The sequence below is a fragment of the Mugil cephalus genome, chromosome 2, assembly GCF_022458985.1.
Source record: "Mugil cephalus isolate CIBA_MC_2020 chromosome 2, CIBA_Mcephalus_1.1, whole genome shotgun sequence".
In the NCBI taxonomy this organism is placed as follows: Eukaryota; Metazoa; Chordata; class Actinopteri; order Mugiliformes; family Mugilidae; genus Mugil; species Mugil cephalus.
The window spans coordinates 20,811,084-20,955,262 of NC_061771.1; the positions used below are offsets into that span (position 1 = coordinate 20,811,084).

The 144,179-nt window shown below is 41.8% G+C and overlaps 6 protein-coding genes across 9 annotated transcripts; 4 read left to right on the forward strand and 2 right to left on the reverse strand.

The window, feature by feature from the left end:
- Positions 1 to 14,519: 14,519 nt before the first annotated feature.
- LOC125000952 (beta-1,3-galactosyltransferase 2-like) lies at positions 14,520 to 23,443 on the reverse strand. Of its 2 annotated transcripts, XR_007111421.1 has the most exons (3): positions 23,192 to 23,443; positions 18,722 to 19,930; positions 14,520 to 14,858 (listed from the first exon to the last, which is right to left on the reverse strand). XR_007111421.1 is itself a non-coding variant. In XM_047576738.1 (2 exons), the coding sequence occupies exons 1-2, from the start codon at positions 23,224 to 23,226 to the stop codon at positions 18,823 to 18,825; spliced, it is 1,143 nt and encodes a 380-aa protein (XP_047432694.1). In that variant the 5' UTR covers positions 23,227 to 23,442; the 3' UTR covers positions 18,390 to 18,822. The 2 variants fall into 2 exon arrangements, 1 of the variants encoding a protein (XP_047432694.1); XM_047576738.1 differs by lacking the exon at positions 14,520 to 14,858 and having other exon boundaries at positions 18,390 to 19,930; positions 23,192 to 23,442.
- Positions 23,444 to 30,731: 7,288 nt separating this feature from the next.
- LOC125004459 (zinc finger protein GLIS2-like) lies at positions 30,732 to 62,139 on the reverse strand. The gene is made up of 7 exons (XM_047579070.1): positions 61,605 to 62,139; positions 42,569 to 42,779; positions 41,057 to 41,250; positions 37,030 to 37,209; positions 35,443 to 35,576; positions 35,017 to 35,135; positions 30,732 to 33,326 (listed from the first exon to the last, which is right to left on the reverse strand). The coding sequence occupies exons 2-7, from the start codon at positions 42,732 to 42,734 to the stop codon at positions 32,656 to 32,658; spliced, it is 1,464 nt and encodes a 487-aa protein (XP_047435026.1). The 5' UTR covers positions 42,735 to 42,779; positions 61,605 to 62,139; the 3' UTR covers positions 30,732 to 32,655.
- Positions 62,140 to 64,626: 2,487 nt separating this feature from the next.
- LOC125004456 lies at positions 64,627 to 72,691 on the forward strand. The gene is made up of 10 exons (XM_047579067.1): positions 64,627 to 64,731; positions 64,896 to 65,186; positions 65,264 to 65,497; positions 65,610 to 65,714; positions 66,751 to 66,966; positions 67,142 to 67,474; positions 68,563 to 68,820; positions 69,725 to 69,803; positions 69,902 to 69,956; positions 71,309 to 72,691. Exons 1-10 carry the CDS (start codon positions 64,689 to 64,691, stop codon positions 71,366 to 71,368), a joined length of 1,674 nt encoding a protein of 557 aa, XP_047435023.1. The 5' UTR covers positions 64,627 to 64,688; the 3' UTR covers positions 71,369 to 72,691.
- A 2,517-nt stretch (positions 72,692 to 75,208) lies between these two features.
- akap8l (A kinase (PRKA) anchor protein 8-like) lies at positions 75,209 to 84,442 on the forward strand. 3 transcript variants are annotated; one of them, XM_047579063.1, is made up of 13 exons: positions 75,209 to 75,363; positions 76,518 to 76,559; positions 77,494 to 77,749; positions 79,325 to 79,928; positions 80,476 to 80,590; positions 80,678 to 80,727; positions 81,091 to 81,121; positions 81,218 to 81,323; positions 81,431 to 81,572; positions 82,009 to 82,114; positions 82,229 to 82,359; positions 82,466 to 82,561; positions 83,213 to 84,442. In XM_047579063.1, the coding sequence occupies exons 1-13, from the start codon at positions 75,339 to 75,341 to the stop codon at positions 83,654 to 83,656; spliced, it is 2,148 nt and encodes a 715-aa protein (XP_047435019.1). In that variant the 5' UTR covers positions 75,209 to 75,338; the 3' UTR covers positions 83,657 to 84,442. The 3 variants fall into 3 exon arrangements, with proteins under 3 accessions (XP_047435019.1, XP_047435020.1, XP_047435022.1); XM_047579064.1 differs by having other exon boundaries at positions 81,221 to 81,323; XM_047579066.1 differs by having other exon boundaries at positions 80,479 to 80,590.
- Positions 84,443 to 85,381: 939 nt separating this feature from the next.
- LOC125004451 (bromodomain-containing protein 4-like) lies at positions 85,382 to 106,582 on the forward strand. Its single transcript, XM_047579057.1, has 22 exons — positions 85,382 to 85,457; positions 87,671 to 87,809; positions 90,026 to 90,266; positions 90,366 to 90,458; positions 91,460 to 91,597; positions 91,715 to 91,847; positions 94,029 to 94,552; positions 94,633 to 95,004; positions 95,192 to 95,320; positions 96,312 to 96,533; positions 96,718 to 96,947; positions 97,281 to 97,381; positions 97,471 to 97,728; positions 98,222 to 98,311; positions 98,402 to 98,983; positions 99,280 to 99,888; positions 101,729 to 101,829; positions 101,916 to 102,036; positions 102,153 to 102,286; positions 102,412 to 102,602; positions 104,133 to 104,379; positions 104,479 to 106,582. The coding sequence occupies exons 3-22, from the start codon at positions 90,138 to 90,140 to the stop codon at positions 104,545 to 104,547; spliced, it is 4,473 nt and encodes a 1,490-aa protein (XP_047435013.1). The 5' UTR covers positions 85,382 to 85,457; positions 87,671 to 87,809; positions 90,026 to 90,137; the 3' UTR covers positions 104,548 to 106,582.
- A 12,768-nt stretch (positions 106,583 to 119,350) lies between these two features.
- On the forward strand, positions 119,351 to 142,246 carry LOC125004462 (lysophosphatidic acid receptor 2-like). Its single transcript, XM_047579077.1, has 5 exons — positions 119,351 to 119,814; positions 130,096 to 130,576; positions 132,667 to 133,161; positions 137,200 to 137,459; positions 140,169 to 142,246. Exons 2-5 carry the CDS (start codon positions 130,321 to 130,323, stop codon positions 140,271 to 140,273), a joined length of 1,116 nt encoding a protein of 371 aa, XP_047435033.1. The 5' UTR covers positions 119,351 to 119,814; positions 130,096 to 130,320; the 3' UTR covers positions 140,274 to 142,246.
- Positions 142,247 to 144,179: the final 1,933 nt, after the last annotated feature.

A 144,179-nucleotide genomic window follows, 5' to 3' on the forward strand; every position in this document is an offset into this window, starting at 1 on the left:
GGTCAGATTTTTATTTGTAAGTGTATGATTAATGTGTAGAATATAGATGTTTCCACATGAGCAAATGTGAGTCACATTTTGACATATCTTTGTTTCAAAATTCTGTGTGTTGTTGGCACACCTGTTCTCCAATGACATGTGAAATATACACTGATCAGGTAGGGCAGGTAGGGCAGGTAGGGCGGTATGACCAAAAATGTATGTCACAGTATGTTTCAAAATTCTGATGGTATCACAGTATGTTTATTTTATGCACAATTACATGTTCACAATGCATTCTGATATTAAATCTGAGGACAGCTTGGAGATATATATTTATTCACATTTAAAGCAGGACTCTCAAGTTCTGAATTTAGCTTGGAGTGAGATTTGTTTGTCCGGTACCCCGACTCTGGCAGCTGGGACAGGCTCCAGCAACCCCCCGCTACCCTGGTGAGGATAAGTGGTAGTAGAAGATGAGATGAGATAAAACACTAAAATCATGGACAGCCTTAGACGGGGGACAGGTCGGTCTGAAGTAGGTGAATCGGGTCCGAAAATGTGACATAGAACACTGCTTCCTACTGATTGGTCAGAAAAAAATCAGCGCCAGGTACAAAGCCAGATGTTTTGACTAGACAGACGGTATTGACTAGTAGTAAGCTGCTCACTTTCAACTTTCTGCTCTCGTGTCTGCATATTTTCTTAAATGATAACTGGAAAAGTAATGTCTTTATGGGCCAACCCGGAGGTGAGGGCTTTTCTGTCCTTGTTGGGAGAAGAGATATACGGCGGGAGTTGGACGGGACCGCTCGGAACGACAAGATTTTCCAGCGGAGCGCGGCTGAGATGGCCAAACTTGGCTTTATCAGGACGTTAAAACAAATGAAGGAGAAACTTAAAAAAAAAAAAGTGAAGGCCGATTATCGGACAGCCAAGGGGCACAACAATACAAGTGGTGCTGATCGAAAGGTATGAGGAGATGGACGCCAGTAGGGAAGCTTGCCTTGAATCCATTACACTGTTGGCGCATTACGTTCATTGTGTTCTGCTTGAAAGCTCATAACTTTCACACCGCGGTGTGGTCACGTCTTATTTTGGTATGTTTGTCTTGTCATTTCCTGCCTTATTTTGGAAAGTAACTCTCCTCTTGTTTCAGGTCACTTGCCCTTCCTCATGTGTCACCAGTCTGATTGTCTTCCCTGATTCCTGATTGTGTCCACCTGGTGCTCCCTTCCCTCCATGTGTTTAAATAGTCTGCGTCTCCCTTGTCTTGTGCCAGTGTGTTTGTCATTTTTGTCTGTTCTACCCGTGCCTGCAATCCATGCCACAGTCTGCCTTGCCTTGCTGCCTTGTTTGCCTCGCTGCCTTGTTTTCTTCGAAAGAGTGATTTTTCTTTGTAACTTCCTCACTTAGTTCTAGTGATTAGGTTTTCTGTTTAGCGATAGCTGTTTTTGTTTCCTCCTTCTGGAGTGATTTTGTGTTTAGTCCTTCTTTGCTTTTCCTCCCGTTTTTGGAGTGATTCTTTGTTTTCCTAGTTTTCCTTACCAGGTTTTGCTTCCTCCCTTTTGGAGCGCCTTTTGTTTGTCAGGGTTTTATGTTTCCCCTCCCGTTAGGTCAGGTTAGTTTGTTCATTAGTGTAGTTAGTTTGTGAGTTCATATCCACACACATCCGGTGCATCTCCACAGACATCAGTTTGGGATCTAGAGCAGGGGTCTTTGACGTTTTCCAGGCCAAGGACCCCCAAACTGATGGAGAGATTAAGTAGGGACCCCCTACCTACTAAATGTGTTCTATATTAAATTCGGCCTAGTGCTATTTATAAACATTATTATTTGCATTTTACATTCTACATCAAGCTATTCCTTATTCCTTTACTAAAATACAGTGGGTAAAATAAGTATTGAATATATTACAATTTTTGATAGTGAACATATTTCTAAAGGTTCTATTGACAATATTTCACCAGGTGTTGGTAATAACCCGAGTAATCCATATGTAGAAAGAAACCAAAACAAATACGTTCAGAAATTAAGTTATGTGTAATAATGTAAAATAACAGAGGGCAAAAGTATTGAACACACAGAAAGGGAGGTGCAAAAAGCCATGGAAAGCCAAGACACCAGATGAAATCTATCAGTGATCAGAAAGCCATCCTGCCCCTTGTCAGTGCAAATGAATATCAGCTGGTTCAGTCCAAATTGACGGCCAATAAAAAGGTGTGTGATTACGAAGGTGTCACAGAAGGAGCATCTCATGATGGGTAAAAGCAAAGAACTCTCTCAAAACCTTCACAGACTTATTGTTGCAAAACATTCTGATGGCATTGGTTACAGAAGGATTTCTAAACTTCTGAACGTTCCAGTGAGCACTGTTGGGTCATAATCCAGAAGTGGAAAGAACATCATTTAACCATAAACCTGCCACGACCAGGTGTTCCTTACAGGATTTCTGACAACGGAGTGAAAAAGAAGTTGAGAGCTTCAGAGATCGTGGAATTATCAGGTACAATTGATTCAAAGAAAACAATAAGCAATGCACTCAACAGCCATGGCCTGTATGCACGCTCACAACGCAAGACTCTATTTCTGAAGAAAAAGCATGTTGAAGCTTGTTTAAAGTTTGCTGGACAACATTTGGACAAGCCTGTAAAATACTGGGAGAGCATAGTCTGGTCAGATGAGAGCAAAACCCTTGAACCCTTTGGATGCCGTAACACACACCATGTTTGCAGGACAAAATGCACTGGACATCACCCCAAAAACACCATACTGACAGTGAAGATTGGAGGGAGGAACATCATGGTGTTTTCTGCATATGGTAGATGGCAAACTTCATATAATTGAAGGGAGGATGAATTGAAAAATTAGACATTCTTGAGAAGAATCTGCTGCCATCTACCAGAATGATGAAGATGAAACGAGGGTGGACATTTCAGCAAGACGATGATCCCAAACAACCAGCTTCAGAGAAAGAAAATAAAGCTGATAGAATAGAGTTCATAGAAGAGGCCCACCGAACCTTCAAGATTTAAAGACTGTGGAAGAATGGGCCAAAATCACACCTGAGCAATGCATGTGACTAATTTAGTACAGGAGGCATCTTGAAGCTGTGATTACCAACAAAGGCTTTTGTACAAAGTATTAAATATCAGTAATTGTGTTCAATAATTTTTCCCTCAGTTATTTTACATTATTACACATAACCTAATTTCTGAACTTATGTGTTTTGGTTTCTTTCTATGTATGGATTACTTGGGTTGTTACCAACACCAGGTGAAAGTTTCATGTCAATACTACCTTTAGAAATATGTTTACTATGAGAGATTGTGATGTGTTCAATACTTATTTTACCCGCTGTATGCTGGATTCATGTTAATGTGTATTTAAAGTAGGAGTGGGCGATATGGCAAAAATATCATATTACGATTTTTGGCTCTCAGCTTATTGTTTGGGATGCTTCCTCTTCAAATGATTGAACACCTGTTCTGTGCAAACTTTGCACAAAACATTTGCCTGCGCTTCACCAGTTGAGGAAAATCCGAAACAATTCCATATAGTGGAAGTGGATTTATTTTTATTTTTTTTAAGTGACCAACTCCGTTTGGATTTCAACATTGGGTCTCCATGCGGCTACCCCTACACACAAAAACAAGGGGGCGGGTAAGAAAGCGCGGCATTGCCCATAATTCGCTATGATTGGTCGGTCAGGTTGACGACGTAATACGTCTGGTGCGACGGTGCATCAGCATAGAACTACAATTTATAGAATGTGTCCTAGACGATCCCACGATCTCTGCAGGTTGACAGACCGTCTTCACGTTGTAATCGTTCACGATTTAATATCGTCATATTGCCCACCCCTAATTTAAAGAAATTCAAATTTGTGGGTGATATTAACATATGGATTTATATATATAAAATGGAGAATTTGGAAGCCAGGTCAACACCTTGTGCTGTTTTTTTTGTGTTTTTCTTTTTTTTTTCTTTTTTTTGAGTTGTTCCTAACAGCTTTTGTGTGTGTGTCAGGCTGCATCCTGCTGGGGATGGCTGCTACCATCAAAGAGTGTCATTGCTATGGGGTGGGGGTGTCTGGTCTGGTCTAAGTGGGTGCTACATGTCTAAGTAACATTCACACGAATACTAGGTCATAATGTTGTGGCTGATTGGTGTATACAATCAAGCATTGTAGCTCATTTAAAAAACGAAACATTGTGAGAAGAAAAGGGAATCAGCTTTGACTGTGAACTTGTAAAGACAGTCGATTATACAAGATGAAGAACATGGATTACTTCCAGCAGAAACCAAGTGGGGGAAGAACCAGTTCTCCAAGGCAACAGTAACTCAAATAATCACTGGTTACAACCAAACAATCGCTGAATGCACAACACGTCAAATCTTGAAGAAGATGGACTACAGCAGCAGAAGAACCAGTTCTTCCTCCTGGCAGTTCTCCAAAACAAATATAAACACCTGGCTTGAGGACAAGGCAATAGTCCAAATATTACTGATATATGAAAGAATATCAGTGACTGACGCTTCAGGTGGCCAGAACAGCCCATCTCACCTGAGACTATAACACAAAGGTGTGTCGTGTGTCAACACTTCACAATTAGTAACGAAGCTCAGAGAGGCACGGTACACAGTGTCAGCCATTCAAAGTCAACCCCATGTAGTGGCTAGGACATTCATGCACAACCATCTCTAGGGTTTAGAGAGAATGGTTGATGTGAGAGATCAGAGGAGAATGGGCAGACTGGTTAGAGATGACAGAAAGGCAACAGCAACTCAGATAACCACTGGTTACAACCAAGGAATGTAGAATACCATCTCTGAATGCACAACACGTCAAACCTTGTAGAAGATGGGCTACAGCAGCAGGAGACCACACCGTGTGCCAGAACAGGAAACTGAGACCACAGTTCACACAGGCTCAACAAAATTGGACAATAGAAGATTGGAAAAACGTTGCCTGGTCTGACAAGTCTCGATTTTAGCTGCGACATTCAGATGGCAGGGTCAGAATCTGGCTTAAATAACATTTAAGCACACTTTGGGCCCCTTATTACAAACTGAGCATGGTTTAAATGCCACAGCCTACCTGTCCATCCCTTTATGACCACAGTGTATCCATCTTCTGATGGCTACTTCCAGCAGGATAATGCACCATGTCACAAAGCTCATATCGTCTCAAACTGGTTTCTGGAACATGACAATAAGTTCACTGCACTCCAATGGCTCCACAGTCACCAGATCTCAATCCAATAGACCATCACCTTTGGGATGTGGTGGAGCAGCTGACAAATCTGCAGCAGCTGTGTGATGCTATCATGTCAATATGGACCAAAATCTCTGAGGAATGTTTCCTACACCATGTTGAAAGTATGACATGCAAAATTAAGGCAGTTCTGAAGGCAAAAAGGGGTCCAACCTTTTACTAGCAAGGTGTACCTAATAAAGTGGCCGGTGAGTGTAGAAATAAATAGTGCTTTACCTAATGGACATCTTTGTGTGAACCTTTGGATATAGAGAATCACTATTGTGGTTATCAGGTGAAGAAATGTCAACTACATGGATAATAATTATTAAATGTATAAAAAATAGATTGTACAGGCCTACATGAAATACCAAAGCACAGTTTAATGAACATGGTTACAAATGAAAAAGTCAAAATAATTAATATTAATATAATGTGTCTGCTGATGTGCATGTGCATGCATGTCCTTTATAATTACAGTATTCAGTGATGCACAGGTCTGTCTTTTCATAATTATTTCCGTGACAGTTTCCAGAGGTGAACGTGATGCTCGTTGTGAGGAAATAGGGTACTGCAAGTTACTGTTACTTACTCATACATTATTCAGAAGATGAACACAAGCAGTTTGATTGTGTTCATCAACACATCTGGCCCTTCAGTTGATTGCAGTTCTAATTCTGAACATGCATGTGTTATTCAATTCAATTCAGTTTTATTTACATAGTGTCAATAACAATACTAAGGCATTGTTGTTTACCTCTTGCCACATAGATGAAACCATTCTCTTAATTTGCTTATGCATTGTGTATTTGCATGTGTTCACTCAGGCTGCTTTGCGTAGACCTTTCCTTAACTCTCTTGTGAGAATGACACTCTGTTCTTCTTTTCATATTCCGTATTTATTACATATTTTCCCATACACGCACACGGTGGTCTTTCCATCTCAGGATTCCAAAGACTATTCAGCATTGAAAGCCACATGTATGTATGTACGCTGACAACCCACAGTAGCCGAGTTTACATGGAGCCAAATATTCCAATTACAATCGGTTTAGAAGCCCAAACCAAATAAAAATGCCCCATATAAACACCTCAGTCAGAATAAACAGGCCCAAACTCAATAAAATTTCATTTGGTTTCACAGGGGCAGAATATTCCTTTTCCCAAACCGATCTAAAGTCATGTGAATGGTGAATCAGAATGAAGTCAGGCTCCGTTTTGTATGAGCATGCTCTGTCTTGACGTAAATGTGCAGTGACGTTCGAGTGACGTTTCCTCAACTGGTCTGTGGCTGTGCAGAGTTTGTTTTTAACAACAAATCTGAAAGAACTAGACATTATCGCACGCTTAGATGGCAGAAAAAATAGAAATATTTGAACTGTTTAAAAAGGTCCATCGAAAATTCACTGAAGTCAGGGTAGACGCGAGTGTGGAACAAATTCAGAACCGCTATTATAAGGTTAAACAACACAATAGCAAAGGTGGATATGAGCCCACAAACTTGCCGAATCAAGCAGTTGCTTTTATAATAAAACCATATAAATAACAGCAACTTGTGAAGTTCTTCCTTGGTATTTCTTGCCCTGTGTTTTTCCCCTTTCATTGTTGGAATCAGTTTTTTCTTGTGAGCTCCGCCCTGATTAGTTTCACCTGTGACTCTTTAACCCCTCTGCTCCTGTGTCTATATAGCCCTGCCTTTTCTCTTTGTCCTCTGTCTTCTGGTATGTTTACTGTTTTGTCCCACTGTTCATCTCCTTCTGTCTCTTGTCATGGTTCTCGTGTTTTTTTTTGGCTTCCATTTTTCATTAAGTTTCCTTAACTCAGAGTTAAAGGTAACTCTGTGTTATCAGTTTCAGAAAGCCTGTCTAGCTTGACACCATGACAATGCACTCTTTGAATCTAACCTGCTCGCTGGCAAAGTTTTCTTCAGCTAACCCTGAGTTTCCCCTGCTCTTAAGTTGAAACGTGCAGACTGAATGCCGTGTCCTTTTCTTGCAGGGCCAGTTGCAGATACTGTGCAGAATTCATCATCAGGAGAGAATTTTTTGTTCCTGATTGGATGTTTTGGCATATCCCATTATTTCTCTCAAAGAGGAGTTCCACTGAATAGCATGGATGTAAATAACCTCCTCAACCTGTATAAATATATATATATACTGTATATCAAGCGGAAATAACAATAGATAAGGAAGCATGCATGATGTGAAGAATAATGGTCCTAGCACAGAACCTTGAGGAAAGTAGAAGACTAATGGTACAGTGACAGACTGGTACAGTGCTGATAATAAATCTGGGGTTGGTCTTGTTTTCTTCTATTGTTGATGATAAGCTGTTAAAGTATCTATCTGAGCTATCTGAGCTTCTTCATATTTAGTGGGGATTCTTTCCAACTTTCGAAGTGCTTTGGACTGTGCAATTGTGAATCATACCTGGAAGCAGAGTAGCAACCAAGTTAAGAATTGTTTATTGTTTTATTGACAATACTCAGTACTGCTCACGCCCAAGGTGCAAGATGGTTTTTGGCAGAACACGCAAGAACCTCTGTGACCTCTCCAGAATTGTAGAGAAGCAAAAGAAAGGCCAAGCCCATGTTTTCCAGACTGAATCATCTAGTGCACTCGTGCCAACATAATGATACTATATATCTTAATAATACTCTTGTAGAGTCACGCATACACCTAACAGAAATATTTCAGACCCAGGATCTCAAGATTAATTAGTTGTGCTAATGCTTGTTGAGTGCTTGTTGTGCCAACAGAATATTTGAGAATTCAAGTCACGGGGTTATAGGAGAACTTCCACGCACCACATTTTCCTCTCAAAAATAAAACATACTAGGTGTACTAGGGGTGTGTATGAAATTGTTCAGAGAGATTAGGTTTTTAAAAGACTCCTTCAGAAGGGTCACACAGTCATTTACAAATTTGTACACAAATGCAAATTGACATTATTTTATTTGACGAATTCTAAAGCAGAATGAGAGGCCGTCCATGCCCAATTTGAACTTTTAGCACGGGCTGCATGGCTGATCAGAGAACAGTAGCCCTGTAGCAAAAATGAAAATGAGAACAGTCGCTCTCACTTCAGTATAATTCTTTTTGGACCAGACAGAGTGGTCTTCAGGTTAGAACTTGACAGGGCATTTCCCTGTGCTCCTTCTTTCTTACGCTTTTTACTTTTTTAGACGTGGTTTCAGTACTTTGACGTAAAGATTGGAAGTATCGATATTTCTGGATCATTTTCTTTCCACCATCAGCCACAGATAGTCAGTAGGCTAATGCATACAATCAATAGACATAAAGCCATTCAAACATTTATGGTTCTTCAAAGCACTGAGGCTTAAGATGAGGTGTTACAGAACCAATGACAAGACATGTGGGATAGATTTCAGGACTGTAGTGATTTGACTGTATACTTCCTCAAAATGACTGAATCCATGGTCGTTTTGTAAAGTGCTGAAGTGGTTTAAGACATTTATGCAGGAAAAAATCAGGGAAAAAAAAATCAGTTTTTGGAAATTGACATTCAAAGTGGCAAAATCATGATTACACATTTAAGTGTGCCAGAACACTGCGAAGTAGACAATGGAAAGCTTTAAAATTTCTTATCTTCATTCGCATCGTATCATCATTTCAAATAAAGAGTAAAAACCAGTGGTTCCTGGCCAACATCTGGAAAAGACATTCACAAGAAACTGGTTTCTTTTTTGTAGGAGTCAATGTGATCAAAAATGTTCTTAAATCTAACCTTTAAATAACCAAGAAGATTCCATTGAGATTGAGAATCTCTTTTTCAAGTGAGTCCTGGCCAAGGTAGGTAGTATCAAATACAAAACACAGTTACAATATTAAATGGTTTATAACACAAACTTTAGAAAGGAAAATAATAATAATACATTTAAAAAGATAATTAAATAAAGCAAGGGCATATTGCGGAGTCACCCTCATATACTCTTAGAGTTTAGATTTAAAAGCAGTCAAAAAATGAAATGAACTTCCAGTCATTCTGCAACATATTATATGCAAAAGGTGCATAGCGGACAAAAGCCCTTTTACCCTTTTTTTCAATACAGGCAAATGGAACAGAAAGCAACAAATGACAATGTAAACAGAGAGAGTGAGGACCAGGCAATAGTCCAAATATTACTTGATATATGAAAGTATAGCAGTGACTGATGCTTCAGGTGGCCAGAACAGACCATCCCACCTGAGAGTATAACACAATGGTGTGTCATGTGTCAACACTTCACAATTAGTACGAAGGCAAGACACGACCAGGAAGAATGAGAACTGTGACTCAGTGAACATACAAACTTTCAGTTTATATATATATAGATAGATAGATATATAGATATATATCCTGTGATCCCCATTGTAAATGAAATTTTAAAATGTATTCTTGTCATTTCATAGAAGAGTTTGATGGTTATACCTACCTGACCAAGGATACCTCTGCCAGCCCTATCCACTGACCCCTTGTCCTAACCTGAGCCTGGCCCCAGGGTCGCCCCAGCAATATAATTGTAGCATGTGTAGCTCTGCACATCATTACCTCACAAGGCCCGACAGGCAAGGTAGAAGAGCTGAGGGACATCATATGCAATCATCATTACTGATTGACCCATCACCTCCCCCCAAAAGGTGAAAGAAAGACAGCATGCCTTTCATTTTACAGGGTTTTATTTATTTCCTGAAAGAAAAATGTACACTACTTAATTTTTGTTCATACTATTAAAAGTTGTCCGCTTGTGGGCACCTCACACAAGTTCAAGCTTATTGCCTTTATCTGTAGGCACTGTAACAAAGACAATCACATGCTTTTCCAAACATGACAGAAATTTAAATGCACTGTACTGTAATAGCTTTATTCCACCAATAGATGTCAGACTGTGTTCCCTCAGGATATTACTGTCCCACATTCAGAGCCTGCAACTCTACTACACGCCTGTGTTATGTTTGTGTGTGTTGTATTTAACGTCCAGTGCACACCTAATACACAAACATGTAAAGAAAATGTGTGTAAATGTAACTATGACTAGTCAGACCCACATTAATTTTAAATTGTATTGAATTCTAATTTTAAAACATAAATATTTGTCTCCAAATCAGTTTTATTCATATAGGGATCAATAGCAATGTAGAAATAGTCTCAAGATGCTTTACAAATCCCAGCCTGAAACCCCCAGATCAAGCACCAAGCAAAAACAAAGAAGAGAGAGAAGAGAGCAGCAGGTGAAATTAAATACATTTAACTAGAGCGTACATGTAGAATCTAATTGTGATAAAAATACAATATACAGCTGATTAATTAATTACATCATCATTATTGTTATTAAATTAATGACAGCAGTAGTTCTATTACAGGTGAGTTAGCTGCTCTAATTATTTAATACAAGAGGCATCATATGCAGGTTGGAGAATGATGCATTCAGGTTGGCGTGGATAACTGCAGGCTGTGAACACTGGGCAGGTTGAACCATGGTTAAAGTGGTATGGACCTCCATAGGTCAGAACCACACAACTCTAGACCAGAGACACTTGCAAGAAGATGAAAGAGAGATGGAGACAGAGACGCACAACTAATGTGCTATACAGTAGTAGCACACAAATGCAAAATTACTAGAGTAGGGGACAGATGCATCATCCCCCAGCAACCTAGGCCTATAGCAGTGTAAGTAAAGGATGGTTCGGTGTCACCTGCGACAGTCCCCACTGTAAGTTTTATCAAAAAGTCTTGAGCCTAACCTTAAAAGTAAAGAGGTTGTCGAGAAAGCTGCTTCTGCTGCTAGGAGAGAGGTCTGGTAAATTAAGGCTTTAGCCCCCGTTCTACTTTTCGAAACTCTCTGAAGCACAAGAAAGCCTCCACTTTGAGATGGAAGTGCAGGTACGGTTTGGTATGGTACTATGAGGTCTGTGAGATATAATGGAACTAGAAGGGACTTGTATGTTTTGGAGGAGGACTTTAAATTCTATTCTGGATTTGACAGGGAGCCAAAGGAAAGAAGCTAAAACTGGAGTTATATGATCTCGTTTGTTAATTCCTGTCAGTTGTCTTGCTGCAACATTTTTAAAGACTTTTTAAAGAGCTGTTTGGAAAGTCAGACATAAACGAATTACACTAATCCAGCCTGGAAGACACAAATGCATGAACTAGTTATTCAGCATCACTCTGAGTCAGGATGTCTCTAATTTTAACAATATTACAGAGGAGAAAGAAGGCAGTCCTGGTCAAATACTGATATCCATGTCAAATAGAACTCCAAGGTTTGACACGGTAATACTGGAGGCCAAGGTGATGTCATCCAGATAAACTATATGAAAATAAATCTGACATGTTTAGGGCCAAATACAATAACTTTTGTTTTGTCTGAGTTTAAAAGTGGGAAGAAAGAAAGATAGATGCTGTTAAACTATCTATCTGAGCTTCTTCATACTTAGCAGCAGTGGCAACTTAATCAAGAATTGTTAATTGTTCTGTTGACAGATCAGTACTACTCACGCCCAAGGTGCAAGATGGTTTTTGGCACATCATGCAAGAACCTCTGTCACTTCTCAAGAATTTTCTTTGTGTAAAGAAGCGAAAGAAAGGCCAAGCCCATGTTTTCCATACTGAATCATCTGGTGCACTCGTGCCGACATAATGATACTATATATGTTTATTTTACTCTTGTAGAGTCACGCATACACCTAACAGAAATATTTCAGACCCAGGATCTCAAGATTAATTAGTTGTGCTAGTGCCAACAGAATATTTGAGAATTCAAGTCATGGGGTTATAGGAGAACTTCCACGCACCACATTTTCCTCTCAAAAATAAAACATACTAGGTGTACTAGGGGTGTGTATGAAATTGTTCAGAGAGATTAGGTTTTTAAAAGACTCCTTCAGAAGGGTCACACAGTCATTTACAAATTTGCACACAAATGCAAATTGACGTTATTTTATTTGACGAATTCTAAAGCAGAATGAGAGGCCGTCCATGCCCAATTTGAACTTTTAGCACGGGCTGCATGGCTGATCAGAGAACAGTAGCCCTGTAGCAAAAATGAAAATGAGAACAGTCGCTCTTACTTCAGTATAATTCTTTTTGGACCAGACTGAGTGGTCTTCAGGTTAGCACTTGACAGGGCATTTCCCTGTGCTCCTTCTTTCTTACGCTTTTTACTTTTTTAGACGTGGTTTCAGTACTTTGACGTAAAGATTGATTCTAAAACACACGTCTAGATCGGAAGTATCGATATTTCTGGATCAATACACTATAATATCCCTAGCTCATGCAAAGATGGTGGAGAATCATCAACCACCATGTTTTGTGCGCAATGTAGTCTAAGACTGTTGAATGTCATTTTCTTTCCACACACAGCAACAGATAGTCAGTAGGCTAATGCATACAATCAATAGACATAAAGCCATTCAAACATGTATGGTTCTTCAAAGCACTGATGCTTAAGATGAGGTGTTACAGAACCAATGGCAAGACAGGGATAGATGTCAGGACTGTAGTGATTTGACTGCATACTTCCTGCTGAGCTTTAAAATTTCTTATCTTCATTCGCATTGTATCATCATTTCAAATAAAGAGTAAAAACCAGTGGTTCCAGGCCAACATCTGGAAAAGACATTCACAAGAAACTGGTTTCTTGTGAATATCGAATATATATTCGATATATATCGAATATATATTCTTGTTGTAGGAGTCAATGTGATCAAAAATGTTCTTAAATCTAACCTTTAAATAACCAAGAAGATTCCATTGAGATTGAGAATCTCTTTTTCAAGTGAGTCCTGGCCAAGGTAGGTAGTATCAAATACAAAACACAGTTACAATATTAAATGGTTTATAACACAAACTTTAGAAAGGAAAATAATAATAATACATTTAAAAAGATAATTAAATAAAGCAAGGGCATATTGCGGAGTCACCCTCATATACTCTTAGAGTTTAGATTTAAAAGCAGTCAAAAAATGAAATGAACTTCCAGTCATTCTGCAACATATTATATGCAAAAGGTGCATAGCGGACAAAAGCCCTTTTACCCTTTTTTTCAATACAGGCAAATGGAACAGAAAGCAACAAATGACAATGTAAACAGAGAGAGTGAGGACCAGGCAATAGTCCAAATATTACTTGATATATGAAAGTATAGCAGTGACTGATGCTTCAGGTGGCCAGAACAGACCATCCCACCTGAGAGTATAACACAATGGTGTGTCATGTGTCAACACTTCACAATTAGTAACGAAGCTCAGAGAAGTGTGGTACATGTGTCAGCCATTCAAAGTCAGCCTCATGTGGTGGCTGTACTGCCTGTTTGAGTGTGTGTGTGTGTGTGTGTGTGTGTGAACGTTGAAGGATGTGAAAATAAAATAACTAGGCTGAAACCAACAAGACAGTTGGAGGAGTTACGAGGCAAGACACGACCAGGAAGAATGAGAACTGTGACTCAGTGCTTTTTTATTTTATTTTTTTTATATATATACCGGTGTGTGTGTGTGTGTGTGTGTGTATATATATATATATATATATATATATTATTATTATTATTATTATTATTATTATTATTATTATTATTATTATTATTAAGTTCTTCCTTGGTGTTTCTTGTTTTCCCCGTTTGTTTGTTGGATTGTTTTCTCCTTTTGAGCTCCTCCCTGATAAGTTTCATCTGTTAAATGTTAAGTCTAAAGATTAAATGTAAATGTTAAATCTAAATGTTAAATCAAAATGTTAAGACTAAATGTTTAATCTAAATGTTAATTCTAAATGTTAAATCTATAAGTATGACCTTCTGCCAAATTCATTTCACAACCAAGGAAATGTACCAAGAATAGAATATATCTGATTACACCACACCCACAGTGTCTATTACATGGCAAGGGACCCACATTACAAGAGATGGAAACAGGACAAAAGACCTTTAGACATTTTTTTCTTCTTGATTTTTGGCAGAACATGCAAGAACCTCCATCACCTTTCAACAGTTTTCTTCTTGTAACTAAAGAGAAGCGAATGAAAGACCAAGCCCATTTTTCCTCATGTTTTTACAAAACATGGTTGTAGAGTTATGCACACAGGATTCAGGAGCACCTTACAGAAATATTTCAGATCCAGGATCTCATGTGTATCTAGAATTCTTTCAAGAACAATTCCTTGTGCTGGTGTAGTGGAAACAATATCAATTAAAGAGGTGGCGAATTAAACCAGTTTAACAGTTCATTAAAAGTCTTATTGGTGACCTTGATTTACTGATGCAATTTCCCATTGAAGGTTTCTTTAAAAAAAGAAAAAGAAAAGAGAAAAGTTAGCAACATGTTTGAAAATGTTTTATTGTTTAACTGTTTAGCAAAACATGCTAAAGCTACAGTCCCCCATTTTCAGTAGCTCAAAAGTCATTGGACAGTTAAACTAATCATGAATAAATAATAATTGCTCCTTTGTGGTGCTTTTACTGCAGCTGTCCTTACTCTGTCTTTAGTTTCGTCTTCTGATTGAGATCAGGTGACTGGCTCTGTCACTTTATCTAACCTCGTGGGTTAGTCTGTGTCCTTGTCCATCTGTAGCGTGAAGGACTGTCCAGCCAGTTTAGCTTGGTTTAGCTTGGCTGAACCTAAGTGGACTGTATCTGTTGAGTCAAAAGTCAAAAATTAGTCAGAGTCAAAGTTGAAGAAATCATGACACCTGTAAGAAGAGAAAAGCAGTGTATTTCCTCCCTGAGGACAGGAAACTCTCAAACAGGTGATTATCTGACTGAAGACACCTGCATGCAGTGTGTCAGCAGAATCGTTCTGCATTTCAATGTGGCTTCAGAAAACAAAAGAGGATTAGCAGCTGCTCAGCTTGAACCAAACCATGAAGAAGCTACCGGTCAGGTTTAACTGAGATTATATTAATGAAATGATATTGATGATAAATGTTTGCTTCGTTGCTTAAAGTAGATAAGGTCAGGTGTTTTTTTTTTTGTTTGTTTGTTTGTTTTTTATACAAATTACTGTTACAAATTTATTTCATGTTTAATGTCAATGATGATTGATAAAAAGGAGGCACATAGTGATCAATCAATTAAAAAAGTTAAAATATTTGAATAACAAATTACTTGTTACAAGTTTTGTAGTAATTATTAAAGTATGCAAGACATTTGTTTGTTTGAAATTAATGATGGCTGTACATTTCTGCTTCTTAAGGTTTTCAACCTAATATTTCCTTGAGAGGGCTGTGCATCACATTAAGTGCGTTTACATGCAGAGCTTAATCGAGCTATACTCAAAATTCGTCTTTCTGACTACAGTCCTTGTCCCAGTTTACATGGAGCGCAAATAAAATCGAATAACTGTTCTCCTCCTCCACACTAGGTGGCGATACGTGTCTTTGCGGTATAATACCACGTTAATACGGCCCATTTTCCGGTTGACGTATTACCCGATATAATAAACAAGAGTCCTTCATGCGGCGGACCAGCATTTCAAACAACAACCATAGTGTATGTATGTAATGTTCTCACTATTTCTGGTGCAGGTAAGATCCGCGCTATCCCTCAGACGGTTCTTCTAGCGGCTCCGTTTATCTTGTTCTTCTACGACTGGCTTTCTTGGATGTTTTTGTTCCGGGGTCACGCGCCAGCACAGCGGTTATGGAGCATGCGCACACGCATTATCCAATTGAAAAATGCGATTCACTGTATACACGCTGGAGAAAATCAAATTCCAATCGCATCATCTGGTTGTCTCAATCGGATCATGAGAATACATACACTTAAGTTTTCCTGCTATAGTCCGATTAAGGCAATAATTCGTTTTTTTCACGTGAATGTAAACGCACTGACAGATGTTCAGGTTCAACTGAACATTATTGCCCAGACCGATTAACAACGATTAATGTGCACACAAACAACAAAAATGTGTTCCTCCAACAAGGCTGCTGAGCAAACCCAAACATAAAAACAACAGAAAGGCAGACTACACAATTAGACATATAGACAAGCTAAGATACTGGAAAATCTCATGATTTCGCAGAGTGATGGAAAAAGACTGATGATTTGTGGGAGTTGAATATCTTGTGTTCATACAGTCAGTTTGTGTTCTTGTGTTCAGCAGTTCAACATTCATTTGAGTCATTGCTCTATTCAACAATTACAGATGGCTAAGGGTAGAAGTTAGGTAGTGTTTGTAGTCCACAGTCTATTATGAAGGCCCTCCGCTCTTTACCTGTATAATCTGTGAACTTGGTAGAGTTGTGACGTTCACAAACGTACCAAATCTTTTGACTGGCTCATTAACATGAACGATGGGAACCGAGTCGCGTTTGGTTGGGAGCCGTTCTTCTTTTTTTTTTTCTCTCTCTCCCTGAGTGGGCTGTATGCACATTTTATTTAATTTATATAATTTTAAAATACTGTTTTCAGCTTTTCTGCGTTGTTAAACGTGTTCTTTTTTGTACTAACAGCTTTTGCATGGAACTTCATTGTAGCCTGCTTTGTTTTTTTATTGTGTATTTATAAGTATTTAGGTGTTGCATGAATAACATAAGTCAAAGTAGTTTTACACACATACACACACTTAATACAAAGGGTAAATAGTGATCTCACTGGAAAAACAGAGGGATATGGCAGTGGAATATTTACAGTGAATCCATATCAGACTTTAAGGTCTTGTCCACACATGTCAAATGAAGCTATAATCAATATTTCACAATAATTCAAACTCTTATATTGGTTAGAAATCTGAGTTCGAAATTATTCTGATCCAAATCTCCGTCCATCATTCCTCCCTGTGATTATTTCCAGGATAAAATATATTAACCACAGGCTGGCTTCTTAAAAGTGATTAAATATAAAAATGAGCCAAATGAGCCAGTCTTTTGAATGAGTCTCTTTGAAATGAATGGATCCCAAAGATCCGGCTCCCTCCAAAGAGCCATAAATCCCATACCTCCGAACTTAATGATGTGGTTTGATGACATTGTGAGGGGCCTTTCCTACGAATGGAAAGGTCCATGACATCATCCACTGCAGTTGTCTTCTGTCAACAGACGAGCCCTTTCTGCGAAACAGCTCCCCATTGTGTTCCTGTGGTTGGACTGTTTAACTTATTAACTCCTTTGTTTACAGGTTGTGGTCTCACGGAAACAGTTTGGCACACCTGTAAGCACCTCGAGACCTTTTACCTGCTTAATGACGGAAGAAGTGAAATGAGATGCAGCAACTGTGTCAACTTCCCTCTAGTTAACTCAACTCAAGCTTTATCCATAAAGCACCTTTAAAGTGATAGCTGCCGATTGTTAATTAAATGACAATAAAATCAATAAATAAAAACCATCCAACCATACAGTGAACAACAAAAATTTCACATAGGGGCAAGACCAATCAAGGCTTTAAAAACAATTAAGAGAAGTGTAAAACAGGGCGACCAGATTGAGTGGGTTGTGGCTGATCGGTGTATGTAACAGCAGGTGCGGTACGAACAATTCCTGAATGCGGGGAGGTAAAGGGCAAAAAGGTATTAAATGGACATTTGATACAAACAATGAGTTTGATTTGAATTTGATTTGGCTAATTTCAAATGTAAAACCTAAATGTAGCGTGAACAGCTCTCTGAGCCCATTTCACAGTGTCCCTACTGGAAGAAAGTATCAGGACTGCAGCGCGCCACCTGTCAGTGGTCATAATGTTATGCCTGATTGGTGTACACTGAGGCACTCACTTCAGAGCCAAAACATCTGAGACAGTACACAAACCCAAAAACTAAACAGCAGACAGAATGTTTCAGGTCAGCCTTCTTTGCACTAAAACAAAGAGGAAAACTAGTAGTTATTTGTACGATGTCATGCTTTTACTTAGTGGTTAAGCCCACTTGGCCCCTGTACTAAAAATGAGTTTGCCACCCCTGCTCTAAGGAGATCTTAAGACCACACCAAGGCTCCGTATAGTACCCCGTTTAATCCCACTGGCAACAATAGTTGCCGCACTTTTTTGGAAGTTCTTGAAGTGTTAGTTTGACTTTGACTAGCTAATTAAAGTTTTAAAATGAAAGAATACGGCGCCTCCTATAACTTTTATCAATATCATGTAACTAGTGTTAATGGTCACATCAATAGGCCACTTTACTTACGGCATGCACTTATTTTGCAGGGAAAAATTGGAGATTAAATGGGTCACAGGCTCATTAAATAGTCTCTTTAATTGATTAATTTAAATAGAACAATTACATCATATGAAAGATAATCTTTCTGACAGTAGTGATTCTTAGTTCATTGTAACAAAGAAAGTTCAACATTCACCCTCAAAATGTCCTGTGTTACCTGAAGACAGAGCCAAGGTGATGCACCATTCCTGCACCCTTCAGTTTGCAGAAAGATACAGTGTTTCTAAGCAACCCAGTGCAAATTAACTTTTTCATTCACATTTCCAGTTTCCATGAAAAATCAGGATGAATAAATATTTCTGACACATAATGACATTAAATACAAGTAAAAAATAAAATTTCCTTTTACCATTTGTACAGTGCAGCACTTTAGTTTCTTTACCAACAGGCATCCCCAAGACCGTCAACCCCACACTGAATCCCTGCCACCATACATCTTAAATGCTTGTCTTAACAAGGAGGTCCAGGCTTCTTGAGGTCTGTCCAATAGTCCACCAACTCTTTTGAAGAACCAAGAATGTAGGTGATGATCTTTGAGTATTCACAGCGATTATATTTTGTGTTATAGGCTCTGAACTGGGAGGGGTTTGGAGGTGATGTAGGTTTGAGTCCTAGCTTCTTCATGCACATTCCGATGTAAGCGTCCTCTATGTTAAAGGGTTTGACTGATTTGGAGACCTCCACAAATTTCTCTGGAAGATCATTGGAAAAGATGTAACCCATTCCCAGAGTGTAGGTCGGGTACACAGGCTCCGGGTACGACTCCTCAGAGACATACCACTTTGAGTTCTTTGAACGGACAACTGGCCTGTTCCACATTAGCATCCCTGTCAGGTAGTTCTGCTTCGGTATGTCAGGCTTCTGTAGCATGAGCACGAGATTGTCAATGTTCAGGAACAAGTCTGAGTCAACCTTCATGGCATAGGCAGCTGTAGAGCAGCGTGTGGTCAACCAGTCCATGATCACCATGGTTTTGATGGTCAGATTGAGGTACGTGTCACGGAAGTCACTCAGGATCAGGTCACGGTGCTCCAGATTCTCCTGTCGGATCTTTTCAAGATCAGTTCCTTCAGATAAACCCAACATGAACAGAGTGACTACCACCTCACCCTGCACCAGACTTTCGTTGCCCCACGTCTGCCGGATTGCATTCCGAGCTGCTACATTTTTTGGCTCCACTGGAACCATTAGGACCAGGAAAGGGGTCTTGTCTTTGCATGCCTCTGGATTATCCATAATAAAATGGTAGTTGCGTGGATAGGTGTTGTGGTATTGCACACCCACAGGTCGTTCAGTGGGCGACTTTGTGGTTTCTGTTATTTCATTTACAGAATTCCTGTGTCTTGGATAGGCACGATAAGCCGGTTTAATAACTTGATGGGTTTGGTTGAAAAACCTCTGGAAGTGCTGAGAGAGTGAAACGTTCTCCCACAACGACAGAGAGCTGTCGGTAATGGTGTAAACCAAAATAAAGAGCGCCATAGAAAGCATGAGCAAGAACTGGAACCAGGATTGAAACAAAGTGCTCTTTTGGTGACTCGAGCTCCAGACAAGTGGCCTACAAAAGAGAAAGAAGACAAACTTAAATGTGGTTAGTATGCCACCCAAAAAGGAAACCTTTCTATATCCCTGTAAAGCATAGACCGCCATGCAGTAGATATGTTACAGTTAAAGAAAAATCCCTCAAATCAATATCACAATTGTTTTTCAGAGCAGGCTTATTTCATCTAGGGCTGCATGATTATGACCAAAATGAGAATCACGATTATTCAGCATGTTAGCTTTGGCCTACATGTATTCCTTGCACTTTGGGTACACTGGGTAACCATGAGACTGCCGCTTCAAGGTGCACTCGCTTATAAGTTAGGCAGCTTAATGAAGCCTGAACCATGCGTTTGCCCTCTGGTGGTTGGATGACTACTGGTTGAGAAACTTGAAAATAAAATTTGATTAATTGTGCAGCTGTAATTTCATCATTGCATGGCAAAATTGATACATAGTGACATAAAATAAAACTGCATCCAATATCAACAGTGGTCTAACAAAAGTATGAAGGTATGACATTAATGTTTTCACTAAAGACAATTGCTCTTTAGTCTCTACAATTCCAGATGTTCAACCTGGAGCAGATTGTTATCAGAAATACTGGTTAGAGATTCACATAGAATTTACACCTATCAGACATAACATTATTAGGGGGGTCTTTGGTCCTATGGGCTGAGGGGAGGTGCCACTGTTTGTTCCATCCCACAGATAGTTGATCAGTTTGGAATCTGGGGAATTTGGAGGCCAGGTCGACACCTTGTGATGTTTTTTCACAGACTGCATCCTGCTGGGGATGGCTCTGCCATCAAAGCGTGTCATTACTATCGGGTGAGCGTGTCTGGCCCGGTCTAAGTAACATCCCCATGAATGCCAGGTCCAAAAGTTTCCTGGCATAATATTGTATTGTCACTAGATGGTCAATTTTATTTACTTCTACTGTTAGTGGTCATAATGTTGTGGATAATTGGCGTAAATAGCCAAAAAAAAAAAAATGTAATTATGTGGATATTAACTTTGGTGATATTGCGACTCTACCTGCTTGTTTAGCTCAAGCACTGATGCGGCTTTAGTCCTGTGAACAAACACAGTGGAAACCTGAAATACTCGCTTTACCCCGTAACTGACACCAAAATGCAAACATCTGTTACAGGATTTGGCTTCTTTGGAACTGAGACTGTAAAGCACCTTTTACACAGCAAATTACTGAAAAAACAAAGAAAAAGAAAAGTAAATTATTCCTCAGCCAGACAAATGTTAAGTGTGGTCATTTTCTGTTGCCTCTCAGCTGGTTGTCACCTATGAACAGAAAGAAGCTCAAACTAATCCAGTAACACATTTCACTGTTTTTAGTTTTTGCTTTGTTTTGTTTTTAACAGAATACTGAATTGCTGCCAGCTTCAAAATCTTAAGTATTTATTTTTTTGGTTGTGTATTTATATCATTGTCAAGAGATCATCTGCTGCTCCAGACTCCTGAAATTGCCATTAACTTCCCCATTTTCAAGACATTTAAAGGTAAATCTTTGGAGACCAGTCAGCAAAGAAAAGCTTTACTCTGCTTCCTTTGAAATAGATGTGCCAAAAAGATTATACAAAAATGCTCTGCCCAATTGTTATATGTCACATCAAGTACAATATAAACACAAAAGGGTGTAGGCAGGTGTCGAGTAAAGACTTTTAATCCAAATTTGCTTTGGCTCTTTTCAAATATGATAAATATCACCACTTAAACCTGACAGACAAACAACTTGTACTTGTTCGAATTGTGAGTTCAGAGTCATCGTCTGGCTGTTCAGTGTGTTTATACTAAGCTCCAGCTCAGATATTACACTGTAAGCTAGGATAATTAGCTCACCGCAAGACACATACAGCCCCGAACCAACCCCAAAGTGGCCCAGTCCACCTGAACTGAACTGAATTTAGGTGCAAAGGAAAAAAATATTTTTTTTCATCCTATTAAATTTATTTTTATTACAGTGAAATACTACTTCCTCAGGTTCTCTTCAATTACAGCTATGTTATAGTGTTTGTATGCACTTTTAGATGTTCCTTTGTCACGTTACCAAATGTTAAAGATAAGTTAATATTTTAATTCGTCCCACAGTAGATAAAAGGAGCATATGGATCTGTTTTGATTTGTTACTTGTAACTACCAGCTGCCAAACATTTATGGCCCGGCTACATACCTCGATGTCAAAAGTTTGCCTGAGTGAATTTATAATTACCCTGCGGCAAGCTATCTTAACAGCAGCTAAGTAGTCAAATTAAAAATGCTACCTCCATTGTACTCTTTTATCCTTTAATTATAGAGTGCCGTTCTGAAACCAAACGTACTGTTTGCTCTAATCAACCACCTATCCTAGTACCATTACAGGAAGATACTGTTTGGCAAACTTCAGATACCATCGTGTGTCATGATTTAGATTTCTTAGACTAGTATATAGTAAAAATAAAACATCTCAATTTAAAAATAGAACATATACCTCCTGTTCTTTGTATCTTCTCTAATTGATTGGACATAGAAACTCAGTTGTACTCAGTTGGATTTTGTTCCCATAGGTAAGTTAAATGCAAAAATTATGCCCTGATTTGTGTGTTATTAGTTCATATACACATCAGCCAGAACATTATGACCACTGACAGGACAAGAAAATACAATCTTGTGCATCTTGTGACAATTCAATATTCCGCTGGCAAACTTTTGGACCTGGCACTGATTTACATTTGCACTTTATTTACTTCACTCTTACCATCATGTTTACATCCTCCATGGATAGTTTGGATAGTTAATACATTTATGACACAGTTTCTCTTTCTTTTTTGTATATACTTCGAATTGTTCTTTCTTTGTTTGTGTCCCTTAAAAGTGTCTCGTATTTACACGTCATGCTGCTCACTCGTACGTTAAATCGCCTCCACGGGAACTAATAAAATGTTCTGAATCTGAATCGGAATTTGTGCGTAAAATGCGCAGTTGCGGTCTTTAATTTAATCCCCATCCACTGACCATGGATGGTGGGTTTGGGGAAGATGAATAAATTGAGAAAAGAATCTTCTGTCGGCACTGTATGCGGAAAAAATAAAAATAAAAATAATAATAAGTCAAAAATTCTATATAAAAAAAATCGATGTTTAAATCAAAACAAAACCATAGCCATACACATTACGCACAGTAATATGTGCGTAATGTGTATTTTATGGCTTAAAGCATAAATGTAACATTCCACAGGCTGCCGGTTAAATTTGAAGTGAGTTCAGTGACTCCGGGTCCTTACCTTTTCGGTTCTTTCACACCTGTGCGACTCTCCATCTTGACTGGCGCGAGCCTTCCTTCTTTCTTTCCTTTATACTTCCTAAACAAGCCAACCCAACAGTTGATAATTCAAGTGACGGTTATAGGAGAACTTCCACGCACCACGTTTTCCTCTCGGAAAAAAAAAGAAAAAAAAACGGAGGGGGAGGGAGGAGGAGGAGCAGACTGTAAAGACTAGGGATGTGTATGGTCGCGCGCAGCTTCATGAAATTGCTTAGAGAGATTAGATTTTTTTAAAGAGACTCCACCGGTTACACACACACACACATTAAGTTTGCTTTTGGGTTTACAATTAAAACCAACTGTAATTTGAAATTTTATTGCATGGGGTCATGGGTTCTTATTTTCTGTGATGCTGTATGGGTGGGGAGAGGAATTGGGCTTCACCACAGTGATTCAGCAGCAGGGAGGAGACACTAATGATGCAATTGGAAATCAGCCCTGGCTGCCTTTCCTTTTCCCTTCTTTAAGCCTTTCCTAGCAGCTTTGCATGAGCTGTGAAACACATAATTCATCCATTCAAGTGACAGACATATAGAGTGTCCTCATAGTATTTTCCATGAAAACTAAAAACTAAAAGAATAAGAATGGTTTGTGAGAGAATGATGGTGGCAAAACAAAAGCAAATTCTCCCACTCCGTCGCCTCGGCTGTAATCTGAAAATTTATTGCATGGGTCCTGCGGTAATTTTGGTATTTTCTATGATTGTGTACGGGTGGGAGAAAGAAGAGGCTTCGCCAGAGTAATTAAGCAGAGACAGACACTTGAGAATCCTAGGACAGATTTGCATGTGCATATACACGCATGTTACACTGTTAACCTGAAAGTTTATTCTATGCAAACAGTTAATACCACTTTTTTTTTCATTACTTAAACAGTATGAGTATATGAAGAGTATGAGACAGTCATTGGGTGTACTCATGTTTGTAAGTTCAATATACTTAAACTATCTTTAAGTCAGCTGTACTTGTTTTTGAAGTTGTAATAACGTAATGTATCTCAGTACTGTTCAACTCAAGTTGTTGCAACTCAGATATTTTGTGTCACATTAACTTAATATATTATGTCAAAACAAGCATCATTTGAAATTTGTTATACTTTACTTGAGGTATCTTAGTGTAATCCACTTAAATAAAGTTGACAAAAACTCAACAAAGATAAGTCACATTAACTTAATATACTGTGCCAAAGTAAGTGAGCAGTACTTAATTTTAAATAAATGCATTTTATTTCAGTATTTGTAAACAACAACAATAATAACCAACAAGCTAAAAGAAGGCCCTTGATTCACCATGGACACTTTCCTGAATGTCTCACAGCAACAAATAGACTTGGCAACATTTAGTCCGTAAAAGTTTAAAACTTTTTTTCTTAAGAATACAATATGGAGACCAATGAAGCTCCACCCAATTTTTTTTTTTGAAAAGGTATTCTGTCACAGTTTTATTATCGAAGCATAAAAAATATGAAAGTAAAACATAACATTTAATACAGTAAAAATTAATGCATAAAATATTAAATAATGTTGTGTTTAATTGTCCAGCCCCGTCATTCACACACCACACTTATGTGGAAAACAAGTATCCCTACACAACGTCCAGCCTAAAAGAGCATTTTTTTTTAATGTTTACAGTTTTGGGCTAAGCTTTTACTGTTCGAACTTCAACAATATCTTCTGGATGAACTCAAATGTGTTCTTCATACCTTAATCGAAATCCAGATGGAGTGCATACATTGGGCCGAACAGAAGACAAAGTGCTTGAGAGGTTGTGGCAATCTCATCCATGACAGTGTTTCCTTCAGGGATGATTGTAATGCTGTTAATCAATGGTGGCGTGAAGAACCCCAGCAGGCGCCTGGGTGAACTCACATGCAGTGTTCGAATCCTGCATTAAAAATGAAAGAACTAATTTAGGTACTTACAGTGTGTTCACTCTTATGATGCTCAACGTCACATAGAAAAAACAAGCACTCTGGAATGCTGTCTTGGAGAGCTCTTTAGATTATGAGCAGGTAATAATGGCTGCATTTCAGCACTAAACCTTAATGAAAAGAATAATAATAAATAAAAGGCTATAGAATTTAATCTGAGAAGCTCAGATTTGACTCAAACTTTGAATATATTGAAAATCACATTATAACAAACACTTAAACAACACTTAAACATGTTCAATTTGCAAAGTGTGAAAACAGGCTATAATAACCAACTTGACTGGAGGTGCATTAGATCTAAGCCTTGACGAAGCTCTTTTTTTTTTCTTTTTTTTTTTTTTTAATACCAGACCTGAACAATGGCATTTTGTCCAAAATCTGAGAACTGAACCTGAGGTCTGATGATATACTAAAATGTGCGCTGTACGATGGTCATACATTATCATTATAAATGTACTGACTGAGCAGCTGAGGAATAATCTCCTAGATACAGGAGCAGACATTGCAGGACAACAGTGCATGTTGTGGTGATGTCATTGCTCTCATGGAAAAGATGACAAAAAAGAAGAAGCAGAAGACTGTGAAAGCAAACTTATTTGGAAAAAATAACCACATATCAGGGCGGGTTTTTACCCTAATTCTGTGGATATGTGCGCTCGACTTACAAAGTTGAATTCCAAAGAATTACTTGTACTGTAGTTGCAGCCATAGGCCTAACTGAAGCTTGCAACCACACTCCCATAAGAATCTGAAACAATGCTTACTTGAAGAGTTCAATAAGACGAGTGGTATGGTGGTCCAGAGCTTCATAAGTCATTCTTGAGGTTCTTACTGGCAACTCTATAGAACTCGGCAAATACCTTAAGAAACAGAAAAACACAGCCAAAGGATTGTTTACTCCACCATGGTAGTTATTTGATGCCAATAGTCTATTAAACAAAATCCATTACTTAAGGATAAGCATCACTAATTAATCTGACCTGCGTTTTGAAATGAAATGAAAGCGGTACCGACCTTGTTGTCTTTCTTCCGCATTGGTTTGTTGGTTTTAGTATTTAGGGTCTCGTCTCATCTTGTCTCGTCAGCAGCAGCTTCAGGAGGGAGGTCCAGACGGCCCTCTCCCTGGCTCCTCTGGAGGAATCCCCAGGTGCTCCCAGGCCAGAAGGGAGATGTAGTCTAATCCCTCCATTGTGTCCTGGGTCGACCCCGAGGCCTCCTACTGGTGGGACATCCCAGGAACACCTCTAAAGGGAGACATCCGGGGGCATCCTCACCAGATGCCTGAACCACCTCAACTGACTCTTCTCGATGTGGAGGAGCAGCGGTTCTAGTCTGAGCTCCTCGCGAGTGTCCAAGCTCCTTACCTTATCTCTAAGGCTGAGCCCGGCCACCCTACGGAGGAAACTCATTTCGGCCGCTTGTATCCGTGATCTAGGAAGGCTTAGTTATAATGTTCTGTGGAATCAAGAAATTCCATAAATACTTGTACTTTTAAATATTTTACATTGCCTTAATTTTACTCAACATGTCACGCAGCCGAAACGCTACCTTACTCCTGAAGTGGCTGCAAATTTCATCCAGGTTCTACAGAGCATTCCTGCAGAGATTTTACCAGCGTCCTGTGATTTTATTATTAATGATTTTAACAGCAAACTGAAGTCAGCGCTGGTCTCAGTGGCTCCACTTGTTACTAAAATAATTCAGTCGAAACCTACACCACCGTGGAGAAAGGAAGAAGTTAAACATCTGAAAAGAAACTGCAGGAGGGCTGAGAGGAGATGGAGAAAATCAAAGCTAAAAGTTCACTACGAAATATTACAGGAACTCCTCAAAACTTACAATAACACAGTCAAACAGGCAAGAATTTCTCACTTCCACAAACTAATTACAGACCATAAAAACGACCCCAAATTCCTCTTCTCCACAACAGACTATATAACAAACACAAATTTTAACAGATCATCAAGAATACCTAATGGCGCCCTTTGTGAGGACTTTGGAGACCACTTCAGAAGTAAAATCAGTGACATTAGGTCGAGTCTTTTACCTCAACAGATTTTAACCACTGACGCACATGGATCATTGATTTTACGTAGGGAAACACAGGAGAGTTTTGCCCTGGTTGATGCGAGGACACTTGGTTGAGTTTTCTCCCAACTAAAGCCCACAATCTGCCTTTTAGACCCAATTCCCACACAGTTTTTTAAAACATTTTATGGATTCTTTGAGGAACAGCTTCTATATATGATGAATCGCTCCCTTCAGACAGGTGTCTTCACCGCCTCCTTTAAGGCTGCGGTGGTGAGGCCCCTTCTGAAGAAGAGCAATTTGGACCCAATGGCCAGTTTCCAACTTATCATTTTTAAGTTCTAGAAACAACAGCTTTTATTCAAGTAAACAATTTCTTAAGTAAAAACAATGTCTTAGAGAAGCATCAATCTGGTTTTAGGATGAACAACAGTACAGAGACAGCCCTTTTAAAGATTTTAAATGACATCAGGTGTAATTTAGATAACCATAAACTCACAGTCTTGGTTCTGCTGGATCTAACTGCTGCCTTCGATACAGTAGACCATCGTATTCTAATTAACAGACTGAATCACCTGGTCAGCCTCTCTGGTACTGTTCTTAACTGGTTCATCTCATACCTCTCTAAATAGAAGCTTCTCTGTAAGTCTGGATACCTGTCCCTCAGGAACCCATGGGATTGAGTGTGGGGTTCCCCAGGGGTCAGTTCTAGGCCCAACCCTCTTTAACTTATATATGCTTCCCCTGGGGGACGTCATCAGGAGACACGGCATAAACTTTCAAAGTTATGCTGACGATACACAGCTGTATATCGTCGTGTCTCCTGATGACACGGGCCTATTGATGCGCTTTTAAACTGCATTTTAGATATTAAGTCATGGATGGCAGAGAACTTACAGCAGCTCAACCAAGACAAAACAGAGATTTTAATCATTGGTCCTGAACACCAGCGAGAGAAACCTTTACCAAAACTACAGGATTTTAAGATATCACAATCTGTAAAAATAAATAAATTAAAAAAAAATAAAAAATGTGGGTGTGATTTGTAACTCTAGGCTTAGTTTTATTTCACATATCAAAAATATTACAAAGACAGGTTTTTATCATCTCAAGAATATAGCCAGAGTCCACCTGTATCTCTTTCAGGCTAGCACGGATGTGCTGATGCACGTTTTCATCTCCTGTTGCCTGGATTATTGTAATGCTCTGCTCTCTGGTCTTCATTAAAAGAGCACTTACAATTTACATCTTTTACAAAATTCATCTGTTCGTATGCTGACGAGGACCAAAGGGCAAGAGCACATTACACCAGTTTAACAATCGCTGCATTGGCAGAGACCTTCAAGAAGGAAAATGGCATTGATCATGTAAGGTCGGCACCTTTTCACCCTTCCTCCGATGGTCTGGCAGAGAGCAGTCCAGAGCGTCAAGGAGGAGGTGAAGGAGGTTAAAGGTGACACACAGAGGCACAAATTGCCTTTGGACCTGCTCATGCCTGATGTAAAACCAAAAGTGCAGCAAAGGCAACTGAAACGGAAAGAGAATCACAACGGAGGACATCGTGTTCATCACATAGTACTTGTACGGTCCATAGCAGATTCCAGCTGACATGACAAGCTTATCTGGTCCAGTGTCGTACACCATGACCATCAGAAATGGTCAAACCCTGAAGTGGCATGTGGATCAAGTTAGCGCTAGATTAACAGACACTGTTCCCAGCAAACTTGACAAAGAGCTGGAGCCACTGCTTGACATGGAAGAGGGCTCCCAGGGCTGCTTGCCTTCAGTGGTGGACATACCACGACAACCTCAGTCATGTGAGTCACCGGAGTTATAGCCTGCTCCAAACAACCAGACTCACCCGTTGAACCAGTGTTCCCAGAGACAGAGACATTCACCTGTGTGTCTCAAGGACTTTGTTAGGAAGAGTAAGATCTTACCTGGAATAGAGCTACAAGGTGCTCTGATCTCAGTGGAGGACATACCTCCTTAGTTTGGTTAAAGGAAATAATTGAATTTACTGTTCTATGTTAATGCTTGCGTATATGTATTTTACATTTCAGACAAGTATGTGTTGTTAACTTAAAGGGGGAGGAGATGTGGTATCGGGGGCTGCACAGCGGCTCGGTGGTCAGCACCGATGCCTGCCAGCGAGAAGGTCCAGGTACACTCCGGTGTCCTCCCACCTCCAAAGACATGCTCGTTAGGCAGTCCTGGGGTTGAGCTGATAGACTGGCCACCTATCCAGGTGTGTCCCGCCTTTCGCGCAATGACAGCTGGGCTAGGATCCAGCAACCTCATGACCCTAGTGAGGATAAGCAGTTGTACAAGATGATATATATACGTATTCGCATCAGCGTGGAGAATGGAATGTTTTTTCTGTACTCGGAGAATGGCATTCCTCTGTATGCATTGGAAAGTGTTTCTTTCATTATCAAAATAGAATATTTTTCACAAACACAAGGCACTGAAGTAAAAGGAAGGAACATCCTGGTCACAGGTTGTGAGTCACTCTTGCTGGTCTTTCAGTTTACCAGCCCGAACCTGTGTGAGCCGCAGCATGTAGACAGGCAAACAGACACATTGGGAGTCTCCCTGATGCGGCCCCTTACTAACTGGCTTGCTGCTGCACATGGGCAAAATGAAGCGAACCTACCTCCAAGGTACCTCTTGCCTGAGCCTCCCCAGAGTGTCATGAAACAGTCCTGGGGTTGAGCCAAAACCCTTGGTAAAAATATAACTAAGGCAATGACACGCTGCGTTATTCACAGTGTACCCTTAAGAGAGAACATTGTTTTCATTAGGAGGAAACTGAAACAGAAACCCTGAATAATAATAATAATCAAGTCTAATACTTCACATTAGAAAACAAGCTACAGTGATTGTTGACTGCACATGCTCACTACGATTTCTTTATGCCTGTGGAACACGATGTTTTCAACATGAAAACTGATTTACAAGATTTTATCATGGCTGTCAGCCATAATAGCTCCTCCCTTGTGTCATTGGTGTTTTTAACTATCAGTTGATCTTTCACATGGGTCAGTAGCAATTGGTTGCAACTTCCAAACACGCAAGACTTGACTTTGAGGAATGATTGTTACCTTTTGGTGTCCAGGATGTTTGTTCATGTGCTGCATTTGATGCACACTTACACATCTCAGAAGTATAGATTGACGCTGTTACATCTAAATGCCTTCATCTTTATGATTCCTTCTCTGATCATTATGAGTTTTATAATACATGTTTTATTTTACTTTTACTTTTACTTCCAAGCAACCAATCCTATTTAACTGAACAGTTGTAATATATGTGAGAGATAGAAATTCACAAATGCAACAGATAGGAATTTCACAATCTGAATTAAATAAGAGAAACAGACTGATTGGCTGCTGAATCAGCAAATTAGCACCACAAACGCTTCAGTCCCACATGTCCAGGACTCCTGTAACCCCTCGACATCCCCAAATATTCCTGTAGATGACATTAAGCCTTAAGGACGCAGCACAAACATTCCAGCACAAAGACATGGGCAGAAGAGGTAGATTTTTCTTTCTTGTGTTTATTGACATAGAGTCATTGTCATAGTCATCAACACTGGTGAAGTCCTTGGAAAGTGTTGTAGTAGCCCTGATGTACAAATCACATCTGCTGTCAGGTAGTTTCCAAAGTTTCCCCAAAATGTAATGAAAGGTTCATTTAATACACTTTGCTTCTGTGTAAATATTTTTCATACGATGTGCGATATCTCAGCTGAAACACAAGGCACTTGGACACCTCTGAAATACTGATTACAATACATGAATGTGCAAACAAGAATACATGATACATCAGTACAGATTCTGGCCATAGGGGACCATTGTCAAAAAAAAAAAAAAAAACTTCTCATCAGAAATACTTGAGAGACTGCTTTTTAGCTATTATTTGGCTTCACATACATTTTCATGTCTTACCATTCATCTGAAGCAAATGTGTACTTATTACCTATACACACCTTTGTCTACTTAGTTCTACTTGAATCATGTCATGTATTTAAAAGGCAGGGCTGATCCGGTTAGACCATTGTCCACAATTGATTAATAGAGAAAGGAATGAGCAAAGATAAATGTCAAGCAAAAGAGTCCACTTCAAACCTACATTCAGTTGCGTCAACACAGCTTTTTTTTTCTTTGTTCTTGTGACGTGAAAACTCCGGTTGAACATGGGGATGGATTCTTATCATTCATCACACATTATAGTGTTGTGTTCGTGCCGAAGGACTCATGCATAGCTAAAGCAAACAACAGAGCAGCCCAGAGACTCACTGAGATCAAATCGTGAATCAGTGCATTAACTATGATCTAATTTATGTAATTGGTTTGAGCAGAACAATGAAAGCTTAGAAATCCAATTAATCTCATGAAACCGTTGACTATTAATAAGAATGAGGGCTGTGCAAAATGATAGACGTTAATGGAATGTTAATGTGTGTGTCCTTTAATGTTAATGCTGTGTATGGACTCTGTTCCTTACCGCTCCCCATTACACCGCTTCCCCTTCATCTTTGTGAATGAGTCATTGGGTGAGTGGAAACAGTCACTGGGGATTGTCAAAAATCAACTCTACAAAGATGTGCCTGCTGCGTGATTGTCGGCTGATGTTGAGCAGAACATGGGCGGACTGATGCATTTTATCTTTCGCGTAAGTCTCCTACTTCATGTGGTATCTAACCATGCAGCCCAGTGATTCTGTCCATGCTTTAGAACCTACCACAAGTACTTTGAGCTAAATTTGAACATGCCAGTGATTAGCAAACATAATATTCAAGCGTTGTTAGCATATAGAAATCTGTAACTTGGCACTGAAGACTAGCTGAGCTGAGAGTGTTCAGCAAAAATAAAACAAAGTACTGAATATCAGATTGAAGATAACCAATGTCAGATAACCGAGCCTCTGGTCAGGAATGTGTAACCCAGATGCAAAATGCAGTTTGTTGCGCAGTGATACATCATATATGCTACAAATGTCTGTATGAAATATGGCAGTCCAAGTTGTTTATATGTTTCAATCTGAAACAACCAAGCAACACTGTTGTTGCACTTAGCGTTGCTAGAGATGTCCCAAACCAAGTTGCCCCTCTCATTGTAGCATGGTACAGACAAAGCCGACTTTTGTAAAGTCATTAAATGAAAATGGTATGTATATGGTTGGTTTGGTTTTTTCCTTTCTCACGTGGTGGAGTGACATTATAAATGTTAAAAAAGCTCAAACATGGATGGTGGGAAAACCCAGAGCTCAAAGGCCTGGTTTCGTACAGTCATAACAAAGACCTATGGCTCTCATGGTGGCTGTGATCACTCACACATAGGCTACACAAACAAACACATATTTTCCACTATTGTCCATGTGTTCCCACCATACAGGAATGCATACCCATTTACAGGAAAACGCCCAACTCTTGGCTCTATGCACCTCTGAGTACCGTTTCTAGCTGACAACAGCTGGTTTGAGGAGGAGTGCCCTTGAGGGAACAACCACCCAGGACAAGGGGTCACTTCGTCTGGCAGCCACCCCGGCAGACAGGTTCAACACTTCCTCCACCTCTCCTTCCTCGTCTTCCTCCTCGTCCACTGGCTCCTTCCCTGCCAGCCGCCCCAGCCCTCCCAGAGCTCCCAGCCCCAGCATCGATGCAGCTGAAAGTCCGAAGTGTAACAGTGGGGAGTCGGAGAGGCCAAGTGGCTCCACGCCACTGCCTATTCCTCCGCCTATGGAGAAGACAGGTGCTCCGTGGTGACTTAAGGCTCTGGCATGGTAGAAAGCAGACAGCGGCAAAGAGGTTCCGAGGCCCCCAAGGAGAGCTGCAGCAGTCCCAGGGATGATGACATGAGCCCTGCCTACGGGCGGCAGTTCAGAGGCACCCTGGTGTCCGAGCCCTGTACCCAGCCTGCTTGAACTATTTTGATCCTGGGCAACAAAGTGCCCGTGGGCCTTGATGTGTTTGCGTAGAGAGCTGGGATCTGTGTAGCGCTTCAGGCAGCCTGCCATCTTGCAGTAGTAGGGCTTGTCCACATAGTGGGTGCGAGTGTGCTTGAAGCGGTCGCTAGAGTTGGAGTAGCGCTTGCTGCATCCTTCATATGGGCAGATGTAGGGTTTTTCTCCTGGAAGAAGAGAAAAAGGGTGTTGGGGAGAGACACTTAGATAAAGGATACAGAAAAATGTGATGATCTTATTAAATTCTTTCTCGGGTTAAATCTTAAAAAATGGGGTACTTTATGAGTTTTATGGTGTATCCGTTTTAAACTGCAATCTTAGCATTGTCACTATTTTGTTTATCCATTCATGCACAATCCGTCCTTCACTGTGAGCTTCTGAGAGTTAGGATGTCAGTTCTTTACAAGGTAAAGAAGAAAACATTTGTAGACTGTGCTATGTCTGTACTCATAGAATCCAGTGTTACTGGAAATAACTTTGTCTCTGTGGGTCAAGCACCGAAACAGCTAGATTCAGCTCCATAACCAACATTTGACCTGGCTGTAAGAGAGTCCTTGCCGAAAATTTGTATTGTACTCCTAGCCTCTTCCATATTGGATGTTTGCCATTTTGAACACGCAGAAGAGCAAACAGATGACAGATTGTTAAACAAACTACTGCAAATAACTATCTACACACGTTCACAAAGCCTCGATTGTGTTCAATAAGTAGTCCAGTGTCAGAAAAATATATTTGCCTTGGCTTTATGTAAATTTTGATGGTATTTTGGAAAAGCACCACTGCAACTGCACAAAAAGCAGGTAGTTGTACTTTGACAGACTTTAACGATCTTGGTAGCTTAGTTGTTACAAAAAGATGAGCTGGATAGTTTCACGAGATAAGTACAAAAAAATGCATTGTAATGTTACAATGCTATTCTAAAAAGAATAATAAATAAAGGTCAGAATCATCAGGCACCATGACATAACAGACATAACAGATTCAAACTAAGGGCTGTTGGCTTTGAATGGTAACTCGGTTCACAAATACAGAATACATAGAACATTATGCCCACCTTCCTAATATTATGTAGGTCTCCCATGGTCTAGAGGGAGAAGAGCATGAAGGTGCAAAATGAGTTAAAAACAAAGCTGACAGATTTGATCCAATCTTAGTATTTGTAGTGTTGTGTTTGTCTAAGGCCTTGTTAGGTATGATCCATGATTTATGATGTGATTTTGTCTCTGCAGTTTATCAGGTCAAACGTACATAGGCATGCCAGCTCAGACTTGCAAATTTGTTTTATAACTGAAACAAAGCAACATAAGGCACAACATGTCTGTTAGCTTGTTGCATGCTAGGCACATTGACAAATACATTTCGTAAAATTAGAGTGAGCTGACTCATTCTCATCAGTTGCACCCTTTTCAGTAACAATCTGCAGTCCCACATTTCAGTGAACCTGAGGCCACTTCCTGCAGAACCAGTACAACTGTCAGTTACAGATGTCCACCAAGGACTTCTGAGAAAAGATCATTGAAATACTTCCCATGATGACACTAGTCACATAACTATGATGACTATCATCATTTGCTTGACTGAGCAGCTTTACATAACTTAAAATAATGTTTTCTAATGCAAATGCAAAAAAAAAATAAAAAATAAAAATAATAATAATAATCAACTTTCAGGAGTTTCAGGAGAACTTTTGTGTGCCCACCAATGTCAAAATCAGACCTATTACTTTTCTGGTGTCTTTTGACAAAGACTGTGCGAAGAAAGGGAAATATTGCAAGAAACTACCGTTGACTTCAATATACGGGAGGCAAACAAACCTTTCCCGTTAATCTATTCATAGATATGAATAGATTACCTCACCTGTGTGTGAGCGGGTGTGTATCTTCAGGTTTTCCAGGCGAGAGAAACTCTTGTTACAGGTCGGACAGTGGTGGGGCTTCTCATTGGTGTGCGTGCGGATGTGAATCAGCATTTTATACCTATAGATATAAACACACACACACACACACATAAACATAAGATATTTCGCTGTGCAGGTTTACTAAAGACAAGGCTGCTAATATTTGTATTTGTGTTACCAGAAATATTACTAGTCAAATATTACGCACATTCACGGAAACATAGAGCCACAGTTTCATTTTATTTTGGCAGTGTGACTCTGTTTATTTAGAACTTACGTAAACAGTCGGAGCCTCACACCTGTCCCAACCAGGACATTGTTATTTGAGAACCTCATTAACGATGTGTCATGACCTTTCATTGATAACAGCGTGTATGCACAAGCACCTTGCATTGAATCCCCTCCCGTTCCGAGCACAGCCCTCCCACTGGCAGCAGTAGCCTGAATCTTTTTCAGGTTTGACGTGGAAGTCGTTGATATGATCCACGAGGTCCTGCAGCGAGTCAAACAACAGGTTGCACTGGAAGACGGAAAGGGAGAGGGAACATGAAAGAATGAGCTAATGAACGACGATCGCAAATAATTCACACTTGGCATCACGCAAAGACTTGTGTTTAAAAAAATATATATATTTTTACAAACTGGAATCTGACAGAGACAAGCTCAGTGTTGATTTTAAGTAATGAGACGTGACTTGGCCATGATCTCTGTGCCAAACTACTTTAATTCTATTTGTACTTGACACCTCCTGCCTCCAAACGCAAACAGGCCCTTTCCTCTTAAAACATGTGGTGCTTTGATGCCAACTTTATTGCAACCTTTGTTTCATACAGTTTGTTGATTAACTAATGTAGTTTTTATATTGTTGAACACCTTATATTGATTAACAAGTTGGACCACAAGTTACATCTAGATTTTTTTGTAACTAGTATATTTATGTATTGCTTTCAGTTATTATTTATTAGTACAGTTTTTCAATTATTGCAATACTAAAACATTTTTTTAGTATGATATCTTTTGGTCATCTCTTTTACTGTGACTCAGTTGTGTTTATATAGTTTAATCTCAGCACCTCCTAGTGGTCAGAGTGTTAGTTGCCGCCTGTTACATTAGGCCGGTGATTCCAAACCTGTGGGCCGAAGCACACCAGGTTATTGCAAGTTTGCTGCCAGATCATTTAATTCGATATCTGGGTTTTGGTTGTTTCTGACATGTCAAACACCAACACCATGTCATCTTAATATGACCCACTGCAGTCTTTATTTTTAAAGGAAAAAGCCACAAATAAGAGTGCAATGTTTTAATTTTGTTTTGTTGATGTTATTGCTTTTGGTTAAATTGAAGTTTCATCTGGTTAAACCGAGCTGAATTTACATCATCGTTATTTTGTCTGGATCTTATATTGGATGTCAAATTATTATATATGAGAATGCATTTCTCCATTGTTGAATGAAACCAGTATTAATGAATCATTTGTTAATTAGCCTGTTACAGACAGCCCCTTACAGGTAAATTCTGATACCTGTGTGGTGCTGATGGACAGTTCCATGGAAACTGTAAATCTGAAGGTGTCGCCACATGTTACAGCTGCTGTGATAGCGACTGTGGAGCTTCCAAAACGTTTCTCCTGCATTCAGTTCAGTCCTTTATATTTAATCTTCAATAAAAACAAAGAACGCAATGTATGACCCCTGTATTTATGGGGTTGGAGGTGGGCCGCAAAAGTTTTTGAGACATAAAAGTGGGTCCTGAGTTGGAAAAGGTTGGGAACCACTGCACTAGGCTCTCTATGATTTTCTTTATTAGGATGCTCAGCTGAGGTTTTAATATTGATCTCACGTATAGCTAAATAATTGTGAAGCTCATGGTAAAAATGGATTGCTCATACAAATGTGATTATTAAATGGGATATCGAAGCATGAACCTGTGAAGCTTAATGAAGAAAATGTAGAATATTCCCAAATTATACATACTTTCATCCAACGGCAGGCCAGCTGACCATCCAGTGATGGCTCTGGGGACACTGGTTTCTCTCTGTTATGACCAATGAACATGGAGGAGGGAAAGCTGTAGCCCCTCGGTGGACTTCTAATCGGGAGATAAAATGGATAACCCTGCGGTGAAGCTCTGCCTTCCACAACCCGATGATGATCCTGGAAGACAAGAGAGGGGGGAGAGAAAGACCAAACAGGTCACAATCTAATATTTTAACGACGTCATAATATTCATGTAATGATGGGAATGCGAGTGTGGCAGACAGTTCACAGTTGGCTCAACTTACAGTCTAAAAAATAACAATATTTTATATTGTTAATGTTATTCTTAAAGTTGTACTAATCCGCGTTTTTGAGAGATGTTTCGCTTTAGCGGCGGCCTATCTGAAAGAGTCCTAATCTGAAAATGTGAAAAAAAAAAGACAGAATAAATAAATCTCTATCTGCTCATCTAAGCATAAACATGATCTAATCATCTAACCTAGCTGGAAAGGTTCCAAACATAACATGTTAAACACCAATGTTCCCTCTAAACTATGTGCTTGTGCAATTGCGCACTGCTCACACATTCTCAGCGCACAAGAAAATCTATACAGCGCATGAAATAAAATTCAACATAAACTGTAAATTAATTAGACCAATAACATTTTTTTTCTGTAACTTTTTGCTTTTTTTGCAGTGACAATGATACAATACGGTTCACTTACGCTACGCAGCCAATCATAGCATTGACATTGCTTACGTAGGTGCCCTTCCCATATGTGCTGCGCAAGTTAGCTAGCTAATAACAGTGCGGCGGAGATAAGAGATGCAAATGCTGACCCCTTATTATGGCGAAACGAACGGGCAGTGACCCATCTACTCACCAAGCCAAAGTAAAAAAGAAATGCACTTCTTTTAAGACAGAATGTATGTGCAAACAGAAGAACAATGGGTGAAAGCGGGTGAGATTTTTCTTTTACGACTGAGAAAGGTCTGGTCGGCAAAACATGCAGCGAAGCCAAAGTAGCAAGCGAATTTTAATGTGTACAAAATGTTATGTCTGAAAGTAATGTCTCATTTCTTCCAGAGCAGGACTGGACCCTCACATATAACATACTACACATCTCATGAACAACAAGATTTTTGTCTTTTTCATTTTAAGTGGGCCAAATCACTTATATTAAAAGTAAACAAATGAAAATTGCTACTGTAATTTGATTCTTTTAATAAGCCATGTAACTTGCTATGATCCCAGGTGTTGAACAGGTGTGATACTGGTGTGTGGCCACAGTGTGCACATCTGATGTTGCTCACAAGGGTCCTCAGACAAGCTCAGGGAGCTTGTGTGTGTTTGCCCAGACACATGAAAAATTAGAGGGAACATTGGCTGGCACTGAAGAAGATATGTGAGGGGTAAGAGGCTGTTAGTTTCTTTTGTTGATTCAAGAAAATAAACATTTTAAATACATTTTCATTTGCATGCTAATGTCTGTCCTGTTGCACCGTAAAAAAAAAAAGAAAAAACAAGCAGGCCCAGTTTTGAACCCTGTGGAACCTCAAATTTAACTTGAAACATAACCAAATTTAAGTGAAACATGGACTGACTTATCACAGGGGAAGGTAACACCATTAGAAGGAATAATTATCACAGTGGAATCTATTGACTCTATTGAAAATAAAAATCTATTGAAAATAGAAATCTATCTTTATTTTAAGTCAACAAATTATTGTAATAATGCCTTTCTCTGTATTTATTGAAGAAATTAAATCCATATGCGTCTCAAAGACAAGAGTTAAGCTGAATTTCCAGATGTTTAAAGTTTAATATTTAAAATATTATGCAGAAAATCAGTTTCAAAGACATCTATTTATTCTATATTTAAGTGCATTTAAAAAGGTACTTTCTGAGCTAAATGATTAGCCTGAGCTGAGTGAGAACATTTGGCGCTCTCACACAAGAATCTGTGTGTTTGATGTTTGAATTTGATTTGTTCCGTCACTGGATGTCTGTGTGCAGACACTGCACGCGCAAATTAGATTCACTCCACGGGTCCCAATTCAATTCAGTCCTGCTGAAGAAGAGTGCAGCACATTCAGCCACAATAAGTCACTGGCTGGATTATTCTGAGAACACTGAGGTCACGCTGTTACACAAGATTAACTGCGAGGACACACACCTACACAATTTCGCCCAAAGTGCATTTTTTTTCTGAAACACGAAGGTCTTTTCTCACAATCTCCTGAGGGTGGGAGACACTGACCAAGTTATTGTTTTGAAAAAACAAAGGAGTGGATCAGATTGCAGCACTGAAGCAACAGGAGAGGGGGAGAAATGTGAGATGATGTGTCCTGGCGACATGACACACATTTGGTAATAGTTAATAGTTTTCGGAAACACGCTTTTTTGTTTTCTTACTGAAAGCCTGAATATGCCAGGGCCATCAAAGTGATTTTAGTTCAGGGGCCACATACAGCACATTTGGATCTCAAGGGGCTGGACCCCCCCTAAAAATACACCCTTTAATTTAGTGCAAAGAAGAACAAGTGCATTATAAAAATGTTCACATTTAATGAACTTTCCTTTAACAAAACATTTTATGAACAACCTGGATTTCATGGATTTTAATTTTAATCAAACCTGTCAGCACTGATTAAGCCCGCTGCTGCTGTCATGTCTTTTTTTTTTATACATGATCAATGGAGTGACCCCAAATCTATTAACTCTCTTAATAAACAACAGCTTTGTTCATATAAATCACCGTTGCTAATATTTAAAATATACCCTGTAATCTGATTCACCACTGTTGATATAGAATCCAAATCTGAAATTACTAGGCACTTTTCTTTTACTTCACACATTACATTAGGAGCACATTTTAGACCTTATTTTGTGTGTAGTGTTTGCTTTTTGTTAAATCTGATGGACACGTCTGTTCACGTCGTTGACACTATTTAATGTATGTGCATATTGTCCATAAACCTAAAAAAATAACATAAATAAAAAAACAACCTGAAATCTCTTCAGGAAAAAGAAAAGTAAAGAAAAAAGAGCAATTTCAGCACATTGCTGCCATCTACAGTTGAGTTCTGGGTCCACAGCTCTGACTAAACACTTGTGCAAGTAGAACATTTTGTAATAGCAGTTGTTGAAAAATTGCAGCTAATTCCTTCAGTGTAAGTTTTGCACTTTACAAAATAGTCCCGTGGGCCAGACTGGACCCTCTGCTGGGCCGATTTTGGACCCCAGGCCTCATTTTTGATACCCCTGCTATGTACGAAGCTCTGTGCTGCACACATATAGCTAGCAGCTGCCCATCTTGTGCTGGTGGGAGGATTTGATTATTACAGGACGTACCCAGACTGCTGTTTCCAGTCTTTTCACAAATGTGACCAAACCAACTGTTTGCCACAGTTTAGTTGTATAAACAATCTAAAACCAAAAGAATGTTGAACATTTAACTTGGAACGGGACATGTCGTACCAGTGTGGCCCCCACGTGTAATAGTGTAATAGGAGCTTTTATTTAGAAACCAAAATACAAAGCAGCTCATGGACATGTTTTTAATTAGAAGTTGAGCAAGTTTTACTTGCATGAAGGAATAAATAAATGAATGAATTGCCTAGAGGATGATATTATATGATTTTATAAAATTACAATTTCCGATTGGTTCACATGCACAATATGTGGGGAGAAACAACTTATTTTTACACTGAATACACTTAGAGAAAAGTTGTTTGCAGCATGTTTACTGGTGACTCAGATGAAAACCACCAGATAAAAACTTGTAAGTCACTTTCATATTTCTCCGTGACGTTGTGCCAAACTCCACAGTGTTAGCTTAAATCCTTATCTCTGGTGGTCATGTTGTCTGCAGGGTATCTGTGGAGCTGCAGTGTACAGCAGGAACCCATCTCACTACCTGAACCAGGTTGCAAATTCAACTCTTGTGTTTCGACAGCTGGAAAAGCTGGAAAACGCTGCGCTGGTGCAGCCGAGCGCACTGTAAGAAAAGCTCGGACTCACCCGAGAGAAGAGATGGGGCTGAGGGCTGCTGCTGCTGTGGGGGGACTCCAAGGGTGAGGATGGAGGCGGGGAGGACGGGGAGGAGGGAGACGGGGAGAGGGAGGAGGCGTGGCGCGAGGAGGGCGACAGGCTGAGGTCCATGGCTGGAGGAGTGAAGCAGGACCCGGGTCGTTCTTGAGAGGAAAACTGGGAATCTGGAGAGTCAGATGAGACGTTTGTCATAATCTATGTTGCTGTAAAAAGATTCTACTGGATATGAGCTTAAGTCTGTGTGGTTTCCCCTTTTGATAGTCGTTGTGTTGGGAATTAAGTGCCTGAAGCTGCTCATTTAGATGTGGTTGTGTGCCCTATGTATGTTGCCATGGAGGCTCTTCAACTAATTCCTTATTTTGATATAGCTAATCTAATTTTAGCTAAATGACAGCCTGAAAACTGAAAATAAACCTTGATTACAAGTCCGGATCGTGTTGAGAGGGCTGTATCTCGTAAGGGCCTAGCATTAGCCTCGCAAGATACATGATAGTTCAGGATGGCGTGCGGGGCTATTATTTGCCAAAAAAAAAAGTCAAAGTGAGCACCAGCACTGATTGCATTGAAACTACATCCTTGAGTTTAAGGCTCAAAATTGTGTTCTTGTGCATTTGCTGTCATTCTAGCTGTTTTAGCCTCCACAAACTCTTAGCCAGGGAAATACCTGTAGCAGCTAAATGCCATACTTCATTCACCAGCTAGTTGCACTCATCCCTCATGTTCTGTCTGCAAATAAATTGCCTTGCATCAGTTAAGGCATGGTCTTTGCTAGTTAATGAGCACTGTATGCAATGTGTGTTGACACAGGGAGCACACAGGAAAGAGGGCGAAGACGCATTTTTAAACAAAATGGAAATGCACACAGATTAGACACGAACAGCCTCACTGACCAAACCACTGGATTAGAAATATTTTAATTAATGGGACATTGACAGTCTCCTTAATCTGGAGTTTCTGCAACTAAGTGTCTGAAGAACTGGTAAATGCTGCCACCTAGTGGTCACTGGGGGTATAGCTGCCCGAGTTACACAGCAAAAAAAAAACTATTGTTCAATCTGAAGTGACACATACCCACATTGCCCAATGTTGCCAGCGCCGCCCTCAGTGACATATATCACAGGAGCCACCGCTGCATGCACTTACTGAATATCTCAACTGAGCACAGAGTCAGGCGGCTCATTCTGTCCGTGAATGTCACAGAGGACGCGTTGTGGTCGTCAGTGTCACGCTCCTGTTGTTATAAGTGACACTGACATTTCTGGGCACAGTCCACGTCTGTTTCAGAACAGCAAAAGGCCACCGTTCATTGGATTTACTATATTAAGTTACCGGGAAAGTGGGAACAGAGAATCAAGCATTTGCATTATCACAGTTACAGACGTACACACGTGACACGCTTTTGAGTGATGCCATGGTGCATTTGCACAGCACTTTTTTTTCTTTTTCAAAGAATACCGCATGCGTGTTGAGTCGCAGCCTTACCTGGAGAGGAAGGAGGCGATGGGAAGGTTGAACACTGCATCCGTGGTCGGGTGATGCTGAGGGGGGCGCAGATGGAGGAAGGGCAGGCTCTCTTTCCTAATATCACGGGGCCATGTGTTCGCCCCGAGGGAAGCTTCAGGTCCAGCGGTTCGTCCATCGACAGCATGGTGGCTGCTTGCTGCTGTCTCTGTCTGTCTGTCTGTCTGTCCGTCTGGTGAGAGAAAAAAAAGACAGTTCAATATTCATTTTGTTCAAAGTATCCGAGCTTTGCGTTAAAACATGTAAATTTGTAATAATCTTAATTAAACTCTGCTGGGTTTAAAGCACACATGTGACTGGCATGTGTAAAAAGTCTGAGCTAATGCTAAGCTAACCCATGGGGAAAACAACTGAATTGTGATAAATAATAAAAAAAGTAAGACGTGTATTCACTTGTGGAGCTGAGACTTCATCCCCGCCTTCACAGCGGGGTGAGACGAGTCTGAGTCATCAGTCTAAATACGCGTGGTGCCCAGTAATCACAACAACAACGTGAACAGTCACTCTCGGCGGGAAACTGAACCAACGGGACGCATTGTTTTGGCACCCCCCCGCAAACCGGCCGCGCTAAGAAGAGCCGCTTAGATCCAAAGATACTTTAAGGGACGGCCAAACGTATCATTTGTGTTGGCACAGCTCACGGCTACAGTCACATCCGGTGAGTGTTTCATTAATACAGTCGTGGCTTATAGAAGACGTGTATGAAACCAGTGAGCTGGAGTAAAAACACCATGAATCACTTTAAACATCAGATGAAAGCCCGCAGCCAAAACGCTTTTAAAATGACACAGACTTTGGATACAAATATGTTTCCAGTCATACATGTTGCTTTTATAAATCTGAATTCTAAACTAAAATAACTATAATATAAACTAAAATATAGAGTGGAGAGTAACAGAAGTTGTGCTTTAATGCTGCACGGGTACTTACTACTACACGCATTACTGAGGGTGAAAATTTCAACAAGCTGCAGTTAGCCCACTTTGTACAAATCATAACTTGTATTCACCGATCAGCCACAACATTATGACCGGAGAAGTAATTAACATTTACTTGAGAAAATTCAGTGTTGTTCCGGGAAACTTTTAGACCTGGCATTCATTCATGTGGGTGTTACTTGTACATGTACCACCCACCTAGACCTGACCAGGTACCCCCCACCCCACCCCTAGCAATGACAGGATGCAGCCTGACACAGACACACGCACACAAAAATGTAACTCAAAAAAACATGGTGAAGAGCACAAGGTGTTGACCTGGCCTCCAAATTCACTAGATCCCAAACTGATCAAGTATCTGTAAGGTGATCCACAGAGGCCCCTCCCCTCAGAAGACCCATGTCCATTCTCTGATGAGTCTGAAACTGTTGTGGAGGCACAAGAGACCTGCACAATATTAGAAAGATGGTCATAATGTTATTCCTGATCGGTGTGATGGACAAACTTCGAAGATGTTGTTCTCTTCAGTCCTCAAACCCTAAAAATAATAATGTGTCATCACACGCCACAGGATATTATTTAGATTTAGAGTCGTGGGATCTCATTATCTCACAGTGAAGCAGGTGTAAACCCAACGGAGACTGCGATGCCACAACTTTGTGGTAACTTTCTGCAGTGAGAACAAAACAAACACACAGAAAAACAATAGCCGAAGGCTAACTGACTGTGAAAAGTTGCTGTAAACTCTTCAGTGAGAGTTAAAGGTGAGACTGTAGCTTTCAGATATAAAGTCTGGTCAGCTGGTCCGTCTCGTTACAGTCTCTTATATAACCTAGAAGCTCAACTCGGTGGAGTTGACTGATTTCGGGTCTGGACACAGACGGCTGTAGCTGAGTTCCTGAGAGCAAACCTCTGAGAGGCGTTATGCTGTGGGTTTGTTTCAGATCCTCTACATTTCTGTGGTGCGTCCCTGAAGGGCCAAACAGCATTTTACAGTAGTTTTCCACTTCTGATGGTATGATACTACGGACGAAGCATGAGACAAAAGCCTGCCCAGCTCCGTGACTCAACTTACGGGTTGTTGTTAGACAGAGTGACTCAAGGCCCAGATATCTGCTTCAAAGAAAAAGTCTCACAGCAGGAAAACCAAAAAGGGGGAAACGGTGAAGTGGACCAAACCTGCGGGGAAATGCTTGACAGCTGCTGGAAACGTTGGCACAGCACGCACGCAGACATTTTTCACACTTTCTCTGCAGGACCTGCCGTTAGTTCGCTCTCTCTTGGGCTAATTAACCAACGCGCGCCGCCTTTTTCTAACAGCACCAGCCATTATTGAAACTAGAACAGCAGCCGTGGTGCGGAAATGTCAAAAACAGACATATTGTTGGCCCTAAACATCTGCCAGAAAGCTCGGATGTGTTTGCTGTTTGTCAAAAAATGTTGATCTCGTCACGTCTTAGTGACAATAACTTAATTTAAGTTTAGCTTTAAAGCAATTTTCCTGTCATGTCCCATAGATTTGAAGACAAAGAGAGCACACAAATTGCGGGTTAACGCGATTTGAGACTGAAGCGGCACGAGTCTGAAAATAGTCTGACATTTTCGGAAAGTAGATTTATCATTTTTCTTGGAGCGAAGTTGTCAGGAGTTCACCAGAACCTTGTTACACCGCATACAACAGTGCAACAGTTTACACTCACAGTAGTAGCTGGACACATACTCCATCTTAAAGTTTTGCATTTTTACAAGTTTAGACTGAGACTTTCCAGCCCTTGCTAGTCTTTACACAAAAATATGCAACGCTAACATCCTCCTCCCTCCATTTCCAGTCTTAAACTAACCAGTGACGCTGCCTCACGCCCAGCGTGTCTGGACCAAAACGTTGCACTTTAATGACGCCGCAAAGGCCACAGCCAACCGTCTCACAGACGCTGACATCTCCTGAATCATGCCGATCGGAGACTCACCGGCACCCGGACACCGGAAAACGTCCGACCGTCAGCTCCGTGTGTCACAACCTTTAAGGACAACTAGTGTTGACTCTGGACACGAACTGAATACCTCTCTGCTCACTCATGATGGTTACTGTCATTGCAGTGAAGAAAAGTGAAAGGCCCCTCCCCATAGCAAATGTCTGGTTTGGTTTATCTCAGGGGTGCGCAAAGCATCCAGTACTTGTATTTGTTGAGGGGGAAAAAAAATGTATTTGTATTTGTATACAGTTCAAAATAGATGTATACATTTTTTTGAGTTACACTTCTAATTTAGGATATGTGTAAAAATAGATATCCTTTAATTATCCATTATAATAATTATGGATGTATTTGCAGTATTTGGTTGATGTTTTGCATTAAATGCAGCTAATAGAGGTGATGTAGGCTGACCTGAAGGGGCAGAACATGCCTCATGATGATGATTTGGTTCTTGTGGGAGACAACGGGGGTGATAGTGGTTCAGTAAGTAAAGTGGTTAGCGGTTCAATCCCCGGAATGTGACACATGCTTAAGTGTCCTTGAGCGAGACACTGAGCCTCTGTGACTGAGTACCAACAGGCAGAAAGGCGCTATATCAAAGCAAGATAATTTCCCATTACCAGTAGACGACAGTCTGAACTAGAGAGCTAACGAATGCTACCTAGGACGGATGCTAACGTGAGAGAACCATGTTGTGTGTATTGTATTCCACTTTATCACCCTTCCTAACTCCTGCACACTAGACTTTTGCACATGCACAGGAGTGCAATCGATCTCGTACCTCTCAGCGACAAAGCAAATAAAAACAGCTTCTCCAAATCTTTTTCATTCAACCGAAGTCTGGAAACCGATCCATCTCGCAGACTCTTCGCTTCCACTTGAAAGCTCACACCCACGGCACAAAGTGTTTTGCAGGTATGTGTTTTTCTAGACGGCGGTTACGTGTTTAGTCGGTGTTTGCCTCCAGTGGAACACCTAAATGGCGCCAGACGTGGGCTGTAAGTGGGTTTGTGTCACAACTGCACAGCCTCCACTGGGTGTCTCGCTATATGGCTCTATAATGATAGCTGGCAAGCGAGAGCGGCCTTAATTTACTCTCCCCGGCTGGATTAAAACCGGCAGCGCTCCAGCTACATGTACACCTCTTTAACTTCTAAACTTGCTGTCGCCACAAATTCTTCCACAATCACTGACACAATCCCCCGACATAATATAAGGCAGAGGCTAAACCACAATGAAGTCAGTGTTTAGGTCCTTCTGCCGGCTTGCCAGCTACCTCACCACACTGGTTTCACATTCCACAGCAACCTCGTTGACTTCTCAAACACACACACACACACACACACACACAGTCGCTGCTATTTGGAGGTATTGTGAAGGCACACATATGTATCCAGGCACGCATGAAGGCTAGGGTCGCACCAGCAGGCATGCGCACGGGCTCATAAACACACGTGAGCCCCCAGCCTCAGGCAGCTACTCCCCTTCCCTTTCCCTCAGTGACCTGCGATTGGGCGGCGTGCCCAGACCCTCTTATGGATTTCCTAATGCCTAGCAAAACACATGCTTTGACTGCTCACAGGCCTCTCTCAAACATATGTACTTGTGGGCACATGCGTGCACACACACACTTGCACGCGGTTCAAGTTGTAAACACAAGTAAATAACGGGGGGAGGGGGTCCAATCTGCAACACAGGTTTGTCTTTTGCCATGAGGGAACGTTCATCTGCAGGGTGCATCTTCTGGGTCCCTACCCCAGCTATTGCATCCACACACCCCAACCCTTATGCTCACCCCACCCAACCTGAACTTTAAAATCAGACTCATATTTCTTTGAAGACGTGGACACGTCTGCTAAAAGAAGTGTCCTTAACCTCCTGAGACCTGAGCAGTTTCTCCATTTCATTAAGAACTATAGAAACTTCCAGACCAGAGGAAGTTTTTGGGAAAAATAACGATGTCCTCATGTGTGGACACAGGGATTATTTATAATAAATATTATAATAAATGTCAACAATATGTAGCAAAATATAAAAATGTTAATTTTCTTGTCTGAACATTGCTGTGCAAAAGCAGAATCGCAAATAATGAAGTCCCAACGTCCTCAGTCGAGCAAGTTAAAGCTTCTTACCATTGATAGAAATTGCGTGTCATATTAAACTAGAAATGTTTCAACTGTAAAACTTGATGAGGTTTTGTACGTTGTCCACTTTTGTTACGTGATCGGCTGCAGAATAAATGTGCTGAAAATGGCCGCTACCGTGTTTTTACACCAACTGGTATCTAGTTATGAGGATAAAAGTTTAAAACGAAGCAGAATAAGCTGCCACAGATCTAAAACTTGATGTCCCCATATGAGGACGCAGGGTCTCAGGAGGTTATTATAGTGGTTTAAAACTAACGCAACAAAAGCCCAGACCCAACGCAGACCCTAACGCCACAAAATTGCGTTCACCTCCCAGGAAATGAAACTATGCGTGACAGTGATGCAGACGATAAGAGCTGTGATTGGTTCATGTGGTTGTAGCGTATTTCCACTTTAGTGCTTCCGGCTGCTTCTCCGTCTCATTGTTTTATGATCAATTAAAAAGGAACACACTGCAGAAAAGTTAACTGAGGGCGTTTTTGAAGGTGCAAGCATTTATTTCGGCTGTTTCGACATTGTTGAATGTGGAGCAGGACAACAAAAAGTCCCTGGAATGTGCCACATGCTAAAATGTCCATGAGCAAGACGCTGAACCTCCAGTTGCTCCCATAGCACGGTACTGCGTGGTGTATGAATGTGTGGGTGCTGTGAGCGACTGGGTAGTGTGTCTGTGACTGTTAAGCTCTTTAAGTACCAATAGGTAGAAAAATGCTACACAAAACAAAACATTTATCATTTAGCATTACCAGTAGACAATAGTCTGAATCACTGAGCTAACAGACGAATGCTAACATGAGAGAACCTGACTGCAGACGTCTCAATACTAATGTGACGTAACGGAATAATCTCCCGGCCAAACTCATGTTGCCTCCACAACCCAGTTAAGGATGAAAAAAAAACTCTATTTGACAAAACTAGCGATGCAGTTAAGTCGTGTTTCGTTCAGTCAGAGCCTCCTCTGCTACGGAGTCGAGACTTTTCACCCTGACTCCTGAACGTCACTCAATCCGGGCCGACGCACGAATATTCGCTACTTTTTGATAGGATGTTTCTCTTGTTCTCAACACATTTTAAATCTATTTGTTCCAAATAAAAAAAAAAAAAACAAACAAACAAAACAAAAAACGCTTAATTTGCGCCTTTCCGAATACCGTATCTGGGGTCGGCTCCACCCTGGACTTCTAGTCCCACCACATTAGAAACAGAAACATTTTATACACGATTAGACGTGAAACAGTACAGACACAAATGCACAGAGTTGATATCCCCCTCAGGTGTAAAACACACACACACACACACACACATATATATGAAGAGAGTCTTTCCTCCTCTCACAGGAAACGTTAGCTTCCACGGTGCCCTGATCTGGCCTCTCCCTCCCCGTTACTTTTTACTCCCCTCTCTCTGTCTTGACTTCTCTCCCTCTCGCTCCTTCCTGTGGTTTTCCTCTCCCAGTCCTCCAGCAGAGCATACCTCTCCCGTTCCCTGCGCCTCCCACTCCTTTTTCTTCTCTCCAGTTTTCTTATTCTCAAGTGCAATTTTTTTTTCTTTTATTTTTCTTCAATTTCTCGTCTTGCTGTTCCGTCCAAGTCACACGGTATTGCTCAACTCAGACTTTTGCAGACTGCATTGTGCTAATTGTCAAATGTGAGTTAAATGTCATGATTTAAGAAAAGGCAAACGGTAAGAACCCCAAATTTCTCTCGTTCTGGCCAGAACTGAAGGATAAACTTAGGTAGGGGGTGGGCTCAGTAAAAGGCTCCAGCTTCGATGTTTGATGTGCGAGCAGAGAAACGGAGAGACACAAGAGAGCCCATCACTCCAAGAACCATGTCAGCTCTTATTTTCAGGGGGTTATATCCTTTGAACCTCCCGTCCCACGTCCTTATAAGGTATTAGGCAACGCTGTTGCAACAGCAGGGATGACAGGAGGCTTTGTTTTTGTGACTTAGAGGCATACGGAGACGAGTAAAAAGGCCCGTAAAAGAGAAATGAGCGGAATCGGCTGAAAACGGACACCTGTTTGGGCAAAACCGTAAAAGAGAAGGAGAGGAATGATTTTTAAGGACGCGGAGAACGGGGTTGACGAGGACGAGGAGGGAAACGGCCACGGGTTCGTCCAACCACACGCACTGTGGCGAGATGGAGACGAGAGGAATGCAGTTTCTGTAGGCATTTCTTAAACAAAAAAAGACGGGCCAACATTCTCACTGATGTCAGTGGGTTTCTTTTATACATTGCACAATATGTGTTTGACTGTTTTCAACCCACCCCCCCAACAAAAAAAAAAAAAAAGAAAACACTAATGACCGTATCGCATTTCAGACTCTCAAGCCTCAAAAACAAAACCACCGGCATAGCAATTAAGAGGTTTCAGCCGCCGCAGCAGCAGCAGGAAAAAAAAGGAAATTTACTGTCAGTGTTCGCAACTCGTGAATGTGTTGAACCACTGTTTTATATGATGTCAGCTCCGAAATCACAACGCTCTTTCTCTCTCTGTATGCCTGCATTGAGGACAGTGAACTTCCCTCAGGACGAGAAAGAAAAAAAAAACAAAAAAAAAACGGCATGGTATGAGGAGACTGAGAGCGAGTAGGCGGCGAAAGAGCCAAGAAGAAAACAGAAACTGTGGGAGTCAGACGCAGGCTCCCACCCTTTCCTCTCCTCACACTTTTCCCATTATTTGTCTCGGCATTACCCTCCCTCTCTCCCTCTCTCTCTCTCTCTCTCTCCCTGTTGCGTCTCAACACCGCTAAGTGATGCAACTCTGCTCAGCAAGCCTGCAATAGCCACCAGTAGAGCCTGCAGCGTCTCCTCGACTGACACTGGCGTCTTCACCACTTAGAAAGGGAGTGGTGGCGGCTGTCAGGGGAGGAGGAGGAGTAGGGGGAGTAACCTCTCAAGACAGGAATTAAGTCGTTTTTCAGCTCAAGAAATTCTCCATCTCGGCTCCCCGAAGGGATTTTTGAATCGATGGATTTTAAAAAAATAAATAAATAAAAATGAATAAATATTGGCGCAAAGTGGCTTGGGCGGATCGATGATGAAATTGCTATGAAATCGATTCTTAAATCAAAATATCGATACTTTCGATACTTCAGTTATTCCAGGCAACGTAGTAACACAGTGGAAAGTGACTCAACTGTTGAGTTGTGGCAACACAGTAAACTTTGTGAAACACCTCAGGTTAAACCACAACACAGAACACGAGGCATTTACGATGAGGTGAACAGTCTCCTCATTTCATAGTGGGTCTACATAGTTAAACAATAACTCATGATTGTGCCCTCTGTTTGGTTTTTCTGTTGTTGTTCAACTCCAATACATAGTAAATGAGGCCGCAACCTCAAACTTCAGGTTTACCAGACGTCTGTGAAGGTTCTCAGTCATCCAGGTCATGGTTTATACCCAAAACAAGTTGAATATAGGGAACTGGACTGGTAGAGGTTTACCAGACACATCAGGGTGTATTTACACAAAGTATCGGCATCGGATTGGTATCACCGATATCAGCCTGAAGTTTTACTCAGCATCGGATCGGAAAGGAAATCAGTGGTATCGAACATCAGTAGCTCGGGGATGGGGTATGTGAGTGTGTGCAAGGTCTTGAGATATGTATTGTGGAGGTGCTGAACGGTGCAGGAACATGTGAGGTCTGAACCCAAACCTAATACTTGGATTAAACCTTCCCATACAAGTGAAAAAGAACCTCGCTTTGGTTCCACCAAGCTCCAGTCAGATCCTTCACCCCTTACCCACAAAACAATATCCTGCTCTAACTCTCTTCAAATTGTCTTCAAAGCTGAACCGGTCTATTTGACTTTTTATATAATTAGCCTAAATTTAGCCAACTTTCTTTCACCTAATCACTGTATATTGGACATTAATTTGCAGAATACACAAGCGTTAGACCTCATTTATTTCAAATTATGTGATATAGAAACATGTGAGGCAGGTACAATTTGGCCCAGAGGCCAATACGAAGTCTAAATGAGTCACATTTATTATCATTATTAGGTATGTTTGACTGTTTGCCATTTGGGAACTGACTGCTGTGCTGCCAGGAAAAGAGTGACTCTGTTCAACTCTTGAAAGTCCACTTTGTTTTCCTAGTGCCTCACACCTGATAGAGAGTACCAGATAAGATACGCTAATCTTTTATTTTCCCCACTGCGGGGAACCCTTTTTCTCAGTAAAAATGCAGAATATATATATATCTAAAGAAAACTGCAAAACTTGGTTCAAGTTGGTAGATGTAATTAGTCTTAGTCAAATCCAAAATGCTAGAGAAAAAGAGAGAAAACTACAGTATGTGGAGATATACAGTATCTCACAGCTCTGCAAACAGTTTTCGTTTGATGGCATATCCTTCATCGTCCAGTGACGGTACATTTTCTTCTCTGAATATGCCAATATGCATCAAGCACTCACTACACTAAGAGCAGAAGCTTAGACACAGTCTGTGTGTTGTGGTGTTGGAGAACGCTGAAACTCTTTTTTTTTTTTTATTGGAGGCAGGTAGCACAGGGAGAAAATGCTAGAGAGTTCATTCCTAGAAAAGCAAGGCGCAGGCTAAAGACAAATATTTGGAGTCGGACAGCTGTACAAATGGAAAAGAGATCAGCTGGGGGGGAGAGAGAAAGATTCAGCAGGTCTGTAATAAAGGCTAAACCCTCATTACAGTTTATCCCTTCTTTGGCTCAAAGGTGAACTTAACCATGTATAGTAAACTTCAAGCTGGTAGCATTTGCAAGAATGTGAGTGTGGACCATCTTCCTCCCTGGATAAAGCAGGAGCTAAGTCCATCATGGAGGACGACAGAGTTTATTAATATAGCCCTGAACAGCTAACTTTAGACTTTCCCACAGAAACCCACAGTTTCAGAAACTCATCTCTGCTCATCTATTGTCTCTATCATTGAGGATTTCGTTTTACGAAAATAAGCTATTCATGCAATAAAATGATATGGATGCAAACTCTCCACCTTCAGATTAGTATGTTTCATGAGGATACGCTTCAATTAGAATAAAACTTGTTCCTGATTGTCAGCTCTGACCAGTAGCTACTAGCTACTAGCTACCAGAAGTGCAGAAAGTTCATAATAACTAATCCCCCAATTTCTTATCAAAAATAATCCTGAGAACTGCTTTGCTAAACAAATGAACTTTGTGATTCCTTGTTTATCCAGATTTCCTCAATAGGAGCGGCAGGTGCAAAGCTAGCATGAGCCAAAGACCCAAATTAGCTATATTAGCCATACTAGCCAAAGGTGGTGAGAAATGGTGCCTGTGGCAACGATCCTGGAAAGATTATATGATATTGATCGTACAGAGGGTGATATTATCGTACAAATACGATAATTTTCGTAGTCTGGCAACACTGCCTGTAATCAATGTTTCCATTTGCTTTAGTGCAAAGACCACCCCTAGTGGACAAATTGGGAATAGGTGCAGACTTAATGTCTTCTATGCAATGGTTGCGCTATGCTAATTCCTTCAGAGGGCCTAGAGAGGACCCTTCATCTGGGTCGATATTGAACAATTATATTTTGCGCATGGCAGAAAACGCAGAGTAAAGATCAGAGCCAGACTTATAATTCATAATTCAAAGTAACGCAGGAGAAATAAAGACCTTTAGAAAAAACAAATCCACAACTTTGATAATTTGGTGAGCCTTATATCAAACAGACCAACACTGCTGTTGGCTCAAACAAAAAGAAGAGGTTTTCAGGCGTAGGCTTTGTTCAGTTTGGATGATGAGCTGTTTATTAGCAATAAAAATGGTTAGACATGTGGAGGACACTCTAGGAGAAGTGGAGCTTCCCTATCAGAGCTGGAGGCAAACAGGGCCGGCCCAGTAATGGGGTGGTCCCTTCTGTCACCCAGCGATGAGGAGAATGTGGGAGCAGACCTAAACTCCAAGTTGAAGTTACTGCTAATGTAATCTCTGTACACAAAATACATAATCTGTATGTAAAACTGTGAATGCATGTGAATATGAATAAAAGCTAAAACCCATCAGGAACTTGCTGGACTTGTTTCTGTAAGAACCAGAAAACTGGTGCCACTAATTGGCAATAATAGCTGGATACTTACTTGCCTAATGCAGTTAATGGCAATTAGTGGCACCACTTTTCTGGTTCTTATAGAAACGAGTTAAGCAACTTTCTGATGGGTTTTACCCACAAAGTTTCCTATTCAAACCTCAACTTCCCATCAGTCTCGTAGAACTGAAGAAGCTACCTAGATGACGTCTTCAAGAAAGTCCAGTTGCCCTTTTTTAACAGCAACTCTTGGATCACCATAACCTGGTTGACTGAGGACCTTCTCAGACACACTGGTCATATGATGCCATAAAGGAGAAGTAGGTGACCAGTCATCAAAGACATCATGGGGAGTACATGAGAAGGGATTGTCGCAGTGCACAAACAAGTCTGAATAAATTGGAAATTGGTTTTAGGCAATTCATTTGTATTAGATGCATGAATATCTTCTATAGTTGTCAGTCCCACATTGTCCTCTGTGTGTTTCTTTATCAATTTCTCTCTTTGTCCCCTCTCCACACTCACAGCCTCTACCCATAAACCCTTGCAACGCGGCCATCACCAGCATCCCACCGCTTGGCAGCGGTACAAGGTCAACAGAAACCTTTTCACTTCTTCCCTCCGTGCTTTGACTCCCTGCAATTCATCTCCATCAGCGGAGGCTGCCCCCGTTTCCCCACAGTCCTTTCATCCACCACTGCCCTGCGATGAGCGAGGGGAAAGAGAAAAGGGCTAAAGATGGGGAAGAGGATGAGAAGAAGTCCAGGGATGCTGGAAAAAAAAAAAAAAAAAAAGTACAGACTCTCTGGGTTGAGTTGAAAATAAAGAGGCAGGGAGAAGTAAAAGAAGGGAGGGAACGTCAGGAAATGAAAGACAGAGAAAGGAAGGAGGGGAGTTAGTGGAGAGAGACAGAAAGACTGAGGGAGAAAAGCGTTTTTAACTTTCACTGTCAGCGGGGACAGACGAGGCCAAGAGCCCCGATCCAACCTTTCTTCCCTTCTCTTTTCCTTCTTTCTTTCTTTCTTTCTTTCTTTCTTTCTTTCTTTCTGTCTTTCTGTCTTTCTTTCTTTCTCCAAGCATCCCTCTCTCATTCCCTCAGCTCTGTCATCCAGACCTAAAACACACAAACACATGTGCCTCACATTCCTACGTGCAGAGCAGATTCACCCAATTTGTTTCCACTCTGTGTGTGCGTGTGCGTTTGTGTGTGTGTGTGCGTCTGTGTGTGCCAAGCCAGTAAATAATAACCAATCCCAGCTGTACTGTGGGCCGTTCCTCTCATTCTCGATGGGGATACAAAGAGGGAGGCGAGGGGGCGAAAGAAAAAAAAAAACAAAAAGAAAAAAAAAACAGGCTCCGTCAAATAACAGAGTAATGAGCTGGAAAAGAAGTCGGCGAGTTAAGCGGGGAAAGAATTGATAACGTTTTCACGCTAACAGATGTTATGAGTCTTGTCGAGGTGGCAATCAGTGCGAAGTGACGTGCCATTTTGACTAATGAAAAATGATTTGTAAGCCAAGTTTCAGAGTCAGACCACCTTAAAATGCTTCCATCCTGCAGCAAAAGATGTTTTGGTGAAGGGAAAGTTTCTACAAAGTTTAGTAAAAGTTCCCTTCTAAGATCAATAATGGAACTGAGTTGGTAATCCAAAACCTAATTTCCAGGTTTAAAAACATAAATATCCTTAAAGAATTGTGTGTAGAAATCCCCTTTATTTGAATAATTATTACAAATTGCCAAATACCTTTCTTCACTGAACCATTTCTAGCGGCAGCAAAGTTAGCTGCTCCCTACGATTGTGGCTAGCATTGTTAGCTTAGCAGCCACAGCAGATCTCTGACTTGCAGCCCTGTATATTTTGAAACTGCATTGGTATCAAATTCATTTTAGTCCGGGGGCTACATGCAGCCCCAAGTCGATTTCATACGGGTTGGGCCAGTAACATAACAGAATAATAACCTATAAACAGTGTTGCCAGATGGGAAATGACAAATTATTGTACCAGAAGCTAACAATTATCGTATTTTGAGGAAAATGATCGTATCTGTTTGAGTTTGCTAACAGACATGTCTTGAAGAAGTCAAATTATCGTACATTAAAGGGATTTCTGGAATTATTGATCGTACAGAGGGTGATATTATCGTGCAAATACGATGTCTGGCAACGCTGCCTATAAACAATGTTTCCCTTTGTTTTAGTGCAAAGACCACCCCTAGTGGACGAATTGGGAATAGGTGCAGACTTAATGTCTTCTATGCAATGGTTGCGCTATGCTAATTCATCCAGAGGGCCAGAGTGGACCCTTTATCTGGGTCGATATTGAACAATTATATTTTGCACAACACAGTGTAAAGATCAGAGCTAGAAACTAATAATAATTCATAATTCAAAGTAATGCAGTGGAAATAAATCAATTTAGAAAAAACAAATCCACAACATTTGGTGAGCCTTATATCAAACAGACCAACACTGCTGTTGGCTCAAACAAAAAGAAGAGGTTTTCAGGCGTAGGCTTTGTTCAGTTTAGATGATGAGCTGTTTATTAGCAATAAAAATGGTTAGACATGTGGAGGACACTCTAGGAGAAGTGGAGCTTCCCTATCAGAGCTGGAGGCAAACAGGGCCGGCCCAGTAATGGGGTGGTCCCCTCTGTCACCCAGCGATGAGGGGAACATGGGAGCAGACCTAAACCGCAAGTCGAAGTTCCCACAGGAGATCACCACAGCCTTCCAGCGGTCAGATTTTGCGCTTGGGTCTGGTCTTGCTAGGGCAGTCATTATGACTGAACCAGCCATCCCACGGGAACAGAGAACAGAGGCTGCGCTCAAGAAAGGAAAAATGCTGCACGGAACTATCAGATGTGTGCACATATGCAGAGATAAAACTGTACATCAACATATTTGACAAATAAAACCCTAAAAGTCATAGGCAGAGGCCACACTAGAGCATTTACCAGGATGAGGAGGGAGACACGGTGAACCTTCAGCTGCATGATTGCATATGCTGCTTTCTGGAATGCAAATCTGGGCTTTGAGCAGCTCATCTGGTAACTCTCCCTTTCTTCTTTTTGAGCCATTTCTTGGTAAGTTTAACAGTTTGCAACAAACCCATCTACACTGACCACTGCTAAACTCTATCTTTAGTGCATTTGTCCCGACCACATTATTCTCATCACTGCCTCTATGTTAATTGGTATATTTGCTCAACGATTTTTTGAAAGGTTCTTTCATGCCACATCCATGCACGTCAAACTTCTGCAACTGCTTTCTCATTGTGGAGGCAGTCTGACACCACAATAACTTAGATTGGACTGGATTTGCTGCAGCAGCCAGTCCCGGACCATTTGACTGTTTGAAATCTTTTTTTAGATTCCTTTACCAGATTTTTTGGCAACCACTGTCCATTTTCTGAATTCCTTCGAGGCCTTCATATGCTCTAATCCTTGGAGCCGTCTGATTCTAATATTATGGATATGGATAGATGTTTGATAAATGTAGGGGTGAGCTCGGATCAGACCTTTTCTTTATTCACTGAAATCATTTTGTTTCATTCGTTTCACCTTCTCCCCGTGGCCTGAGTTTGAAATGAACATTTTATATACTGTAGACCACATCTACTGTACGAGCCTGACTGGAAAATTTCTGATCCTATACCTATGCCTGCCATTGCAGTTGATCCCCCCCCCCCTCACACACACACACACACACACACAATCATAACTCCCAACCATGAGAAGAAATCATATTTTCCTCCCTTTCTCCCCTCACAGCTCACTCCCTCTATCTGCCAGGTCTTTTTTTTTTTTTTTTTTTTTTAATAGAGGCCAGCATTGCCTCCTTCCTCCCTCAAACACCAGACCTAAAAGAAGGAGAGGGAGGCAGAAAACGCAAGGGAGGGGAGAGGAGAATATGAAGGGGAGGGAGGTAGGGAGGGAGGGAGTGACAGAGGGGGGTGACGAGTTGGGTTTTTCGGAATTTGGTCTATGTTTGGTTTGGAAGCAAAGGCCCCGGCGCTGGGCTCTCAGGAGGATAATGGAAAAGAGAGAGGGAAGAAAGGGAGGTTTATGGATGTGTGTGTACCCTCACAGGTGGTCGGCACATACTGATGGGGGGGGGCTTTTGTGTGTCAAAATGTGTGTGCGTGTGTGCGTGCGTGTGTGCGTGTGTTCGCTGAATTATGCCGGCATGCTGGCGAAGGTAATGCCATGTGTGCTCGGAGCATGTGCGTGCGCGCTATGTTGTTTATTTGCAGATGTTGGCACAAGTGCATGTGGGCTTCTAGTAAGTACGAATCAAAGAGGGACGACTATGGAGAGAGGGGGCGAATAAGACATTCCTACAATGGAGGAGGAAGGGGAGGGGATACAGGGAGCCAGTGGTTAGTTAGTGGTTTGAAACTAAGAGGAGAAAAATGAATGTCTGGTCCAGGGCCGGGCCCCGAAAAAGTTACCACAACCAGCCAAGACAGAGGAGAGGAGAGGAGAGGAGAACCTAGTTGCAAAGAGGAGAAGACGAGAACTATGGAGGCCTCCTCCTCCTTCTCCTCCTCCTCCTCCTCCTCCTCCTCCTCCTCAACTCTTGCATATGAGGCCTGCTAACTCCTGCCTGTGCCGCAGGGGAGGAAAAAGTGGGAGTGGTGCTTTTATAGCTGGGCTGAACCCACTGAACCCATCATGTACAAACAGCAGGGAAAGTATGGAGACAGAGGTCCGAGGCCAGAAGCCACACGGGGGGGCTTCAGCGAGGGGGGTGGGTGAGGATTTCAGGTTGGGGACAGCAGGAGGGCTGGCGGGAGGAGGAGGAGGAGGAGGAGGAGGAGGAGGAGGTTGATGAAGGAGCAAGAGGGAGTCAACGCAGGTCTCCCTCAGCTCCCTTTAGAACTATGCATCACCAGCTTTGGTTGGTTTTATTGGCCTTCCTTGTTTTCTATTTTAATCTTTCCTTCTTTTTTATTTATTTCTGTTCTTCTATTTTCTTTCTTATGCTTTCTTTCCTTTTTTTCTTTTTTAACCTCCCTTCCTTTAGTCTTTTTCTTTCTTCCTCTGTCTTGTTCTACTGTATTTATGACTTACTTTGTTTCATTTGCCTTTTTTCCCCCCTCCCCTCACCTTAATGCACTGTTTTTACATTTTTTCTCTTTTCCCTTTCCATCATCTTTTTCCATTCCTTCTTCCCCGCCTGTGTTTGCCTCCTTCTGCTGTTCTTCTTTCTTTCATTCTGTCATTTGTCCAGCCTGTGTTTCCTTCACTTCTTCGGGTGTTTCTTTGGCTGCTCCTCCTTAGTTTAATTCATCCGTCCATTTTTTTCCCCCCATTCCTGTTTGCATTCCATTTCTATCATTAGGTGCGACACGAATTCCCTCCCTCCATCTTTTCTCCACATGCACACAGGTTCCCGTATGCATGAGTGGCATTTCCACTCTGTATCAGACAGTAGCTGGGTTTACATCGAGACATATGTTGCGATTACAATCGGTTTAGAAGCACAAACCGAATAAAAAATTGCTCCATATAAACACCTCAATCGTAAAAAACGGGTAGAATATTCCTTTTCCCAAACTGATCATGTTAACGGTGAATCAGAATGAAGGCAGACTCCGTTCTGTCTGAGCATGCTCCGTATTGACGCAAATGTGCAGTGACGTTCAACTGATGTTTCCTCAACTGGTCTGCGGCTCCGTGGAGAGCTTGTTTTTAATAACAACTCTGAAAGAACTATGCATTATCGCACGCTTAGACGGCAGAAAAAAATAGAAATATTGAACTGTTCACTGTTCACTGTCCATCAAAAATTAATTGAAGTCGGGGTAGACTGAAGCGTGGAACACATTCAGAGCCACTGGAAAACCTTGAAGACCAGCTACTATGAGGCTAACACGATACCAAAAGCAACTACTATGCCGATTAGACGAGAGATCAGTCACGTGATGTTTTCATCGATCTGCGCGTGTCGCACATCTGTAAAAATGGCCGTTCCAATTGAAAGTAGTGGTAGCTGTGAACATCAGATCAGAATATATCACCTCACATGTAAACAGTTGACCTGAAACCTTCAATCAGAATGATTTCAATCAGAATGAGAGAAAAAGTTTCCATGTAAACCTGACTATTATGGATGGAAGGGGGACTGTAAGACAGATGCACCCTAAGAACAACAACAACAGCATCAGGAAAGGAGTTGGCTCGACTCTGAGTCTTTTTGAAAATCCATCCATAGGCGTCTGTCCAGACCTTTAGAGAACAGCATGATGCAACGAACTTGCAACCTGCGTGTCGATGTCATCAGAAGAAAAACCCCGCATTTTCAACAGCAGCTCTTTGCCCCTGACCACCATGTTGGATCTCCTTCTCTGAAAACAGAGTGAGGGGGTTTTAGCTGGGCTGACACACACCCATGGGTCACGCAGACAACCCGCCCAGCCTTTCGGGACTCTTGAGAATTGAAGTGAAAGATAAAATAGGAAAAACAGTGCAGCTGCAGTAATAGGTTGCTCCGAGGCGTATCACGCGTTGGGGAGGAAGATGAGTCATGATGTGTGTCGGGGGTGGACAACTTGTGAGATTTTAATGACATGTACTACAAGGGAAGTGAAGGTCTTTGTGAAGGAGGAGGAGTGTGTGTTTGTGTGTGTGTGTGTGTGTGTCAGCTGTAGGGTTTTAAGCCTACACGTTGGGTCATGCAGTTACCAATGAGGCCAGAAAGACCATATATGAGTCAAAGATCCCATTTTGGAAAACAACTAAACGGACCTTAGTGTCACTGATACATTTTACAAGAATTACCTGTTTGCCAATGCTTAATGTCCCATTATGGAGTTTTTACTAACTTGGTGTTAAGACTGTCAGAACAAAAGCACTATTTTGAGGTAACTGAAGGCACTTGTTCAAAGGGAAAGGAACTCTTTTGAAGAAATGATTTGTAAACCTATCCAACTACCTTACATCCTCCCTCCCCAAGACCTTTCCTGTCAAGCATCAGTATTCATCACACACAGCTCCCTTATTGAAAACTTTTTACTCCAACTTTTATCTTTGATCATTCATCGTAGCTTTTTTGAAGCTTACTGGATCTATACAAATGTCATCCTTCATGCGGATTTGCTGGTGGTTCTTTAAACCCATCCACAAAATAACAATAATAATAATAATAATTCTGCTTCCACCTAGGGCATATCTGTGTGCTTATACTCAACACTCGATATTATTTAATTGAGTCCACTTTGTGCAGGATCAACACTTTAGGGGTTTTTCACAAATCAGAACAACATTTAAGGCCAATGACAGTGGGCCCAGGGTGGAACCTTGAGGAACTCCATGTCTGTGATGAGCCATTGTAAAAGAAGAAAGTAACTATGGGTGGGATTATTATTCATAATGTCAGTGCCTACATAAAACAAATCCAATAAATAAAATGAATCACCCAAAATCCAATACAACAAAAAGTCAAAAAGTCAAAAAAATAAAATAAATAAATAAATAAATAAAGAATCTTATCACATAAAAAAACACAACAAAATGTGAAATCTGATCAGATATATTACACATACAATTAAAATAATAAATACTACAGCTAAAACAAATGTTTATTTCTAGTGGTGTGTTTACATTTTGCGTGTAGCTTTTTTGTGAATTATTATGAATTATGAAGTTATAAAACAAGTGCATTTATTAAACAGGGTAGCATTTAATATATAGGTTAACATTAGCATGAATAAAAAATATTTAATCCCTAGTAATAATAGTTATGTCACAGCCGATTAAAGATTGTAAAGAGCAGTAAGAAAACCAAAACTGAGCAACACACGCATATTTTAAGCCAGTTATGTAGGAATATCAAAGAACTGTTAGATTCTTATATTTACTGGGTAAATACCAAGGTAAAAAGCTGTGTAATTTACCTTATACCAGCCTGTAGACGGTGTGACTGCTTCTTCTGCTCCCAGTAGTCTCGCCTGAAGATGCTTTCGAACCTTTATGTCACAAACTCAGCACAAAATTCACCAAGATCAAGCGAGTTTGTCGGAAGTTTCTTGTTCCATCTTCGATTGAATAATCAGCTGTCACTGTGTGGTTATAAGAAAAAATTAAAAAGAAAATCAGTGTTGTGAAAAAAGACAAATCTCCCAGCAGGGGTCGTTCGTTCAGGAGGTGGCGGTGGTGGGGAGGAGGAAAGAATGCCTGTTGCGAGTGGTCAGTTTTCAGATGTCACAGAAAACCTTGTCCTGGGGTAAGTTTATCGAAATCAAAATTATTCTAAAGCGAATAAATGTGTGGAAAGGTGGGGTTAAAAAAAATAAACTAAACAAAACTCAAAAATGTCACTCAGATGCGAGGATGTAGAGCGATGGGAATGTCAAATCTGCCGCAAAAAGCTAGAGAGGCTCTCCGGGAGGCGCATCGCTCAGTTGCGACGCTGGTCAACTGAGCTTCCAGCGGCGGAGAGGAGGGAAGAGGCTGTCTGGGTGGGAGGGAGCGGAGGGGGGTGGAGAGATATATATTGGCAGAGAAACAGAGAGAAGCCTGAATTCCTCCACCAGCTCTTTCGTTATTTTGTCTATTTCCTTTTATTGCATCAGTCCACCATTTGTGCTCTTCCATTATTAATATACAGTGTACACACACATACACACACGGGACACATTAAACGCAATAAGTTTTGCTTTCCCAGTGTTCAATTCTCATTGCATTGAGAAATAATAGAAGGCAAAGTCACATAAAGTGACACGAGTGGATCCATGTTCCAGGTCTATCTGAATGATCCGACTGTGCTTTAATTAGAGACGTCGTCCACTACTTAGCAGAGACAACAGCATCTTTTTAGTCCACGCTTAACTTGGAGCCTCACACTCACGTCCCTGCGCTGTAGTGTGATAGCGCTGGTTGCCTCCCTCTTGCGGTCAACGTGGGAACTGCACACGCCTTCTTTAAACGATAAAATATAAAAAACCTTTCATCTTCACTTCAAATAATAATTAATTTAATAGGAAACAGTTTTCAAATCGGCTTGTTCCAACTGAGACTGAATTAACTGTAAGTTATTTTGTACATGGGCCTACTTGTATTTTTTTTTATTTTTTATTTTTGCACTGAAAAGGAAAACTATAATGACAATAAAGGGACAATTTGTTTTATTCTATAAGAGCGTAGACCTTTTAAAAGCTTAAAAAATGTAATTTAGCAGCTCTCTGGTTAACAAAATAAAAGCAGAAAGTAACGTACACATGATTTTAATTCGTAACAGTAGTGACTTTTGAAGTGATTTTGAAGAGCAAACTTGGAGCGCTGTAAAATAGTAATGTAAAATCAACTGCATCACAAAATGGGAAAAAAAGATAAGAAGAATTTAACAGTCTAATTTATTCTATAAAGAGCGTGCATTTAAAGTTGGTGTCTTTCTGAATAGTTTTTTTTTTTTTTTTGACAAGTTAACTGAATGAACAGATGGATAATGAAGAATACGTTTGGACGAGACATCATGTAAGCTCACTTAAGAACATGCGCTGTCTTCTCCCAAGTGTACATGGTGCAAAAGAATAGACTGCATCCTGGAAACGGTGCCATCGTGGAACAGGTCGAAGAATCACAGCAGCTCTGTTTGTTACAGAAGCTGGATGTTTGTTTGTGGGTCTCATTCAGTATCTTGTGTCTTTTGTTTCTTCTCTAAGATGATAAAGTTGTGAAAAACAGAAAGGGCCTTTACTGTAATTATGTTGTATGTACTATTTCATTTGGTTGCTTACTGTATGTGCAAAACTATAGGTCAGTTTACCCTACAGACCCAGGCCAGTTTTAAAAAGAGTGTTCATCTTTCATACCCAGTGACCAAATCTAACCACCGCTCAGGCCTGAAACTAACACCTTCTGCAGCACTGCAGCACAGCTTGTCTTTTTGCAAACTATATTTAAACAGACACCTTTTGACCAACCTAAATGCCAAGCTCAAGGTACACATGCCTTTGGTGCTTTTACCTGTCTTCCATCTGTTAATCAGGTAAAATTAGGTAAAAGACTTAACATGTTTGTGTCTGTTTGTGTCTTTGTGGTTCTGACATCGCCTCCATTTTTAACTGCACTATGAGACTATCATAGTAGAGAGTGAACACTGGCCAAAACAAAACACACATGGTCATACACAGATCAGCCACATCGTTAAAACCACCTTCCTCATATTGTGTAGGTCTCCCTTGTGCCTACAAAACAGTTGTGACTTATCAGAGGATGGACATGGGTCTTCTAATTGTGTCCTGTGGTGTCTGGTAACACGATACTAATAGTGGGGGCCTTTGGGTCCTATGGGTTGAGGGGAGAGGGCTCTGTGGATCATCCCACAGATACTTTATCAGTTTTTGAGTTGTTCCTAAACTGTTTTTGTGTGTGTGTGTCTGGCTGCATCCTGCTGGAGATGGATCCTGTCCATCAAGGAGTGTCATTGCTGTGGCGTGAGGGTATAGGGTGTCAGTGGTTTTAATGTTGTGGCTGATCATATTTGAAGTATAGACAATAGATCACCATCTATTAGACTATGTTGAGGAAATTCCTCTTTTGATTCATGCTTTGGGGACCAGGACAGTCAGAAACATTTTAATCTACTGTATCACGTTGAGATTAACGGGTGACCAGAGTCGTTTCCCAGAGACAAACGTTGGCTCCACTTCTACCATCATATCTGAATATGAAATATATTATGACCACAGTCTAAAAAAGGGCAGTGGACCTGAAGGCGGAAGCTTCCTCTTTGAACCACAAATAAGATTTTCGTCATTCACACCTTCGATGAACACGCCAACGCCTCTTTGTTAAACAAATGTTGGTGTTCAAGATGTCTGCGTGTTGAACAGAGGAAGGAAGTGCTGTTCAGAGCCCTGTGCTACATCTCCCTCTCCGCAGAACGTTCAGCTCCAGTCTTGAACTGCTCTTGATTTTGAATGTGCATCATATTTTGGTCTGAACCTTTAACTGGCGTTTTTAACTGAGTGACTACAATGTCTGGATGTGCATTCATGTGTTTCCTCCTGTGCATTTCAGGTATGAAAATAAAACTTTCTATCCGTTTTATGCTTGTATCAATGACCAACTGTTGACAAAATATGTGTGTGAATCATATTATTAAACTTATTATTGTAAACAATTTATTATTCATTTTTGTTATTAATATTTATTATTAATTGCTTGCTGATATGTTGGTGCAGACGTCTGGGGGGAAGCAGCCACCATCTGTGCCTTAATGGGTTCCTCAGTGGATCTGCGCTGCTCAGCTCAGCATCCACGTGTAATGAAATGGTACACCGTGCAATGGGAGTCCTATAATGTCATTCAGAATGATCTCAGTCTGCGTGGAAATCATGAGATACACAACACGAATCACTCCACTTTGACAATTAAGGATCTGAGAGAGAGTGATGAAAATGTTTACTGCTGCAGAGAGAATGACAGAAACCCACAACAATGCTGGTACAGTGGAACTAAGCTTCGTGTTACAGGTACAGAGTTTGTTCCATTTCTTTCTTTTGCAACAAATTTATGTAAATGAACACTGACTGTACATCCGTTATCTCAGACCTGCAGGTAAAGGTGATTCCTGCCACAGAGGGACAGACAGTGATGCTGATGTGTAGCACCAGTTGTCCTCTGACTGAAAACCCTGCAGCCTACATCTGGTACAAGAACAGAGAGTTTCTCTATGAGGACTGGTCTCCCTGGTACCAAGAGCTGGTCAGCAGTGAGGAAGCAGCCACATACTCCTGTGCTGTCAAAGGCTACGAGGATCACAGAGCCCCTGAAGTCTCAGTGGGTGAGTCACAGCAGCTACAAACCTCTGTTAAACACTTATTTTTACTGTTCATACTCTTCCTGAAAACAAGTGTTCACCAGTTCATCGACGATACGTGTTTGGTTTTGTTCAGATTCAGTCACTCCGACCTGCTTTACTGTGACCTACGCTAAAGGGAGAATGTGTTCTCATCGGCAGACGTCAGCAGATGAGTCCTGCTCCATCACATATCCCAGAGGTGAAGTTTTTTCCCCCTCCCTCACAGTTTGTGAACAATGTGAGGTTTTTTAGGGGCGGGGCTTAACTGGTGGCAAAACGTGTCAAAAACCATAGCCTGTAAACAGTGGTTTGCAATTAACTGTTTTGGCACGAAAGCACGTATTTTAGAGCAGTGGTCCCAAACCCCTGGGCCCTGTGGGCTATAATAACTAATAATAGTCATTAAAGTAGCCGGCTGGACTTAACTGTGTAGTGGGCTGTATGGCCGGCAGCCGCCGCTTGTAGAAAGCCCTGTGTTAAGTTCGAAATTATTCTGATCCAAATCTCAGCCCATCCATTCCTCCCTTTGATTATTTCTAGGATAAAATGAATTAACCCCAGGTTGGCTTCTTAAAAGTGAATCAATATAAAAGTGAGCCAAATGAGCCAGTCTTTTGAACAGCTCTTTGAAATGAGCGGATCCCAAAGATCCGGCTCACTCTCCAACAAACATATCACAGGAAGTAAGCGGAACCACTGTGGAGGGTAACGTAGTAAATGCAACTTCAGCTTGGACACCCCTGAAACACACAAGTATCGTTGCATTAGCTCGCGGTTAGCATTAGCATTAACATGTAACAAGAATCCCCTAAATAAGCATTAACTGAACATAATTTCAGTCACAATTTAGTCTAACCCCTAACGTTATCCAGGCTGAAACTGATGATGCATTACATATTAATCTTAACTGATATAAAGGGTGCTCATTGTTGATTGGCTCACTGTAATCCTTTCTTTTAATCAGTCAAACCAAAGTCGTCGATGACTGGCAGTGGCTGGTATGTGATAAAACTTCATGTTAGTGTTTTTGATTTTTCGGTTTTGGCGCCAAAAAATGCAGCAAGACGACATTTTGATAGTTGACACTTGTGTTCCAAGCTTCCCCCTCTGTTTTGCCTCCGGTTAACACTGTGACGTCACAGCGACGTAGGCCATGAAGGGGTCTATAGTTTTTCTTCTTTTCTTCTAGAAACATCATAATGGTAATGGTTTTTCACGTCATCTCCTCCCAACAGAATTACATGTTCAGAGGACGCTCATGGAGGGCTATATGACCCTGACTTGCACCACCAGCTGTCCCCTGACTGAGGCTCAGACGGCCTATAGGTGGTACCACAATGGCCAGATTGACTTTATCACTGAGAGTCAAATGTTTGAAGTTTCCCGCTTCTCCAACAAAAGGTTCTCTTGTGCTGTCAAAGATCATGAAGATCTTCGCTCTGCTGAAGTCAGTGAGTATCAATTGGTTGACATTACAGCATGTATGTGGTTGGTTTTCATGTGTAGTCGAGGGACAAACGGTGCACATTCAAAAGTGTTGGATAATGGAAAACTTTTCTATTTATAGATAATAGTCTGTCTTAACACGAATGAGCTATTTCTGAAGAACTCTTCTGTATGTTTCAGACACTGCAGGCGAGAAGGACTTGACATTGAATTACATCACGAGGAGAATCTGTATGCTGGAAAAATCTTCTGTGAACATTTCCAGTGAATACTCTCATCCCGATGTCCAACAGCCACAGTCTAAACTTTGGTATAAAATCAGTGGGAATATTCATGAAGAGCTGTCTGAGGATTCTGGTCGTGTGGTGTTTCATGACAACATGAAAAACCGACATGTCCTGACAATTAACAACCTGAAGAAGAACGACTCAGCAGAATACAAGTTCACAATCCAGAAATCTGACGGAGGATGGAACAAGAACAATGCTCCTGGAGTCACTTTGATTGTTACAGGTAAACGTGTAGTCACGACTGCATCGTGGAAATTAACATGACACATCTAATTTGTGTTAGTTTTACCTAAATGTGCAAGATTGGAGTTCCTGAAAACTTGAAGCGTAGAGAGAACTTCACACCCACACTCCAGCTATTTTAGCCAAGTGATCTTTTACCATGGTGCCTTGGTGATAATGACACTTGGAAACTAAAATGTAACAGGCACGGTGGGAAATGCGCAATAATCAACTCCTCATTGATTTTTCAGGTACTCTCTGTTTAGTTATAAATAGATGTCTAATAGCTCATAGCTTGAATAGACTTTAGACTTTTTTGTTTGTTTTGTTTTTCTAATTTTCCCTCACAAATTTATATTTCTTTAAATACACATTAACATGAATCCAACGTATTTTATTGAAGGGTTAAGGGATAGTTTAATATTGAAGGCAAAATGATAATAATAATGATATATATTTATACGTAGCATTAGGTAGAGTTTAATATAGATACATATAAAAACATAAAGTAGGTAGGGGGGGTCCCTACTTAATCCATCAGTTTGGGGTCCTTGGCCTGAAAAGACCGCAGGCATATACTTTCTCCTCAAAAGTGAAAGTGTGGAGTGCTCCCTGGTGGCAGGCTGCAGGATAGGTCATAAGTCATGTTAGTGGATGGGACTTGGGCAGAACTAAAACACTAGTGTACACATACATTTTATTTATTTTCAAAGATGGTTTCTGTTGTTTTGGGTAATATTTATATAGATGCTTTATTCATTTCACTTTAAATATAATGCTGTTACAATATGAGTAGTTGTGCAAAGACATGCTCGTTAGGTTAATTACTGAATGTTAATGGTTGTCTGCGTCTGGGTGTTAGCCCTGTGATAGACTGGCAACCTGTACAAAACCGTCATATTCTACAGGAATCCTATGTGTGACGGCACATATGTTTGTCTTTAGGCCAGGATTACAGTTAACCTTAGACAAGGATGAAATATGCCCAGGATTAGTGCTGAAACTAATCCTCGTCTGTTTGCCACATTAGCTACATTTTAACGTTTCTCAGATAACACGTTTCCTTTACATCCTAAATCTTAAACACAGGGCTGAAAGTGACCGTCAGTCCTTCTGCTGCGGTGACAGAGGGCCAGAGAGTCACACTGACCTGCAGTACCAGCTGTCCTCTGACCGACAACACGGGCTACGTTTGGTACTTGAACGGTCGACCTCTGACTCTGACACGCGACCGAAACAAACACCTGCTTCTAGACCCAGTCAGCCGCCGGCACACGGGAAACTACTCGTGTGTGGTCAGAACCAACGGACACATGAGGTCACCTGAAGAGGCGGTCTTTGTCAAAGGTGAGCGTGGATGCACTCTCCACTATATTCAGACAGTCTAGGATTCAACGCTGAAGAACAGAATAAAGAAAAACATGCACAAAGAACATTTACTCTAGCAGTTTACTGAAATAATGATAATTTTAATGTACTTCAATTTAATTAATTATTTCTACAACACTGTCGTATGACCTGAACTTATTCGGGTTTGTTTCTGTTTTTTATTTTGAAAGTTTCTTCCCTAGCGTTGACTTATGATTGTGCGATTATGTGATTATGTGACTGGTTTGTCCTTGTGCGTGCATCTCCCCCTCTGGTCTCGTTAGCCTTTGTGTATATATGCTACTTCCATATGTTACTGTGCTTCCCTCCGTCCTTTTCCAGTTTGACTGTTGTTTATCCCCAGATGTCTTTACCAGTGTTTCTTATGGACCTCCTCGTGTATCTCTGTTGTTGTTTTCTCATTAGATTACATTTACTTCATTATTTCACCCTAGTTGTCTGTGCATCTGCATCCTAACCTTTTTGTAAATGTTTTAATGTTTTTTTTATTTTATTATTGTTTTGATGACTGTGTTATGTGAAAAAAAACATACAGTAAATTAAGCAAACTTCAAATTGCCACAGCATTAACATTAAACTAAACGTACACCCATCCAACTCTCTGACACAGCGTGATTTTCTTTGCATAATGAACACTTTTATTTCGTCTGGCTTGTTTAACAATAGGTTTGTGTTCACTATGTGTTCATTTAGCAGCATATTCAGTCTTGATGTCTGCATAAATAATCATTGCACTGCAGAGACACAATGACTTACTGTAGGAGCCCCACAACTTCTGGTATATCTTTATTATTATTATTATTATTATTCTTGTTTGAAAATTTGCATTTTTAACGCAAATCTCGCAACCCTTTCTCTCCAGGGAAATCATCGATAATAAGTAATGCAGCAAGGCTGACTGTTGTGCTACTGATCCTGGTTTCCTTCTGCCTGTGCATGAGGTAAAACACCGGTGGTTGGTTTGGATTTAATACTTTTACTTTATCTTCAGTAATGGCCTTTTGTCTAACAATGATAATATGACCCCAAAAAAATTCAGGAAGAAGAAACCTCTGAGCTTTCTTTGCAAAAATACACAGGAAGAGACAGAAGAGGTGAGTACTGAATGCAGTTCTTGAAACTGCTGCGTGTAACGTTACCTCACTCATATTGTGAAGGAAAATTCCAAATCCCCATGTAAGTGGAAATTATTATTTATAGATTATATTATCTAAAATACGCTAGGAGCAGAATATCAGTGTTAATTGCCTTGTGTTTTACTGGACTATTAATGCGTGGTGTCCTACCAGACTCTGTGTTGGCTGTAGTTTTAGTACCTGTCATCAAAGACAAAACTGGAAAGATATCTAGCATAGAAAATTATAGACCTGTTTGGATGACTAGTGTACTTTCCAAAGTACTGGAACAAATTCTTCTGGATAGACTCCAACAGTATGTAATCAAACCAGTTTGGTTATAAAAGTAAACACGGCACTGATTTGTGCATTTATGCTTTGAACGAGATGGTTAATATGTATAGAAGAAAAAATAGTACAGTGTTTTTATGTTTTCTGGATGCATCCAGAGCCTTTGACAGAGTCAATCATGGCAGAGGGTCCCTCCTTACATAATAAGAATATTGCAATACTGGTATACACATCAAACTACGCTAGATAGAGTACAAGTTTATCTGCACCCTTCTTTGTTACAAATGGGGCGCGACAAGGAGGAATCTTATCACCTGTACTCTTCAGTTTGTATCTTGATGATCTGTCTAGGCAGCTAAATCGGTGCAAGACTGAATGTGTAGTGGGAGACACACTCATCAACCACTTGGATAATATGCTGATGACCTGGTTTTTATATCACCCTCTAGTGTTGGGTTACAGCAATTGCTGAGAATCTGCTCTTGCTATGGTATGCAGTATGATATTGTGTTTAATTCTTGTTGTGAACAAATTGAGATATCTGGGCCACGTAATCAGAGAAGATTTATGTGACGATAATGGCTGTGGTAATGACGATGATGACTAGTTATTTGTTTGTATCTTGTAATATACCTCCATGCTAATTTAAGAAGCTCTATATAGAGGTTCGTGTGCTGACTCATTCAGGCGAGTAACAAGATCATTGCGGCCCTAGTTATGAACAGTGGTAGAGAACATATGTCATGTTTTTGGAGGCACTGGAATAGATGCTTGTATGTGTCCTAAAACCAAGAGGGTGTATTGTATTATATTGTGTATTGTATGTTTTTTTTTTTTTTTTTTTTTTACTTTTGTATAATGGACTCAGGTAATAAAGAATCAATCAATCAATCAATATCACATTTTAGCCCAAACTCTAGGCCAAAGCAGGACTTCCAGTTAAATAAAGGGATCTGAGGTTCAGTCTCAGGTGGGCTACATGTACACTGTAAAGCAGTGATGGAAGCGTGACTTCTTCTTCTGCCTTTTCATTCCTGCAGATGGAATCAGACTACGTCGTCATGCATCCTGTGATCACAGCACACAGAGAACAATCATAGCACCTGGAGACACTGTATAACATCTGACTGGTATCACACATTAATGCAGTGGATAGCAACACCGTGTTCACTCGGGAGGACATTAGCGGAGATGGTTTGGCCTTCTTGGACGGCCTGGTGAGCGTGAAAGAAGACCGAAGCCTCAACACTGGAATATATAGTTTTCACACTTTGAGATTTGATTCCCACCAACATCTGGAACGCAAGTCATCAGGACGCTTCAGCACCAAGCGCAGACCCACGCATCAAACACTCGAGATGTGGATATCCCAACTTCCCAATTTCCCTCCTGGATCATTAAAGTCTGTCCAGGTCTAAGTCGGAGACTCAAAAATATATCTCAGAAAGGACAGGGAGGAGGAGAACAACAAGAGGAAGAACATCATCACCCCATATGTACCTGATATATCGTAAAATATCAGGAAACGCTGCATTCCAATTCATTTCAAACTCGGTACTTAGGCAAAAACTGGTCCACCCCAAAGACAAAACACCCAGGCAGAAACAGAGTAATCTGGTGTGTGCTGGTCAGTGCAGTGAAGAAGGTACAGACTTGTACATTGGGGGAAACCAAACAACTCATCCACCAACGGATGGCCGAACACAGAGGAGTATCTGCACCAGCTCATCGGGGAACGACTCAAACATCCCAATCTTAGCCAGAAAAAGCAGATGGATTGAAAGAGGGTTGAAGGAAACCATCTACTGAAGCCATCAGAAAGTGGCTCTGAACAGAGGAGGTAGACTGAGATATAATCTGCCATCAATTTACGACTCTGCTGTCAACTTCTTTCCCTAAGAAGTTTCACCCCCATTTACACTTTGAGACCGGAGCCTCTGTCTGATAACGGGTTGTTAGAGCACCATTCATAAGGAAAGAGGACAAACAGTCTTCTCTCAATGGCAGGTAAGTATCTGGCCTTTAATGGACACTAAACGAGTCAAGCAAGTTTTTCTGATGGGTAATACCCACAGACATTCCAACTTAAACCTCAACGTCCCACCAGTCCCTAAGATCTGAAGAAGACCCTCGGATGAGTGACGAAACATCTTCAAGAAACTCTACGAGTTCAGTTTCTTCATGTATTCATGTCTACTCATGTATTTTTTTCTAATCTCTCTTATATATCTGGTGCATGATGTGGTCCAGCAAAACCTCAAATAATTATGTCACAGCAGGAACTCTGGTGTGGTTTATATGTATTAGGTATCTGAGTATAATGTTATTCCTGGTGCATGTAGACTTAGTAACGTGACCAAGAATATGTTATCTCTGGTCTGCTGCTGGTTTGAGACTATGAAAGAATTAAATGTTACAGCATGTGTCTCATGTTGTTCCTGATTTGTTTATGTTTCATTTTAAATTAATAGTTTAGAATAAGAATCTTTATTTTCTCTGCAAAAAAGTGCAACGTAATTGTGTGCGACCCCAACGAAAGTGATGCAACTATCTAAACGTAAGCATTTTCCTGTGTACAAAAAGTTTGAGACTTCCTTCCTCGTCGTAAACCAACCGCAGATAACAGTTTTCTCACTTGCATCATCGCGAGCTGTGCTGAGGTTCTGATATTTCTTGAATCACTATGCTGCAGCTGAATCATTTTGCAATATATAATAATAATATGCGTCTGCATGAAATGCAAAGGAAACAAATGTGGAAGTTATTAAAAGAAAGATGCAAATAATGACAGCTTTTTACAAAGAAGAGGCGTTTGTTCACCATCCTCATATTACAATACACCTTGCTAAGGTACCTCATTGAGTCACTTTTACTCTTTGCTATTATACATTGGGCTAATTTATTTTTTCATTAGAAACGGGAAGCGATGCAGCTGTCAGAAGCTGAGACGGAGTTTATGGGTTTCATCACGTACACCTCAGATATTAAATGCATGTTACACGCAATTAAAAACTGAGAATTCATGCGTTCGTCAAGTCATGTCGTACTATTGTGATTAAAAATGTGCAAAAACTGACCTAGAAACAAACACATACACCTAATTTACATTTTAAATCTCAAGGGGGCCTCTGTGGATCATCCCACAGATACTTGATCAGTTTGGGATCTAGTGAATTTGGAGGCCAGGTCAACACCTTGTGCTTCATGTTTTTTGTGTCTGTGTCAGGCTGCATCCTGCTGGGGATGGATGCCGTCCATCAAGGAGTGTCATTGCTCTGGGGCGGGGTTATCTGGTCTGGTCTAGGTGGGTGATACATGTTACAAGTAACATCCATACAATTGCCAGGTCCACATGTTTCCCAGCAGAACACTGAATAGTCACAGGATGGTCAATATTATATACTTCTCCTGTCAGTGATCATAATGTTATGACCACTGGTTATACTTTGATCACTACCTATCAGTTTAATCAGTAGGCAGTTTATAACATTATGTCTTTTTCAGGTCTGAAAAGGTCGACACTGATCCTCTTGAGTGTGTGACTTCATGTCTGTTTACTACATTAACTACATTTTTATTTCTTTTTTTGTTTGTTTGTTTTTTTACTTCAGCTAATATTTTCCCTTCTGACATGTTTTTACATTGCAGTCTAATTATCTTCCAGGACTGAAAGTGACTGTCAATCCCTCTCCAGTGGTGACAGAGGGTCAGAGAGTCGCGCTGACCTGCAGCACCAGCTGTCCTCTGACCGACAACACAACTCACATTTGGTCGACCTCTGACCCTGACACACAAGCACAACAAACACCTTGTTCTAGATCCAGTCAGCACTCTGCATCCAGGTAACGACTCATGCGCCATCGAAAGTCCCCAGAACATAGGTTCACATGAAAAGGCTCTCACTGTTGAAGGTGAGGATGGCTTTAAACTTTACTGAAGGTAGAATTTGAAGTGCTCTATAAAAGGAAGACGTCTGATTCATCTTCTCTCTGTGAAGGTCATGCTGTAGATTGTTGTGTGGGAGGATACTTCCTCTAAAAGGCTCAGTATTTAGAAGGAAAGTATACACATGTGTAAATAGCAAAATTGTAAAGTGCATCAAGAACCAGCAAAGGTTTAAAACTTGCCCTTTAAACTCACAGAAATCTGTCTGCAGCTTGTGGGGATTAGTAGCACAGTAGCACAGTAGCACAGTGTAAAAACTGTCCATTTTAATACTGAACTACCTGCCATGTCCCTCCTCCAGGAGTCAAGGTATAAGATATGCCATTTCCGTTTCTGTGCTTTCATTTCCTGCATTCAGGGTCCTGTTGTTGAACCTGTTTTTAACAAGAGTCATTTTCATAACCTCCTCATTAAACAGTGCAACCGATCGTAAACACAACACCGCAAACTGTGGAGTTATTGTTAGCGAACGTTCATCTGGTTGTCTGTATTCTCTGCCCTGTAGAGCGTCACAGCGTTAGAGCAGTTAGAGCATCACTCAAGGCCGTGAATCCTGCCCCGCGTAAAGGACCCAGCAGTGCAGGAGGATGATACATGGTCGGATATCTACTTATGTCTCAAATGAATCTGCAACATTATTGGAAACATGCAAGCGAATGATGTCACAAAATCACACAAATATGTGCTTATCCTTCATCATCTGAGGTATCATCTTCCTGCCAATTTACTGATGCTTGGATGTAGTGATCTTGAATCCAATTTGTCTAGTGCTCTTTAAAACTTCCTGTAAGAAATGCACAGGTGTGATAAAGATTTCAAATCATGCAATAATATGTTTTATACTGTAATGTCTTGTATGTTTTAATGGTATGTTTTCTTATATTGTTCTTGCATGTGTTTTCTTGATCCTATATTCCAAATAAATATCGAGAAAAGAATAAATATCAATGAAACTTGGGTGTGACGCAGAGGCCTCGTTGGTCACGTGGTTCTCGGTGGGCGATACCGGGCTGGTCTGATCATCTGTCCCCGGCTTTGAGGAGCAATTCTCAGCTTGCGTCAAGACAAGACGGACTATTCACCGTTTGTGTCCATTGTATTGTTTGAATATCGCACTATTATAGCATGGACGGCAGAAGCTACAGCTCCGGTAACTATGCACTGGTTCTTTTTGCTCGTGCCTATAAATATTTTTTCGGTTAGCCGCGTGCTTTGTTGCTGAGAGACGGAGTCACGGTGTATTAGCTGCGAAGCTAACTTAAGCTAATGCTGAATTTTAGCTCGCCGCCAGCAGCTGCTGCTAGCCTGTACCCTACTGTGACTTAAAACGAATAAGTGCATAACCTACCAAAATAAATTTTTGGCCGGGCTGATATTATTAATGAAATTGATTTGTTTCAGAGAAAATGAACACTAGGCCCATTAGCTCACACTAACGACGCACAGCTAGCTAGGCTAGCTTCATCGCCATTAGGCTGTTTGCTCGGTAATAAGCGAACACAAAGAGCCTAGTAGCCCTTTCGTTGCTTTGTGTGTGAGACCTGTTAAATGTGGATTTTTTTTGGACGCTACTTGTCTTAAATCTTTTAAAATGGAGTCAATGTGGTGACAGCCGACGTTTAAAGGCTCGTTAATAAAATGGCCGATCGTTTTAAAGCATTGCTGTATTCAACTTTCAATTTGCAATTTGCACTAAGCTGATAAAAAGATGAAGGAACCACAGCTATTGTACAATAAGAAACTAGAGAAAACCAGCTCTCAGTTTTGATACTCTGCACGTTCAGATAGATAGATAGATAGATAGATAGATAGATAGATAATACTTTATTCATCTCCAAGGGGGAAATTGGAGTCTCCGCCAGCTTGTACACAAAATAGACACCAACATCATTAATAGCAGCAGTAGGAGCAATGCAGATGGAAGACTGGTTATATATATATATATATATATATATATATATATATATAGATATATATATATAGATATATATATAGGAATGTATTAATGTGCATGCCTGTGCAAAAAGAGCGTCAAAAAAACGAAATATAGGCGCTGTGCAAAAGCCAGAGTAGGAAATAAACGAGAACATTTAAACAATGGTGGTGTTGTGTCTGATGGCTGTGGGGACGAAGGACCTCCGGGAGCCTCTCTGTCCAGCTCAGTTCATGAAACTGCAAGCGCTCTGATTTTAAAGGATGAACTGCTTTAATTGCTTTAATTAGTTACACTTCCATGTTGTTTTACAGGTGATGAAATGTGTGCGTGTACTTTTGCTCATGCAAATGCAATCTCTCCTTCTGTAGGTTACTCCAGCTGGGGAGGGAGTGGAGGCTCAGGCAGCAGAGGTGAGAAAACGTGTCAATGTTTCTCATGTCCTGCATGATTGAACAAGAATAATCATCCATGACCACTGTCAGGAGAAGTGAATAACACTGACCATCTCGTGACGACACAATGTTCAGCTCGGAAACTTTTGGACCCGGGACGGGTTTTCTGCAGAGTCTTAAAAAGTCTAAACGTTGATAATCCCAATTTAAGGCCTTGCAAAGTCTTAAATACGAGCGCATTTTGCATTGTAGGTCTTTAAATTACATTTAGTCAAGTCTTAAATCCATACATCGATTTAGTACTGCTTCATTAACTGTATGACCCCATCTGGCCCTGACTTTAGTTTGAAAGTAATTCTGGGTCTCTGGTTAAGTGTGTCTTATATTTAACCCACAATGGTCTTAAAAAGTCTTAAATAAATCTGCAGAAACTCTGTGGGATTCGTGTGGATGTTATTTATACCGCTTTCACATCTAAAATCCCAGGTCGACCTGGCATTTTCAGATCCAGGTCGACTCGCCTTTGATGCTTTCACATCAGCAAAAGTTCCGGGTCGGGCCTCCCTCATACGTCATCGTGTACATTACAGTCTGTCAGGCCGTCAGGTGACAAAATCGGAGCGTAATGGGCAGATACATCAACATCAGGGCGAAAAACCTGGGTCGACGCGACATTTCTGTTGATATCAAAGCCGCACCAAGCCGATAAAATCCCGGGTCGATTGCCGGGCTGTTGACCCGGGTTGTGTACAGACACACACATTAAAAATGGTTTAGGAACGACTTGACCCACACAATCTTAGCTAATCTTAATCTGGTTTCTTTGACCAACGAAAACATCCACTATAAACAATGAAGAGTGGATAAGAAGCCACTTTGTGCAATGACTGGTGGTGATATTTTAGCCAGCAACGTGAAACTGTTCATATTAATTGAATTCTGTTGTTACTAGGTTCTAGTGGCTTTGACATGTACGGAGGAGGCTACAAGGACTCAATGTCTGGGCTTGGCGGCTATGGAGGAGGAGGAGGAGGAGGAGGCGGTGGCGGCGGCGGCGGCGGCCACCACCACATGAAGAGAGGGCTCTCGGGATCCTCTCTGCTCTCATCTTCAGGCACGCATGCAGATGCAGTAATTGCCAAGATTAACCAGCGCCTGGATATGCTCACTCAGTTGGAGGGGGGACTGAAAGGTTCGCGGGGTGACAGGTAATAATTGTTTTCTTTTTCTGCTCTGCAATGTCTTCATCAGTCAGAAACGAGTCACATATACTAACCACAGTGTGGCTTTCGTGTTCTAAAATTAATTTGCATGTCTGTTATGTGCCATGAGATAGGTTTAGAGCAATGTCTCTGAATATTGGCTTTTAGGTTCACATTACACAAACACATGCACACAACGTTAGACACACTAGTCACAGCAAAGTCATTTTAACATAACGGTCCTGCATCAAATCGCTTTTCTTGACTGTTTATATTGCAATGTTTTTTTTTGTTATTTAGCCAAGGCCACTGACTAGAATAAGATTGTCAGAATAATACAAACATCGTTCTCCAGAATGAAAACACCCTTGAATCAACAGCTCTGTAATGTTAAACAAATCCTGAACACCACTGTGAAGCTCAGATTTAGTGCAGGACTGTTAGATTAGAATGCATTAGTTTATCACCCGTGTAACTAATGAACTAACACGCGAGTGTGTAAAGATGCTTAGGCCTTCTAATGCCACTGGTGCTTTTAAAGTCAAGCAGGTACTTTTCTAGATTGGAATTCTGAATTAAAATAAAAAGGCAACGACCATGCACCACGTGGAGTAAGACTCAGAGAGCTCGTATTGTTTGAGAATGGTGAGTTTGGTCCTGCAAATTGGGCAGTTTGTTGTCACACCTTGTCATGGGGAAAATATGTTGGCCACAGTTTACGTGATATAAGGGTGTAGGTTGCTCCCAGGTTGCATTTGAATGCCTCAGCATCTGAGGAAGCTTTGTTTGCTCCCAGTTTGCTATTTGGAGGTTTGTCCCAGTGTTTGCAGAGAGTATTGTGGTCCCTTGATAACTTAGATATTGATAAAAATGCATGGTCCCCCAATGAGGGCGCATTTATAGACCAACTTTTTTTTTTTATTATTTGTAACAGACTGACATCTTTGCATATGAAACCAGGTCAACATTGCCTTTCTCCCGACTTTGTGTTTATGTGTTCACACACGTTTCTCTCATCCTCCATGTGTCCTAACCCTGTGTTCTGGCTTTAGGTAACACAGGAGAGATGAGTTTTCCGGCCTGATATTATTTTGTCAAGCTGAAATGTGTATTAAATAATGCTTATTGTATTTGTAAAAAAAAAAAAAAAAAAAAACACCCCTACCCTTTGAAACATGCCCAGTTTACGCCCCACTCTGCAGTAGTCACTCTATTTGAGTCACTTCCCAGGATATTTTACTTCTTGTACCTGTCGAGACATCACAGGTCGTGATGAGACACGGGCATGTCTCTTCAGTGTTTTTCATCATGAAAGAAACTGCCTCTGCAGGAAATGCCAGAAAAAAAAAATATTACTATTACTAAAAGGCCACAAGCAGAGCCTAAAGTTGTTTTGGATCATCAATTTTTGATCAAATGTGGTTTCTGAAATAAAGCTGGGGTAACAAGAAACACAGAGAAAGCAAGACCACGGAGGAGAAGGATTAGCAGGTGGAGAAATCCAAACCTGGCTGCCCTCCCTGCCTCCTTTGCACTCTGCTTTTCTCTATCAACCCTCTCCCTCCCTCCTCCCTCCTGCAGGTATGACCAGTACGAGTCATTCGACTCACGCACCTCCTCTCTCACCTCCTCCCGAGATCTCTACAGATCTGGCGGCAGTAGCTATGGTTTTGGTGATGGCCGTGGGGACAGCATGCTGTTGGGTCAGCGAGGAGGCTCAGGCTTCGGAGGGGGATTTGGGCTAGGGGGGGGAGGCAGCTTTGACAGCCCCTCCTCTTCCTATGGAGTCGCTAAAATGCGACAGAATATGAGAGACTCCTTCGGCAGTGCCCAGGGAGGAGGTTCTGGAGGTGGAGGATGGGCCGGAGCAGGCCGACGTTCCCCCAGAAGGGGTGGAAGTGCCGGGGGTCGAGGAGCTGGAGGAGGGTTTGGAAGCCGCAGATCTGACCCCACTCCATTAGGCGGAGGAGGTTTGCGGGGAAGTGGCAGTGGTGGCCAGTCCCACCGCGGCCACTCTCCAGGAGGTGGTAGAGGAAAGCTCCCATCCCTCCTGTCCAACCGCATGTACCCTGAGAGTGGGGGCTTCCAGGGTTCTACTCAAGGGCCTCACGACTTTCCTGGGAGGCATTTTGGAGGGGGCCCACGGGCTGGCCGCCAGCGAGGCCGCAAGAGACCCCTCAACAAAGTAAGTACCTCCAGCCAAATAAGGCCTCCTCAGACACCGGGCACAAGTTAAGCCCTTTCTGATTCCCTCCTTATAGTGTCCTCAACAAACTGACAAGTTTGTGCTAATAATGTGCCAATGCCAGCTACTTGCTATGTAAAACAGTTAGTCCCATGTAATCCCCACTACACACCTGACCTATCAGCTGCCCCTCTAACTCCACCAGGCCTCTCTATTGATGTGATCAGTCACATGGAACGGCCTGTTTTTTTCTAACGACTCTTCTCCCTGCCCACCTCAGTCTTGGTTAGCTGTGGAGATGCTGATTTTTGCTTTGTGGACCATTTTACATTGTTTTTTTTTTTTTGTTTTTCCTTTGCCCCGCTCCTGGGTAGTCCTAAAATAAAGTTAACACTATTGGTGTCCCAGTTCCCAGATAGAAGAAAGACACGTCTGAATTGCTAATGGGTCTAGAATTCATGGATGTATTGGTTATGACAGCCTGTTTGTTTGTTTATTCATTCAGACGATGCATTTCAGAGTGCAAATGAATTTGTGTGATCTGTAGCAGATGAAGCCACAACGCGATGGTCAGAAGAAGAGAAAGCAGTCCCTCACTGCAGCCGATGAGCCCGAGTCAAAAATTAACAAGACAGAGAGCGCAGAGTCAGACGCTGCGCAAGGTATTTCTAAAATAGATTAGTGGTATTATCGTAATAAACGAGCTGACATAACTGACGTGGTTTAACTGTTGTGTCTCGTTATCGTAGAACAACCACAGAAGAACGGAGACGACGGTGAACCAAAGACTGTTACTGCGGTGAGTAGACGAAACTTTGACAGGATCTCACTGTGAACTGAAAGTAATGGCTTATGAAGTCTTAAACGCTGTCAATGTTATGATGGTCTCACTTTATTTGAAAAAGATGAAACAATGCAAATGACAGCGAGACAGTGTTGATCCATAGCACTGACATGTTATCATGAAATAGACCCACAGGAACTGAGACAATATTAAGCACAAATGCGTAATTACAATTGGATTTAATGTAATTATGCCAACTCAGTGTTCTTTAAAAACAAATGTTTTTACTCCCTAGTTCATTGTATTAGTCTGGATGTATACTGCAACTTACTGATGTTGCAATTCAAGTTATGATTAATGTGTTACTTTTCTTAACAGGAGGAAAAACAGTCTGAAGATGGAGATAAAGGTGAGCTTGACTACAGAGGCTCTTTACTGATTGAATTTATTTCTCTAAAGTTTTTCTTTCGTGTCAGTATGTTCATGCTCCTGTGCTCCTGATTAGCAGCATCCAAACAGGAGGAGAAGAAGAAGCCGCAGGTTAAACCAAACCCAGCTCAAGGTCAAGACAAGCACCCGAAAATGAGGAAGAGGAGGGGATTCCTGGAAAGGTGATTGGACATATCCCTAGAGATCTATGTTTATTATTTCACCATCTTGCTGTGCTTGTTATTGCTGATGGGCTTTAGGGACTGAAGTTTTTTCCCTTTTTTTCTAGGGTGATGTTTGCATGTTCTGTCTGCAAGTTCCGTTCGTTCTACAAGGAAGAAATGGAAACTCATCTCGAGAGTCGCTTCCACAAAGAACACTTTAAGTTCCTCTCTGGCCAGTTGTCCAAGCCCACCACAGACTTCTTACAGGTAACTCAGATTCTTCATTCATTAACTTAACAAGTCACAGTCACTGTGTCAGATAGATGTATGCAATAATTCATTAAGACAAGCCCATCTCTTTGGGTACGTTATATCTAAGTGTAATGGGTTAAATAGCCACGATTAATGATCAACTAAAACACAATTACATTGGTGTTACAGGGTTTAGGAATACGATTTTTTTCCCAAGTTGAATAGGATTTCCCAGTTGTTCCAGATATTAATGCTTCAGACTGTCTTTCCTGCTTGGTCACTGTATGTTTACAGTTGCTGCCACTTAATCTTAAAAGGTTTATGTGTGGCCAACACACTTTTAAATATTAACATGTTTGACAGAAATATTGGATACACTTGTTAAAGTCACCAGAATAATTAATGAACATGAAGTTGTAAACTAATCAATGCATTACTGTTTATTTTGTAGGAGTACTTGCAAAACAAGTTTAAGAAGACTGAAGAGAGAGTCAGCCAGTTGGAAAACCACAGTGCAGCCATCTGCCAAGTGTACAAAGAGCAGGATGTTACCAGGGGTAAGTAGCAGCAGCAGCAGCAGCAGCAGCAGCTCTGTAGGTGTTAATGTACCAAAAACAGAAGGAGACGTTAAATGATTGCTCACCGCATACATTTCTCACACACCTCTGTAGATCTCGGTATGGAGCACTTCATGAGGAAGGTGGAAGCTGCTCACTGTGCAGCTTGTGACCTCTTCATTCCTATGCAGCCTCACCTGATACAGAAACACATCAAGTCTCCAGACCACAACTACAACCGCAAGGTATGAAAGATCCCACAGACTGACTCAAAGTGTGATGGTCCAAAAACAAAATGCAGTCAGCATCGTCAAACTGTGTATAATGTGGAACTCTTGTGTGTGATTGAAGGGTATGATGGAGCAGTCTAAGCGGGCCTGTCTTTCAGTGGCTCGTAGCATCCTAAACCACAAACTAATTGGCAAGAAACTGGAGAGCTACCTCAAGGTATGTACATAAGATGTCAATAAAAAAAAAAAGATTTTCACTGGTCATATTTCATTTTTCAGATGAGAAGTTTGTGAATGTGAAACCATTCATATAATTATCAGCACAACGCACTTCTTTTTCTTCATCCAATGGCAAAGGATGTTGTTGTTTTTTTGTTTTTTTTTTAATTCCCAAAGGAGCTACTCGGTGGGTGTTAATAGTAGCATGGAGAATAGTTGGTGCTGAGCTTCCAGATCTGGATGCTGTACTTCACAAGAGCTTGTAGCATCAGTAAAGACCCGTCCATCCAGACCTCACTGAAAAAGATTAGCAGAACACAAACCTCTATCAGTGTGAGGAACAGCTCAGCAGCCGGGCACCAATTTTAAACTCATTATGTACTCTTTAAATGTTTTTATAGCTACTACTGCCTTAATTTTAGAACAAATTAATGGCTCAGCTCAGTTTATCTACGCTCATATTCCTGCTCCTGTCTTTGTGGTGTGGTTATATTAACAACAAGGTGTCTCATGTAAAAAAAAAAAAAAAAAAAAAAAAGTGTGATTATCTGTATATGAAACAATAAGAATACAGCTGTCACACAAACATAAATCAAGATTGAGATCTCGGGTTTAAATCGTCATCTCACGAATATTATTTCCTTCTCAGGGCGAAAACCCGTTCACTGGAAACCAGGACGACCAGGATCCGGAGGACTCCATGGTGATGGACGTGTCCGAACTGGAGTTAACCAGCGAGGCAGCGGACGGTCAGACAGACGTGGCACCAGTCAACGATGAGCCTGCGGCCGAGGGAGAGTCGAGTAAAGAGGCAGTCGAGGGGGAAGCTGCAACAGAAGCTGCAACAGAAGCTGCAGAAGCTGAAGCTGATGAATCAACAGCGGCGGCAGCGGCAGGAGATGAGGAAGAGCAGGAAAAGATGGAGGAGCAGGAAAACCAGGAAGAGGAGGAAGGTTTTGAAGTTGGAGAGGACGAAGAGGATGAGGGATACATGCTGCACGATGAGATCGGCGAAGAGGGATTACAGTGCGCCCTGGGAGACGAGGAAGGAGAGGACGGAGTAGATGGCAAGGAGGAAGATGACAAGGAATGACTTTTGTGCCGTATTTGTGATTTTTCCACCTGAACATCTCTCTGGACCAGTCGATGACCCCCCCCCGGACCCGTTCAGTTTAATAACCAGGCGTATTTAAGAACTGTATGCCTGCTTCCATCATTTTTCACTGTCAAATGACTCTGATCTAATGTTGTTTTATTTTGCTTAAAGACATAGTTCCACATTTTTGGGTACTACAGTTAATTACGTTTTCGCTGAGATTTTGATGTCAGTGCGTAACTCTTGTGTTTTGTTTGTCTGTCAATCTCTCCAGAGAGGTTGGCAGGCGTTTATATGGACTTCAGAGAGGGCCGGGCAAGTTGTTACTCCTTCTCCTGTCTTAATGCTAAGCTGTTCACCTCGTTACTCTAGCTCCATACTTAACTCCAGACATGAGTGGTAATAACTTTTCGTTTAAAACCTAGAAAGAAAACAGTTGAGCATACTTCTAAACATGTGTCTCAATATTTTTGTGCCTTTTGTTTTGTAAGTAGTTCTTAACTTGGATAAACTGTTTAGTTATGGTTAAGTATCGTAATGCGGAGATGTTGTGTGTACAATTTTATTTAAGGTTCACACAATGCGGTCCATTGCCAATATTGATCATGGCAAATGGATGATTTTCCAACGTTCAGGTGAAATCTCAAACAACGCAAACTTCTTACTGTGCTGTTGGGATAAATTCAATCATTGTCAACAGAATAAGTTTGGGATATTCTGGATATGTGTATTATACCAGTTTTGTTCCACTCGGCACAACAAATAAACTTGGTGAATAAGTTATCGCTGTTTTGTGTTCACAATATCAATTATGTTGTTTCTTCATCGTGTGGTCAAAAAGCTAAAACTAAGAAATTGGGGTAACAGGGTAAACCAAATTTTCTTCACAGCATTACAGTTGGTGTCCATTTAGATTATGGGTAAATGTTTTTGGGCGGTTATTTACTGCAACCCAGAAATATGATCGTTTACTTTTTACTAGAAATCTTACAGTTCATAGGTTTTACACACAGCTTAAAAAAATGTCCGGGTTATTCCAGTCAGTTCAGCCCTAGATTTGACGTCAAAAGGCAAATAAAAGCCTTCATTAATGACAGCCATCACAACTATTCAATCACTATCACAACCAGGAAACCAGTTGTACTTCTATTGAATAGCCAACTGTCAGGAAGCTTAAAATTTAGCGCAGGATTAGTTGTATCCAATGAACTGGCAAGTTGTGAGTGTATGTCACCATCTAAAGATGAGTTTTCTCAGTAATATTTTGTGGCTGAAACGCTTCTAATGGGAAGCAAGTTACAACTCCATGCAGAAATTATAATAACAAGACTGCTCTCATTGTGTTAATAGACTATATGTATTTTCCCCTCTTTCTTCCCTTTCTTTGTGTAGAAAATACAATACATTCAAATCAGACTATTTAGCACAAATAAGACAGTCAGATGCCTACCATGAACACTTGACTTCTTTGTGACGCTCTTTTGACCTGCTATTAAAAACAAACAAACAAAAAAGATAAAACATTCCCAGTGGACTTATTTTTTCCCTCGGCTATTTATTTCTGGCATTTTAATGTGTCTACCCGGACCACAGGGAAGAGTTTCCCGACGAACACCGACCTGTTTTGAAATCATTGCACGGTGTTGCATGACGTTACCCCGCGGGAGGGGGAGGAGCTCTGGGTGACATTTCGTCTGACAGTCGTACGTGCGTCTGACGTCAGCGACGTCGAACGGGACTGTTTGTTCTGGATTTGGGGCGAGGAAGGTCTGCGAGCGCTGACAACCGACAGAAGAAGGTAAAAATAGCGTTTTACGCCTTTAAGGGGATGACATTGGTATATTAAACGAAAGCATACAACTCAGGGGAACCGGTAAAATGTGTTCCACGGGGCTTGGTGGCGTATTTCCCGCGCTGTCAGTGAGCGCTTCGGCCAGCGGAGCATGAGCTGTCTCCACGGGCCTTGCACCGGTTCGGGCACACGAGAGAGAGGTGATTTTTGATCCTTTAAGTGTGCGCGATTTGGTGTTACTTTGCGTATTCGGCGTCGTTTCTTTCCCCTCTCAACGCTCGCGCTGAGGCCGCTTTTGGTTGCAGCGGACACTCCGTGGTGTCGGTGTGCACGTTAGCTGCTACCATGCTAGCCAGCTAGCTGCTATGCTAGGCTGTTTGTTTGTAGCCCCGTAGGCCGTATTCGTGACATACGCTACGTCCTCTTGTTAGCGTAGTTTACGCACAGTGGCGCAGAAGCTTGTGTGTAGCTCGACGTAGGTCATTTGGAGAATACCGATCCTGGCCAAGTTGTATTCTGAAACGCGTTTTACGTGCGTAGCTGTCACTTGATCACGGTGGACATGGCGACGCACTGACATGGAAGGTTAGCAAGATAAATATGTAAAAAGAGTGTTTTTTCTCTCCCAAATATTTTTACTGGAAAAATACAATACTTACAATCACAGATATGCAATTTACCTTTGCCCTTTTAAAAAACATATATTCATATGTACGCTTTAACATACACACACATAAAAACGAAAGTAACCAAAAACAAACAAAACAAAAACACTCTGATAAGAGTGGAGAGGAAAATAATTAAATTAAAGTACAGAGTACAGAGTACAACGCTCCCACCCATGCCCCCACTCAACCCATCACGACCAACACACGTATTACTGCTTATTTATACAATGTGAAAGGTACAACAATAACAATAAGTACCGCTAAATTAGTTAAATAGGACGTGCCTTTAAAATAGAAGGATATTTAACAGACTTCCAACAATAAGGTATTTCTTGCCAGTGAGGATGTGAAGGCGAGTAGTTTTTAATTGTTTGTCCCAAATAACATTATCTATTAACCTGCATGCTGTAGAAGGAAGATACCATTATGAGTATTTACAAATAGTGATAAAATTCAGTGAAATGATTATGTTATCCTTCTAATTATTTACTTAATTTTTATTCTTTTATTCAAGTTAGCAACAACAGTGCGTAGTAGGGTCCACTTACACTTTATCTAAATCTTATCATATATTAATATCTTGTATATGTTGTCTGGCACCATTTTAAACATAAATCTGTTCTCATTCTTCAAGTGTGTGTCTGGATTGTCTTGTGTCTTTTTTATATCCTTTTTTGTTTTTTGGGGGGTGTTCTCCCGACACGATGCTGCCTGCACACTTTTTGTGATTTGCAACAGTGAACTGTGAAAGAAGGCGCACAATATTAAACTCTCAACATTTAGAAGATTTAACTCAGCGATTGTCAACAAGAAAAATAACATAGCTAGAAATTTAAAAAAGGGACAACAGAGACCTGTTGAGGTTACGTACTGTCCTGTACTGTTTTATATACTGTAAATCCAGAAAAGTTAAACTATACTGTGGCACCAAGTACCACACACTATTTAGAATAGAAGATTGGAAGAAAATAAATATTGTTCTTGCAAACAGCTCCTTGTATGGGACGTCCAGTAAAGTATGTATGTATGTACGGTTCACAATCTCTGCATGCGTTCTTATTCTTGCTGGGATGAACAAAGTCATTTTCAGCTTACTCTGAAGAGGCTATTTCTGTACAGAGGTGTAGAAACTAAAAACAGGAAGGAAGGTGAAGGTGAGAGGTAATAGCAATGAAGACATCTACCTTCAAGAGTCAAGAGGCCCCTTGGGCTCAGAGTTGTGGGTTGTTCTCTGTGAATGTCTGATTTCACCTGAATAGTCTTTCTTGGAAGAGAGAAACACTCACACTGATGAAGATCCGTTTTGAATATTGCACACATCAGTTTTCCAACACGTTGTAAAGGAATGCAACAGTTGTCTTTGCTATTCCTGTTGAATCAAAAAGCCACTTGCTTCGTGCCCATCCCATGGGCTCTGAGCACAGCTGCTTTCAGACAGTATGACCAGACATTTAACTGGTCATGTCTTATTCGAAAACGACCCCCCAGTGAATTGTGTTGCCCTCAGTTTTAGTCGGACTTTGATTTGAGATTTGTCTCTCTCTCTCACAGGTGTGGCACTCTGCTCTCTATCCGTGTCTCACAGCGCGTCGTGGGCATCCTGTGTTACCTCGGGAAACTGTCACCTCACCAACTGAGCGAGATATGATCACACAATCGGATTAAACCGCAGCTGCACGGCTACAAACATGTAAGTTCTTAGAAAGCAACTGGTCTCAGAATTATTTCTGTTATCGAAGTTTTGAGTTACGTCTACACCATATTATGTAAATCCCCTCTGCTGGTGTTTTGTTAACAAAATAACTGTCAGTATGACTGGATACCAAAGTCTGTAAGGTTTCTGTTTGTCAGTGTCAATTGCAAATGCCTTTTAACATAGATAGATAGATAGATAGATAGATAGATAGATACTTTATTTATTCCGTGGGATAAATAGAGCTAATAAAGCAAAGTAAGCATTGTATTAGCTGCGTAATCTGGATACATCACAGGCCCCAAACTAACCCTTTTCTATAGGAGCATTGTGGCCCCTCTGAATAATAGCAGGAAAGCAAGAAGAAAGTTTAGGGGCACATCTTAAATCAAGCTGCGCTGCAGTTATTTACATCTACCCAATTCTAGCTGTATTACGGACCAAATTAGTCGGTAATAAACAGACTTAATGTCCAGTAGTTCCATTGTGCCATTGTATAGCGTTACTGCCATCGCAGTACGAGAACAGAGACGCGTAACAAATCATTAGATGTACGCAAAGTATGTGCTTTTCAGCCGTGTTGTTGAGGTTGTCTGTGCACTAGAGTAGGAGCTAAGCGAGACTCGCCAGCGAGAGTAGATGACATAACCTGTGCTGTTGACACGGACGCTCCCACTCCCACACACACACACACACACACACACACACACACATTGTTTTTCCACCATGGAAGAAAAGTCTAGTGTTAATAATGCTCACATTGTCCCAAAAAAACGGTCCCAAAATGCATTCGGTATTCGCATCAAGATATCTGTTTATAGAGCTTAGGTTTGCAGTGACGTAATACAGTTTTATTCCCCCTGTAATGTCAATCACAGCTAGTTGTACTCATGCACATTTATACATATTCCCATATTATCACCGATGGGCTCTAGGTTTACTCGCCATTGTCATAAGGTCATGTCTCAACAGACATTTATTTTAAGAAAATCTTTGAGATTGTGAGACTGTAACTTGTTACTGTTGAATAGATTTTCTTTAATTACAATCACAGGTGTTACAGAGGATAGTAACTTTATTCTGAAGGTGTATTAACAAATTAAGTGTTGGTTTACTCTCAAATTTTCGCTGCCGACGTCATGGAAAGATGAAGATGAAGCTATAGCTCGTTTCGTTGCAGGACCATATACATGTAAAAAGTGCTTGAGCTGCCTTGTCGTTGGTGGATAAGCACATATGGGAGATCTTATTTCAAACTCACTATAAATGAGTTTTAACACTATAAACATGCTCGATGGTGTTAAGCTGAGTTGATCCTTTTCAATAGTAGCAGCGCAGTTGATCTAATTGTTTTTGATTTTCAAGTCATTAGCAAACGCAGTCACCTGGATATCTAGTTTCCTTTGTTGCCGTACAGTTGTGAGAATGATTTATATGCAACAATCTTATTTTATTTTTTCTTGTGTTTCTTTTATGTGCAACTTAAGCTCCTGTTGCCAAACCATTTTCCTTATGGATCATTAAAATCGCACCCTTTTCAACCAGCTGGATAACACGAGTCGACTACTAATCTACGATATCGTGTAAATCTCTGTGGTGTTGGCTAATCTCCAGAGTAGGTGCACAGCACTGTTTGTGAAAATGGTGTAATGTGTTTACATTTTCCAGTTCTGTTTAAAGGGTCATTCAAGGTGCAGACAAACACACTTCATATTATTTATTTCATAACAATATTTACTCAAGTGTGTTGAGAGCTAATAGCTTGTAGTTGATGTGGAATGGGTGCATTTGTTTGTGCACAGAAACACTGTAGACATCGTGGCCTCTGTGTTGTTCTCTGATTTAATGCGCTGCAACAACAGAATGAACGTCGAGTACTTAAAAACAAAATCAGGTGCAGAGTTTGAGCCGCCAGAGCAGCGAAAGATGAACTCTTGCGTGTTTTTCCTCTGAAAGAAGTTGTCTCCCTTTCTCACCGAGAGGCCTCTGAAGCGGGAGTTTCAGTCAATGGATTCTGACAGCGTAGCAAATAATAGACGGTACAGAAAGTGCTTGAGTCAGTGTGATACCAGTTAGCTTTGAGATTTGAGGTGTGACAGCGCCGCTAACCTCGATGTTTTCTGAGAACGCTGAGTCAAACGTGACTTCCTTTAAGGAGCTCGGTGAAAGCGATGGCAGCGTTTGTGATCCTTTTTGTCCGATGGTGTTTTCAGAGAGTCGCATCAGGAGTGTAATGGCCTGAGGGGGGTCCCCCCGGTCCCACCTGCCCCTGCCAGGTCCAATCTGCCTAAACTGTCTTCTCAGCCACTGCAACACACCACTGCAATGGGAGACGGACTGGAGGCAGGCAGCAGCCAGAACCCCCCCTCTGCTCCACCGCCGCTCCCCTTCAACCCTCCGCCCCCCGAAACATGGAACCCCTCCAGACCCAAACGGCAGACCAACCAGCTACAGGTAACGGGACTTCTGTTTGTTTACGCATTTGGTGTTTGTATACCGTGCTTGCACACTTCAGTTTAAATGACTGTTTTGTATAATTGTGCTCTCTTCCAGTACCTGCTGAAAGTGGTGTTGAAGACATTGTGGAAACACCACTTTGCATGGCCCTTCCAAGCTCCTGTAGATGCAATCAAACTGAATTTGCCTGTGAGTCGCATGTTTATGTTTACTTTCTGTTTAGTCCAGAGCACACGTATAGCATTGTAACGGATTGATAATTAGTTTCACATGCAAAGCGTCGCACAGAAATGCAGGTGATTCCACATAGGAATAAAATATCTGTTCTTTCTGCTGTTTCTGTTTTTTTGGGGGGGTTCTTTCTGTGCATCTTTGAGATTCATTTTGTTATTTAACTGACATGTATGTGAAGGTTCTCAGTCATCCACGTCATGGTATATCCAAAAAGGGACTGGTGGGAAGCTTGAGGTTTAAATAGGGAACTCTGTGGGTATAACTTGCTTGACCAGGCAGACAGAAGCCCCGTCCCCAAGAAGTTTCAATCCCATTTGCACCTTGACACTGGAGCCTTTGACTGACAGTGACTCGTTAGGGCACCATTCATAGGGACAGAGGACAGGAACAAGCAGTCCCCGCCCTCTAACAGGTAACCATCTAGCTGTTATTTGGAAATTAATTGCACCACTTTCTGGTCAGGCAAGTTTCTAATGAGTAATACCCACAGAGTTCCCTATTAAAACCTCAAACTTCTCACAAATATTTTTTTCAAATGCCCTTTGGAGTTAACTGACATGACTAATCATCTCTTTTTCTGCGGTCGTCTAGTGCTTTTTATTTTTTTTATGTGGTACTGAACTTTATCTGCTATTTTTCATGTATTAAACAGAAGAAAATATTGGTTAAAACCACAGACATCATTGATCATTTCATCCCCCCTTTAAACTACATGTAGATATATGTAGGATCCAGAGCAGCACCTCAGACTCACCTTATGTTTTATAAACTGTGCTTCTGACTCATATTAACATTCCAGTCTTTTGAAGTGCTAAAGGTAACAAATAAGTTCATATTGCACTTTAACCGCTGCATCTCCAAGGCACTGAAGTGTTTTGGACTTAATAAAAGAGGACGTTTGTCACATTTTTCATTGCAGTCTAATAACTTTTCCCTCTCTGCTTTGTTATGTCAAGGACTACTATAAGATCATAAAAGTTCCTATGGACATGGGCACGATAAGAAAACGCCTGGAGAACAACTACTACTGGAATGCCCAGGAGTGTATCCAAGACTTCAACACAATGTTCACAAACTGCTACATCTATAACAAGGTCGGCATCATTGGAAGTTCTTAGTGACAGGGCCCTGTGCTGCTCAGCTGTCTTATTACTCGTATCAGGAGAGAAGAAGGCGTCAATGGAAACGTGTCCTTGTGTTTGTGTGTTCAGCCCGGGGACGATATTGTCCTGATGGCGGAGGCGTTGGAGAAGGTGTTTCTCCAGAAGATTTCGGAGATGCCACAGGAGGAGTCGGAGATCGCTGTGGTCTCCAGGGGACGCAGAGGGGGCAGAAGGGAGTCAGGTATGAGTTTTGGGATGTTATGCACCCAACAGCCAAAACATTAAAACCACTGACAGGAGAAGTGAATAACGTTGACCATCTTGTGACAATTCAATGTTCTGCTGGGAAACTTTTGGACCTGGTATTCATTTGTGTGGATGTTGCTTAGACATGTAGCACCCATCTAGACCAGACCAGACACCCCCCACCCCATAGTAATGACACTACTTGATGGCAGCAGCCTGACACAGGAAACACACAAAAACCGTTTAGGAACAACTAAAAAATAAGCAAACACGATGACACAAAGTTTTGACCTGGCCTCCAAGTTCACTAGATCCCAAACTGTTCAAGTATCTGTGGGATGATCCACAGAGGCCCCTCCCCTCAACCCACAGACCCCCCCACTGAAACCACCCTTTAGCAGACACCACAGGACACTCTCAGAAATCCCAAATGATTTGGAGACACAAGGGAGACCTACATAATATTAGGCCATAATGTTATGTCTGATAGGTGCGTGATGCTTCAGTTGTCGCCTCAGTTCTCCTCTATAGACAAGGCGTGCTGCCATTATAACAGACATGATTGTGTTTGTGTGTATTCCTTGTATAATCTGTAGACTAAACTAATCTAACCAGCTAGGCTTGTATGTCCGTCTGTACTTCTGCTCCCGACTTGATCAGCCACACCTCGCGTGAACATTAGTTTCATACATAGTCAAGTTCTGGATGTTTGATGATTGTGGTTTTGTGGTTTTTATAATTCAACCAACAGGTCTAATGTAGGTCTGGGATATTATGGTTGCTCTTTTTACTAGGGATCGACCAGTTATTGGCCTGGCGGATAATATCGGCCGATATTCGCCATTTTTGCGATCATCGGCATCGGCCGTTAATTTCAACCAATTATCGATAAAATCAATTAATGCATTTTAAAATGCGCTCATTTGGCTCTGATGCAGCCGTCTCTCTGTCCGAAGTCACCACTCTCTTGGGTGTGTAGCAATGTTCCGCCCACAGCCCTCACTGATTGGCTACTTGGCACAAGTGAGTCAGTGACGGCCAATCAACACTGAAGCCTCTGCACGCATTGCCACAGACAAGGAGGAGAAGCAGACGACTGCTCCGGTAGCATAACACAATGACACAGGCTGTAGCAAGTACAAAGGAGGAAAACCTGCTGTTTGGCTCTGGAGATGAGACTGTTCACAACTTCAACCCGGCGTAGGCTGCTTCATGATGGCCCACCGCTGCATTATAATCACCGCAACCGCTTTAGAGCTGGGGCCAGACGCAACAATAATAATCTAGACCCTTACGGTTATTCTTACTTTGTGGGAATAATTAATTCTCCTAACGTGTCTGAGCCCACGGGGTGACTCGCAGTTTATCAATAAACAACACCTGAGGTGATTATAGCTTATAAGTTTAACACCACACGCTAACGTGTCCTTATTTGTTTACAGTCGCCTCTCCCTCGGCGCTCACGCTCTCACCACACTACGATCAACTTAACTACACAAAATAGATGTTAAATATTCGTGTTTTTGTCAGTCACTCGTGAAGTCCAGGGAAATGAAAGGCCATTTAAATGAGTCGGGCAGAGAGCGCACGTCGAGTCTTTTTCAATAAATTTACCGTCGCGTATACAACTAACGCGTGTAAAGTAGCCTTTATTGTTTGAATGTACAATTGCCAAGTGCCTTAGTCTTATTTATGTAATATGACATAAAGTTCTAAGCACAAGAGGGATTGGAGATACTAACTCGATCCCAAATTTGTTGAATTTTGTTGATTTTTTTCAAAAATTCCGAGAGCTATTTTATTTGTTTCTTCATTTGAGTGAGTTGTAAGAAATACTGCCAGAAGGCCCCTGCACTTTTGTTTTAAAATAATTAAACTTAAAGGCGTTTCAATTAAGATTTTGTGTTTGTGTTATTTTACAAAAAGTTAAGGCCATTTTTTAAGTGTAGACAAAACAAACAAACAGTTTACTGTATTCATTCTAATCCCAGGTGTGTTACTCTAAATTCTGACGCCAAAATTTTCATTTTTACTGCAAATGAATATCTGCATATCGGCTATCGGTATCGCTTGGTTATTAATAATCGGTATCGGCCCTGAAAAATCCATATCGGTCGACCCCTAGCTTTTACCCCCGGCCTCCTCCTGTGTTCACATTTTTTGTCCTTCCTTCCAGGTCTAATCACGGATTCAGGCCAAGACTCATCTTCCCCTTCCACCACCCCGCATACACGTGGCTTTTCATCCCCCTCAACGACCCCACACACCCGTGCCACACCCACTCCTCAAGGCCCACCCACCCTGCCGTTGGTCCAGCCTCTATCCCAGGCTCTGACCCAGGCTCTGTCCCAGCCTCTGACCCAGGCTCTGTCCCAGCCTCTGACCCAGGCTCTGTCCCAGCCTCTGACCCAGGCTCTGTCCCAGCCTCTGTCCCAGCCTCTGACCCAGCCTCTATCCCAGCCTCTACCTCCGCCTCTGACCCAGCCTCTACCCCAGCCATTATCCCAACTTCTAACCCAGCCGCACCCCCCACGTGTGCCTCCCATGCCCACCAACCATGCCCCCCTTTTGGGACCCGCATTCCCCCTGTCAACTCCAGACGTCCTGTCCCAAGGCATGACCTCAGTTCCTCCTCCACCTGTCACACACCCAGGTGTCCATCCTGCCCCAATACTGCAGAGCTCCAATGCCCTCATTAAGGTAAGGAGGAAACGACATTCAGTCTTATTAGGACACAAGTAAATTTCCAATTTCTAACCACCACCTTTTCCCCTTAACAGCAAAGGAAGAGTCAGAAGAGGAAAGCTGACACCACAACACCCACAGCCAACGACCAGCTCAGTGAATCATCTCCCGTCTCTGCTGAGACTCGACCGCGCCGAGATAACAATCGCCCATCGAAGCAACCCAAACGAGACGCGTCCCAGCCGGACTCTCAGCATCACCCGGGAGGCGGTTTGGAGACCGGAGGGACGGCGACACCGAAACGCCAGGAGCAGCTACGTTCCTGCGCTCGCCTCGTCAGAGAGATGCTGTCAAAGAAACACGTCTCATACGCCTGGCCTTTTTACAAACCCGTGGACGCAAAAGCTCTTGGTCTCCACGACTACCATGACATCATTAAGCACCCTATGGATCTCAGCACCATCAAGGTGATTTTATTAGAATAGGTGGGCCAGCCTGTATAAACCTCTATTTTGATAGTGGTGAAGAAGTTAAGGTCAAGCTTAATGGGTCGCTACTTGTCAACTTGCACTTCTCAGTTTTACACATGCAGCAAACATGGAAGATGAGTTTTAAACCTTCTTCTGATTAGACTTTGATCACTGTCTCCTTCAGAAAAAGTTGGACAACAGACAGTACAGAGACGCTCAAGAATTTGCAGCAGACGTCAGGTTGATGTTCTCCAACTGTTACAAGTACAATCCTCCGGACCATGATGTTGTTGCCATGGCGCGCAAATTACAGGTAAACGACGCATACAGTCAAGGAAACCAATATAAACTTAATATGCTTATGATATGACAGAAAGTATGTGGACACTCCTTGTAAATATGTGCACAGGTTCCTAAAAGCTTATGGAAAACCTTGCGAGGATAGTGTGTGGTGTCCGTGAAGCTACGCATTTGCAACCAAACCACGTTGGTGTGGTTTAACAAATTGGTGTTCGGCAAAGATCTACCGGCAGCTTTGGGTGTTTAAGATTAAGAATGTCATTGTATGACATTGTTTGGCAGCAATCTTCTGCAGCAAGCTGATGTCAGGTGTTCAAAGCTAATAAAACTAAATAAAACAAACGAGTCATCTATGTAGTTGGCAGTACAGATAATCAAAGCAATTGTTTGGGTCCCTGTGAGAAAAAAAATAAAAAAATGAGAAAGGGCCCCCCAGATGGTTTATTATTATATTATTGTTATTATACTCCCCTTTAAACCTGTAAAGGCCTTGTACTGCATCAACATTAGTCCACAGTCCCACTGAATTTTATCTGCCCTGAAACAAATCGCTGTAATTTAGACTGGATCAATTGCAGATGTGTGTCTTTACATTTGGTCCCCAGAACTGAAGATTGCTGTGTTCACTTTCCTAGTATGTGACACGGCGCATTGATCTAATTGGTTGAAGTAGCCCCTTGATAGAAACCTTCCACATGCTAGGAATTTGTTTCGCAGGAATCTGCCTTATTCCAAACCACTTCCAGGGACAACTTCTTAGATGGTTCTGGGTGTCAAACAATCTGACTCGACATGTTCAGCATCCTGGGTTTAACAGTGACATTTAAAAGTATCAGCTACTGTGCGTGATGTTCGGGTGTCCACATACTTTTGGTCATCTGTGTCTAGGCTTAGATTATTACGTCAGAGACTTTCACTGGCTGTTCACAAAGATGTTATTGGAGAGTGTTTGCAGTTTGTCCAGTCGAGCAGACAGTTTCTCCTGTTGTCCTACCATTTAAAAGGACGTGTTCGAGATGCGTTTCGCCAAAATGCCAGATGAGCCAGAGGAGCCCACCCCTGTTCCCACCCCGTCAACGGTCCTCCACCCTGCCCCCTCCACGCGACAAGTCCCGCCTCCTCCTGGCATGTCAGACGACGACAGCTCTAGTTCCTCCGAGTCGGAGTCCTCGGGAGAAGACTCGGAGCACGAAAGGCAACAGCGGCTGGCTGAGTTACAGGAACAGGTTAGAGGTTGGAAAATGAAGGGGGAGGGAGGCTTATGAGACGTAACAGGTGGGTGGGCCATGCAGAGCAGCTTTGCCGAAACATGGGTGAATGCTGGAGCACGGAGAAGCAAAAATGCACAGACTCTGTGAAGGTGTTTTTCCATCTCTTAAGACCACAACTGCATTTGTTTGTGTCCCCTAGCTCAAGGCTGTCCACGAGCAGCTGGCCGCACTCTCCCAGCCGCAGACCTGCAAGCCCAAGAAGAAAGAGAGGGAGAAAAAGGAGAAGAAGAAAGAAAAGCACAAGAAGAAGATGGGTGCCGAGGAACCTGTGGAGCCCCCTCCCCTCGCGATGCTTCAGACTTCTTCTTCTAAGAAAAGCAAAAGCAACAAGGATCCGGTCACTGTAAAGAAGGAAAAGAAAAAGCCTGGGTAGGTTTTTACAGTGGTATAAAAATAAATAATGTTATTGAGGCTGCGTTAAATTTACTAGCTGTTGGTTTTTAGTGTTTTACTTTCACTCTTAGGCAGAGGGAGAAGTGTTGGTTGAAGTGAAGTCGCATGTCTCATCACTTCTTACCTGCTGCTGTTGGCTAGGCTAGTTAGCTGGTGTCGTCTTGTCGCTAGCTGACTGCTAGTCTGCTGGTTGGCTTTTCAGCTGGACTAAACTTCTAAATGTGTTTTGCCTCAGATCATGGCACAATGGATTGTAACATCTTATCCTGTGTGTTCATGAAAGCTAATGGAATAATTTGTCGATCACAGAAAGAAGGAAGGAATCAAAAACAGCCGCCCAGCTGCGCCCCCTCAACCTGGTCCGACTCCTCTCGTCCCCTCAGCTTCTCTTGAAGCAGAAGATGACATAGGTGTGTATCTAACAGAACATGTCGTAACTGTGTGCACCAGACTACGTTATCGCATTAAATTATCTTTAAATAAACGTCCTCCTCTGCAGATGTATTTGGGGGCATGTCCACTGAGCGATGTAAGCCAATGTCATATGAGGAGAAGCGCCAGCTGAGCCTGGACATCAACAAGTTGCCCGGGGACAAACTGGGCCGAGTCGTGCACATAATCCAGACGCGGGAGCCGTCGCTGAAGAACTCCAACCCTGACGAGATCGAGATCGACTTTGAGACGCTGAAGCCCTCAACGTTGAGAGAGCTGGAGAAATACGTCTCAGGCTGCCTCAGGAAGAAGAAAAAACCATCAGGTAGGCAGCTCGTATTGAGTCTGAGTTTAACTGTCATTTATATCACATGAGCACTAAGCACTATTTAGATGTCCTCATCGAGACTAGAGTTCCACCGATACAGATTTATTTATTTTTTTATTTATTTATTTCATCAGCCTTGGCCAGTGGTCGATACATGCTGTTGATTTTCTCAGCCGATATTTGGAGCTGATACTAGTTTCTCTCCCTCCATTCACATGATAAAAATGACAACAAATGTTACAAGTTTCAGTTTAAGCAAAAACATAAATGTTTATTGAACACAAAGAATATTTAACCCTCTTACGCATACAAAATAAACAGTTAAAAGAGGCACAAGCATTCTCCAGTTTCCAGCTGCACACTCCGCAGCAGCATGTATCGGCGTCGATACCTCTGAAAGACACAAAAATCGCCCTGATGTGTCGGTTGACCTCTAATTGAGGCTGCTCACTCCTTTGTTGATTATAATGCTTTTGGCTGTTTTTTGCAGTAGAGAAGTCTCTGGAAATGACAAAGACAAAGACTGGGTCCTCATCATCGGGCAGCAGTGACTCTTCTGATAGTGAAGACTCTGAGAATGGTAACGTACACGGAACATTGTGTACCAGCATCAAATATGTAATAAATATCATCAACACTTCTGCCTCACTCTGCCCGTCTCTGTGTGCAGGGCTGGTTCCCAAGCAACAGAAGAAGACCTTGACTAACAAGGACACCAAGAGACCACAGCACCAGCCCCTCATTGGTGCAGTGGGCCCAGTCGTTCCTCCTCAGCCTCAGATTCAGCCCCAGATTCAGCCTCAGATTCAGATTCAGTCTCAGCTTCAGTCTCAGATTCAGATTCAGCCTCAACTTCAGCCTCAACTTCAGCCTCAGCCTCAGATTCAGCCTCAACTTCAGCCTCAGCTTCAGCCTCAGCCTCAGATTCAGCCTCCGCTTCAAATTCAGCCTCAGCTTCAGCCTCAGCCCCAAGTGGTTCAGTCCAAACCGCAGTTTGTCCCCGCCCCCACTGTCCCCGTGTCTGTCCCTGTCCCCTGTCTGGACTCCTCCCAGCTGCTGACCTCAGGATTTGATCCTCTGGCTCACTTCATGAACCCTCACCTGACGCAGTCCAACACAGAGCCCAATGCAACAGTTACTACTGCTGTTTCGGCCATTGCCGCTGGTCTCCTCAATGCAAACGCGCCCACCTGCCAGACATCTGCCGACACCCACCCTTTCCTGAACCAACATCCCATATTAAGTCCCCCAGGTATGTATGCTGCAGCTAACAACTCTGCATTTAAAAGAATTGTGACCGATGTCTTTCGTTACTTTGTGCGACATATTTAAACTGCTTGTTTTGTCTAGTTAACAATGAATTTACATAGCTTACCTTTATGTCTACCTCCTGCCTCTGTATTTTAAGGATTTATGCAGATATATCATATTAATAATGTATAATCTAACTCTAAAAATGCCTCCTCTTTCTCCAGGCCTAAATATTGTTTTTTTTCTTCTTTTTTTTTACATTTCCAATGATTCTCTTCTTCTCTTCCCTTTTTGCAGCCATTCACAACGCTCTTCCCCAGCAACCATCGAGACCTAGCAACCGCGCGGCGCCGCTTCCACCCAAACCCCCGCAGCCTCCTCCATCCTCGCTCCCTTCGTTGCCTCCGTCTTCCTCGCCGCAGCTCCAGCCCTCGCTTCCCCTCCCTCTCCCCCAGCCTGTCCACCGCCCACGCGTCCCTTCCCCGCCGTCGCACGGCATCCTGGGCACCCTCTCGGCGCAGCCTCCCCAGGCCCTGCTGGAGGACGACGAGGAGCCGGCGCCCGCCAGTTCCGACACCCCGCCGCTCAGCCAGGTCCACAGCTTCCTGCAGTCGCTCCAGGCCAGGCCGACCATGCAGACGCAGCCGCTGCAGGCGCTGCAGACGCACTCGCCCGCGCAGGTCACCTCTCAGCTGGTGGCGTCGATGCACTCGCAGGTTATGTCGACGACCAGCTCCTCCCTGACGCAGAGACACAGCTCGGGCCACGCGCACATGCAGCAGTCGTTCTCGCACACGCACACGACGGCGTCGCAGAAGGGGGTGGTCCTGCAGCAGAAGGTACAACAGTTGCAGCAGCACCATCAACAGCCATCACCACGAAACAAAGCAGAGCCCTTCCCAACAGGTAAGACAGCTAGATACGATGATCATAGACTATAAGAGGCCAAACAGAGCCGTATGCTAGAGAGGCTGGCCAACTAAAGTCATTGGCGCCATGTTAGATGCATTCTACAGTGTAACCCTATGGGGCAGATGTGCTATATTGAAATAAATGTCTTATTTTCACCATTAACAGGCCTATAGATGTTTTTGCTAATGTCTGTCAATATGTAAAAGGTCCTCACTTAAATATACCTGTGTCTACTTATTTTAAAAATCCTTTGTAGCCCAATCACCTCATCAGTCATGGAGCTGTGTTTACCTTCTCTTCAGTCTCCTGTGTTCATCCTTTGCTGTTAAAAATTTGAAAATACTGAAAATTAAACTAATCTTACTGTTATTTTGTGTTATCATTAGTATTATATTATAATATTAGCACGCTAGCCATAATAACATAGTAGAAACCGAATCAAAGCTACATGTCAGTTAAATTTGTTTACCTACATGGACATAAATTACACGCACGCATGGGTTTCACAGCAGATATGACGGTAACTGCTATTCTTCTAAGCCTTTAGTCTAGATAACTAGCTAGTATATGGAACCAATCAGCATAGCGGGATAGCTGAGATGGTCCATTCACTAGATGGCCAGACTCTAATATCTGTCTCTAAAGCCAAAGCGAGTAGAGCTCCCCCTGGTGTCTGACTGCAAGTCCCTTACACTCACATGGAAGAGGAGAACTAAAATACACGTCAGTTACATTTTTATTTATTTTATTTTTTTCATTTCATTTCTGGTGGTTAATATAGTGTTGATGAATGTGTCAATTTTTTTGATAAGTCTTTAGTTACTTGACGCTATAGACACAGGATGTGACGTAATGGCGACTACCACTTGCCATACCAACCACTCCATAAAACTGAGTCTCCATAGGAGTTATAAAAATAAATAGATAAGTAAGTACAGTTTATAATCTAACATCTAACTCTAGCTAGCTGGTGGAGGCAAAGCAGAACGTAGTATTAATTAAACAAAAATGCGATTGGATCCAGTGGATGTGTAGTCGGGTCATCAATATCGGGGCTCCACTCTCGGACAGTACTGCACACAAGCTCCAAACTCACAATATGCCGCCGCCCGTATGATGGAAAAATAGCATCAGTTTGACCAGTGAAAGTAAATGGAGCCACGTTGTATCTATACAGAGCCCAGGGCTGTGGGTGAGTCTCCACCCACTGAACGCAGATTCTAACACTCTCTCTCTTATATTAACGTAATGTTGCACATGACATCAACGTTTCTACTGTTCAACCATGGACTATGAAAATTCCACCAATAAATAACCACTACATCATCTTAGTTTACAGCACAGCGGACTTTCCAACTTTCCAGCTGGAGCCGAGTATGTAGATTATATGCAAACCATCTCGGGGTAGCTCATACTGCCTGACATTTTAGAACTGAAAAAAACATGTAGGTGTGTAAATAGAAAGACCTCCATGCGGTAAAAAACGCAAATCAGTGTTATTAATAAGCTGTCTCAAAAAAACAAAAAAAAAACACCCTCACATGCAAAGCATTGCAGCAAGACTCATTCAAGCCTGTTCCACTTTATTACTCAGTAATTTATTAAAATAGTAGAATGCAATTTAACACCAGTTTGTGTTTACGTGCCTTTAAGATGTTTTGTGTCATACCTGTGTTTGGCCATGATGTGGAGCAGCATCAGTTTAAAGGAAACTCTCAGCTGCAACTGTCACGTCACCAGCGAACTCAGCTGGAACTGCTCATGTTGCATATTGTTGGAGAGACTCGACTTTAATCATGGCGCGTTTCGAATATCTTTTCTCTTGTTTTGTCAGGTTGCCTGCCCGACAGCCCCTCTCCTCTGATGATGCATTCTCCTCAGATGCCTGACTTCCATTCGATGGGACAGCAGTCACCTCCACAGCCCAAGAAGCACGTAAGTGGCATTTTATTTTTCGTGTTTTCGTAGCGACTGTATTTGAGTCTTAAAAACGTAAACATTGCTGGTTTGTCTTTGTGTAGGAGCAGAGGCCCAACCTGGTCGGGGTCAAAGAAGAGAAGCCTTCCCATTCACCAGTGCTGCCGCCCTCCCCTTTCAGCCCGACCATCCGTCAAGACGCACACAAACCAGACATTAAACACAGTAAGAGTTGGTTTTAATCAGGTTACATTTACTTATAAGTAACAAAGAAATGCAACCCTCCCTTCAGAGCTGCCCAACTCTTTAATCTGTGTTTTTTTTTTATTTTTATCCGACAGGATTAGACGTGAAGTCGATGGATGGTTCCCGTCCCATCTCCCGTCTCCCAGACTCCCCAGCACCACCCTGCTCCCAACAGGACAACAAAATCAAACAAGAACCCAAAACTCCCATCGCTCCTAAAAAGACACAGGTGTGTGTATAAATAAGTGTGGACCGGGTTAAATAAAACCACCTATATCTGGTCTGTGCCTTCCCTCCCTCGTGGGACAAGTTATTTTCAACTGTTTTTTTTCTCCTTTCCTTTTCCTCCTCTAGGAAGCGAAGTTAAAGAACATGGGTTCTTGGGCCAGCCTGGCTCAGAGGTCCCAGTCCACGCCGGCCTCCTTAGTGCGCTCCTCTAGCGACAGCTTCGAGCAGTTCAGACGGGCGGCCAGGGAGAAGGAGGAGCGAGAGAGACAGCTGAAAGCACAGGCTGAACAGGCCAGGAGAGAGCAGGAGAAACTACGGTAAGCCGGAGGGAAACGTGTGGAACTTACAGAATTATGTGATTTATTTTATTAGCACCTTATTAGTCTGTTATGGATCTGTAGAAGGAGTCATATTTATTTATCACCTTCCTTCCACCATTTGTTTGCATTTATTTCAGAACAAAAGGAAAAAAATCAGCCTGGTCTCTTTAGATGTTGTATGTTCTCAGTGAAAATCTTGTCTAGTTTCCACTGAAGTCTCATTACAATTCTTCATGCAAGAAACTGTTAAATGCCTCAGTCATGTTTGTTTGGTTGCTCGATGTCCAGCAGCATGTGTAGCTCATGGAAGCCGTGGTCTTCAGTCAGACATTTTTGGTTCGTTTCAACACTTCACTGAAATGAATTTAAAGCAGCTGATAAAAGAAAATAACTTTTGAAGCCCTGCTGTGTACTTTGGACTTCTGTACTTATTCAGTTTATAGTACGTGTTATTCATTACACACTTGTTAACATTTGAAACAATTATTGACCTTCTGTAGGCAAAAAAACAACAACAAAAAAACATTTTCTTAAAGCAGGGCTACATACTTACTTACATACTTATTTACTTGCTTGATACTTATATACTTATTTACATACATAGTTACATATTTACAGACTTAGTTACTTACTCACGTACTTACTTAAATACATACTTAGATACTTACTTACATACTTAGTTAGTATTATACTTACTTATTAGCTTAATATTACTACTTAAGGCTACATTCTAGGGTTACATTACTTACTACTACTTAGTTTACGTATTTATTGCTTAATTGTACTTAATTATGTACTTACTTAAATGATTACATACTTATTTTATACTTACTTACATACTTACTTACATACTTACTTACATACTTAGTTACGTATTTATTGACTTACTTAGTTACTTAATTATGTACTTACTTAAATGCTTACATTCTTATTTAGTTACTTACTTACATACTTATTTACATACTTAATTGCTTAATTGCATAATTACGTACTTACGGGCTACATACAGGGTTACATACTTACTTACATACTTATTTACGCACATACATACTTAGATACTTACTTATATACTTACTTAAATGCTTACTTTATCTATGTATTTATTTATCTCGAGGTGAATTCAGCGTCCAGTAGCATCATTTGAACCTGAAGTATTCAGTATTTGTTTAGTCTCTGTTTGAGTAGTGTACAGCTGTTTGCCAGCTGTCTGCTGCCGGGCTCAGACTTTAGTGGTTTGGGGTCGTGTTTGGGTGTTTAGACATCGGCTCTTCACTCTGAAATAAAAATAAAAACAGTTTCAGCACGTTGCTGCCTGATCTTCAGTTCTGTGCTCTTACTAAAACATTTTGTGCACCTTACAAATTTATTCCTCAGCCAGGGTTGGATATGTTCAACACTCCCGATGTAAACCATTTCCTGTAGTCGGTTGCATTATTATTTTGCTCCGTGTCCATGTTTGAGATCAGGTTGTGAAGTTTGTCTGTGATCGTGTGACGCAGCTTCACTCACGAATCCGTTTCCCTGCAGGAGCCGCGACGACGACGACACGATGGAACAGGCCCGCCGAGCGCAAGAAGATGTCCGCCGTCGCCAGGAGCAACAGTCGCCGCTCGCTCCCACGCCTCCGGCTTCTACTCCGCCCACTCACTCCCCACAGGCCCCACCCACTCAGCAGCCAGCCCCTCCCCCTCCGACCTCCGCTGCACAGAACGCTCTCGACCAGCAGAGGGAGATGGCCCGGCGCCGCGAGCAGGAGAGGCGCAGGAGAGAGGCGGTAAGACCTGAACTGTACAAGGAAAAACATGAATTCAGATTTTTAGGAGCCGCCTTTAATGCTTTAATCTCGTTGTTCTTTTTTTCTTTTTATTTACAGATGGCAGACACCATTGACATCAATTTCCAGAGCGACCTAATGGCAATTTTTGAAGAGAATCTATTCTGAGAGGGATAAAAAAAAAACAAAAAAAAAAAAAAAAAAAAAGAGGACGATGGTGTGAGAGAAGGACCTATCAACACACACGAGCAAATTTACAAAATGCGTATAACAACAAACAGCGCTGTGACGTGATCACACAGATGCACATACACAGACTTAACAGTAACTGTCCCTTTCTCTCAGTAGTTGAAACAGCTGGCTTGTGTCATGTGAATGAGAGACGGGGTGGGGGGATGAAATTAAGAAAAAAACAATAAAAAAAACAAACAAAAAAAAATACCCTCTATTCCTCCAAACTCAGATACATTTTGGTGTCTGACTTGGTGCGTACGGTTGTTGGTTCTTGACCTCCGGGGACAACAGGTTGAATACAGACAAGTATTCTCCCTCAAGGAAAACGGGACAAAGCAAGAGACCGAACTTTTACACTTTAAAGAAGAAAAAAAAATGGAAAATTTCAAGATTTAATTTAAGAAAACGTTTTGATTTTAGTTGTGTGCGATAGGAGAGACGGGAGGGCGAAAGGAACGAGTGGACAAAACGTCAAACAGATCACTTTGCTTTTCTTAATCCCGTCTCTTTCTGATTTCCTTTTACGGTGGATTTTAAACGGGAGGGGGCTGAGGGGGGGCGGGGACGGGGGCGGGGGCCGCGGTGGTTGAGTTGTCTCAGCCGTCAACCGAGAGTCATTTTCTCAGGACACTGTGGGAACGAAAACACGCCGGCCGCATTTCACACACACACACACACACACACACACACACACTTGCAAAACCTCCTTCCTCCCGTCACTTCCTTCCGTCTTCTTTTCTCGCTCGAGTCACAAATGGGAGAAGTGGAGCCTCCATGTTCACGTTCAGCATTCGAGGGCAGTGAGGAGTTAGCGTGTGTCCTTTGCCTTAGTGCTCTGGCCTGTAAACTAATGCTCTCACCCCACAAATTATACATATTATATATAAATAGATGCATAAATATAAATATATATATATATATATAAATAAATATATATAATATACGGCAAAATGTCCACAAAAAAAAAAAAGAAGATGATGAGAGGATTTGGATTGCGGGGAGCAAAGCTTGTCTCTGTTCATCTCTGAGCTCTGGTTTTGATTTTGTAGAATTTAATGTAAAGAAGTTTAAAAACAAACAAAAAAAAAAACGACTTTTTTATGATTCTATTGAGAGGATTGTTTCGTCCGTCTTATTCTCTCTCACACCTTTTTCTGTTTTTGTTTTCTCGACTCTATGCCAAAACCAATCTCTTGAGTGCTGAAAGTTCATTCACATATTATTATTATTATTTTTTTTTTTTTTTTGTACATGTAAAATGCATCCTCTTTTAAGTTTTATTGCTATTTAATTTTCCTTTATCCCCCTTTTTAAAATCGGATGTTCTGCAGCGGTTTGCTCTGTAACAGTTTGAAGAAGCGGTTCCAGCGTCGTGTTACGTGACTACTTTACTGCAACCCGTCGTTCTGTGGATGTTCGACATATCTTTGCCCAACTGTTCCATCACGTACATCTTCCTTTCGTCATTACTTCTTTTCATCATGTTCGTGTTTTTAGCCCGTCTTAGCCGTCTCGTCCATAAATCTTATCTCCATGACAGCCTCTGCAGTCTGTATAAATAGCCTCCTGTTTTTGACTCTCTTTAGTTTTTACTTTTAAAAATGTTTTCATCGTCCATGGTTAACAGTTTTTTGGGATGTCGTGTGCCATTGTGTTTTTCTGGAAGACGGGGGTGGGAGGGGGGGATGCTTTTCCCACTTTCTTTAGCTTGGCCCAGAGATCCGTGAGTGTGTTCGATTCTGTAATCATCAATCTTCTTTTTTTTTTCTTTTTTTTTTTTTATGTTTTGAGTCATTTTCTTTTTCCCTTTGCTATTTTTATTTGATTTATTTTACCCAGAACAATGTGTTGGTATGTTGGTGAGTGAGGCATCGAGGTCAATAGATTCATCTTGTTCAGATTATGGAGTACAACATCTTTTTTTTTTTTAAGAAAAGTATTAAAATAATATTTAAAAAAAAAATACAAACATATATTTATGGTGTTTTCTTTTCTGACTGTCTCTGTTTATGTGGCTCAGCCAAGGGGTGGCGCTGTAGACACAGATGAGATGCAGTGCGGTCCCTCGCTGGCAGGTACTTGACATACTTGATATTTATTTTATTTTTTTTTAACTTTGTGGCCAAAAGTATGCGGACACGCCGGCTGTTCTTTATGATTTTTGTCTCAGTATAATCACATTAATCATGAAGGTGTTTTAGGTATTAACCTGGAAATTCAAAATTTCAAACCTAGAGTGTTATTGAGGGGCATAAGAAGTAAATTATTATTTTTAAAATAATAATAATAATAATAATAATTTACCGTGAAAATTTTCACAGAGAAAATCAATATTAAAGAATTTATCATACACGGCTCCTTGTCCTTAAGTGGTAAACGGATGTTTTAAGACCATTCGAACATACGTGCTGAATCTAAATATTACGTGAGGCCACTTCTTCTTCACTTCCACTTCGCGTTCATGCAGAGGTGGATCTAGACACCTGACCCCAGTTTGACCTGATACGGTTTCCTACACCTTCTCTGATGTCTGAAACTTTCCAAACCTCACTGAGAGTCACAGCGTCTCAGTTTAAAATGTTACCGTACATGATTCCTTGGCCTATAAAGTGTAAACCTCCGCCGCAGACACCACAACAACACGTTATGTAAAACATCTGGTCTGTAATTAGATGTTGATGAACTTCTCTGGTGAATCAACAGATGCTAACGGGCTAATTAACCCCCATGTTTAAGAACGAGACATTTCATCAATCGTCTTGCTTTAAAACCCACGTGCCTTTAAGCTGAATGTATTTAACAAACTCTAATAGAGTGGTTGTTTAACCAGTGTTGAATTTTCCTCAATAACCTGAGATGTTTCCTTCATTTAAATTAAAAAAAAAAATAATTGTCTTCATTTATGATCTGATAGAATAATATTAATAATGTATTAATTTATACAATTCCTTTATAATAATAATGTGCAGGAATAAACCTTCTTAATAATATATAATATAATTATATAATATAAATAATAAATATAACATGACCACCTTCCTAATATTGTGTAGGTCTCCCTTGTGACTTAAAAAAAAAAAAAAAAAAAAAAAACAATTGAGACTCATCAGAGAATGGACATGGGTCTTCTGATGGTGTCCTGTGGTGTCTGGGAACAGGATGTTGTTAGTGGGGGCCTTTGGGTCCTGTGGGATGAGAGGAGGGGCCTCTGTGGATCATCCCACAGATACTCGATCAGTTTGGGATCTAGTGAATCTGGAGGCCAGGTCAACTTAAAATACTACCGTGTTTTGCGTCTTTTATAAACAACTCTCACATCCATGATCGTAGCACCAGGAAACGTAGACAGACGTACAGCCTTATGTCCCGTGATTGGGTTAGCATGCAGGATGTGCTACAGAGGATGTTGTGGTTGAAGACCAGTTCAAACCAGCTACAAGAAGCAGCACAGTCTCGGTCACGTGGTCCTCAACACCTCAGTCGCAAATACATAAAGAAGCCTCGGCTCACGCACCGATGACAACAGTAATAATAAGGTACATGCTTTCATGCAAACTGTATCTAAAGCCGCGTCCCCCGTGACCCTGAGCAGCTCCAGACGCTGATAAACCTGCTGCTGTGTTTTCGTCTCTTCAGCCGCTTTTCAACAAGCCCAGCGTTTTTCCAGTCCTCTTCATTTTTGACTTTCAAATGAGCGTCTTTGTGGTTTTGCATGACATTTAAATAGATCAAATTCAATAAAGGGTGGAAGAAGGGGAAAAAGAAAAAGTACCTGATGTATTTCCATAACTCACGCATCAGTGGGGGAGAGGTCAGTGAAACTGAATGTGGAAACACTAGCCAAGCTGCCCGTCTTAATTTATCGTAAAGTAATGATAAGCGCCGCTGGTGATACGCTGCGCTCAATTCTTCATTCTCCAGATAAGGGCGTCATAAAAATACTGCACAAAATCTCACACCGAAGCGGCCTGGGAATGTGAGGGTGGTGGACGGGGAGAGTTTTGTGTTCCTGTTCTTGGGAAGTACCTGAAAGTGGAACCGTGGAGTAAAGAATAAAGAGTCCAAGAAAGAGAGAGAGAGAAGGAGGGAGAGTGATAGTGGGTTAATGCATGAGGAAGTGTGCCGGGAGTGAAATGCATAAATGAGCAGGAATGAAAAACAATAGCTTCTCTTGCATGTGGCAACAGATACTGGGAGGCTGATTCAGCCGAGCGAGCTGTGTGTGGACCTGGAGAAGTCATGTGATCCTCTTATAGGAGCGGAGGAGCACAGCTCTTTGCATTCCTGAGGTTCTCTCTGCTGGTGCAGCTTGTTTTATATTTGCCATCGTACCAGGGGGGGTTGGTGGTCACTTGGACTCATTTCTGCATTCAAGCACACTTCCATATCTCATTTTGCTCCGTATATGTTTCTCTGTTGACATATTCTGCTTCCTAGAGGGATTTTTTTTTTTTTTTTTTTTAAACATCAGTGTTTTGCAACCTTTTTACTTTGATTTGTGACCCTTTAAACCAAAGAGTGTCTCTGGTTACATGATGTCTTTTTTTTTATTTTTGTTATCTGGTTGATCAGGTAGAATTTGGGAGGAAGTTTGAGAAACCGTTTAGCACAGCTGTGTTTTGTTGTTGTTGTTTTTGTGTGTGTGTGTGTGTGTGTGTGTGTGCTTGTCCTGTGCTGTTAACCTTGGGGCCGCTTTGAGATTGTTGTTGTTGTTGTTTTTGCATTGTGGGGGTTCCCAGCCTTATGTCTTGTACACATTTTCTGTAAAATATGGTGAACAATCAGCAAAAAAAAACCCCGAAAAACAAAAGAACAAAGTAGGTTATGTTATTATTCTTGTGACGACAGCGCTCTCCCTTTTCCAGGAAAAGACTCGCTAACGTATTCAAACTGGCGTCCCCCAAAGCTTCAGTCCAACCGGTTCTCAAGGACATTTAATCTGTAGAAATTAGGGAGGACGAGCAGCAGCTGATCACAAGATGCTTCTTGGATCTTCACGCTACAAACGGCCTAGAATCTAAAATTTAACCTACTCAACCTACTCAATACCAGTCAAAAAAAAGTTAAGATTTAACAACCGAACATTGTAGTTAATTTACTTCAGAATTATTATTATTTTTTGTCTCCACAGCTATTTCTGCATTCGGCTTCACTCCGATGTGTTATTTTATCTAACTCCCCCCTTTGAAATATGTCAAGTTTTCAACTTCTGCAAAATTGAAAGTGTGGCCACTTTGAGTGACAGGTGATAGCCAGGTGTCACCACACACCACAGAGGGGTCGTCCCTCTTTATACCCACCGATCAGACATAACATTATGACCACCTTCCTGATATTGTGTAGGTCTCTCTCGTGCCTGTAAAAAGAAGTTGTGGTTCATCAGAGAACGGACATGGGACTTCTGAGGGATCTAGTGAATTTGGAGGACAGGTCAACACCTTGTGCTGTTTTTTGAGTTGTTTCTAAACTGTTTTTGTGTGTGCACCAGGCTGCATCCTGCTGCGGATGGCTGCTGTCATCATGGAGTGTCATTGCTGTGGAGTGGGGGTGCCTGGTCTGGTCTAGGTGGGTGGTCCAAAAGTTTCCCATCAGAACATTAAATTGTCTCAAGATGGTCAACATTATTTACTTCTCCTGTCAGTGGTCGTAATGTTATGCTGGATGGGTGTACAGTCCACGTACACCTGCTGTTTGCAGATTTTGTCCTTTTGCCATTTGTTTTTATGTTTTTTTTTTCTACTTTAAGTAAAATTGTGGTTATTGCAGCCAAATTTTGCAAACAAAACTGAAACTGCATTCTGGACTCTTATCACAACAACACATCTGCTGTTGACTGATCAGTGCCACAGATTTCATAGGTGGAGCTGAACAAGGATTCCTTCTGACGCGTTACTGCGATGCGAAAAATCACAATTACACAAGAAAAGGCGATTTAGAAATCCTGGAGGCATCCAAGAAAAGTCTCAGCTGCTTTTGATAGAAAGGAAACTTCACATGAAGGATTTCAGACTCAATAAGGAATTGAGCAACAGCGGGAATTATCTCTGGCTTTGCTCGTTTGAGAACGCTCAAAGAGACCCGGGGGCTAGAAGAAGAAAAAGAAAAAAGAAAAGAATCTGCGCCGTAGCTTTAGGTTAATGTTTCAAGATCATCTTTAGGCAGGAACGCCCTGCCCCCTCTTAACAACACCGCGAGCGCTGCTTCTGCTCAGAGTTACAGTTCTGGGAACAGCGACGTCACCCCATTAAGAGGTCAAACGGTGGGGTTGTGCGCGTTTGCATACAGTGGGTGGACGGCGTGTGCAAATGTACGTTACCGCACGCAAGCTGCTTATGCATACGTGCCTCCGGCTTCCCCTCAGCGCTCGGGGGGGGGGGCAAGAACCACCTCGGTTTTCCCGTTAATGACATTAAAATAGGACGAGGGCGGGGTGGAAATGGGTGATGAGGGCAATCACTGGGACATCAAAGCTCAACCCCCAAATTGATCCCAGATGACAATAAGCAACTCCACATGTGATTCATGGGACACGCACAGTCACAACTCAGACATGAACACATTGCATAAGACCCCACATAATTGTGACAAAACATTTTGCTGACACATGCTCTCTCTTGACACGCAACTTCCTCCCCATGCTGCAGCCCCTACGTTGCACATGGAGCCGGCGGCCGTTGAGACGCTAGCTGCCCGGGCCTTCCCTCTCCTCGCTACTCACCGCCTGAAAACGTTCCCACCCTGCCTCCCTCGGTTAATCACTCCGGAGCACTTCTGCTTTCGGTAACGCTGAGGTCTTGGGACCCACAAGCTTTCCTTTTCCTCCATCCTGTTCTATAACAGGACTTCCCCTCTGTCCGCCTCGTCCTTTTTAGAAACATACGGCTCTGTTGTTGAAGTTGGGTTTTGCACAAAGAAAGAAAGAGCAGGTATTAATTCTCCAGTGGCAACGATCAAGAGCGTAACGTGAAGTCAGAAAAGGCTAAAGGTTCGTTGAGGACACTGCGGGATGCACTGTAGATGTCGTGACCTACACTGGTGTGAGACATTTATACTTGTGCGCTAGTCTGTCTTTTTTTATCACTTGGGTTCATTTTTGTTTCTAATTCCCGCTTCACTTTCATCAGTGGTGACCAGGGGCGTCTCTAGGTTTTACGGACAGGGGAGGCTTAGACCCCAGGAGATGCACAGGATGTGAGTGGAAGGAGGGCGTGAGCACGTGGGCTGGATTTTCAGTGATGTGGGTGCTCTCTAGAACAAGTGTAATGGACACTGAAGGACACTGGACACTGAAGTGAAGGGAAATGGACAGATTTATGTAATTATGTATATAGTTACTTATGTAAACTCATATTCTGGCCACTTTATAGTGAATTTGTCTGGGCTGTTCTGTAAAAAAATCCATAAATAAATGAATAAATAAAACAACACCGAATTATATAGGGAGACTTTAGCCTCTGGATTTGAGGGACGTGTCGGTGCTTCCAAATCACATGACCAACGCAAGACGATGTAGCAGCAAGACGCGGCGTCACTAAGTCTCTGTTTCAACTTTTGTTTCAGCTGTAGAAAGTGCTTACTTGAACCTATGTACCAGTTTTTAAATAGTGTTGATAGGCCAAGTAAAACTAGACTTATTGTAAATAATTTACGACTCACTTTTGACAGCCCCCTTTCCTATTGGTGGAAAAGGGCATCCCATCAACCAATCAGGAAACGATGTGTCAATAGTTGCTAAGGAAGAGGGAAAAGCTGTGGGAGTGATGCTATGTTCAGTCTATGGAGTGACTGCAGCCAAAGAGACAGAAGCCAGAGATTTGGGACTTTTAGATGTTATTACTTATTGTTACACCTGATGGTTTTGTAAATGGTTGTACAAAAATCCGTGATGCATTCCCTGCATTTTAATGGAAATAGTTGAAAATAACTTTGCTGTTTGCTAAATTTGTACATAAGCTTTTGAAGTTTACACATTAGATTTGCATTCGAAGCTACAAAACAGTTCATTAAACACGTTTGTGGTTTTCACAGTGAAAAATTGAACTTTTTCCTACTTGGATTTTATGGTTTTAGTGTGGTGTTAGGTCCAATGTGTTAATACAGTTTGTCAAAATGAAAGAATAATCGTACAATGACACAGATGTCAAACAACAAGGCAATTTAAACCGTTTTTAAGATAAAAACAAAAGTAGACAAAAAGGCCAATTATGCTAAAAATGTTAAGAATATTTTCGGGAGGCTTCAGTCCACCTGAAACAGACCTACCAATGCCACTATCTTTGAACCTCCTCAGTTAACCTTTCCTCATTGTGCTCCATCTTTATTGATCCAAAACAATCAGTTCAAAAATGGTGGCCATGGGGAAGCAGCTGGAAATACTAAAGCGAAAACACACTACTACCAAGTGGACCGGTCACAGCTCTTGTGATGTGTAGTTACATGTGTGGTGCACGTCATTGCAGCATCTTACAAGAGGCAAAGCAAATCAGCAAAACCAACCAACTTGTAAATAGCATCAGATGCAAAATCATAATAATAATAATAATATCGATGTCAGATGCGGAAATTTAGCCAGTCAGAAGGCAATTTTCCGCCCTGGAAATCTCCTTAAGTCTCTTTATGTAAATTCGGAGCCGAGTTCAGGATAAGGTTTAGCATAAACACTGGAAGTGGTGTGAGCCCAGGCCCGGCGTCAAGCTTTCTGTCGTATTTATTACAGTCGTTTCCTGTTTTACTCCATGTGTCACATCTCCTCCTTGTTTCAAATGGTTCTCTTCCGGCTCTTGTGCGTTTCACCGCTCTTTGGATCCCTCGCCTCGCCGCGTTGGCTCATTGTCCCACCTGTGTCTCATTGTCCCTGGTAATCATCGTCTTCCTCCCGCCCTCCCTCTAGTTCATACTGCTCTAGTTCATACTCTTTGATGAGCTTAGCAGACTTTGCTCAGTTTCTTTTTTTTTATTTCTTTGTGACTCATCTAGCTCTCGACTTACACATTTTAATTCCTTGAGCTTGTGGTTACGACACAGGAAGTCGTAAACAACTGATCATCGGCAAACTCAATGCAGGGAATGCTAAGGCATCATTAAAAGATCAGGCTAGCAGGAATATCAGTATTTGACTCATAGAGTGTGTTTATGTTACTATCAGTGTGACCAGCAGAGGCTTAAAGTTTTGCAGTAGAAGGAGGCTGGAGACGGAGGTCTAGTCCATGGAAAGGTTTATTAAAGCCCATCGAAATGCCAGAGAATCCAATGAAGCTCGGACCAATGTTAACGACCCCAGCAGCTAGCTGCCTTTTACACCCACCTCTTTCTCCCGGCGACTAACAGGAAGGGTCTATTTACAAGGCAGGGCATCTAATAAAACACTTAATAATAACATAAAACCAACGCCATATAAAACACGGTTATTATTTACATAAATGCACACAGCCATCAACATGTCAACAGTATCAGCCGCCCACACCCAAGAGTTAAATCAACACTAGTGTGATAATGGTTTGATCTGCACCGAATGATATTAAAATAAGAAGAATGAGATAGGAAAAACACCAAGTGATCATTATTAAATCTTGATTGGTCTTTATTCCAACTAAATAGCAATTACAATAGTTTGCCTCCCTTTGGGGCCAAACATAGACTCGTATGAAAGGTTTCCAGGTACCAGGTTGTGAACACCACAGGAGAGATTTATTCGTACGAACTCTTCTGACTCTTGAATACAGCACTTGTCTCGTCTTCTTAGACTCAGATGGATTTTACTGATTCACAAGATGAATTACAGGGTCACACTAGCTCATAGAAATAATTATAATAATTATAATAACAATAATAATAATAATAAAAACTCTTGAAAACCACTGGTAAAAACAAAAAATAGGTGTAAGACAGTTAAAAAAAGAAAAAGAAAATAGCAGCATCAAATATATTTGAATTATATATATATATTATTGTATATTATTTCTTTCATTATTTCATTATTAAATTTAATTCAAATATATTTTTTATCTATTTTCTTTCTTTCCTTCTTTTGTTTAACTCTCTTACACCTCATTTTTACCAGTGGTTTTCAAGAGTTTTTATTATTATTATTATTATTATTATTATTATTATTATGACCTAGTGTGACCCCGTAATTCATCTTGTGAATCAGTAAAGTCCATCTGAGTCTAAGTCTAAAAAACAAAAGGAGCTCAGGTGAAACTCACCCATTTGCACATCACCCTTCATCAGCGACACAGCTGTGGGATCTGTCACAAGCATCACGTTCCCGGGGTGGCGGCAGATAATGGATAGGTTTACCTGGCCCCTGGAGCACATTAACAGACTGCATCTCTGTCCGGTTTGCTGGCTGCAGAGCCTCGTGCAGAGAGTACTAACTCTCTCACCCGACTTCCACCTGTCAGGCAAACAAATAAAAAAGAAAAAGGGAAACGCTCCCTGTCCACAGACCACGGCATCATGTTCCATTAAGGAGTGCAGCTGTTACACGGACGTATCTGTAAATTTTATTCTCCCCTCTTCTCCTTTTTGTCTCTACTTTTTTTTCTAATCGTATGTAGCCGCTCTTGCGAGTCAGGGAAACTATTTTTCATTATTATAACGTGCTCCCAAAAAGAAAGTAATTGTGAGTTGTTTTTTTTGTTTTTTTTACGAGTTCTTCTGATTTTCTCGGTGTGTTCACGTAATTAAAGTCAGAGTGTGGAAACAAACAAGGGCGAAACAAACAACATGTGTTGTAATTTGTGTTGTAAGATGTGTTTAAACAACATGTTGGCTAATGTCCCCCAGTATTTCCATGTGACGACAACCAGAATGTGAGGGGGGCATGCCATGTGATTCATTTCAGAAGCATGCAAGTGAATTCATTTCAAGATCTTAATTAGATCTCATTGCCTCTAAACCTCCCCACGGCCGGACTTGCGGCATCGCTGAACTTCGAGCTGCGTGCAGGTCCTGCGCCACAGAGAGAGGAACGATCCGCGCAGTGAAACCAGGTCAGCTGTGGTCTAGGTATCTGAAGACTCTGGTCTGTGATCAAACATCTGCGGAAGTCACGGTGCAGACAAAGCACCAGGCTTTGAGAGTGGCTGATGAGCAAAGAATATCGTTTTTATTCTTCTTAACGCTCCTTTCAGCTCCATCCTGAGAAGTAAATAACATTCACCATCTTGTGACGGCTCAGGGGAAACTTTTGGACCTGGAAAATGTTCATGTGGATGTTACGTAGACATGTAGCACCCCTGCTAGACCAGACCAGACACCCCCACCCCCCATAGCAATGACACTCCTTGATCCACAGAGGCCCCTCCCCTCAGCCCATAACACCCAAAGGCCCCCCACTAACAACATTATACTGCCAGGAACCACAGGACACCCTGAGAAGGTCCATTCTCTGATGAGTCACAACTGTTTTGGAAACCTACACGACATCCTGACAATGAGCCAACCCACCAAACCAGTGACAGATCATCCAGTGCTATTAACTGCTTTGGAGGCTGATCTTCGTTACGGGTTCAAAACCGTCGAACGTCAAACCCGGTCAGTGCTTAAGACAACACCTGCTCCTCTCACCACAATAAGATCAAATTCACGGTGCAATAACATCCCATTTCAAAGCATCAATTCAATAGTGCCCTGCTCCGGCCTGCCGGTAACCCCGGGCCTGCTCCGTCTTGTGTCCTCATGTGACAGATTTGCCTCGGCCGATGTCAAACTGGCGCGGAAGACGTAGAGGGCAATCAGCATCCTTGTCACCATGGCGATGGTTTACGCACCCTCCGGGCAGCTGTCTGTGATGTTGAGAAGGAGTGAGAGAATGGAGAGGCCCAGAAAGAGCAAACTGGAAACTATGAGCACACACGCCGGCTCCATCCATAATGAAACACGCAAGTCGCCTTAAAAGGACAGCCGGCCGAACATGTTGAACAAACATGCGTGTCACGTCTCTTACACGCTAGCTGCCGCCGCACAGTGTGTTCTTCATGTAAACAGGAAAGTATCCACTTCTTCCTACCCCCTCTCGTCTTTTTACTGTTGCTCCATGTCCGTCTGCACTGCAATCTCCCTGTTATTTCCTCCTTATCTCACCCCCCCTCTCTTCTCTCCTCTCATTTTTTTTTTATTATGGGACAGTAGTTTGCACTTCTTGATAGTTCCATAAAGCTTATTGCAGCTCATCCCAAGCTACGGTACAAGCTGACAGGCGGTTCCTTAACAATGGAAGGAAAAACAAGATGACCAGGCTTAATTTCTGACATGTGTCCTTGTTCCTGTCAGATGTAAAAACAGCCTCTCTGGACTTTTCCCTCTCACTTGGACGGTGAACAGTGCTGCCCGTGGACCCCGTGCCCTCGACTTTTGAATTAAAGATGAGACTGACAGCCCATTGTTGCTGGAGGTTGGTGGTGTTGTTTCTGTGGTTGCCGTCATTGTGCTAAAACAGAGAGTGATCTAGTTGTGGTGAGGATGAGGCCACGTTCAGCAAAGGCAAGATTATATTAAGTGTTTACAGTTAAAAGCACTTCTGATGTGTCCCTGTATTTACCGTATTATCTGAACCGACTGAATGGTCTTTAGTCTTCTTTTCTATTGTTTCTGTGGGCACACATCTACTTCCCTACAACTTACCTCTGAATACTCATAATATTATATAATAATATATGGATATTTGCAATAAACGGATATCTGGCGATGGATGACGGATGGAAGTTGTCTTCATGAGAAACCTGAGAACAGTTGAACCAGTTATACACCAACCTCCATCTGCAAAACCCGCTCAACTCCCCCAATGAGCCAAAACTGAAACTGTGGCTTTAAACCAACTTTGCGGACGGAGGTGAAAAATGACGACGGCCGTTTTTCCACACGTTTGAGGTACAGTACTGTGCTAAAGTTTTAGAATGCTTTCAGTGCATGTTGTCACTTCCTGGACTTCTTGTTCTTCTTTACTCTAAAGATAGTTCTTAATGGCCTTGGCTGTATGTTTGGGGTCTTTGTCATGCCACAGAATAAATTTGGGGCCAATCTGTTGGTATTACATGATGGATAAGTACATCCAAGCTTGTCGGAGCCTCCACCATGCTTCGCTGTTGCCTGCTGACACTCATTGCCGTACCACTCTCCAGCCCTTCGGTGAACAAACTGCCATCTGCTGCCATTTTCCTGCACCCAGTTCCTGTGTTTGCGTGCATAGTTGACAGTTTAACGCACACACACACCTGCCTAAAACGTTTGCACAGCGCTGTACCTTCAGTTGATTGTTTGATTTATAAAGTTTGTGCTGCTTTTGTGCACTTTAAGCCGAGCGACATATTTAGGCCATTATTAATCTTTACGAATCTGCATGTGAATATACAGAACCTGCAGGCAAGGAAGAAGCTTTTAGCAATGGAAGCTTTTGTGGTTTCCTCTCTTATTCAGAGTAGCACTGACTAGTGCCATCTAAGTTGGTTTTGGCATCATGAGGACGAATTAATTTTTAGCTCAACGGGCCACAGAACGCTTTACAGAACTGAAGTCTGAAACCACCAGAGCAACCGCGGCACGCGGACAGTTGGCCAGATAGAGGCACGCAATGGTTCATGTGGACAACGAAATAGTCCAGTCACTTCCTGTGGGAAAGGATGCAAACATTTGTCAATACCTTTAACTAAAGCTGTTACATGAGAGTGCAGACTGGCGACGCCCCTGCCATAAATGTCATCTCTCAGGCCCAACTTTACTTCTTGTGTCTCTTGTTGCTAGTCAGAACATAAACTATGATCTCCTCACGGAACAAGAGACCTTGGCCTCGGGTTTCCATTATCTGCCGTACACAGGAGACCTAAGCACAAGCTGTTGCCTCCAGAGTCATAAGTCAGTAGTTGGTGGGTTCCCAGACTGGTCTACTGATGGAACAGAGATGACATGCGACAAAGATCCCTGTCTAGACGCAAGGGATGTTGAGGTGATGCATCTTAACAACGACACATACACTCTTTATTTCATGAAACTACGCACACGTTTTTTGATCATGTTATTTCTACAAGTTACCACTAAATCATCTTTCTTTACTTTTCTACTGATGTCTATCTATCTATGTTATATCATGTTTCATTCCTTCCCCTGAACCCACCCAAACGTAGCCTTAAACATGTAAAATTACACCAATCCCACTAATATCTTGCATACACTAGTAAAGTGAACACTTGATTCCACTTGCGGTGTTTTTCTTCAACACGGCCGATGCATGGAAAATCATGCTAAATCATTTTGCTTTGTATGAATTATTATTTGCTTGTACCTCTGACACGGAGAGGAGGACACTGCTCGACACATGCACAACCCTGACAACCCTCTCAACCGTTTAACAGCCCGACAACGGAGCACCTTCCGACAAGTTTGCTGCCTCCTGGAACGCTACAGGACGTCCTTCCTTCCTCAAAGTCATCAGTCTGTTCAGTTCCTCATCTGTGCGTGAGACAGAGGACACAGGACTTTCTTTTTTCACGCTTGTTTTTCATTTCATTGCTATCTATCTAGAGATCTAGCTTCTAAATAATAGAATTGTTAACTATGGCTGAGGAAAGTGTCTGCAAATCCATTCCTTAGAGGGTTTAATATAGAAATAGTCCTCCTGCTTCGATCCTCATCAACCTGAATGAGTAAGGTCTCTACCCTTCCTGTCAGTCACTCCCCAAGCACCCTCTCATTGGCTGCTCGGCCGCCTCTTCAGCCAACGGGGGGGCAGCTGGGGGCGGATACCAAGCGCTCAGGTTGGCAGAGGGAGATCACCAAGAACTCCGACCCTCCGCTCCTTTGTGAAACAGAGACTCAGACTGCAGTCAGCGGGAGTGTTGTGCCGCACCCTTCCTGCTCTTCCTGGGACTCTGAGCACGGATCACTGCGCACAGGTAACAGCAACTAACCGGAAGCCCCAACACAGGTGACCGAGAGACCTTTCTACCGCGCGTGGCTCCGTAAAGGAAAAGACTGGGACGGATCCTTTGTAGAAAGCAAAACTACACAACAAGCTGAGACTCTTTTTATTACACACACATATATATATATTTTTTTGGCTTTCATTTTATTATTACACTTTGCCCTCGGAGGGCGGTGAACGCGCGCAGGAGGAAATCTCAGGTGTGACCGCACATTGTTCCTCCACTCGACGAGATCTGATCTGGATCTACTTGACGGGCGAGTTCATAGACACAAGGAAAGGTGAGTTTAAACTATTTTCTTTGCCATTTAATACATATGTATAGATTTTTTTTTGTTTCTGTTTATTTTATACTGCCTCTGGTGTGAGTTTGAAGTGTGCGCGTCTTGGAGCCGTGGCGCGTGTTTACGGTGCGTATTGTTCCTCGGTCCCGAGGTCGTGACTTCCATCAGTGCGCTGAAACATTTGCGCTTTCTCAAAGCGGAGGGAGTCCGGACTCCAGCACGGCCCGAACATGCTCGGCTGTGCCGGCTTTGACCATGCCCTTGTCTGACTAATAATTCCACCGTTTGATGCAACTTCATCCTAAAGAGAGAAAGCATTCCGGCCTCGTATCTAGATTCCTCCGCAGCAGACCTCTTAAACGGACCACATAGGTGGTTAACGTGATTTACGGCTCGCATTTTATACTCCCTGGGGTTGTCCACTCCCGTGCAATCTCTCCGAGGAACATCATTGCCATAAAAACCTGACAATGTGAAGGTTATATGGTTCAATCTCTGTTGACACATTATTATTGAGTGTTGACTCAACTTAGTGGATATGCCTGCACTCTCTTTCTGTGCTGCTGTGTTGAACTCACTTAATTTCACTTCTCTCAATATAGGATGTATAGACTGTGGCTTAGTTTTCCTATGTGCTTGTGAAGGTGCCAGCCCACCACACAGAGGAATAGAGTTCACAGTAGAGTCAGATGAAGGTTTTTGGTGCGTTATGTGTTAAACTCTGGCACTCGAGCCGTTTCCATTTTTCCTCCCATATACCTATAATACAGTAAGATAATCCCTTTATTTATTTATTTATTTATTTATTCCACAGTGAGGAAATTTGCAAAATTGACACAACCAATATACAGTCTGACGCAGCAGCGAGACTGTAGATGGATAGTGAAACCAACCGAAATGTGCCCGTGGATCCTTGTTTAAAAACATTCCAGTGTTTGACAGGTGTGGCTTCATTTGCTGCCAATAAAGTGAAACGTCATCCACGGAACCTGTTCATATTGCTCCAGAGTAAGATGTGAGGGGCGACACCGATTCTCCTGGTCTGAAGCGTATTTTAGAGCGGGCAGAGGGTTGTCGAGAATACAGATGCCAGCGTAGTTCAGTGAGTCATTTAGTGAAACCTGCCGTGACGCTCGCTAACGTGAGAACACGTCAACACCAGGTAGGGGAATTACTAATGAACAAATAGTGGCACAAGGATCTAACGTGAAGATAATCGGTGTTAATTGTTTCCAGAAATCTGTGAACAGAACAGTAGGTGGACCGCTGTGCCACAATGGCACAAAAAGAGTAATGGGGAATAGAAGACAGAAGTCTCACCGTTACAGATTGTAACTGAGAGCTTTCAGATTCTGCCTCCTCGATTTGAACCCGTCACACATAACAACAAGCTGCGTATTGCTTCAGTCTTCACAAGAACCTCATGAGCTCTTACAAACACACACAGGAACTGTGTATTTCATAGGTTGTGGTAGAAACCCCACTTGTGTTTAAGAAATACGATTTCTCGAGTAGATCAGCCACGTATGGTTTTCCTGGGTGTTGAGAGACAGTAACAATCTACTCTGTGTCCCACAATGGCAGGATATGATCATCATACAGGTGAAACCAACCATTTGCATGTCGTTACCTCTCAGTAAAACACAGAGAGACGGTGATGATTATTCTTTTTTTTTTTTTTTTTTCATTTAAATCTGGAAACTTTACAAACTTCTCGACCTGCGCTGCAGGGTTGGTTTTCAGTAACTTTCTGTGTGTGTGTGTGTGTGTGTGTGTGTGTGTGTGTGTGTGCGTGTGTGTGGGCTGCATTGTAACGATGTGCCGACTGAAGCCCTGCTAAGACTGTCCTTTCACAGCGAGCGAGAGGAAAGGAGGGAGAAGGGATCTGGGTGTGGCTCCTCTGTAATGACTGGTTTGCACTGAACCTAGTGTTTACTGATCCAGCTCAGTCCATTCACACACAAATGTTGACACGTGATGCTCGAAAACAGACATCGCGCAAACACGGCCCCGCCGAGGCCACATGGACGGGAAGGGCCGCGCTCAAGCTGCCGAGACTCACATCCCGCACGCAGTCAGCTGTTGTTTTAAAGGTTTTGCCAGCTGCCCGTGTCGCCCTGTTCCCAGTGAACTGGGTTTTGGTCGGAGCCTTTAATTTCGTGGATGGTGATAAGAGAACTCTTGGCAAGAAAGTTGTCCCCTTTTTTTTTTCTTTGGCTTTAATGTTAAATGTAATTCAATTTGATCAGTTGCCTCCTGATTGTGATGCAGTAAAACAAGACACACTTGGGCTCACAGCTGGAACGTTAAACACAACAATGACGTATAATCCACTGTTAACGTTTATAGTCAAAATGCTAACAGGCATGTGCACACCCAGCATTAAATCAATAGTTTCACATTTTTGTAAAAATATACTGTTTATGAAGTCGCCTCCTCTCCTTGTCTAGATACATGCGCGCGGCCACCACCTTATACATCCACCTACGACTTGTTTTTTCACCCTGCAGTTCAAATGATACGTCACATGCTAATTTGTGAATTCTGCCTTTAGGCACCATTAATGGTTTTTCTGAAGTCATGTGTTTTTGCAAACCATATGGATAGAGTGTTTGCGAAGCTTTCGTCTACGCTGTCGTCGGCAGTTAGTTGCCTGTGATATTTGGCGGGAGGCGTCTGTTTGCGGCCGTGGCTCTAGACGGCAACGGCGTGGTGAAAGCAGTCTGGTGGTGGGAGCTCCACATCCTGTGATGCTTTCCACGGCAGGCTTTTGTCTAGGCAGCGTTAAACCTGAGGGAAAGGGTCTTGAAGCTGTCAGAAAATAGATTGTGACAGTGTATTTGCTGCAGTTCATGGTTGCCAACTGACTATAAAAAGGGTGTCACAAGTTATCACCGAAACTCGCACCAGATGAACTGAAACTGAGAATAATAATGGAGTTAAAGTGATGAAGTAGATGAGCAAAAATACCTGCCCTGAGTATTAATGCATGTTAACGGTGGCGTTAATAAGTTTACAAGTTATTTATTGTGATAAACAGCGGCTCATTTGTCGTACCAGGCCAATGTTTGAACATTAATCTTTCGAGTAGGCACTGTTGACTTCATCTTATCTAAAGCAACTGAGTTGGATTAAGAATGTTCTGTGTGTGTGTGTGTGTGTGTGTGTGTGTGTGTGTGTGTGTGTGTGTGTGTGTGTGTCTGTGTGTGTGCGTATGTATATGTGTGTATGTGTACATATGTGTGTGTGTGTGTGTGTGTGTGTGTGTGTGTGTGTGTGTGTGTGTGTATGTATGTATATATGTGTGTATGTGTATATATATGTGTGTATGTGTACATATATATATGTGTGTGTGTGTGTGTGTGTGTGTGTGTACACACACACCAATCAGGCATAACATTATGACCACTAGCAGTAAATAACAGTGACCATCTTGTGTCCATCTGGAAACTTTTAAATTTGGCATAGTTACTGGATGTTACTTGGACCCCCACTCCTTAACAATGACACTCCTTGATGGCAGCAGATACACACACACAGACACACACACACACACACACACACACAAAAAACGTTTAGGAAAAGCTCAAAAACCATTAAAAACAGTACAAGATGTTGACCTGGCCTCCAAATTCACTAGATCCCAAACTGATCAAGTGTCTGTGGGATGATCCACCCCTCCCCTCAACCCTTAGGACCCAAAGAAGGCCCGTGTCCATTCTCTAATGAGTCACAACTGTTTTGTAGGCGCAAGGGAGACCTACACAATATTAGGATGTGGTCATAATGTTATGCCTGATTGGTTTATAGAAAGATGGACAAACACTTTATGGCGTGTCGTGACACCTGACCAGACAGGCAGCGAATGTAATCTCTATAAACAATTACGTTTGTTAATGAGATTAGTCACAGGGTTGCTGTGGATTAATTTCGATTAATCTCGATTAAATATCATTCATTTTTAATTTATATTAAGCGCATTTTGTTTTGCATGAGCAAACAATCTCAAGAAAGAAGAGAATATACATGCACATGTTGATTAAATACCTTCAACAAAACAACCTGAAACAACTTCACAACTTTTTGTCTTTTTTCTTTTTTTTAAACAAATATTTATCCACTTTTATTTAATGTGGCCCTGGTCCACCTCTTCCAGCCAGCGGCTAAGACAAACTAACTTGTTGACATTGTCATGTTTCTGACATTATTGTGCTTCTTGATGGAGCTGTTTACTTGCATCTATATTATAGGTACTCACTATATATTGTAGTTACTATGGGTAACACCCCGGGACCTTGAGTGCAAAATTTCGTTCCATCTCATGCTTCTGTATTGTTGCGAATGACAAATAAAAATCATTGAATCCTGAATCCTTGTAAAATGCCTCTTGAGAGGTAAGTTGCAAAATCTTTGTAAAGCCCGTGTCCTCGACGATGTCAATGGACCGCAGTTTGTTGCAGTACACTTTGCAATTGTGGTTCAGATGTTCTGTGAGGGTGGTTTGTTGCATCCTGGGTGACGGGCCAGCCATTCGCAGAATCCACCACTAACGTATTCTTCGCGTGCCAGTGCTTCGGTCAAAAGAAAACTAATAGTTTATGTCTGTTCCATCTCGTTTTTTTTTTTTTTTTTTGTACTCAGATTTCCAATAGAGAGCCATGAGCTGTTTAGCATCTTCCGTCTTTATGCGTTGGTTCTGCTGCCTGTCACAAACGGATCAACTGCCCATTTGTGCACGCATGACGTTAACTCTACTTGGACAAACTGCCTGTAATGCGTTGCCAGAGACGTACAGAGTTATTCTTCGCTGCAGATGGGTTAACTGCAAATCTTTAATCAGATTAATCATGGTGATGGATTAATCCACGTTAAGGATGGAAGTTGTTATCAGATGATAACCGATGGCTTCATAGATTTATGCTGATGCGAACCGGCAATTTCCAACCACCATAGCTTCAAATTAAAAGCATTTAACCTACGAAACGGTAGCCACAGGAAATACAATGTGTCGTTCATCAAGTATGCATCTGGACAACACTTATTTTTGTTGTTACATAACGAGCTGCAGGAGACAGACGGCAGACCTCCAACTCCTGTTACTGTGTCCTGCTGCTCACAGACGGCAGCATAAAATCACTATTGTCCTCGGAATGATCACGAAAGGCCAGTTATTGAAAAAATTAATATTTTTCAATAATATCTGTGTTCACCACTTTAAAGGCTTGTTGTTCTCAGCACATCAACAGGGCAGGCCTTTTTTCTCATGTGGTAGCCAGTTGCTATTCTGAGTTAAACCAGAGATTCCAAGAGGTTAATGTTATTTCTCTCCTGGGTAGAGATCGTCGGGCCGTGTGTGGGTACATGCTGAATGAACGGCGCGTAAATGACCTGGCCAGAACAAATTTTGTTCTTGTTCTCGCAGCCCTAGGCACGAGAACAACTTTCTGGCTTCTCGTAGAGTATGCAACAAGTTTAAGAAATGCTTGCTAAACCCTTGACATGCCTAAACCAACCAGTTACCCAACAATTGCAGTTAAAAGTATGGTAAGTATAATCTTGGTTTGAGAACGCCAGGCACCAGTTACACAAGACGTAGCAGTTCATTGTGAATCATGCGGTTCATTATGAAAAATGAACGAATGCTACAGTTCTTTAGGGAGGTCGATGCATGTCAAGATGAGAAGAGAAGGAATGCACCGAGCTGATTGAACTGGATTACGTTTAGTGTAGATAGAAATGTTTGTCGGCAGATTGTCTGGGCTGGATATGGATACCACGAAATGTCACCACGAAACTGAAACATTTAAAACAAGAAAGAATTCAGCTGTGAGTCTCCTTCGGTCAGCCATGCAGGGCTGCAAATAAAAAAGGCAAAGCTATCAGCCAGGAATTAACATTACAATCCTGTAACAGTGTCAAACCCAGGAAGGATAGTTTTTTTTATTTTTTTAAATCGGATTTGTTTTATGTGTGTGTTTCTCATCTCTTTTAACCTCCTTAGACCCTGTGTCCTCATATGGGGACTTATTCTGCTTCATTTAAACTTTTATCCTCATAACTAGATACTAGTTGGTGTAAAAACATGACGGCGTCATTTCAGTGGATTCATTCTGCAGCTGATCATGTAACAAAAGAGCAAAAATGTACAAAACCTCATGAAATTTTACAGCTGAAACTTGATTATTTATGTTTATTAACTTTTCTACTGTAATATGACGTACAATGTCTACCGATAATAAGAAGCCATAACTTCACTACTTAGCAGATATTCGTTTGAGATCATTGGGATTTCATTAATTGCAATTCTGTCTTTGCACGGCCATATTCAGTGGTGACTTTGTTATAATTTGCAGTGAAATAATCTCAGTGTCCACATAGAAGGACATCGTTTTTTTTTTTTCCAAGAACGACTTTCTGTTCAAAGATGATGCTTAGTTTTTATAGTCCTTAGGTCCTACGGATCCCAGATACATTGGAGAAATTAAAAATGCACACCAAACTAAAGCTCAGGTCTGGGGAGGTTAAAACTTGGTTGCCAACATAACTCATAGTACAACTCAACAACTTGCAGTTCTGTCGTCAAATTCAAGTTTCACTTGATCACGCCGTACGTCCAAGTCCCACATTTAAAGTTGATTTAAAATAAAAAACAGAAGTGAACTATTATTATTCTCGGCCCAGTGTATCAGATAGATACACTGGGCCTGTGTATCAGATAGATACACTGGGCCTGTGTATCAGATAGATACACTGGGTATCAGATAGATACACTGGGCCTGGGCCAAATCTGTTAATACAGTAACAGATTTTAAAGAAACCCATAGATAAGTGTCATTTCCCCCCAGCTCAACTCACTTCAGTTACACAGAAACACACTAGTTTACTGCCGTTGTTTATTTTTGTGTTAATGTTCACCCGAGATGGTGTCGCTTCTCCCCACATTCTCTCGCTACTGTCGTCTGAGTTGAACCTTTTTTGTCTTGCACTTGTGTCTCATCCGTAAATTTTGTTCTCATGCCTTTCAAATGTTTGTTCTGTTTTTGATTTGGCATTTCTTTCCACACACCCTTGGTAGGAGAGTGGGTCACTGAGGTTCCCTCCCTGTCTGCGTGTGTGTGCGTGAATGTGTGTGTGTCGTGCATGTTTGGATTGAGATTGAGTTACATAGCTGGATTGTGTAATTCTGAGGTGTGTCTCTTCTGCAGGGAGCTGCTCGACCGATTCCATTGTTGAGCGAGTTGAGCTTGGAGCTGGCCGAGCTGTAGCGTTGTCGTGCTGCGCTGGCCTTCACAGGGAAAAAGGAGAACGTGTGAGGGAGTGTTGTTGACTCAAAACGCACCATGCAGCCTGTGCACGTTTACTGGTAATAAAGGATTAAAGCCAGTTGTTGTTGGCCCTAGTTGTGCAGTGCATGAAGGGAAGGTTTCAGTTTTTTCCCCCTCCAAGCTGTGGTTGGTTCTAATTACAGCGTCACAGTCATAAAGCTTTGCTAGTTCCTGTTGTGACATGTCGGGCTGTATAGCTGCTAGTTTGTGATGCAGTTGTGACTTGGTGATAGGAACAGCTGCTGATCCAGATTTTCTGCTTTATGGACATCTACATTCTTTAACGCGCCTGTGTAGTAAATATAAAGGGCAACACCTTACACTTCTCAACGCGCAACTTTCTTTCATTCATAACTTTAACAGAGCTGCAGTAATATTTGCCTCAAACAAGGCTGGAACCTTTCTGCGCGACTTTAAATTGGCCGAATGGGTGCGTGGGTGTTTCTCTCCGTACAATCTTGCATTAAGGTGTGATGTGTGAACACCCGCAGGACACACTGAGATCACATCTGAGAGATCCGATCTCTCACCACGTTTGGACGCGGTGTGGGTCACATGCGGCCGCATTCCTTTGGTTAACGTTAATGCAAAGGGTCACACCAGGTGTGTGTTGAGGACCCCGCATCAAGATCCTATTAAGTTGTGATTAAGATCCGATTATGTAAAAGACAGGTGTGAACACCCATAGGATGCACTGGGAGATCTGATCCGTGACCACATTTGGAAGCGGTCCGGGTCGCATGTGGTCGCTTTTCTACAGTTGTGTGAATTATGGGTGGAGAAAAAAAATACTGATATAACGATTTTTTTATTTTTTTTTCACGATACATTCCATGTTTTGGGTCGATCGTGAATGACTTCTGCTTCTCCACCTCTTGTGGTGGTGAGCGAGGCAGTCGGTGGCTTGAACCGCAATCAAAATGAAAAGCTGACGTTTGGAGGCAGGAACTAATAAGCTGGACAAAGAGTGCCAATCTGTTCAGTGGGGTGTTGTAACAGTGGCACACATTTTCGTACAAGGAGACAATTGTGAACTGTATTTTGACATTTTAACGGCAGGAAAATTGATCCACTTTCCGTACAAGTGCAATAAACTGGAAATAGATCATTTAAATTAATATTGTTTTTTTTTTTGACTCAGTTTTTCCAATGAATTATCACTGTTGTCTGATGTACATACAACTTGTATTTTAGGCTGCATTTAAAAATTTCATTGTCCAGTAGATTATCGCAATAATGTATTGTGTCGTGATACTTACCGTATCGTGAAGTCCATTAGTAATGAGAGCCTTTTAAAATTTTTCGTCCATTTAGCTGTTCGCTAAATAAATAAAAAAATCCACGTAAAGAAAAAACAAAGAGGCAGTGCTTCTTTTTGTGGATAAGTGAAGTGAGTGTTCTTGGGTGTAGGTGTGATAAATTGTGGTAAATAAGGAAACACGTGAGGTCACAAGTGAGGTCCAACAGTGACTTTGTTTCTTTCTTTTCTTTGTCTGCCACAAATCTAAGTAGAAATTTGCAAATGAAAGTATTTAATGTGTGTGCATGACTGTGATTCTGTGTTAATGATTGATTCGGCCATGCTGATGTAAGTGGAGCTGTGTGTGGTCAAGTTAAGCATTTCCCCAATCCCCGGCGTCTTTATTTAACTTTATTACCAGAGATTGCAGTGCGTATGGAAACTTGGAGGGTTGGAGTGTGGAGTTTAGTGCAGGTCTAATTAGCTTCAGAGTTGAGATTCAAATCATAACTTAACATGTAAAGCCAAAGTGGTGATTCACACATATAAATCAGCACTGTTCTCGGCTCTGGAGCAGCGGTAGACATCCGTTAGAGACATCGGCGGTATATTATTAATATATTTTTCTGCGCCCCAGATGAGCGTCAGGGTTTATTTGCATATGTTCTTCTGAAACTGCCCGAAACCGATATCTGATTTGGTGACACATGTTTAATGCCTGGTATGAAAGCACGTACCTAAAGTTGTGATCGGATAGCCCAGATCAGATCTCAATGCAAAATTCTGAACAGGTTCTCTCTGTTAACCCTCAAATAGACTAGTACACATACCACAGACAAACAAAGCTGATTCTGATTATGTGTGTTTCATTTTGATGACCAAAAATGAAGTTAAAGCTGACTTAATCACTCATTTATTCATGGAGAAGTACAAGAGAGGATATGTTCTTTGTGTTAGTATTTTTATTGTTTATTTTCAGTATTGTCGTCGTTATTTTTTATTTATTTATTTATTTATTTTTGTTCATGCAAAGTGTCCTTTCTGAGATGAAACCAATTCTCTTATTTGATAGGTCTTCAACAGGGGCTGTGTGATTATTAGCATGAATCCAACAGGGATAAGGGATAGCTTAATACTAAATACTGTAAATTTATAAATAGCCCTAGGCTGAGTTTAATACAGTAGGCAGTGGGTCCCTACCTAATCTCTCCATCAGTTTGGGGATCATTGGCCTGAACAACGTTGAAGACCCCCGTCTTATTTTATTTGAGCACCAGAGTTAAAAAAATCTCAAGATGTGTGTCCAGGCCGACCCAACCTATAGGTTTGTTATTATATAAAAGTCTAATCTTTTTCTTGCAGCTGCCTGCCTGGTAGTGGTTGAAGTATTTATTTATGTTTTTTAAATTAATTTATTGGTTTTCACAATTGAAAATGTAACAGCTTATACGCAGAGATACGAGAAGAACATTTTTTTTCTGCTCACACCACCTCCCACCTCAGGGGACAAGCAATAATAAACAAACAAATAAAATATGAATAGAAAATTAATTAATAGACAGCGTATCAACACAAACAATCAAGCAGCAGATAATCTGCTCATTTCTTATTTGATCACAGGCCCTGTTCAGACCTGGCACCACCCGTATTGATCCTGGATTAGAGTCAACAATAATGTTTGCTGCCTCACACTAATAATTTCTCTTTCCACAGGGTGAAGACGTGCGCTCCAGACACCTGTACAGCGGAGGCCCCAGTCTTCAGGAACAGGAACAGCCCCCGCTGCTTTGCAACCCCCCAAAGAGGAAGAGTCTGAATGGCGCCCTAGACCTCCTCCTCTGCTTCCTGTCTGCTGCATCGTCCCACCCCCACTCCCACCCCCACCCTCACCCACCTCTCCAGCTCTTCTCTGATCCCGCGTCCACCTGAGACCTCACCATGGATACTGACACCTCGGATACTGAGGGATGCTACTTCAACAAAACTGTCAAATTTTTCTACGAGGAGAGTGGCAAGAACATCAGTGACCACTGGCGCCGTCGTGACTATGTGATCGTCACTTTGGGCATGACGGTTTGCTTCATCGTTATTTTTTCCAACCTTTTGGTCATAGCGGCCATTTTGAAAAACAGACGCTTTCACTTTCCCATCTACTACCTGTTGGGTAATCTGGCGTTGGCAGACCTCTTCTCAGGTAACCTTTGTTTTACTTCATTGTGCATTATAACATTAACTAGAAAAAATGCAGCAAACCCGGACTGAATTTAACTGGCGTTGTCGAGTTATTACATGTAGCTGAACCACAATGCCAGTTGCTAGGTTCACAAATATTATCATCACGTTATGACTGTGTGTAAATGTTTAAAATTATAAAACAAACAAATAAACAAAAACGATTGTGAAGTTTTATAGCTAGCTTATCGAACCATTGGCCCACCTAGAGGGTTGTCGATAAAGGCAATTTGACAGCTGCAAATATTGATCTCTTTGATGCTACAAAGTTCAAATTAAAAGGTAGATTAAAGGATTATTGACTCTTTGATCATTCGTCACTGGGTCAATAATGCAAGTTGTAAACCAGGTATGAATGTTATTGTGAGTCCATGTTTAATCTTCGAATGTTGACTGAGGTATTAAATGTCTAAAGTGGAACACACACACACACACACACACAACCACACTTGATTCATGCCCCTGAGTAGTGTATCTGCATGGAATTATGCGAGCTGATGATATGTGATAAAACAGACAGATTTTCTTGTGTGTGAAAATACTGGCAAACGGTATCTTGGTACCATCTCTACTTTGTTCTGTGGATTGGAAGAGGTCTATCTCAACTAAAATCCTTCAAACAAGTTTCACAGAAGGACAATGACAAACGTCTTCTTGCCTTCACTCTGGACTTCCTGTAAATAGATGTTTACAATCTAGTGCTTTCCTTTAGTGGGTGGAGTAGACCTGTGTGTTTTATTATATGCTAAGAGACTAATGTGCTGAGACAAGGCTTCTCAGTGCACAGAGGAAAAAGTGCAAAGCTGGGGCACAATACAAAGTGGAGTCAGACGACAGAGTTACAAGAATAATGGGATTATTTTCATTAAAAAAAAGTACAATATCCAGCCCATGAACCACCCAAGCACACTTGTACTTCCATTGTGAGCTCAGTGGGGGTGCAGAGGGACGTAACACTTATACACAAGGGTGGCAAGTTGAAAGAGTTGGTACATCTACATGCACAGCTTAATCGAGCTATTCTCACACTTTCTGACTGCGTCCTTGTCCATGTCCCAGTTTACATGCAACGGGGAAAATCGAGGAACTGACGGGAACATGTCCTCCTCCTCCTCCACACTAGGGGGTGATAAGTGTCTTTTCAGCGGGTTAATAGCGGGCCCCCTTTTCTGGTTGACCTTATACGTCATGTAATAATCAACTGAACTCGTTCACACGGCAGACCGGCATTTCAAACATGGATAATAGTTCAGGTTTTTAATCTCGTACGTAACGTGTGAACTACATATGGTGCAGATAAGATGGCGCCATTCCTCAGGTGGTTCTTTTACCAGCTTTCTTGAATGCCTTTTAGAGTGTTTACATGCACTTAAGTTGTCCAGTTAAAGTCGGTTAAGGCAATAATTTGTTTTTTTTTCACGTGCATGTAAATGTACTGAGTGATATTTGTAGACTGTGCTGAACAATATGATCAGGACTTCTGTTATTCGATTCAAAGGACTTTATCTGTGCCAGAGCATCTGTGGGTATACTGTACACACAATTCACCTACCCAGCAACATAAAAACGCAGGCAATATACCAAACACGCAAGCCACATCCAACATCCAACAAATCCAACAAAAACCTTTATAAAATCACTTGCAAAGCACAGTCGAGTGGGAATTAGTTAAAAAAAAAAAAAGATAGGATTAAGAAGTATCTGATCATCCTTGAAAAAAGTGCAAAGGGCTAATAGATAATTATAAGATCCTAAAGAAGTAGTAACTAGATAAAATGGCTCAGCCATTCATGAGTCTGACGGATATGGGCACAGTGAATTTATCACAGCCATCACATGATACCCTTAAATGATTTAAAAGTGATGCTATCAGACAGTGTTTTCAATTTAGCTTGTAACTGATATAATGGATAACAAGGAGCAAGGAAAGATAAAACTAAAAGCCAACCTTGAACCAGCACAATATGTAGTAGTGTAAAGTGGGCATTATTACACATTTGCTTTACATATTCCCATAATCACTTCATAAATCCCTCCCTTTCCTCTTCCCAGGTGTTTCCTACCTCCACTTGATGTTTCACACTGGTCCCTGGACCATTAAGTTGTCTAAATACCAGTGGTTTGTGCGTCAGGGGTTGATCGACACCAGCCTGACAGCCTCAGTCCTCAACCTCCTGGCCGTGGCTGTGGAGCGCCACCAAACCATCTTCACCATGCAGCTGCACAGTAAGATGAGCACGCGGCGGGTTTTCGTCATAATCATATTCATATGGCTGTTGGCGATAATCATGGGTCTGGTTCCCACCATGGGCTGGCATTGCCTGTGTGACCTCCCCAACTGCTCCACCATGGCGCCACTGTACAGCCGCAGCTACCTGGTCTTCTGGGCGGTTCTCAACTTGCTGACCTTCTTCATCATGTTGGCCGTCTACACCCGGATCTTCCTCTACGTGAGGCACAAGAGCAGGCAGATGTTAGAGCACACATCCCATATGAGACACAAAGAGACGGTGTTCAACCTGATGAAGACGGTCTCCATGATTCTGGGTGAGAATCAGCACACACATTAACACATTTGGGTCCTATGGGTTGAGAGGAGGGGCCTCTGTGGATCAGGTGTGTTCCAGTGAATCTCACAGACACTTCATCAGTTTCGGATCTAGTGAATTTGGAGGCCTCAAACACCTTGTCCTCTTTTTTTCGTGTTTTTTTCCTAAACTGATTTTGTGTGTGTGCCTGTGTCGGGCTGCATCCTGCTGGGGATGGCTGCTGCCATCAAGGATTGTCATTGATAAGGGGTGGGGTTACCTGGTCTGGTCTAGATGGGTGCTACATGTCTAAGTAATATCCACATGAACACCAGGTCCAAAGGTTTCCCAGTACAACAACTGAATTATCACAAGATGGTCAATGTCATTTATTTCTGTCAGTGGCCATAATTTTATGCCTGATCTTTAGTTCAGGACTGTAGTTTTGGACTTGTACAGTCACTCATTCAATCATCCAATGAAGTTTTTCAGTTCTAACCATGTAAAGTAGACATTAATCAAATCAAATCACTTCAAATAATGATTTAGAGGGACCTGACCACATTGTGCTGCCGTGTTTCTACAGCGGCTTAGAGCTGACTCCAGAGAAGCTTAGTCTTGGCAACTGTTCTCATGTTTAGCAGAAACACTAGTTTCCCGTACTTGCTTGGAAGCAGATGAGTATTGAATTATCTACAGTCGTTCGTTGCCAACCTTCGTCAAATTCAGCTTGCAACTTTGTTGCAATCCACTTATACAAGAAATCTCACTCTGGACATTGTGCTTCCTAGAGTTCTACCCAGTGCACATGTCATGGCATAGTTGCATATCTTTGGGTATAATAGCTCTATTGATGTATTTGTTTAAAATGCTATTCATGAATTCAGTGGTCGCTGCTGGAAGGGAGTGCCTTATCCATCTTTTTCAGGTCATTATCATTCCCGCATGTACCATGCATCACCTCTAGTATCATGTGCTTTTGTTTGGATTGTGCGCTTCATGTATGAGTTTATCTGCTGCTTTCATCTCCTCCGACTCCTCCTCCGTCTCCCCCTTCCCTTTTGTCCCACCTCTGCCTCACTGCCCTGAGCGGCCTCATTCAGATGTGTCTCCCAAATGAGCCGAGTCCTGCTTATCGTCGGTTCCTGTTAAAAGGGAGTCATTTTTCAGAGCCAGGCTCTGGGTTCTGTAAAGCGTCTCCATTCGGATTTGGATTGTTACTGACGCTGTATTTAATAAAGCTAAGTTGAATTTACCTGCATGCCACCTAAACCCACTCAAACTTTAGGCGTCTGAAGACAATTCTTGTTCATTCTAGACTCTATACCATTGAATGTTTGCAAATTTGTTTGTTGTGCATGTCAGACTTTGAGACCCGCCCACCCAACTCTCCACTACCAGTTAGCTCAGGCTACCGTCTGTCACTAAAAAATGGGAACGCCCTTAATTATGCCGAATTTTAAACCTTAATAAAATATAAACAAATGATTTACAAAAAAATTCACCCCCGTACAGTTGTCATGAATAGTGAATAGCAAACTATTGGGGCCAAAATCGTTTTTTGTACCAGGAAGTAAACATGTTTAATAATGCTGTAAAGTTGAACTTTTTAACATGGGGGTCTATGAGGATTTGCTCCCTTTTGGAGCCTCCAGTGGCCACTCAATGAACTCGATGACTTCATCACTCAGACCCGGAGGTTGCCGCTTAGCTCTAGTCAGTAGACGCAAGCTGCAAGGTGTGCTCGCTTGTTATTTACGCAGCTTAATGAAGTCTTAACCATACCTTCGCCCCCAGGTGGTTGGCTGACTACTGGTTGAGAAACTGCTTGATCGATGTTAGCGGTGTAACGATACAGAAAAATCACGGTTCTGAGGTCGCGGTTCGGTTCATTTTCGGTACAGTGTGGCAACAAAATGCAAAATCTAAATTTGCTTGTTGTTTATTTGCATGTTTATTGTTTGTAAACCAACAATTGATTCTAACGGAAAATAAAACAAGAATAAAATTACAAAGCACTGCCTGGTAATAAGTTAAATAAAATATTCTAAAATAAAGAAAATATATGTAAAATAAGATTTCCAATAAATACAATATTCTCTCGAAAAAGAGAGAGGCTGAACAAATCCCAAAGTCAGCTGCGTTTGTTCTAAGGTGTTTCTTTTTATTCTCGTTCAGTAGACTAATATTCACACTCGGGTGGTGCCGTTTCAGGTGAGTTAGCATGTTTGTCGTATTGCTAGTGTCGGCAATCTGCGCGCGTTTAATCCGCTTGTCTTTCCCCGTTGTAATATTTAACCAGGAAGCCGAAATGTTCCAAAGCACTTAAGCACCAAGGGAGGGTGTAGAAGCTCCGGTTTATCCTAGCGGTAGCCGTGACGCACATGGGCTGCATGTGTAGCGGCAGGTGGAAAATAAACACGCGCAACGTCCGTTCTGGGAACTCACCCGTGCACCGAACCGAGCGTCCTGTGCGTAACGGTTCAATACAAATACATGTATCGTTGCACCCCTATTAGATACGTAGCAGAGCCCGCATTTTAAATGAAACGTGATCAGCTTCATTTAACCGTGGCAGCCAAAATCCTGATCACGATTAAAATTCGATTGAAGTGCAGCCCTGCAATACAACGACCGCTCACCCAAACATCTTCCTGCTCAACACTGGAAAACAGATTTCAAGCCCATGCATAATAAATTAATTCACCATTTAATTATGGGAATTTGACGTGACTTCATGATTCAACACACCATTCTGACCATCCACCATTCTGAATGAACATTTAACCCCATAGTTTTTAATCAAGCACGATCTAGGAAAATAGTAGATGAAGTCCATTCAATAATTTACAGTTTATGCACCTTTCAGAATGACCTTTTCCCCAGAGAACTTTGCTGACTCTAAACTCCTAGGTTACCCTGCACCAGGAAGCAACCGCTTTGTGATTTTTCAAATTATTTCAGAGACGTGTTTAGCGGGCTTTTCGCAGAATTAAATGACACCTACAGCCTTTTCACCTTACTCACAGGCTGCCATGCAGGCGTGTCTGTACTTGTGCTAAACACACACACGCAAGTTCATTCCTCTCAGCGATTCCTCTTGTTTTTTTCAGCCGAACTACCCATGCTCCCTCGCTCCCTCTGCCCTCTTTCCCAGCCTCCCCTGTGCTTGCTCACGCATTTTGAATGTTCGATTAAATTCCTCAAAATTAAAAAAAAAAATTAAAAAAATTACATCTTCCTCCTCGTTGCTCAGCAGCCAGGAATCGGCCGTTCTGGCATGTGCGGAGGGTGAAGAAAGCCCTGAGCGTGCCCTGACAGGGAGCTGCATAGTTCAGTTACTGTGACAGAAAACAGCTTCACTACTGCCCACATGACACCACTGAGGCTGTATATATATGTGTGCGTGTGTGTGTGGTGGGAGGAGGAGGAGGATAATCTTATTCTTCTGTGTTTGTGAGCAGGGAGTCCAGCTTTTGACCTTGAGAGTGACGACAGTTCTCGCAGAGCGGTCACATTTTGACACTTTCAACCTGTCTCCACATTGCATTTTTCTTTTCTTTTCTCCCCGGTGCAGCTTTACTTGTAGATTAAAGGTTAAACCCGCAGCTGTGAGTTTTAAAGCCACCGTAAAGGTTCCGATGGAATGCACGATACGCAGCGTGTTTTGCGAGTGCGTGTTTTCCCCGTCGCTTTTCCTTCCTGCAGCTCGTCCGTGCGCACATATTGCGCCCGCCGATGTGTGTACACAGCGAATACCTGAGCCGCCTCTTCTGCTATTATGATAATGAAACGCGATCATACAGACCAAACCCACTGCGCACGCTGGCATGTTAAATGTCTGTGCGTGCGCGCGCATTGTCTGCAGAGGAATTTACAGTGCATTCCCCTTCTCCCTTTAGATAGCCCCTTCTCTTCTACACATTCTTCCCAACTTTTTCCTCTGACTAACTCCTTCTTTATCTGCTGCTTTACTTGTTGATGTCCGCTGTTATTTCAAGTGTACTTCTGACCTTGATATCCCTCCCTCTGCCTGCCCTCCCCCCTCCTCCTCCAGGCTTGTTTGTGCTCTGCTGGACCCCCGGCCTGGTCGTGCTGCTGCTCGACGGTCTGGGCTGCGAAACCTGTAAGGTGCTGCGCTACGAAAAGTACTTCCTGGTGCTGGCCGAGTGCAACTCCTTCGTCAACCCCATCATCTACTCGTTCAGGGACAAAGACATGAGGAGGACCTTCAAGGAAATCCTGTGCTGTTTCTGCCGGCGGGGCAGCAACGACAGGGGCATGTCCGAGGTTCACTTTAACACCCTGGAGCAAGAGGTACTGTCCGAGAGCAACGGAGCCGATGTGAACAATCACAAAAAAGACTCGCTCTAAGGACTGTTCCTCACATTAAACCGCTGACACCACACTGACTGTACGCAGATGATGAGAATGTGCAGTAGGACCGTGTCACTCATGCGAGATCCTGAGAGCTTAATTAGCACAATGCTAATTTCCCCTTTATTCAATCAGATAACACCCTAAATTATCTTCCTTTTCAAAAGAAACGCCACTCGACATCAGCAGAACCTTTTATCGAGTCTCAGCTGTATGTTCGGATGTTCGACCCCCAGCTTTACTCTTCACCCTTTGGCCCCAGCAGTCAGTCACACCCCCTTCCAGCAGCAGATATCGTACCCACCAGACAGACGCAGCTTCGTGAACGCTGCGGAGCGCTTAGCGCCGGATATCGGCACCAGATAGGACCTCTCAGGAGTTGGTAGGGACCAACAAACTGAACATTCGCCAGGTCGACACGACCCCGAACAAGCGTCGCTGGCTGACAGCCGGATGTAAATAAAAAGCTGTTTGTTGTTCGCCGTCTTAAGTATTCCAAACTATTTTACCTAAACCAACAAGTATCCAAACAGATCTCTAGAGAGAGAGAGAGGGACCGGATTCTTCATTTTACTCCGTCGTCACTGTTAACATTGAAAATCCAGCTACTGCTTGATCTTTTCGGTAATGATGATCGTAGAATATTTAAAAAAGAAAAAAAAGATTGATACTTGCTACTATAATCTTGAAAACTGATCAGTTTTCCAGTGCCAGTATGTTCTATGAGCTCTGATAGTTTTTCTCTTTATTCCCAGCTGGATCAAATATACATGTCAAACATAACGTGTTCAAGGTTCTCGGTTTCCGTACGTGACAAACAAGACACTGCTGAATCTGAAACTTTAATCTGTGCTGACAAAAAAACAAACAAAAACAAAGCAAAAAAACAAATGTCTACACTATCGACTATTTGATCGCGCACACAACACCTCCTGCTGCGATACTCGAAGTTTGCAAAGCATTATCGCTCACGCGTGCCATTTCCTGCCCACATCCTCTGAAGACGACAGTAGTGCGAACCGTGCGGTGTCACAGTTGTGTGCGTGTAGGGAAATTCACACAGAGTCACGCGTATGTACGAACATTAATCTAATACGAATAGAGTTTGGATCCTTAAATGAAGCTCTCTTCAGGTCACATTTGTAGTTAAACTTCCTGGGTCGTTGATGCAGAATTCTACTTTTTTGATTTTGATTAATGCTACGCTAGTTTTTTTTTCTTTTTTCTGTTTTCTGCCTCCGCAAATCACGAACAAATCTGCGCTCGATCCAGGACCTGCTTGACATTTGTGATGCAAACTGTTTCTGCTTAGCTCCAACCTGCAACCTCCTCGTACGTGAGCTCGTTTTTGGGATTAAAAGCCGAACAATAAGTGCCTTGGCTGCCACTTCCGTCTTTGTGATGCATCCAGTGTTGGATAATGTTACAATGCTATGTGTTTGTTCTCCGTGGCTACAGCGTGCTAAGCTTTAAACCTTTTTTAATTTTTATATGTTCCGGTCAGAATCTAGTCATTAGTAATTGCGGGTAACAACGGACAACTCATTCATATATTATTAAGAATCCTAAGCTCATCCAGGCCAAGAAGCAGAACATCAAGGAGTAGCTTTAATGACATTCCTCTGTCCCCACAAAACAAGGCCTTAATGGCCACACTGGCTTCAACTATAAACGGGTTGTGTTTGGGAATTACCCAAATGCCTGGAACGACCCTGTTGCCATACACAGTTGTTACTGGGTTTGTAGCGCCTGAAACATTTCTGTGTTTGTCGATGTGTTCGCTGGCTTTAAACCGGTCCAGATGTTTGCTGGTGGTTAGAGCGCGTCGTGCAGCCCGCCGCATGTCCTCTGACTCGTCACTCTGGCATGTGTGTACGTTGGAGGCGTGCACGCGCCCTCTCTCTCACACCCACGCACGCACACACACACACACACAGGAAGTGCTGCCACAGCTGTGAGATGTTACGCGTGCAGGGAAATATTGTTTTTCTCGTGACATTAAGATCAGAAGGCGAGGCCCGAGGAGAAGGGAGACGGGCGTGGACAGATTTGCATGTGTCCCGTCTCTGTGTCGATGAGAGAGGGAGGAAGCCACACGCCTTGACGGACGATAGCGGCCACTGACTGCCGTTAACGGGGACTCATTCACAACGTGCTGTTGGAGGGATGACAGTGTATTCCAGATATAGTCTTTTTCTTGAGATAAATCAACATGTTAACACTTTATTTTCTTACTATAGACGTCCTTGTTTTGTAATTCAGAAGAATTTTCGTATTATCTTGGTTTTATTTTTGTACAAACGTTGTGTTTCGACCAGTGTGAATAAATGCACAATCTGCGTACATGGTTTTCTTGGTCACGTCTATCAGTCTGCCTGCTTAGTCTGCTTTCTGTCCTGACCACATCTTTTCTTAGTGCTAACCCGTGACATTAGAGATTAAATGGTGAACTTCCTTGTGTTGGGTCTTTCTCTTGGGGTGTTTCACTCTTATTTTTAATTCTTTTTTTTTTTTCTTTTTTTTACATTGGACATATTTAACACATCTTCTCTTCTTCTTTTTTTATCCCCCCTCCTCTTTCTTTCTGCTCCACCTAATCCTTTACTCTTTCCTCATTTCAACTTTGTCTCCCTTCGCCTCTTTCTGTAGAACTGTAAGAGTCGTACGGCCGAGGCCATAGAGAGGAGCAACGGGTTGCCTCTCATCTGCAAGGCCTCCGATGACGCCCCCGTCCCTTCAGAGCACTGGGATTAAACTTAGAAACAAGCCAGTGTTCAAGACTTAACCCACAGCTGGCAACTGAAACCCACCGACCTGCGTCTGTACACACAAACGAGCCTCGAGGGGCTTCCTCCGCGGCAGACTGTTGTGACAGGGGTCAGAGAGGATCGGTTTCAGATGGATTTTCGACCTCTGCTCCCGGTGGACGTGGATTATTCTAATAGTGTCTTTTAAAAGATGACCTGATGAGCACGATGAGAGACTTATCTTCAAGCTCTCCATCGTCAGACATGATCCCACACCCCTCCGCCTCCGCCACTGAACCCAACGCGGGGGGGTGAGGGACGTCTGAGGGCTCGTTTCCTGCGGAGACGCAGACGAAGAGCCGCGGACGGAAAAGGGACACCTGCGACAAGCTGGGAACATTCGGAGACCTCCTCGAAGCCTGTGCTCTGTGGACTGCTAGCCTGCGTCGGTTGCCAGTTTGTTAGGTACGCCACCTTTAAAATCCATAGTCTTACTATAAAAATGAAATGATGAGTTCAGATCGAGGGTTGTAATTGTTCCTTGTTGGGGTTCATCTGGACCTGAAACCTCTGCAAGGAGATGATTTAGTGGGAATATGACTGGTTGTCAGATTAGCCTGTATTAGCTTCTCCTGCAGCCACCTGGGAAAACTACAAATATGGTGTCAAAAGTTTCTTATTACAAGATGAGGCTGAAGACAAACCGGAAAGAAATTTTGATGAACAGGTTGGTCAGTGGTTAATAAACTCCTCCACTGGATTTTGTTGATCACCTGTAGGTTATTATAAGGCTAACAGTGGGGGCCGCCAGGTTGTGCAGCGTTCTCAGTCTTTTAACTCGCCCTTAAATTCACAGAAGATTAATATTGATTGGTCACTTGCAGAGTTTCAAATGAATCCCATTGCTGCAGCTGCTGCTTTTTACTTGAAGCCGCCAGTCACTCCCTTTTGCCGTCGGCCCATTTGTTTTTACCTTTTAATGCCATAACTTCCGCCTTTTAGAACTTATTTAATTTGTTAAATTATTTAATTTCACAGTTATAAACCAATTAAATACATAACCTGACAGGTTATGTAGCTTTTGTGGGCCATGCACTGCAGCAAATATGTCTTTTTTTATGTTTTGTATTTTTAACCGAAACACAGAAAAAGCAAAATGATGAAGAGGAAAACTTCAGACTGAGGACTGTTCACAACCTGGCAACCAAAGCGAGGGAGTGGATAACCCTGTTTTTAAATGCTATTTAAAATGTTTTCAGGAAGCGTCCTTCAGTTTTTTCCCAGGACAACTCAGTGGTAGATTTTGATTTTGTTTTATAGATGTTAAATAATCTTACCACTCAGTTTTTTTTTTTGAGTTTTAGGTATCAATGTGGCCACACTCTTGTACTTTAAAGGTGCCATCTCTGAGTCAGGAGTGGTTGTTACACAGTATGCTATAAGCTGCTCCTTCCTCTAGGCTGTATTTAGTGATTTATATTTTTATTTTATTACTATTTTATTTTTTTATTATAGTGCTGCATTTGTGTGCGTCACGTAGCGTGTCTGCGTGCTACTGGCGCTCGATGTCCCCGTGAATGGTTTGAGATGTCAAACTTTATTTATAATCACGTTGTTCATAGTAGGTGTTTTGTGCAGCAGCGCTCAGCTCGGTGCAGTTAAGCAGATCTGTCGTCACTTTAAGGTAACCGTAAAGAGAAAAAAAGAAAACAAAAAACGGACATAAAGGGAAATCAGGCTCATCATTTTATTTGTGTGATCGCCTCAATGTGTTTAAATGTTTTGTCAAGCGTGACGGAGCAAACGAAAAGACAAGTGAGTGATGAAGCCGTGCAGCTGATTTGTCATGAGTGAAACTGACATCTGAATGTTGAGAGGGAGGAGCCTTTATGATGAGTGTACCGTCGTGTTTTTGTGTCTCAGCCGTGATAATCTACTCTGACTATATATATATATAAAAAAATTAAAAAAAACATCTGAGCACGTCTCTGACTGGTCTGTTCTCTCTTCCCTGACGCATTTAAAGCTGTTCTCCGTTTGCTTTGGGTGCGGCCGGGCGAAGGGCTCTCATGATGTCGTTGAGTTTCTTTTTAGGCTCCTTTGCCTCGTTTGCTTCCTTCGGGGCCGCAGCAGCGGGAGGAACGGCCTCCGGTGGAGGGCTGAGTCCTTTTTTGGTTCCTTGTGAAAATTTCCCTTTTATCTGTTCACCGACTCTTCCCAGCCCTCCTCCGCTGTCCTTGTCCTTCTTCTCCGGGGAGGCATTATGAATGGACTCCTTCCTCAAGTTACCCAGAGACAGTCTTTTCAGAGATATGGGCTCTTTCTTGTCTGTGGGCAGAGAGAACCTCTTCTGGGACAGTTTATCCTTCTTCAGGTTGTCCAGTAACGGGATACTCTTCTTCTTGCTGCTCTTCTTCGTCTTCTTCTTCTTTTTATTCTTCTTCTTGTATGTATCAATGGGCAGTGCCTCTGTTAGTTGACTCAAGGCCTTGTCCAGAGGAGACTTCTTCTTCTTCTTTTGCCCAAAAAAGGTTGTTTTGGAGGAGGAGCCACCCATAGTTGGCTAATCTGCAGGAGGGGGGGAGAAAGTGATAAAGTTTTACGTGGAGAAATGAAGGTGTTACCACAGTGCATAATACAAAAAATAGAATAAGGTAAAACAAGAGAAACTACACAGTAAATGAGGTACAAAAACTGTTCAGATACTGCATGAGGTTTGAGTCGCAAAAAAGTTGCACTAAAATGACATGAAGTAATACAGGGATGAGTTGGTATAGACCAAATGTTCATTTTTATTTATTTATTTTTATTTCAAACATGTGCACAGTAGGGCGGCGGTAACATCTTCTGATTTCCCTTTACTAAAAACATGTTGTATTCCCATTAATTTATTTTTAAAGAAACTTTAATTTGTGGTGGGAAATGAAATATATATATATATATATAAAATGTCTAATCAACCAAAGATTTTGCAACCTCCCCTGCAGTACCACAGACCCCCTAGAGGGCGCGGACTCCCTGACTCCCTGTTGAAGACCTATGGTATAGAGTGTAGAGGGATGAATTATGTTCTTAATATGTCCAAGAAGACAAACGCTGAAAAAGAAATGCTGAAGTTAAAGAGTCTGGCTGCTGAAGGGAGGAAAGAACTGGTGGGTGCAGCAGTGTCTGGCTGAAGGGGCTGCGTCATGTCCCAGCTGTGTCATACAGGAGGTAAGAGGGGTTGTTCTTCATGTTTAACAGATTGTTCTGGAGGCCGGTGTTTGTGCAGGGAAGTCTGGACCCGTTGAGGGACATTTAAATCTATTTAAGTCAGGTCAAAGTCAGTTCTGCCATATGTTAGGCACATACAGGAAATTGACACTGTGTTGCTCTAAAAAGCCACGGTGCAGCAAATTAGACAGATCTGAGATTAATAAAAGAAGTCAGAAATTTAAACCTGATGCACGTAACAGATTGAAATGTGTTTCACTGAAGTGTTTCAGAATCGCATTCTGACAGATGAACTTGATAGGAAGGGATGAAAAGTATTGACTTATTTTTTTAAACTTGAAGATAATTCATTAAAAACACATGAAAAATACTGAGTAGACACGACAATTTAAAACCATTGATCCATAAATTGATTCCATGTTACAAAACGAGCTTGTTTTACACAACAACACGTGTGAATGTTGTCTGCAGGCAACATTATACTATTGTGGAACAACCTATTCAAAAGAATGTGTTGAACAGCCAAAGAACATTTCATCTAACTTTACATAAACATTATATTATAACCTTATTTAACCTTATAACAAAAAAGTTAAATTAGTGTTTGGTGTTTTATCTGAATTATATATTCAGTTTCCTGACTGTCGTCTCTGCAGTGAAGCATATGTGACACACTTGGAACACTGCACTCTCACTACAC

Coding starts and splice junctions, on each gene's coding strand:
- LOC125000952 (XM_047576738.1), bottom strand. CDS start 23,226: ATGGAGAGTCGCACAGGTGTGAAAGAACCGAAAAG. Junction 19,931..23,191: donor GGTGTGAAAGAACCGAAAAG/GTAAGGACCCGG, acceptor TCTCTTTTGTAG/GCCACTTGTCTGGAGCTCGA.
- LOC125004459 (XM_047579070.1), bottom strand. CDS start 42,734: ATGCTGTCGATGGACGAACCGCTGGACCTGAAGCTTCCCTCGGGGCGA. Junction 41,251..42,568: donor ATCGCCTCCTTCCTCTCCAG/GTAAGGCTGCGA, acceptor CTGACTCTCCAG/ATTCCCAGTTTTCCTCTCAA. Junction 35,577..37,029: donor TGGCCTGCCGTTGGATGAAA/GTATGTATAATT, acceptor TCCGTCTTCCAG/TGCAACCTGTTGTTTGACTC.
- akap8l (XM_047579063.1), top strand. CDS start 75,339: ATGGACGGCAGAAGCTACAGCTCCG. Junction 76,560..77,493: donor TGGAGGCTCAGGCAGCAGAG/GTGAGAAAACGT, acceptor TGTTGTTACTAG/GTTCTAGTGGCTTTGACATG. Junction 77,750..79,324: donor AAAGGTTCGCGGGGTGACAG/GTAATAATTGTT, acceptor TCCCTCCTGCAG/GTATGACCAGTACGAGTCAT.
- LOC125004451 (XM_047579057.1), top strand. CDS start 90,138: ATGGGAGACGGACTGGAGGCAGGCAGCAGCCAGAACCCCCCCTCTGCT. Junction 94,553..94,632: donor GCTCCAATGCCCTCATTAAG/GTAAGGAGGAAA, acceptor TCCCCTTAACAG/CAAAGGAAGAGTCAGAAGAG. Junction 99,889..101,728: donor AGCAGAGCCCTTCCCAACAG/GTAAGACAGCTA, acceptor TTGTTTTGTCAG/GTTGCCTGCCCGACAGCCCC.
- LOC125004462 (XM_047579077.1), top strand. CDS start 130,321: ATGGATACTGACACCTCGGATACTGAGGGATGCTACTTCAACAAAACT. Junction 133,162..137,199: donor GACGGTCTCCATGATTCTGG/GTGAGAATCAGC, acceptor CTCCTCCTCCAG/GCTTGTTTGTGCTCTGCTGG. Junction 137,460..140,168: donor TTAACACCCTGGAGCAAGAG/GTACTGTCCGAG, acceptor CTCTTTCTGTAG/AACTGTAAGAGTCGTACGGC.
- LOC125004456 (XM_047579067.1), top strand. CDS start 64,689: ATGTCTGGATGTGCATTCATGTGTTTCCTCCTGTGCATTTCAG. Junction 65,715..66,750: donor CTCCATCACATATCCCAGAG/GTGAAGTTTTTT, acceptor TCCTCCCAACAG/AATTACATGTTCAGAGGACG. Junction 68,821..69,724: donor AGAGGCGGTCTTTGTCAAAG/GTGAGCGTGGAT, acceptor CTTTCTCTCCAG/GGAAATCATCGATAATAAGT.